This window comes from Lissotriton vulgaris, chromosome 4_1, assembly GCF_964263255.1.
Source record: "Lissotriton vulgaris chromosome 4_1, aLisVul1.2, whole genome shotgun sequence".
Lineage (NCBI taxonomy): Eukaryota > Metazoa > Chordata > Amphibia > Caudata > Salamandridae > Lissotriton > Lissotriton vulgaris.
This window is the reverse complement of record NC_141691.1, coordinates 39,942,312-40,086,490: the sequence shown is the minus strand read 5'-3', so window position 1 is coordinate 40,086,490 and position 144,179 is coordinate 39,942,312. Positions and strand designations below refer to the sequence as shown.

Below are 144,179 nucleotides of genomic sequence, written 5' to 3'. Positions count from 1 at the left end.
CCCAGCCGTGCTCCCAGACCCCAAAACCCACCCACAAACACCCAGAACCCCCCCAAACAGCACCTCAAAGACAAGCAAGTCAGCAAAAACGTAAAAAAATGTTCAACTCCGATTTTGTCCAAACCACTTTGATCCGGTATTAGGCATTCCCAGCAATGGCCCCAGACCCCTGCAGCCACCCGCCAAAAAGCAGAACACCCCCAAACTGGCAAAAAGCAAAAATGGGCCTACTACCTGGAATTAGGTCCAAATACGCTGTACAGCTAGGCCCTAACTCCCCTTTTCCACCATGGATTTCCTGAAAAACAAATGCAATCAACATTAGACTGTCCCAGCAGTACTCCCAGACCCCAAAACCCACCCACAACAACCTAAAAGCCTGCCAAACAGCACCCCAAAGACAGGCAAGTGATCAAAAGCGCAAAACCTTTTTCTGCCCCGATTTTCTCCAAACCACTTTTATCCGGTATTAGACCTTCCCAGCAATGGTCCAGACCCGTCAACTCACCCGTAAAGAAGTAGAACACCCCTACAAGTGCAGAGTCTTTCTTCATTGGGCGTAATCCAGCCATCTGCTTTGAGGGAAATAGGAGTCTGGAGGAGGAGGATACAGGAGCATGTTCTTTTGAACTTGTGAACCTGAGGAATGCAGACTGCGGCACCTACAAATCAATAAGCAAACAAGTGAAGACAGTTCTACTGATGAGCTTATTTTTGTGATTAGATGATTAAAGTTTTTTTTATATAGATTTTTCAAAACAAAGAAATACAGACACACAGGAATAAAAGTGAATAAGGACGAAAAACAAAGTTAGTGATTCATTGACTCATTTTCAGGGCTCGGTGTCAGGGAAGAAGAGCTCGTCCTCATACTCTGTGAATTCAGGCGGGAGTAGGTCTCCTAACAGAGAAGAACTTCCCTCATCTAAGTTGGTGTTGGTATCCTCCTCGTCTTCTTCCTGTGTGTATTCTCGTATTTTGTAAGCTGGTGGTATGAGGTGCTGATTCATCTTGATCATTGTTAACCTCTTCACATTTTTGGGCGAGAGGCGGGTCCTTTTGCAAGTTACAATGACACCAGCAGCACTGAAAACACGTTCAGAAGACACACTTGCGAGTGGGCAAGACAAGTAATTTATAGCCAGGTTGGTGATCCCTGGACACAATTCTCTTTTCCCATACCAATACCCCAATGGGTCATCATGAACATAGACCTCTGTTGAGTCATTCAGATAGTCCTGCACCATCGACTCAAGGTTCTCCACGGTTCCTCCACTTTGCTTACTTTTTGCTGGGACCTTTTGAGAAGCAAACCCAAGCTGAGTTAGCCACCTCTTCTTCACACAATGTTACTGTTGTGTCTGGTGCAGATGATCCGGTTGCTGGTGTCTTTAACGGCTGAGAGGGAAAATCACTCACTTCTGCCACAGCCACAGATGCAGAAGTGGATTCTTTTTACTCCGGATGGCCTGCTGATGCTGATGTACTGCCTTTTCCTTCAATCTCCTGCCGTTCTTTTTCAAACCTCCTGGCTGCCACAGCTCGCCAATGTTTGTTCTTTGTAACTTCTGTGTCATCAAAAGGAAAGAATACTCTGCCTGCCAGTGCCTTTTTGTACAGTGGATCCAGAATAGTAGCACAAATGTAATGCTGTTCTGTGTGGATCTTTTGAAGACGTTCACCGCAAAGTAGGCACTCTAATAACTTCTTCGCCAACTCAATCAATCAATAAATCAATCAATCATGACATTTGTATAGCGCGCTACTCACCCGGAAGGATCTCAAGGCGCTTGGGGAAGGGGTCCGCTACTGCTCGAACAGCCAGGTCTTCAGTTGCTTCCTGAAGGAGAGGTGGTCCTGGGTCAGCCGAAGTTGGATGGGGAGGGAGTTCCATGTCTTGGCCGCCAGGTAGGAGAAGGATCTGCCTCCGGCGGTGGCTCTTCGGATGCGTGGTACGGTGGCGAGGGCAAGGCTGGCAGACCATAGCTGGCGGGTGGGTGTGTGGAAGGTCAGGCGGTTGTTGAGGTACTTGGGGCCCAGGTCATGGAGAGACTTGTGTGCGTGGGTGAGGAGCCTGAACGTGATCGTCTTGCTGATGGGGAGCCAGTAAAAGGTCCCTCAGGTGGCCGGAGATGTGGTTGCGTCGGGGATGTCCAGGATGAGTCGGGCGGAGGTGTTCTGGATGCGTTGGAGTCTAGCTTGGCTGTGGTTCCGGCGTAGAGGGTGTTTCCGTAGTCCAGTCGGCTGGTGACGAGGGCCTGGGTGACTGTCTTCCTGGTTTCAGTCGGGATCCATCGGAAGATCTTGCGGAGCATGCGGAGGGTGTGGAAGAATGAAGAGGAGACGGCGTTGACTTGTCTGGTCATCGAGAGGGAGGAATCCAGGATGAAGCCCAGGTTGCGTGCATGGTCTGTAGGCTTGGGGGTGGTGCCCAGGGCTGGGGGCCACCAGGAGTAATTCCAGGCGGAGGGTGATGGTCCCAGGATGAGGACTTCCGTCTTGACTGAGTTCAGTTTCAGGCGGCTGTTCTTCATCCAATCGGCGACGTCTTTCATCCCTTTGTGTAGGCTGGTTCTTGCGGTGTTGGGGTCTCCGGTGAGGGAGAGGATCAGCTGGGTGTCGTCGGAGTATGAGATGATATTGAGGTTGTGTTTGGCGTGCGATGGTGGCGAGAGGTCTCATGTAGATGTTGAAGAGGGTGGGTCTGAGTGATGATCCTTGCGGGACGCCGCAGATGACTTCAGTGGCCTCGGATCGAAACAGGGGTAGGCAGACTCTCTGTGTTCTTCCGGCGAGGAACGAGATGATCCACTTCAGTGCCTTCCCTTGTATGCCGGTGTTGCTGAGGCGTTGGACTAGGGTGCGGTGGCAAACCGTGTCGAACGCTGCGGAGAGGTCCAGGAGGATGAGTGCTGCTGTTTCCCCATTGTCGAGCAGGGCTCGGATATCGTTGGTGGCTGCGATGAGGGCTGTCTCAGTGCTGTGGTTGGCTCTGAAACCGGACTGCGAGGGGTCGAGGGATCCATTCATCTTGAGGAAGGCGGCAAGCTGCCTGTTGACGATCTTCTCTATGACCTTGGCAGGAAAAGGGAGGAGCGAGATGGGGTGGAAGTTTTTGAGGTCGGTGGGGTCCGCTGTTGGCTTCTTCAGTAGGGCGCTGAGCTCGGCATGCTTCCAGCTCTCCGGGAAGGTGGCGGTGTCAAAGGAGGTGTTGATGACGTCTCGGAGTTGGGGTGCGATGGTGGAGTCAGCCTTGTTGAAGCTGTGGTGGGGGCAGGGGTCAGTCGGGGATCCGGAGTGAATGGTGTTCATCGCGCAGGCTATGTCTTCAGTGGTCACCGTGATCCAGGTGCGGAGGGTGGCGGTGGGGTGCGTTGGTTTGACAGTTGGGAGCGTGGATGGTGCGCTGAAGCTGTTGTGGATGTCAGCAATCTTGCGGTGGAAGAATGAAGCGAGGGAGTCGCAGAGATCTTGTGAAGGGGTGATGTCGGTGTTGCCGGTGCTGGGGTTGGAGAACTCCTTGACGATGCTGAAGAGTTCCTTGCTGTCGTGGGCGTTGTTGTCCAGTCGGTCCTTAAGTGATTTCTTCTTGGTGGTGCGGATGAGCTGGTGGTGCTTGCGGGTCGCGAGTTTGAGGGCGGTCATGTTGTCAGTGGTCCGGTTGAGGAGCCAGGCTTTCTTGAGGGTGCGGCAGGTCTTCTTGGATTCCTTGAGTTCGTCGGTGAACCAGGGGGCCTTCTTGCTTCTGGGTCTGCTGGGTGGGTTCTGCAGTGGTGAGAGTTCGTCGGTGCAGGTGATCAGCCACTGTGTGAAGTTGCGGGCCGCTTCGTTGGGGTCCGGTGTGCTGGCCGGTGGGTTTTGGCTGAGGGAGGTGGTGAGCTGGTCGGCGGTGATCTTGCTCCAGCTTCTGTGAGGAGCCTGTTGCAGGTGGTGGTGGGTTGTGGTTCTTCTGAAGCTGAAGTGGACGCAGCTGTGGTCGGTCCAGTGGAGTCCGGTAGAGTGGCTGAAGGCGATGTGCTTACTGGATGAGAAGACGGGATCAAGTGTGTGGCCGGCGTAGTGAGTGGGGGTGTTGACCAGTTGCTTGAGTCTGAGGTTGGCGAGGTTGTCCAGCAGGGTGATGATGTTGCGGTCCTTGCTGTTCTCCAGGTGGAAGTTGAGGTCCCCTAGGAGGATGTAGTCGGCGGAGGGGAGGGCATGTGGGCTGATGATGTCTGTGATGTCTTCGCTGAAATGTGCGCGTGGTCCTGGGGGTCTGTAGATGAGGGTGCCTCTGAGGGTCGTCTTTGGGTTGGTATGAATCTGGAAGTGGAGGTGTTCGGTGGTGGTGAAGGTGTTGTCGGCGTCGGTCGTGATGCAGATGGTGTTCTTGTGGACGATTGTGATTCCCTCCTGATGATCTTGTATCCATCCGGGATGGCGATGGCGATGTCGGGGCTGAGGAGGCGTTCATCCATGTTTCGGTGAGGAAGGCGATGTCTGGAGAGGTTGTGTCGAGCAGGTTCCAGAGCTCGACGGCGTGTCTGTGGACAGATCGGTTGTGGAGCAGGATGCACTTGAGGTCGCTGCTGGAGTTTGGCTTGGCGGGTGTGGTGCCTGTTCGGAGGCAAGTGAATTTGCAGGTTGTGCAGGTGAAGGGTCCGTGGAAACGTTTCAGGGTGGCCGTACAGCAGGTGGGCATCCGCCCGGTATTGAGTGCGTTGAGGGTGGCGACGTCGTAGGTTTGTTAGGTCGTCTTGCGTCGGTGGGGACCAGGGGTCCTGGCACTGGGCGTGGTCCAGGCGCGGACGGGCGCAGACGGGCTTACCTTTGGCGTGCCTTCGGTGCACAATCGGCACGCCCGCTGTGCGTGACCGCTGCGCGTACGCGTGGTCGCCATTTATGGAGAAGTGGGAGGGAGGGAGGAGCAGCTGTGAGGCGGGAGCGGGGAGGGCACAAAACAAAAAGGGGGCGTGTCTGCTTGGACGGTGGCAGGAAGCGGGGAGCGGGGCGGGCAGGCACAGGGGGACTGGGTAACAGAAACAAAACCTAATACAGCAGCGTGCAAGGGGACAACAGGGACAACAGTACAGAGGCAATAAATACAAATAGGAGGAAAAACAATGATTATTCAGGCACACGTAACACGCAAATACGGTGGAGGGGCAGGCAGGCACAGCGAGGCTAAGGGCAGCAGCGAGGCGGGGGTACACACACAGCTGGTGGCCGTGCGGCGCGGGGTTGTCACCAACTCAAATGCTTGTTCCTTTTCTTCATCATTTTGAAACGTAGAACACACCGCCTTCAGTTGGTGCTCTGGCATGCGCAACAATGGGATAGCTTTTCCCAAATTACAGTCCTCCCTGCTGGCTGCACGCGTGAAGACCTCAAAAGGACGAAGCATGTCTGTCAGGCTTTGAACTAGCTTCCATTGCTCCACATGTATCCTCAGGTCCTTCATAGCTGCACCCTGTGTAAAGAAATACTGATCAACTACCGCACACTGCTCAAACAGACGCTCAAGCATGTAGAAGGTTGAGTTCCAACTTGTTGCCACCTCCTGGATAAGTGCTTTCACTGGCAGTTTACGTTCATGTTGCAGGCACCTCAGCTGCTTCTGGGCCTTAAAAGAATGGTTGAAATGTGTGCACATTCTTCGGCAGGTGGTCAATAACTCGCACACTAGACTTTCTTCACTCAAGAATTTTTTAACAACCAGGTTTATACAGTGCGCCAAACACGGCACTCTGAAATAGTTACCCATATCCATGGCCTTAACTACATTGGCGCCATTATCCATGGACACATAACCAATCATGCGTTTTCTTGGGGAAGCCATTGTAACACCTTTGTCTTAAACGCATGCAAAATGTTTTCCCATGTATGACTTTTCTCCATGCCAAACATAGCTAGTGTTGCATGTTTCCGAGCAGCTTTAAAAACATTGTCCGGGTCAACACCTGCTCTTAGCTTTGCTTTAACCCCTGAAAAAGAGACCCAGTGTGCAGTGATGCACATGTAATCCACGGCTTGGCAACTGATCCACATGTCTGTTGTCAGATGTATAGTCTGGACAGCACTCTTCTGCAAAGCTGCCCCAATCACCTCAAAAAATAACCGGCTAGGAACCTTCCATTTAGGGCAGGGCATTGCCACTAATTCAAGAAAACCAACCTCTTCCACAAAAGAAAAAGGGAGAAGGTCCAGCGCTAGCATTTTAGCCAGCTTAGTGTTATACAGACGCGCCATTGGGTGGTTGCGTTGAAATGGCGCATCTGAAAACAACATGCTTCTAATGGTGGGCTGGACCATTTTACAAGATGATGATGACTTCTTCGACCCAGTTACACTTGGTGATGATGAACTTTTTTGCATTGGTGTCTCACTCTCTCCCACACTCTTAGTGTGGCTCATATATCTTGCAGGGGGTGTGCTGCTGACAGGGGTACTTGGTGTAAGTGAAGAAATGTTTGACGCTTCTTCCTCCTCGTCATCATCAGATGAAACATCAACATATACAGTTTGTTGACTTGCAATTTGGGCTTCCTTGATCTCCTTTAGGTGCGCATGCCATTTGACAGTGGGCTGTCTCTCAAGATGACCTCTCTGGCCTCCGGTACCATAGTTGGTACCAAGCTTACCACGACTAACTCCAAGCTTACAAATGGTACAAATGGCTATGTTTTCCCTTGTTGGGCTATTACTAAAGAAGTCCCAAACTGCGGACTTCAAATGTCTGAGGGGGCAGAGGAGGCGATACTGGGAATGTTAATGCCAGATGAAGTGGAGGATGTGTGTTGCTGAACTTTACTACGTTGTGCACTTGCAGCACCACTAATTGAGAAAATGGGGGTCGAGGTGGATGGAGGTCCCTTCTGGTGAGAAAATATGGAAGCGGTAGGTGGTGGTGTACTAGTTAACTGCATTGGTGGTGGTCCCATTGCCACGTCGACAACATCGCGCTCAGCAGCATTTTGGGCTAGGGTAAAAATGTCTGTTTGCTGCATGCCCGCTGAGGCTGGAGTGGCGTGTATGATGACTGAATTGTCGTCGTGAGAGTCTTCATCAGCAGGAGTACGCAACACTTCTTGTTCAGTGTCATCATCATACTCCATAAGTACGACACCTTCCTTTTACGCTTAGCTACCTTTGTCAGATCATGGTGTGCCTCACTCTCAGACGGCTGTGGTGGTTCCCAATTGTCATCCATATCATCAGAAGGAAGGGGGCTTGAAGAAGATGTAGACAACATCCTTGATCTTTTCCGTCGTAGCGATCTGGATGACAATGAATGATCAGGAAGAGTGGCTTCCTCAAATGATACCTCGGCTTTAAATACGGAATGCATTGACGAAACCTTGGATCTTCAGCATATAATCTTAAAGTCCGGTATTCAGCTGCAGGAATTTGAACTGGTCGATCGTCATACCGTCCACCTCGACCTGTTGGAAAAACCAACGAGCTTCCAAACTTTCTTCCCATACATTAATAGGACTTCCTTTTGCTGCTTTCATTTGAAACAAGTAAATTGCATTCCCCATTACTTCTTTGGAATGCAAAGGATGAACAGTATAATGTTCATATTTTTCTTCACTTCTAGACACATCAACTTTTTCAATTTGACCAACTGACCAACTGAACAATCACTATCTTCTTCTGTAGCTGCCTCCTCTCCTCCAACACTGACATCTTTATAGTACTCATTGTTTTTGACCAAATACAACGTTGCCTTTTTGACTTTCCTAACATCCACTAAATCCTGCCAGATTTTCTTACTCTTTGTCGGAACCCCATTAACTAGAATAACCAGAGGATCCTCTTCTACTCTTTCTACACCAATTGTATCAATATTTTTCTTAACATCTAGAGGCAAATAAACAACTCTTCCCTTTAATCCTCTTTGTAAATCTGAAGGAGGCAATTTCCCTGTCTTAGGCTCCATGCGAACAATAGCTTGAAAAGGATGGACAAATTGAATCAAAAGTGATTCATAAGTATTTAAATCCATCAATTCAGAAGGAATATCTATCAACTGAAGATTATTATGAGCAGCTCTAGCAGGCATTCTATTTTCATTTAATTTTTTCAAACAATAATTACAAATACGCTGACCAAAACTCAAATCAAAAGAATTCTCCGCCAACAAATAACTTACAAAATCCTTCCATTCACTATTATTTTCCAATTCACATTTTGCATATAAATCAACTAACCTAGTCTGAATCTTATAATGAGTCCGCCGACAACACACATAAGTTAAATTAGGCCTTTCACTTGATTTCACCTTAAACTTGGTAATTTCCTCATCAAATTTTTCTGTACTTGAAATCTGTACATTGTCTTCCACATTACCATCCATTAGTATATCCATTTCTACACTGTCCTCTTTGTTCCCAAAATAACAAAACTCAATTTCTCACAAATAGTCTTCACATCTATTTCAGATCCATGCAAAAGAGCATTGTTTAACTGTTTAAGCTTATGTGCTGGACTTTTTGCATAATACAACCTTCTCACTAATGTTCTCACCTTATTATGATGCGCTGCTAACATCCTAAAATGATGTAAAACACTCTGACATACTTTTCTAACAAGACAAGCCAGTGAATGCCCATGCAAACCTGTGTTTTCTCTCACTCTGCAAGGATCTAACTCTTGCAAGATCCTAATTTTTTGTTTTAGACTTTTCTTACTATATGTACGTAAAAAATTTCGAAGCAAATCGATTGAATCCTGTCGCACACTACAAATACTACTGCATTTCCATGTGTACACTGGACCCTTAGTACGTCTCCCTAAAACTTCATCACCTAACACCTCTTCTGCATCTCTAGACATAAGTTTCTCTTTTTCCATCAAACAACCATCTTTCACCTCATATGCTTGACCACTGGTGTCAACTGCATGCACCAAATCATTTTCCTGAAAGTAACTCTCCTCATTAAAAAATGTCTCAGAACTTGAACTATGCATCCATTCTCCAGAAAATACTTTTCTTTTTCTTGTAAAAAGCAGCTCTCTGTTTACCTTTCTTTTCATTTTTTTGCAAATTTAAAACTACCCTATTGCGAAACATTCGTCTACGAATGTCCCTAAATTGATTTAACCTTCTATTGCTATCCATACTCTTCTCTCCTGCTCCAATAGAGACATTTTTTAAGGGCCTCTCCTTCCTTATTAGATTTGCTCTCTGCTTCTGGATCTTCAAATTATCGTTAACATTTCTTTTTGATTTACATAAGTTATGCAGAAAAGACTTAATTGTCTTACCAGGAGCTTTTCTGGTGTTTTTTGAAGTACTTGTTGTAGAGGATTCCTTTGATACCTTTGCTGATTTTGTAATTTTCCGTATGGTATTTTTTTACTCCTTTGCCTTGATGGCATTTTTGCTTGCTTTTAAAATGTTGATTTCAATCTGTGGTTCTGAAAAAAATAACACATTAAAGACCACTATTAGCAAACAACAAAGTAATGACAAAAAGCAAATGATATAAACACTAATTTGCAATATATTAAAGTTTATCCACAGCAACTCAGGGCCTTATTTATGAAAGCCTTGAGCCACCAGTGCGTCCCATGTTAAAAGAGACACACCGGCGGCACAAGGCAATCATAAATAAGGGCCAAATGTAAATACCATTGATTTGCCCCCAAATCGTTTTTTGAATAACATTTAAGAAACACTGCTCAGAACCTATGTACAACCAGTCAATATCACTACTGAAACCTCACTGTTTCCCAAAATACAAATCCTCTATCTTGCAAATGTTCATAGCAAGCATTATCAAAAAGCAAAACAGAAACCAACAGCAAAGAAACTCAGGGCCTTATTTATGAAGGCCTTGCGCCACCAGAGCGTCACTTATTTCCCATGTTTAAAGTGATGCACCGGCAGCACAAGGCAATCATAAATTAGGGCCAAATGAAAATACCATTGATTTGCCCCCAAAATCGTTTTTTGAATAGCCTTTTAGAAACACAGCGAAGATCCTATGTACAAGCACTCAATTTCACTACTGAACCCTCAGTGTTTCACAAAATACGAATCCTCTATCTTGCAAATGTTGATATCAAGCATTATCAAAAAACAAGACACAAACCAACAACAAAAAAACTCAGGGCCTTATTTATGAAGGCCTTGCGCCACCAATGCGTCACTTTCTTCCCATGTAAAAAGTGACGTACCGGCGCCACAAGGCAATCATAAATAAGCGCCAAATGTAAATACCATTGATTTGCCCCCAAAATCGCTTTTTGAAGAACATTTTAGAAACACTGCACAGAACCTATGAACAACCACTCAATATCACTTTTGAAACCTCACTGTTTCCCAAAATACAAATTTTCTATCTTGCAAATGTTCATAGCAAGCATCATCAAAAAGCAAAAAAGAAACCAACAGCAAACAAACTCACAGCCTTATTTATGAAGGCCTTGCGCCACAAGTGCGTCACTTTCTTCCCATGTTTAAAGTGACGTACCGGTGCCACAAGGCAATCATAAATAAGGGCCAAATGTAAATACCATTGATTTGCCTCCAAAATTGTTTTTTGAATAACATTTTAGAAACACAGCGAAGATCCTATGTACAAGCACTCAATTTCACTACTGAGCCCTCACTATTTCACAAAATACGAATCCTCTATCTTGTAAATGTTCATAGCAAGCATTATCAAAAAGCAAAATACAAAACAATAGCAAACAAACTCAGGGCCTTATTTATGAAGGCCTTGCGCCACCAATGCATCACTTTCTTCCCATGTTAAAATTGACGCACCGGTGCCACAAGGCAATCATAAATAAGGGCCAAATGAAAATACCATTGATTTGCCCCCAAAATCGTTTTTTGAAGAACATTTTAGAAACACTGTGCAAAACCTATGTACAACCACTCAATATCACTTTTAAACCTCACTGTTTCCCAAAATACAAATCCTCTATCTTACAAATGTTCATAGCAAGCATTATCAAAAAGCAAAAAACAAACCAACAGCAAACAGACTCAGGAACTTATTTATGAAGGCCTTGCGCCACAAGAGCGTCACTTATTTCCCATGTTTAAAGTGATGCACCGGCAGCACAAGGCAATCATAAATAAGGGCCAAATGAAAATACCATTGATTTGCCCCCAAAATTGTTTTTTGAATAACATTTGAGAAACACTGCGCAGAACCTATGTACAAGCACTCAATATCACTTTTGAAACCTCACTGTTTCCCAAAATACAAATCCTCTATCTTGCAAATGTTCATATCAAGCATTATCAAAAAGCAAAAAAGAAACCAACAACAACAATACTCAGGGCCTTATTTATGAAGGCCTTGCGCCACCAGAGAGTCACTTTTTTCCCATGTTTAAAGTCATGCACCAGCAGCACAAGGCAATCATAAATAAGGGCCAAATAAAAATACCATTGATTTGCCCCCAAAATCGTTTATTGAATAACATTTTAAAAACACAACACAGGACCTATGTACAAGCATTTAATTTCACTACTGAAACCTCACGGTTTCACAAAATACAAATCCCCTATCTTGCAAATGTTCATAGCAAGCATTTCCAAAAAACATGCCACAAACCAATAAAAAACAATCTCAATCTGCTTCCAAATCTGAGGTAATGCAAGTGACATTATTCTAAAAGGTTCAAATATATTTATTTAATGAGGCAAACACTATTAATTTCCTCCCAAAAATATAAAAGCCATTCTTTTTCCCCAAAATCATTTTTTAAATAACTTTTTACAAACACAGCACGAGTCCTTTGTACAAGCAATTAATTTCACAACTGAAACTTCACTATCTGCTTTCAAATATTCTCCATAGAGCAAACAAGTCTCTATCTAAATTAAATGAATCATTACTTACCTTTATAAATGCTTTGGGAGATTGAGAACAGTGTCAGACACACACACCAATTTTTCTTTAGCAGAGCAAAAGGTGTGCACTCAATACACTGAAACCAAGACTGGCAGAGAAAAGCTCTAATTTTACACACATATGCCTCATTTCAACCAATCAAAACTCTTCCCTCACTTTTTTCAAACCAACACCCTTCCCCCTCTGAGACCTTTCTACCTGTTACCATAGCAACTCTCTCCTAACTGAACTCTCAGGTTCAAAAGTTTATTCTACAATGTTGCAAATTAAGTCAGCAAGGATGTTTGAGCTCTCAAAACACCAGCCTATCCAGGGAATTATTGCTTTAATTGACTTGTTCTTAACCAATCAAATTGCTTCTTTCACACAACACAATCATGCACCCTAACTTTCAGTTTTCAACTATCTGAATCCACCAATCATTGCTTGTGATTCAAGAGCAGGGAAACTCCACAATTGTTTTGGGGGAAAACTCCTATTGTTACAACTGCCATTTCATTCCCACACTTCATCTGACTGCACCAGAACCTCCTCTCAGCATGTATTCTGTGTGGATTATTGGACATAGCTACATCCACTGGGCTCAAAGGTATGCAGCTAGCAGAGATTTTCACAACCTTGATTTATCAAATGTGGAAATCAAGTGGATTGGCCAGAGAGGATTGAGATGTCACCAATTGATACCATTGGTGAAAACTTTTATGCATCTGCCAGAACCTGACCTTATAATTGTGCACTGTGGTGGGAACGATCTAGGCACATTGACTTGGGTAGGTCTGGAAATGCTTTTAAAGGACACCTTTGATCAATTGATGACACTTTTTCCACAAACTGCCTTGGTATATTCCAATATATGCCAAAGACAAAAATGGAACTGGTCCACCTAATTTTGTCCACAATTTGAGAAAGCACGGAAACATGTGAATAAATCTGTTTCTGCTTACATGAGAGACTGTAGAATGGGTTCAACATAGAATAATAACTTGCGTTACAACATGCAAGACATCTACAGAGGAGATGGTGTGCACTTCACAGATGAGGGGAATAGAATATTCCTCCTGAATTTAAGACTGTGCATTTGAACCTACTTGTAGGTGCATAAATCAGCCACAGAACTCAAAAGCTCTTTTCAGAGCTACCCTACCTCTGGTTACTCAAAACGATTATCTTTTTCTAACTTTTTTCACTATTTTTCACCACGGTACGCTCCCCGGTGCGCGTACCGGGCGCTCCCCCCGCGAAATGATTTTTTATTTTTTTTATTTTGACATATATGCCCCTCCTAAACTCCTCTCAGAAAACCTAGAGGGTCAGGAAGTGTCGACCGTGTCCCCTTCTACCCATTCCCAAAGTTGTTTAATTAATACAGATCATAATGGCACCTATAATCATTACCCACCCATCACCTTTTCTCAACAATGTAGAAGAACCATCATTGCAGTGGAAAAAATTGGTCAAACTATTAGAATCATACATTTTCGCCATTGGTGGAGAAAAAAGTGCTGCATTTAGAAAGCCATACATTTTGCTACACAATTTGGGAATTTAAGGTTGTATGATTTATGGAACTCTACCTCCTACCACTGATTTGCTTGAAGGTGCGGTGGAATGAGATTTAGATATATATAAGATAACATTTTTAAAATTGAAGATCAATTTTGTAACAAAGCAAATGTAACATTAGAGAGACATAGGGCTAAAGTCACAAAAATAAACGTTGGGGCTTATTTACAAGCCCCTTGCACCACCAATGCATCACATTCAATATGGGAAAACGTGACGTACTAGAGGTGCAAGAAGCTTGTAAATTAGCCCCTTAGACTTTAGTCTAAGTTTACTATTTGTGGATATTCACAAAGTGAAATTTATATGTAGTAACTTTACAGGCGCGGAGTCTCCAGCCCCAGGGCAGTATGTGATTTTGAAGCATTGACTGACTCTATAATTTAGGATCAACTAGACGTGTTTTGTTAATGAAGAAATAGTGTTGTCCAGGAATCCAAGTTTATAATTAGAAATATAGCCAGTAAAATATACAGATTCATACACCCTCTGGACAAATAACCGACAATATTGTAGTCAACTCTAAAAGGATGTTAACACGGCTAATTCATCATCTACCATTAGTGGAAAACATGTACCAGACACTTAAATGTTTATTTTGCCGATTTATCAATAACTTAGCTAACAATATGAATTGTCAAGCAAAATATGTCACTTTTGAAATTGTGACGAAAGGGATCAATTTGCTAAAGTATGTAGTGACAGTGTAAATAATCACGCGAACTGTTTACAAGATGGTAACCAAAAGTTAAGGGAATTGTTTTTTAATTACAAAGTGATGTGAATAACAGTAACCAGTTAGGTTATCCTGAATGCAAAATCCATCTCCGTGGTGAACTTATTACTATGTATGAAGATTTATGTTCCTCGTTCAACCCTATAAACTGTAATGATTTTAAAGCAATATCAAATACAATTTGTGGATCAGTGGCAATACCACCTATAAATAACAGCAGGCACAATAGAGATGCAATTCCTATAGTTGGGATGATGAAAACACATATCTTTTACAAATTATATAGTTGAGAAGGATCCTAACATGGTGGATTGGAAACAACAAAATGAATTGGAAAAAGCACTAGATTCCAACAATCCAGAGCCAGTCTTAATAGCAAGCAGGTCTATAACTGGAGACCATTTGTGTGATTCAGTTCTTAACACCTTCGCTGCTAGGTGTTTTCCCCTCCGGTGCTGGATGATGCCCATTTCCATAGTTTCATGACGAGCTCAGCTCGTCATCAGCACAGCTCAACCGTGCATCATGACGAGCTGAGCTCGTCATGAGCATGGAAAGGGTTAAACTGTTTAAAGAAAACCTTGCTTTGTTAATCAAAAGTATAGAATAAAATTACATTGCCCGCTAAATTGAAGCCAGTAGTACATGAAGCATTAGATTCTATGCATTTCATGAGAGAACCCCTCCAAATAAATCTAAACCATGTGATAGATTTAGGCATAATACAGCCAATTGTTTCCTCTGAAAGGCTTCCTCCGTTAGTTCTGGTCAAGAAAGACCATTAGACTTTGTGTGGGTTTGCAGGGCCTAATAATAACATTTGGGTAAAAGGCATACCCTGCAACAATGATAAGCTTAGAACCATAGGAAGGTCATCCAGGTTCAATGCCATAGATCTATCAATGCCATATCAGTGAGTAGTATTTCACCCTGACTTAAAACTTTTAACTGCTTTGACTACTCTTGTAAGGACATTTATGTTTTGTAGACTGCAGATAAGTATTGTCTCTGCTGCTGCAGTGTCCCAAAAAATAATGACAAGAATCTAAAAAGGTATCCCTTATGTTGTATTTCCAAGAAAACATTATCCTATATGGATCTTCGGTAACAGAACATACATGTTTATGGCGGTTCCTGAGGTGAATTACGAACCATCGCTATCCAGCCAGAGCCCAATGAGGAATTTATTCTAAAAGGTTAAGGGATATCCATTGGCCCTATTCAGGTGGCATTTTACTGATATGATCATCCAGCTATAAGGCATCCTGCTGTAAATAAACAGAAGTCTTCAGGTCTCAATGTTTGCCCACATAGATACGGACGGACGTCCATCTGTGTGACTTTGTACCAATATATATACCAATAGCGGTTCCCTATAACAGTCAATACCTTCATTTTAATACAATTATCGCAACTTTCTATGAGCACAATATCGCTTTACAGCCGAGGTTAGTCTTCTAAACCCCCGTCAGGACGTAATATCTGAGACCTTTAAGAAGCTTCTACACTAATCTTAGTATCCATTGCCTGGAAACCTGTTATTGCTTTTCCTGTTGAGCTAGTTGCTAAATACTGAATGCAATAGACGGTCTCCTGATGAAGGCAGTAATGCCGAAACATGCCTAGCTTACATCTACCGCATTGCCTCCATTAACTCTACATCTACCGTATAGTCATTGTCATTTTTGGAAATGTGTTGCTATTATGATTAATCATTTTATTTAAATTCTATTTTTGTAAACTGATTTGTTAATGTCACTATATATGAATTGATATGTAAACCAAAAAAAGGAGAAACAATGAGATTTGTTAAATAAACAAAAATATATATTCTTTTTTTTTTCAAAACACATTTTATTAGCCTGCACCAATATATAAATGCAAAGCCCCGAATACCAGGTTCTGTTGCACACAGCAATGAAATGAGCACAACAGTGTCAGACATTTTATACAATACAAACCCTCCCTCCCCCCACTCCCCCAGGTTGCGCTGCTACCACATACCAGTTGACTGAGAACTATAAAAGAAACAATTATATGCTAGAACCATCAGAGCACTACCATCGTGCTCTAACACTCCCGAGTGATTAAAATGTCAGAGTGGACTCATTCTCCGGGGGGGTCTAGGTCCAGCCCCCTGTAGTCTGCCCACCTTTTCCAAATCCGAAAGTGCTTACTGGGACATCCCCTGGCCAGGAAGATAGGTTGCTCCAGCCCCATGCAGCAGTCCATGCCATTCCTCCATGCAGCCAGGGGCGGGGCCAGAGGCGTCTTCCAAGCCCTAGCTATGTCATGTTTGGCCAAGATCAAACCAAGAAACAATAGGTGATGTTTATAATGATTGCCCCCACCCCCATCATAACATGCCACCGTGCCAGTCTCGGTTCTCTAGATAGTTCCCACGCCAGCACTTCTGATAGACATCAAAAGACCCCAGTCCAGAACCTATGCAGCGCCGGGCAGTCCCATGTTGTGTGCAGAAGTGTGCCTACCTCAGAGCCACATCGCAGGGATTCAGGGGACTCTATCATGCCCGCCTTCCACAGGCGCTCCCTGGTGAAGTATGTGCGGTGGAGATATTTAAATTGTACAAGTCTCAGACTTGTGGAAATCGCCACTCCCTTGGGGCTCGCCAGGGCCTCCATTCAGTCTTCCTCCTCCAATTCCTCAACATCCCCCACCCACGCCTCTCTCAACCTCTGTAGATCCGGGGAGCAGTGTCGCACTAGGGACTGGTATATATAGGACAGTTTCTTGTCTGGCAGTTCCCCCATGAACAGCTGGGCCTCAAGTGGGCTAAAGTCTTGGAGGTTGTCTATGTCCGTCAGGTTTGGTGTCAGTGCATGTCGAAGTTGGAGGAAGCAAAAGAATTGGGAACGGGGCACCCCAAAGTCATCTTGCAGATCTTGGAACAATTTCAAGGTGTCACCGGACATCACGTCTCCCAAGGAGGAGATTCCTATGGCGTCCTACCCACCAAAACCCCTGAGGGTCTGCAGTTGGGGCAAGCGACCATTATGCCAGAGGGGGGTCTCCCGAGTGAGAACGCTCCACCATCCCATCCGGCGCAGCGCCTGCCGCCAGACTGAGAAGACCACCTGCGTGGCGGATGGAAGATTCTGCCGAAGTGGTGCAGAGTATAGAAGGGCATGGATGGACGACGAGCCCATCAGGTGGCACTCAACAGCATATGCTGGATCCCCCTGTCCCAGTACCACCAATCATTGAGGACCAAAAGATGCGCGGCTTGATAATACGAGAGTATATCAGATGTAGCGAGGCTCCCCACTTATGTGGACCGAAAGCATGTCCGCAGCCCAACCCTGGTGGTCCCACCCTCCCACAGGAACCCGTCCAGTGCCGAATTGATTTGCTGAAACCAGCGAGGCGGAACGGTGTAGGGATGATTCTGTAATTGATATACAAGTCGTGAGAGCGCCACCATTTTAAATATGGCCAACATCCCAAATATGGACAGTGGCATGCAGCCCCACGCCTTCATATCCTCCCGCGTGCGATCCCACAGCGGAGCAAGGTTACGAGCGCGGGAGAGACCTGCATCCTTGGACAGAAAGACTCCCAGGTACTTTATTCCTTCAGGGGCCAACTGTAGGCTCGCCGCCCAGTCCCCGACCGGTCGCCCGCCGAACAGCACCAACAAGGTGGATTTACCTGGTTTCACATAGAGGCCGGAGGACTCCCAGAAGATCTGCAATATACGCAACAGCCGTGGCCAGACCGATCTGTAAGGAAGAGCAATACGTCGTCAGCGTATAACGCTATCTTGTCCGTGAGGCTTGGGGAACAGCGAAAGACCTTGAGCTGGGCGTCTATGCGCACACGCGGCTAAAGGCTCCATGGCGAGTGCGAACAGGTAGGGGGAGAGGGGACACCCCTGTCGTGTACCCCTCTAAACCGCAAAGGGCCATGATACAGCCCCCCAACTCGCACGGAGGCTGTGAGGCCGGTGTACAACAGCTGCACGTAGGCCAGAAAGTGAAGACCTTTATTGAGGCGGCATAGCAGGGCAAACAGGTAGGTCCAACTTAGGGAATCAAATCCATGTCTGCCAGGAACAAGGCAGCCCGCTCATCTAGGTTTCTCCAAGCCGAGACCGCTACCTGGGCACGCCTGATATTGTGCCATGCGGCCCTCCGGGGCATAAAGCCCGCCTGGTCAGGGTGAACCGTAATATGTGGCTTAAGCCTATTGGCTAGGGCCTTGGCCATGACCTTGGCTTCAGTATTGATCAGTAATATCGGGCGGTAGGACATGTGGCTCTCCGGAGGCCGTCCCGGCTTCAGGAAGACCACCACCTCGGCGTGTCTCTAGTCCGGCAGGAGCACCCCACCGTCCCGCACTTCCTCGATTACCGGGCGCAGGCGTGGGCCCAACTGCACATGAAACAGTTTAAAAAATTTGCAAGGGAACCCGTTGGGGCCCGGTACCTTACCCAGGTTGAGCTCGCCTAAGGCAGAGCCCAGCTCCTCATCCGTGAAGGGCCTATCTAACAGATCTTGAACCTCATCAGAAAACAGCCGCGGGGGAGGTCATCAATGAAAGGCTGAACAGTCTCAGCCGGTAGGCACTCTAAGGGTGCAGCTCTATATATGTTGCGAAGCTCTCTGCGATATACGACAGCTCAGAGATCGGTGATCCCGCCGGGTCTGACAGCTGGGGCAGCGGCTGGGCATGGAGAGTGCCCTGACACAGGCGCTGTAGCATATTACAAGACTTGTCCCCTCATTGGTACACCCGACTACGAGTGGCAAGCGAAGCCTGCCTCGCCTCTTCGAAAAGACCGCCGTGTATTGCTGCTGGGCCAGGACTAGTCGCCGCCCTATCAATCCACCACTCTCCTCCCTACTCCTGCACTCCAGCACCTCCAGCTCCATCTCCCGCCGCACCAGATCCCGCCGCCTCCCCGCCCGAGCCGCTACACACCAGGATATGCTTACCCCTCGTAGGGCAGGTTTGAGGGCTTCCCAAAGGGTGGTCTGGGAATCCACTGAGTTATGATTGGTAGCTGTCAATTTCCAGAGAATTATGTTCTCTAAAGAGGGCTTGTAATAACTGCCATCCGGACATGCTCCAATGGAACGGAAGCCCAGACGGGCCCACTCTAAGGGTGAGGGCCACCAGCGAGTGATCCGACAGAGCCCTTGGCAGGAAATCAGAGGCCACGATCCCTTGTGCCAGACCCCTAGGAACAAACAAGTAATCCAGTCTGGAGAACGATCCATGCACTGAGGAGAAATATGTATACTCTCGGCTCGTGCCATGCCTAATCCTCCAGACATCTGTCCAATCCAATCCAGTGGCGAGGGCCCAAAGCTTGGTGGGGGTCCCTCCAAATTTACATCTACATCTGCGTCAATCGTCCCCCTCCGCCACTGATCCAGGCACAGATCCATCACATCATTCCAGTCACCCCCAACCACGGCCAGAGTGTCGGGCATGCCACTCCGGAGGGACATAACCTTCTCCACCAGAGGCCACTGTAGCGGCAGCGGTGCATAGACACTGCCAAAGGTCACCCTATCCCCCCAACCCTTCCCTGGACAAAGATGTATCTACCCTGCGGGTCAGACCTACTCTGCTCATGTGTAAAGGAGATTCTGCAATGTATGAGGACTGCAACCCCCCGGGAACCCCCGGTAAAGCCTGCGTGGAAAACATGTAAGAACCCAAAGCATTGGAGGCAAAGCGCTTTCGTCACCAGTAGATGAGTCTCCTGGAGCATTAAGACTTCTGCCCCGGCACTCTTGACATAGCAGAGCATCGCCCCCCGCTTCACCTTGTCCAGGACCCCCCACACATTCCAACTCACAATGCGCACTGTGCCTGGAGCTACCCGCCCCCTACTCTGAACAGGCGACATTTGACAATGGCACTATATGAGCCACGAAGGCCCCAACGGTCCAGCATGCACACAGCCCAAGAAACTGACAGCAGCAGATTAAGCGCAACCAAACCCCCCCATCCTAACTCAACCACCAACTCCCCCTCACCACCCCTACCCCGTGATGGAGCAAGGATTCGCACGTAAAGCGACTTGCCCTGACTCAAGAACCTCGCCTAACTTGTAATCATATTAATTCAACCTGTTCGTCATTTATTTAGCATTTTCCCCAACACGCGGGTGTCCCTAGGAGGCTTGCCTACGTGTTGTTTCCATATTAAACAAAGCTTGCACTACTGAATGGCCGCTTCGCAGAAAATCCAGTCTGCGCATGCGTCGGTCATACCCATGTGATGTGACGCACTCGCATTTTGGAGGGATTTGTTGCTCATGCGCACTGTTGCAAACATGGCCGCTTGTCTCTAACCATGCTCTCTGCTTGCCCCGCTGCTTATGCCTATCTGTCTTTTCACACTAAACCTTAATGCTCTAGATATTATAAAATAAGGGGTGCAGTGAAGTTTTTTCCGGTATACAGTGTAAATCATTTTATGTATGATTCTAATGTGTTTTCGCTTGCTTTTCATATACCATGTATCTATGGGCCTGGGGACGGGGAGCCGCTCCATATTGAAGCTCTTCTAAACCCTGTCACGTGACATGGGAGAAACCCAACTGCGCAGAAGCTGAGACAAGCCAGCTGGCTCCCGAAGCAAGATGTGCCTGGGAACCCACCTAGAAGATGCTGCAGTCCACCTTGACTGAGAAACAATGTTTCTATATAATGTACACTCTCATTGTTTTCCATATTTCCATGCCTGGGAACGTGAACCCAAGGGGCGGGTATGAAAAATTAAATATTCAGTGTGGGAACACAGAATTATAGGTGGTAACCATGACATAACCACCTCTCCTGACCAATCATAATTTGGGACTGTGTCATTTGCAACATTTGTGGGTGGTCTAGGGGTCCCAAAACAGTATAACTAGCCTAGTGTAGCTTAGAGAAATTGTCCGACTTGTCCGAGTAGCAGACCTGTCACTGACCCTACGAACTCTATAGGTGATTGATACAGAGGGCTGCGGAGCACTCTGTCCATACTTTCCACAAGCTCCAAGGGGTGGAAATAGTCTTAAGTGCTGGCGAAGCACTTTGCTGGGGAATTCGAAAACCCAATCGGGGTTACTGGCGGATTCTGTGCAGAGGAGGGGGTAACGCAGGCGTTGCATCCGAAGCTGCAGGGGTTGGTCGTGCCCTATGGTGAGCCCAGTCCTGACCCAAATCCTGAGGGGTATCCTGTCCTGATTGTCCATGGGCTGTACCTGCTCACCTTCTGGTATTCCTGAATCCTTGAGGGTCATGGCCCTGATCTTGTCCCAACTGACCCGTGGCCAGGGTTAGTCTTCATTCTCGTTCTAGGTAAATATCCTCTGTGGGTGTCTGTCTGACTATACTCTTACCTTTCCTTTCTTAATAAAGCACTCTTGCCTGTGATATTGCTCTATCACCTTTAAAGTGATTTATATGCAATTGTTTATTAGTGATGTTCCACTTCTCTCCCTACCTTTAGGATATTATTAAAACTGTCATATTGTGTAGTGTGTTCCATTTTTCCCTTCCCTTTAGCATGGTTGCAGTGAACTTAGTAAGAATAGCATAAGAAGCCTAGTTTAAGTGCACATGTTAGGTCCTTCCCACGTCCCTTGCCCTAGTTTAAACTTGTTTGAATAGCTTGTTCCTCAATACCCATACCCCGTAGTGTTCCCAGTTACTCTAATGGTACTTGCCCTAATCCATAGTTACATTGTGGCATTAATACTAATTATTGATGTGCTGATTTGTATTTGCCTCATTATCTTAGTCATAGTCATAAGTCATAAAATGTGTATAGCGCGCTACATACCCAGAGGGTTTCAAGGCGCTAAGGAAAGGGGAGGAGGATTATTTGTCAAATATCCACGTTTTAAGCTGCTTTCTGAACGCTAGGTGATTCTGGGTGAGGCGAAGGTAAGCGGGGAGTGAGTTCCATGTTTTGGCAGCCAGGTATGAAAAGGATCTGCCTCCCATGGTGGTCTTGTTGATGCGAGGTACAGTGGCGAAGGCTTGGCTGGAAGAGCGAAGTTGGCGGGAAGGGGTGTAGAAGGACAGTCGAGAGTTGAGGCAATCTGGTCCGATGTCGTAGAGTGATTTGTGTGCGTGGGTAAGCAGTCGGAAAGTGATCCTCTTATTGACGGGTAGCCAGTGGAGGTCTCTAAGGTGACCAGAGATGTGTTCGTTGCGTGGGATGTCTAATATGAGCCTGGCTGAGGCGTTTTGGATTCGTTGGAGTTTCTTCTGGAGTTTAGCGGTGGTGCCTGCGTAGAGGGTGTTTCCGTAGTCCAGTCGGCTCGTGACCAGAGCATGGGTGACTGTTTTCCTTGTTTCGGAGGGGATCCAGCGGAATGTTTTTCTGAGCATGCGAAGAATGTTAAAGCAGGAAGAGGATACGGCGCTGACTTGTCTGTTCATTGAGAGTGAAGAATCCAGGATGACGCCTAGGTTCCGTGCGTGGTCTGTCGGGATGGGTGCTTTTCCGAGGGCTTCCGGCCACCAGGAGTCGTCCCAAGCAGAGGGGGATGTACCTAAGATGAGGACTTCTGTTTTAGTCTGAGTTCAGTTTCAGACGGCTTTGTTTCATCCATTCTGCGACTTCTTTCATTCCTTCGTGTAGGTTAGTTTTGGCGGTGCTGGGGTCCCTGGTGAGAGAAAGGATCAGTTGAGTGTCATCCGCGTAGGAGATGATGTTGAGATTGTGTTGGCGAGCGATGGCCGCAAGGGGGCTCATGTATACGTTGAAGAGGGTGGGGCTGAGTGAGGATCCTTGTGGTACGCCGCAGATGATTTCAGAGGCCTCGGACTTGAATGGTGGGAGGCGGACTCTCTGGGTTCTTCCGGTGAGGAACGAGGTGATCCATTCTAGTGCTTTTCCTTGGATTCCGATGTTTCTGAGGCGTTGTAAAAGGGTGCTGTGGCAGACTGTGTCGAAGGCTGCAGAGAGGTCGAGGAGGATGAGGGCGACTGTGTCTCCGTTGTCCAGTAGAGTTCGAATGTCGTCTGTTGCTGCGATGAGGGCGGTCTCAGTGCTGTGTTTGGCTCGGAAGCCAGATTGTGAGGGGTCGAGTGATTTGTTGGCTTCGAGGAAGGCGGCGAGCTGGTTGTTGACAGCTTTCTCGATGACTTTGGCCGGGAATGGAAGAAGCGAGATGGGGCGGTAGTTTTTGAGTTCGGTGGGGTCTGCTGTTGGTTTTTTCAGAAGGGCGGTGAGTTCAGCGTGTTTCCAGTCTTCCGGGAAGGTGGCGGAGTTGAAGGAGCAGTTGATGACGTCTCGGAGGTGCGGAGCTATGACGGAGTCTGCTTTGTTGAAGATTTGGTGAGGGCATGGGTCTGTGGGGGATCCAGAGTGGATGGAGTTCATCAGGCGGATGGTGTCCTCAGTGGAGATTGGGTTCCAGGCGTTAAGGGTGTTAGCGGGGGGAAGATGGTCAGCAGATGGTAGGGTGGGTTGGCTTCCAGGTTGGTTGTCGAAGCTGTTGTGGATGTCAGCAATCTTGTTGTGGAAGAAAGAGGCTAGGGAGTCGCAGAGGGTTTTAGAGGGGGTGATGTCGTTGGAGTTGGCCGAGGGGTTGGAAAATTCCTTGACGATGTTGAAAAGTTCCTTGCTGTTGTGGGCGTTGTTGTCAAGTCGGTCCTTGAATGCTGTTTTCTTGGCTTTTCGGATCAGTTGGTGGTGAGTACGAATGGCGCTTTTGAAGGCATCCTTGTTGCTGGTGGATGGGTCTTTTTTCCAGGCCTTTTCAAGGGAGCGGCACAGTTTCTTGGATTTCTTGAGGTCATCGTTGAACCATGAGGCCTTCTTGTTGCCAAGTTTGTGATGACGTTTTTTCAGTGGTGCTAAGGTGTCGGCGGTGTTGGATAACCAAAGGGTGAGGTTGGAGGCGGCTTCGTTGGCGTTAGAAGAGAGGGCTGGGGGGTTTAGAAGAAGCGATGAGGAGATCTGGTCGAAGGTGATTTTGTTCCAGTTTCTTTGCAGAGTTGGTTGGGGGTGGTTGATGGGTTTCGGCTTATTGTAGGTGAAGTGAACGCAGCTGTGGTTAGTCCAGAGGAGATCCGTAGTGTGGCTGAAGGAGACATGGTTGCTGGAGGTGAAGATAGGGTCGAGTGTGTGACCTGCGATGTGGGTGGGGGAGGTGACCAGTTGTTTAAGTCCGAGGTTGGCGAGGTTGTCTAAGAGGGTGGCGGTGTTGCGGTCGTTGATCTTTTCGAGGTGGAAGTTGAGGTCTCCCAGGAGGATGTAGTCTTTGGAGGGGAGCGCGTGTGGGGTGATGAAGTCCGTGATGTCTTCACTGAATTTTGCGCGGGGTCCTGGTGGTCTGTAGAGGAGGGTGCCTCTAAGAGTTGTCTTGGGGTCGATGTGGATCTGGAAGTGAAGGTGTTCGGAGTTGGCGAGGTTGACGTCAGAGGTGGTTGAGATGCGGATGGATTTCTTATGGACGATAGCTATTCCACCTCCTGTATGGTCGGTGCGGTCCTTGCGTGTGATCTTATAGTCATCAGGGATAGCGATGGCGATGTCAGGGGCGGAGGAAGCGTTCATCCATGTTTCCGTTAGGAAGGCGACGTCAGGAGAGATGGTGTCTAGTAGGTTCCAAAGGTCAATGGCGTGCCTGTGGACCGAGCGGGTGTTGAGAAGGATGCATTCTAGGTGGTTGGGGTCGGGAATCTGTGTTGTGGTCGTAGCGGAGATGTTGTCTGTGCCGCTGAATTTGCAGGAGAAGCAGGAGAACGGTCCATGGGTGCGTCCGGGGGCGGCTTGGACGCAGTTGGGGGCGCGACCAGGGTTCAGGGCTAGGAGGGTGGCGGCATCGTAGGAAATGCGGGGGGGCTGGGAGGGACGAGGGACAGGGGGTCTGGCGCTGGGCGCGGTCCAGGCGCGGACGGGCGTAGACGGGCTTACCTTTGGCGCACCTTCGGCGAGGCCGAAGCGCGTGGACGCTGCGCGTTGGGACATCTGACATTAATGGACAGTGGAGGGGGCGGAGCGTGGGAGGGTCAGCAGGGAGGCGGGATCAGAGAGGCGGGTCAGGGGAGAGCCAAACACAAAATGGAGGAATGAAAGTAAACACAAACAGCGAAGGCACAGTGCAATGCTCGCCAGCAATCTATCTAAGGCACCTAAAAGCTGCACGAAGTGTTACACAAACACAGAAGTCTAGGCGATGAATGAATACACAGCGCTAATAAATAAGCACAATTGGATTTCCTAGGTGCTACACGATAAAGAACTTCAAAGCGCAACAGTATCCAAGGCGCTGCAATGTAAATGTAAATGAGCGAGAGCTTCAAAGCGCGACTTTGCACAGAGCGCGAGGCAGATAATACTTAAGTTTTTATAGCGCTTCAAGAGTGAGGGCATCACAGCGCGATTATGCACAGAGCGCGAGGCAGATGATACTTAAGTTTTTATAGCGCTTCAAGAGTGAGGGCTTCACAGCACGATTGTGCTGCCTGAGGCTGCGATATCAGGTGCAGTCGGGAGGTCGAGGATGAGAGAGGTTTCAGCTGCGGGCAGTTTGGGCTGCAGAATGATCGAGCAGGGAGCGTGGGGGAGCAACCGTTCCGGACGGAATCCAGGCGGTCACAGCTGGGCTGGGACTGAGGAGGGTCAGCTATTCGTGTGTGGGAGGGTCAGCAGGGAGGCGGGATCAGAGAGGCGGGTCAGGGGAGAGCCAAACACAAAATGGAGGAATGAAAGTAAACACAAACAGCGAAGGCACAGTGCAATGCTCGCCAGCAATCTATCTAAGGCACCTAAAAGCTGCACGAAGTGTTACACAAACACAGAAGTCTAGGCGATGAATGAATACACAGCGCTAATAAATAAGCACAATTGGATTTCCTAGGTGCTACACGATAAAGAACTTCAAAGCGCAACAGTATCCAAGGCGCTGCAATGTAAATGTAAATGAGCGAGAGCTTCAAAGCGCGACTATGCACAGAGTGCGAGGCAGATAATACTTACGTTTTTATAGCGCTTCAAGAGTGAGGGCTTCACAGCGCGATTATGCACAGAGCGCGAGGCAGATGATACTTAAGTTTTTATAGCGCTTCAAGAGTGAGGGCTTCACAGCACGATTGTGCTGCCTGAGGCTGCGATATCAGGTGCGGTCGGGAGGTCGAGGATGAGAGAGGTTTCAGCTGCGGGCAGTTTGGGCTGCAGAATGATCGAGCAGGGAGCGTGGGGGAGCAACCGTTCCGGACGGAATCCATTCTGAAATTTCTTTTATAAACTTTGAAAACCCATCAGGTGTCTGTGGTCATTTTACAGTATAAAGTGTGGATAAATGTACTAAGTGCATAAAAGGTCTACTCCTTTCTAGGAAATCTTGTCGTCTGTCCACTGCTAGCTCCTGATCCATCAGGAGTAATGTGCCTGTGGTAAGTCAGGTACATGAATAGTAAGTGGTGTGAGAGTCACCCCCCGAATTACTCATAGTAGCGTGGAAAAGGTTTCACCCGGTTCATGCAAACACTGTCATCTGTATGCACGCCAGGGCCCAGTGCGTGGAAATTTGGTAAACTAGTGACCCGGGTGACCTGCGCGCTCTATCACCCCGCACCTCCCAACATGGAAGCACCTGTCGCGGTCGGATCACGGTCTGGTCACCAAGAGCCACCCCCTCCAATGGATTCCCTGAACACACCGAATAACTAGGGAGAAACCCATCTGCCCTTCACACAACTCTTCCCCCCCACCGCCTTCCCCATCAATTCACCATAAGTCAACAGTCTCAATAAGTCAGTTCAGCATGTCCCAGGACTCTGGCCCCAAGTGTCTCCATCTTATCCAACATCCCAGCCAGTCAAATGTACCTTACATCAGCCATGCAATAGGTCTGGAATCAAGGGTCCGCCTGAGGTAGGTCAGGAGCGTCTTTCTTGTTCGCTGCCACACCCCCGGATTTGGAGCGCTTCCGCGACCTGGACCTCCAATTACTCTGGCTGTGGGATCAACGGGGGGTCTGCCCCTGTGCCCCGCTTGACGAAGAATCCGAGTCCCGGCCCGGAGGTTAATGCACCTTAATTTTCACCATTTCATCAGTCAAGTGGAACACCTCCTCTGGGGTATCAAAGAACAGAGTACGGGACTGACAAACCATTCTCCGGTGGGCTGGGTACAGTAGAGCATATCGAAGTTTGAGATCCCGCAGGCGCACCTTTGCCGCAGTAAAGGACTGCCTCTGCTGTTGGACAAGCCTAGTATAATCCATAAAGATAAGGATCTTGTGATTGTCAAACATGAGTGGCTCCTTCTCCCGTACTGACGTAGGATAGAGTCCCTATCCTGATAGTTTAACAATTTGACTATCACCGCCCGGGACGGGACCCCAACGGTGGCTTTTGTGTAAGGGCCCTGTGCGCCTGCTCCACCACGAAGCATTTGGAAAGAGAGTCAGGTGGGAGCCAGCCCTCTAGCCACTGAGTCAGGAACTTCTCCATGTCGCCCTTCTGGCAGCCCTCTGGGAACCCCACGAATCTCAGGTTGTTCCACCGGGCCCGTCCTTCCGCATCCTCCACCCTGAGTGCCAAGCCCCTCTGGAGTCCCTCCATGCTGGCCACCTTTTTCTTTAGGATCGCCACATCATCTTCTACTCCAGTTATCCTAGTCTAGGCCTCCGTGATGCGGGCCACAGCGTTCCGTAGATCTTGGCGCAGCAGTGTGACATCTGCCCCCACAGCTCCAATTTTCGCATCCAGCATATCTCGCGACTGTGTGATCCCCACCATTAGCACCACATTGTCCGACCCTGATGCTTGCTGGCTTAAGGTGGCTCCAGCACCGCCATTCGGTCCTGTGAATTTATCGATCGTACCCTGCTTTGAGTAACTACCACCACTTCTGCCTCTGGTCATGGCTCACCGCGTCGGGAGTACCCACCCAAGTTCTGCTGCGGTCAGGCACCTGAATCGAAGGGAATCTTTGTCGACGTCCACTCCCCCTTTCAGCACTCTGTGGCTCCCAGGATGACCCCGCACAATCCTGTATACCATATCTCACACCCGCTTCGACCCACCGTGGATGTAATGGCGGTTGTATCGTCTTCACCTGGACAGATACACCAGAGGTTCCAGTGTTGTGTCACGGGGAACGTCCATGCCAATGGCTCCTCTCTCACATTCTCAGAGCGCACCACGAGCGCGCAAGCCTTCAGCATTCTAAGCGAGCCGCGGCCCGGTTTATAGATCCCCCCAGTCTTGCCACGGGCCATCCATTGTAAATGTGTCCTGGGGTCTCCGTCAGGTGCCTCAAATCCTGCCTGACAACTTTGGGCTACAGGCCACACCTCTGCCACTGTACGCCTGTGGTATCAGCTCCCCAAAGTCTCTGCAAAAGACCCACAGGTGCAGCCCAAGTCGAATGGAATCCGCATTGGGAACACAGGACCGGCTGAGAGTCAGCAACCAGGCCCAATGCCTCTGGGGCCCCCGTGGGCTCACCCCCACAGGGAACGTCAATGTTGTCCACCGCCTGCCACAGTTGTCCTCAGGGCCACCACCGATGATCAGGACAGAGTCCGGGTCCCGTCGCTGAAGATGTGGCCGCCGACCAAGCCCCGGATCCGGGGAGCGCCAAACTCGAGGCCCCGGCTGCGCGGCACCAAACTGGGCCACAAGGCATTTCAGCTCGCCACCCGGCGTCCAAAACTCCGGAGTTCCGAAAGTGTCCTCCGAGGGTGCCCCGCAGGTTCTACAAGCTGGACCGCACTTTTGGCAGTGGAAGGGGTTGGGGAACTGGTTATACTGGTGGATATTTATCAGGCGAGGACGGAGCTCTTCTAGGCAGCGTCCACCATGTATGCCCGCGAAGCTACACCCCAAAAAAATATATATTCTTATAGTAATATCTGCGTATTACTGATCAGTGCATAGATCATTAAGAGTGGTTATGTTTGTGCATTACACCTAGAATGTATTGTTATATGCTCATTTAACTTGCTATAGTCCATTACCTCATGTTTTTCTATGTCCCTACGTATAGCTAGTTCATTAGGTATGTAGGGGGTCTCCGTCTATCCAAAGAAGAAGAACATAAGAAGAACATAAATATACACATACTCTTAAGAGGCACAAATGTGATATTGGTGTGAGTTCCATAGAATATCTGGGAAAAACCTAAAGTGAGTCTCTAAGAAGCAGTTAAAAAAGCACTGGATCCAACTGATAAAGATGAACTAAGATCATTGCTTTGTTTGGTACATGTCGAAATATGGCAAAAACGTTTCAGAATTAACTTCTAGTCTGAGGGAATTGATAAAGAATGTTAAAAAAATTGGGTTAGACAATACAAATGTAATTTCAAAGTGTAAAAAAGGCATTACAACTGCCCTATCATCAGGTAACTTGATTTAAAAAGTAATCCATATTTGACAATGGATGTCAGCGATAAAGTTCTAGTAGTAACTTTATCCCAGATAGTAGAAAGAAATGAAAACAGTATTGCTTTCACCTCACACATTCTTTTTAAGTCAGAGCAGAATTATTCAGTTGTAGAAAAATAGGTTTTAGTGTGTTTTTGGGCCATTGGTCATTACAAATATTTTAATGGGGTTTAGAGGTCACAGGCCATTAACCTACATGTTTACATCAAAAGTAAGAGAGAACACAACTCAAAGCATTGCAAAAAGGGTGCTTGGTCTGGAAAGATTTTTCTGCAAGGTAGAATACGTCCCAGGTGAGTGTAATGTTACTGCTGATTTCCTTTGAAGGGCTTCCTTAGACATAGCGGATTACCATAAAATAGGTGAATATCCAGCCTTGAAAGTGACTGATACAGCTATTACTACACATTGATGGAACACACTATCTAATCAAGGTGTTGTTTCAAATGATTTTAAAAATTACACTATTCATGGTTTGCCATGTAAGGATTTAAGCAAAGGACTTGAAAGGCTACTGGGAAGTTAGAGATGAATTGCCAATTATAAGTGACCTTGTGTTGGGAAAAGACACGATCATACTTCCAGTAGCATTGCTCGCAAACATTGTGCATTTAGCACATGAAATACACTTCGGACGAAGAAGTAGAGATTGAGGCTTCATAATTGGTTCCCAAAGATGGATGCAACTGTAGAAATAAAATAAAAGGATTGCTATTTGTGCGCCATTAGTGACTAATCTAAATTGATTCATAACTCCCCACCCTTTCCCAGATACAAATAACTGAGAAACCTTGGAACTAATTAACATTAAAAGTAACCTCAATGTTATAGAATATGTTGTCCTAACTTTCAATTGAACACCAAGAACAGCATTATAGTGCCCTTGTGCTAATGGTTTAGTTGAGAGGACCAACAGAGTGTATGAATGGCCATCCAGTAGATTAACAATTCTAGACATGCTAAGGGTATGCCACACTACTCTTAATTTGGTTAGAGGTATTTCCTCATTTGTATCTCATAAGGAAGAAATATCCAATATAAACGTTGCACAAGTAGGTTGGTAGGAGATATTGCCCAGAAATCTGAACAATTGCTCAAAAATAATAAAATTAAAACTCAGGTGTCTCCAACCTGTTGATCGTAATCTACCAGTAGCTCACAGAAACCTTCAAAGTAGCTCTGAGCCTTGTTTTAATTTTTAAGTAAGAACTGCAAACAAATAAGTGATTTACCTTTTTCTTTTAAAGTTGAGGAAAGGACATGTTTATTTTGCATTATTATCAGGCGGCAGAAAGCAGAGCCTGACAATGAGCAGTGCTCAGTCAGATGTAGGACCACTGTGGGTCAGAGCGGTTCAGAAATGAAGCACTGATGTATTTAACTCAGATACAAATTGTTCTGAATTCAATATTGGAGCATGAGAACAAAATTATATTTCTGAATGCTTTTGGATGAGAGAAAATTAAAATGAATAATTTACCTAATGATTAAGTTAACCCTTCATTTTTATTTGCACCCTTTTCAAAGCGTCACATTTACAAACAGCAGGCATGTTGCTCACATTGGCTTTATCTACTATGAAGTGCCATATTTGTATGTGAAAAATAAAGTCATTCTCTTTTAAATGGGAGAAAATGAAAATGAAGACAAATATGTCTTTGAAATATTGTGTTGATATTTTTACCTTCTTTAATTTAATCCAAGTAAGTCCTAATGGTTTATGAAGCATGTTTCTTCACTTTAAATCCCTCACATTTAAACAAATTACTATATTTCCTGTTTTAAATATTGCACTATGTCTACAGGCCACTGGGAGTAATATGCCTGCTGTTTGTAAATCAATTTGACATGAGAGAAAAGTAAAATGATATTTTATTTAATGCACAGAAACATGAAGTTAATTCTTTAGTTGACTTTCCTCCCGTTTCAAAGTGTCGCATTTACACACAGAAGGCACCTTGTTCCAAGTGGAGGGTAGACACGCTGCCATATACATAACTGAAAAATACAACCATTTTTTTAAATGGGAGAAATACATACAATGTTCCATCGGGTGTGGAAAAATGTTCCTTATTATGATTCTTTCGACAGAAATAAAATTCTGCACTTTAAATTTCACCCATTTAAAAAGAAATGATGCTTGTGTTGTACATGTAAGGTATGTCCTGTGCTACAAGTACATATGACACAAGCCCTCATTCACCCATGCACACATATCCCATTCATTCACACACATGTTCATTCATCCCCACAGACCATGCACTCACTGATACACATGGCAGCCTTTTGTTCAAACCATAGCATTGCACACAATAGACATTAGGTTTAAAGTCAAAGGAGCTGGCAATAGGGGATGGCTGGTAACAATCGATCAATCAATCAATCAAAGATAATTTATAGAGCGCTACTAATTACCTTTGAGGGTTTCCAGGCACTGGGGGATTCCATGGCTCCAGGCTATCTGTGAATAGCCAAGTTTTCAGCTTAGAATGGTTAGATTTTTTCGAGGTCGGAGAGGGAGGTTAATCCAGTGTTTTGCAGCAATGTGGGAGAAGGCATGACTTGAGCTTTTGAAGGTTGTGGGATAAGTGCACAATGTTGAGGGATGAGGAGAATAGTTTTCTGGTGGTAGTTGACTCAGTAGTTGATGTAAGCTGGGCAGGTATTGTGGAGGGATTTGCAGGTGTGGGTGAGGAGTTTTAAATAGCACTGTTTGTTCACTGGGACCCAGTGCTGCTCTTTGAGGTGGGTGTTATGTGGGTTGGCCTCGGGAGGTTGAAAGGAGCTTTTCTGCTGCATTCTTTATGGTCTGGAACCTGTTCGGTAGATGGTAGTGATCCCTACGTATAGGGTATTGCCTTAGCCCAGGTGGCTGGCGACGAGGGCTTGGGTGATGGTACTTCTGGTGTTAGTGAGGAGCCATTTGAATATTTTCAGCATGGCAAGATATGGAAGCATATAGATGAAACAGAATTTACCTGTGTTCTCATTAGGAGCTTGCTGTTGAGTATGAGGCCTAGGTTTTTTATGCATTTTGTGGGTGTGGGGCCGAGTTGGGTTGCCTACCAGGAGTGGTTCCAGGGGAAGGTGGTGTTTCCAAAGATCAGTACCTCAGTGTTGTCGTTGTTAAGCAAGAGGCACCTGCTCTCCATCCAACTGGCGACATTGGTCATGTATCTGTGTAAGATGGTTTTGATGTTGGAGGGGTCTGAGGAGATGCACACGATGAGCTTGAGCGTCATCTTTGTAGAATATGATGTTCATGTTGTATGATTTGACCAGGTCAGCTAGCAGGGCCATATAGCTGTTTTAGACCATTGTGCTTAATGATGATCCTTCGGAACCATTGCCCAGGTTACATAGCCTTCAATAGTTCATGATGAATGAATGAGATGCACATTTTATTTGGTAAATGAAGTGAGACTATGAGAAACCAATTCCCTTTTATTACATGGTCACTTTACCTGGTGATGCATATGTAGGTATGTAAGTGTGAGTGTCTGACAGTACCTAGAAGAGGGGGGTGTCTGAGGTTGTACCTTTAGGGACACACCCACACAGCAGATGGCTGTAAATCTGGCAGGAGCGGTAAACCTAAACCTTAGGATAATTCATGAAACATTGCAACATCGTGAGGCCCTGGGAAACCTGTTCCAAGAATTACCTTTACCAGGAGTACTTGTAATGCTAGGGGACAGAATTACTTGAGGATTGTAAGTGCTATGCAGAGGGGGCACTTATGACTGTAGTGTTCCAGTTGATCTCATAATTCTGGTGGGGCTAGTAATTACAGTTACATGTCTCAATGGATTTAAAAATACACTCATAATAAGGGATGAACATTTTTGGGATCAGGAAACATTTTACTATCCAAATTGTATTGGTAATTGTACACCTGACGCATTTTAGGAAAGAAAACCATTAGATACTTTCCTATAGAACCATGCAAAGAGGATGTGTTTGTCAAGGGAATCCTTTTTATGCCATAGTTATCCCATTCTATAAATGTGGAACAATTCTGCTGTGTTAAGTTTCCTGTCAATATTGTGTTGTACTTGGAAACAGTAAAAATGCAAAAGCAGCCACAGGCTAAAAACATCAATTCAGCCTAGGATCACTGACTCTGAAGGTAACATTGAAATTGAAGCTGAAAAAAGTTGCATATGTAAAGATAGTTCCCTCTGTTTGAAGATCATTTAAAAGTAAAATTTCTAGCTATAAAACACAGGTGCGAGTAACACAGAATTAAAGTAGGAGCAAGCTACACCAGAGAAATGGCTTCTAATATAAACCTGAATGAACTCCATGAAAGGTTTTATGATCCACACAAGATGAAGGAGAGTTATTTGGTACAAGAATCAGCCTTTTTTGAAGATACTATTCTTAAGATGTTTTCTAATTTCATCAACATCTACTCAAAAGGTATGTACTACTGATGTCCCTGCTCATCCACAGACAGAAGCATTTGTGTAATTCTGTTGGCAGCAGATAAACTCAGTAGTGTTAATATTGTTTGGCATAGATTCTATGGGGCTCATTATGATGGGGGTTGGGCATCAGTCCATCAGTCATCATAGCAGTGCTGGGACCGCAAGACGTGCTGCGGTCCCACCATACTAGTGGGTGCATCCTGGCCTTTTAACATTGCGGACGGTGCTTCTGGCTGCAGCACTGTTTGCAATGCCAAAATGCCACAATGCATTTCCATGCACATGAGGTGCCTGCCACCTGGTGCATGGGCATGTAGGGGGGTACAATGGGTACCCCCAGTGCACCTAAACCTTCCCCCCACACTGAGGGGCCCCACAACGGGCCTCCAAACTCAATCCCCATCATGGAAAGGCCTCTTCCAGGGCACATCTTAATATGGGGGACAGTGCCTGCTAGGCACCGCCACCACATTAGTGGCACTTTTCTGTCCGCCAGGCAATCAATGCGATTGCCTCCGGTAGAAAAGTGGTGGACATACTTTGCATCCACCATGATACCATCCACCATCCTAATTTGGTGGTGGGTAAAATACTCAGTGATGGTGGAAGGACCGCAACTGCCAGGCCACTGGTGGTGGTCCTCCAGTCACCATAATGAGCCCCTATGTCCCAAAGACTTGCTGGTTATGCTTGTTATGGATTATCATGCATCTGTTATGAATGAAATTTTAAGAAAAACCCTACATTATTATTAAGAGTTTATATATTTCAATAACCTGTGTTGCATCCACCACAAAGGAACAGTAAATGCTGCCCCCATCATGCTTTTTCTTTCCTCCTCTCTTCTGTCTTTATTAATCTGTGATCATAATACTGAAATATGGCACGTGTCTGTATAATGTCTACTCACCTGATATTAAGAAATGTTCAGCTATATTGTGCACAGATATGCAAGAGGATTGTGTTATAACCTGCCGAAATATTAATGTTTCGCCTATGTTACCTGGCTCCTAGCTACTAATTCAAAGTCAAAAAAGTCAAAAAAGCTTTATTTCGATAAAATTCCATTATCATAAAAGCAAGTTTTTGTTAAAAAAAATTTGTAGTTAATAATAAATTTGGCAGCACATTTCCAGTTAATAGCAAAAAAGTATGACATTTTACAAGAATTAATATTGTTAAAAAGAGATTAAACAGAGTATTTAAGCTTTCTGGCTCGAATAGCCCAAGCCCAAGATAAAAATTTTGCTAGGGCACAGGCTACTAATTCAGTGTGCGTGTTCTGTGTGGAATGTTGGTGTGATGGCGATGATTGGAATGTGTGGGTGCTTGTGTGCTGAGGTGTGTCAGCTGAAGATGGGCTGGCCAGGAGGCAGGCTGTTTCTGGTAGGGCTGCTTTACTTGGATGCTAACCTGTAACTTGTACTTAATGAAGAATCTACAAAGATACTCCTCGGCTACTTGTTGTTGTTTGTTATGATGTTAAGCCCTATTTTGGAAAGTATGGTCGGGTGTTTCTCAGCCTTGTCTACTGTATTTTCACATGTCTTTAACTCTCTCAGCTTCTCACTTAGTGCTTTTGAGTTTTTCCTTGTGAGGTGGCTAATTTCTTTAGACGTGTTTTACAAATATTATTTCTACATTTTAATTGTTTGCATAATGGGGGAGGATGGATGATATTTCTTGTGTATCTCTTTATTAATCCTCTCTGTTTCTTGATTGTTCACTTCCTCTTGGTATGTTGTATTTTACCTTGCATCGCTGGGTTCAGAACTATTTTCTTCATGTGTATATTTATTTGAACAGTTGTTCCCACTTAGTAATTTAGATTTTAGTTTCAGATTAAGAAGGAAAGGATATGTTATAGCCTGCCTAAGTATTAATGTTACTCCTTTGTTACCTGGCTCCTAGCTACTAATTCAGTGTGAGTGTTCTGTGTGGAATGTTGGTGTGATGGAGATGATTGGAATGGTTGGGTGCATGTGGTGACGTGTTACAGTTGAATATGGGCTAAGCAGCAGGCAGGCTGCTCCTGGTGGGGTTGTTTTAACCCCTTTCATGAGGCACAGTGGAGCTGTGCTGATGACGAGCTGAGCTTGTCATGAAACATGTAGTAAATGAAGGGTCAGCACAGTGGGGGAAAATGCACAGCAGCGATGTGGTTAAATGGATGCTAACCTGTAACTTGGACTTAATAAAGAATCTACAAAGATACTCCTTGGCTACTTGTTATACATCACAACAGATTGTTTAAGGGTGCATTTTCTGATGACTGAAAGACTTAAAATGCATGTTTTCAATATTGTTTTTGAGTGTCATATATCAGCTAATTCTTCCCCCAAAATGATTGTCCTGAGTAGTATATGCAGTTGTTAATTATCTTATACAGTAGTTACTATACTAGGATCAGTTGAAAGTTACAGCAGTTTAATAGATTAATTTGCATAGGTAAGGAAAATCCTTAGAAAAGCATTACAAAAACAAATCATAATAGATAGAAGCTCAAAATAAATTCTTACATGTCACAGCCCTGAAGTACAAATTTTAAAACTCATGAGTCAAGTAGGTAGGTTATGATTATACTAAATTTATATATTTATTACAACAATGCCGAGAAGTTTCTTTACACGAGCAATATACGTCACTGGGAATCTTCCCCTTTGCTGATGAAATTGGACAGCCTAAAGTGAGCTACTTATTGTCTTCATTGAGAAGCAGGCAGCCATGTCTTGTGGTGTCAATATAGAGAAATGAGGATGAGTGGATTTCAGGCTATAGACATGGTGATAGTAAGTGACCTGGCACTGGTGCGAGTACTGTGTGAACTCGATGCAAGTGTCAACTTGTTTTCTAATCCCAACTACTGAGAAGCACCATCTTACCTGTAGTCCTAGATGCAACTCTCTCTTTATCCCAGAGTCTATAAGTAGGGTGTCCACCTGACTGGTAGTGTAGCTGTACCACAAGTAACTGAACAGCATGAGCTGCTGCCAGTAAATAATAAATACCAAAAATAATGTGGCTGATATTTTTATAACTGTCCATTATACTTAACCCCATATAGTATTTCTGTCCCTGTTTGGTATCAAAGTTGGCAGCATTTTAAAACTAGTTGCATTCAGAGGGACTGAATCACAAACTGGACTTTGTAGTACAAAGTGTACGTTTTGTCAATTCTTAAATGCACAGAATTCTGTGACTCGATTGAGAAGTTTCCGTACATGCAAGTAAAGATTTGAGTTGTAAATGTGGGAGGGTCAAAGGGGAGTGGGTGGGGAAGAGGGAGACTCACTTCTAAATATATTGGTATTTGTGAGATGTAAAAGGGAGGATCAGAAGAGTAAAGCAATTGCGTTACACTGTGGGTGGAGTCATGTAGCTAACACGTTTGTAGTAAGTTTACAGTCAGAGTGAAAGTATTTGTGGAGGGGTTGGGTCTGTTTGTCTGAAAGAAACAAGCAAGGTGTAAAACAGTTATAGGGGAAGCTTGTGAATTTTAGGTACAGGGGGAAAGAGAGAGAAGCAACACAGTTGCATAAAATGAAAGGTGAAAAAACAAGTGAAGGAGGGTGAATTAAAAGAAAAGAAAAGGAAAGGAAAAAAAAGGAAAGGGAAGGGAAGGAAAAAAAGGGAAGGAAAGGAAAGGAATGGAAAGGAAAGGAAAGGAATGGAAAGGAAAGGAAAGGAAAGGAAAGGAAAGGAAAGGAAAGGAAAGGAAAGGAAAGGAAAGGAAAGGGCCATAAATGATGGAACTATTACTATGAGATAGGCTAGAGAGTGAAAGGAAAACAGGATATATATCCTAGAGGGAAATAATGTTGTCTTCCTATCTTTTTATGACCGGTCTGTGGATGCATATGTTGCAAGAATGATTAAGAAAAAAAGGCAACTTCATCTACTAAAGACCGAAGCCACAAAGTATGCAAGGAAATGACACCCTTTATACTTTCCCACCACCCAGACACTTCATACCAAATGAGAGGCTATGGGGCCTTGACCATAAGGTAGAAATTGTGAGGTATGATGGTCGTATCACAGCTGAAGATGAGATATGGTAGACTCATGTGTCCTGAGTAGACCACAATATGTAACATATTAATATTAATGATGAGTAAAATGGACATGTCCATTTATTCTCACTAGCTGATAAAGAAATTACATCATTGATTTCTACTCAATCAAGTATGAATGTTTTTATTTACCAGGTGATGTCAAAGGAGACTCCCTGATTGGACTTTCCTTTGGCCCTTACGTTTACTACACTCTCCCAGCCTGTGAGTATTTCAATGAGATCACATTTGCCTGCGCAGATGATAAATCAATCCAGAAAATACAGAAATGGCTGAAAAATGAACCTGATTCCTTGGACTGGAGTCATATAATTAAGAAGATTTGTGAGCTTCAGGGCAGTGGGTAAGGATCCAACTTTCCCTTAAACCCTTTCTACTTGCTTTTACTCATCAGACGCTCATCGTATAACCAATAGAAAGAATGTGAGGATGATAAAGTGAAGTAAACTTGCCAATGGAGAGTTGAAGAATAAGTAAGTGCTAATGTCACAGCGCAGATAGAGGTTTGAAAGAAGTACAATATTCTATGCACTGTACCTGGTCAGTTACTCACAATTCTAAGTTCTGAGAGTTCCTGCCAGGACTTGGAATCTGGATGTTTCGAGATGGAATAAAGCAACTTAAGGATGCCTGACCTGTGGTCTATTCAATGCTGACAAATTGCCAACAGTGTCTTCAGATGTCTCCAGATGTTCTTAATGATGCTCTCCATGTTGTCAATTGACCAACTGGACATTGTGTGTGAGCAAATCAACAAGATTTCTATCTGCTATTTTCAATTTCAAGTCTGTCAGATCCAGCTGGTCATTCAGTCAGTCTTAACGTGTTGTTATTGTGCTGGTTAATGTAATCACACTGGAACGCAAATCCATGCGTTGCACGATCTGACTGCTGCTGCCATCAGGCAAAATGGAGCATAATACACAGGCCAAGTGAAGAATAAAAGGCTACTTTATTGGGACAGGTTTCAGCTGAACTTCACTAATGAAATGATTTAATCTAGTTCCTCTCACCCTTGAAAACTCCCCTCCAATGTATACATACTGCCAACCAAAAATATAAGCATGCAACCGGGTCCCCCTTTCATTCCTTTCACCGTCCTTTCACACCTAACCATAGGCCCCTCTGCTGGCATCATTCTTCTCGGGATTCCCTGGCAAGGCCCCAACCTTTCCAGAGAGAAGTGTGAGCCCCCGCTTGACTGCCACGAAGGAAAACTCTGCCCATGTTTTTCTCCTGCCCTCCACGCCCCACACTTTCAAATTCTTTGTGGCTTTGGATATCACTTAAACAGCCATTACCTTCATTTCTTTCTAAAATAGGCGGCGTGCCTGAAACCTGATCGCCAACCTTCCCTCACTGTTTTATTGTCAGCTTTTATGCCTGTTGGCAGCGTATCCCTAGTAAAGAAAATTAATTACCTAAATAGGATAAATGGACTCCATTGTGGCAGAACAAGCCAAAAATACATTGTCTGATATCTCCATGCTCCACGACACCTATACCTTTATTTTCACAAAGATAATGAATCTCCCTATTAACCTTACACCTGGCTTTCTCAATTGCATTATACTTCAAGCTCTTAAAAACAACTATACCATGCACAATTTCATCATCAAATCTGTAAAACTACTTAAACATATTGTCAAACCAACAACAGTAACCTGAGTGTCATATGTTCTCTTTGCCTACACCTTCTTCTCTGCTCCTTAGCCTAGCCCTGAAAAATCCTGCTTCATAATTTTACTGGAGTGAGTTTATAACCCCAAAAGAATTTACCTTAAAAGGAATACCTGAAAATGTCCCCCTATTGTAGCTGCTGACATCCCCTTCTCAATGTAAGGAATAGTGACATGGATAACATCCTCTCTTCAACACTCTTGTCATCTAAACTTCTTTTTACTGAGCAACATCATAGAAAATCATTCTAAGCTTGTCTGTAATCTGACATGGTATTCTATACAAGTGAATCTTTTACCAGGACTTGAATCCTTAGTCTCTGAACTCCCAAATGTCTGCTGGTACCATGGTCTTCTTTGCATCCACTCCAGGTACCAAACCATGAAATCTCTACCAGGGTAAGAGGTATGGCGCCATGGCTAGGGCGACTGACTCCGGAATCTGGAGATCACGGTTCGATCCCCAGCACTGGTGGCAGATTAGCCCAGCACCATGTGACTCTGGGCAATAGCTTGCTTAATCTTCCCGACGGCCCCCAGCGCCTAGAGACCCTTACGGGTGATTGTGCGCTTTACAAATGTGGATTATTACCACTGTGAACGAGACAGTGCGTCTGTGATATTGCTATTCACATCTGGCAAGTGTTTAAATTTAAATATAAAGTTGTTTATGAGGCTATGAAGAATAAAACATTGCAACAGCGTGTAATGTTTTATTGTCTCTTGCCTTCTGACCAATCACAAATGCTATGACTGCTTTATTCTCCACATTAAAAGTCGCGTTTTGTTAAGGGTTTGTCCTACAAATCAAGGGCCTCCAATAGGAGGAAAAGTATCACATTTCTATGCTCCTGTCCGTCCACTTCCAAGGCTACCTCTCAGAGCACCAACGTCCTTCCCAGAAAAAGCCTACCCATCCGCACCCACCGCATCTGAAAACATCTGGACAAAACAAGTTAAATTCACATCCAGAGATCACTTTGTCACACCATTGAAATTCTACAGAAAGAACAACTAAACTTCAAGATCTGCTCTCACTGCAGTGGAAACCCTGATCTTGTATAAGTTAGTGTAAAACCTGATGTCAAAAAGCCTAATTTCTATGAAAAGGAACTGCCTGCTATTACCACTCTGCAAGCTAAGTTCAAATGCCCCACCAAGCTTTGCACCTGTTGTAATGCCAACTTTGTGGCAGCTAACGCTTCCTCTAGCAACAACATCATCTCCTATACCTTAGCCTTCATCAATATGGCTTGCATATCCAGCACAGTTATACGTAAATTATTCCTATGAATTTAGTAGGACTGTGTATTCGGTCAAGAAAACTTCACAACATAGAGACTGTGTCTCTTCATATCATCAGTAAATGTTGTTTTTTGCTGTTATCTCACAGTACCGCTTCTAAAACCCTAAACTTTCAGAGTTGTAGATGATGTTGGTAACTTTGAACATAACCATTCCAGTTCCCAAAAAATTTGTGAAAACAGATCTAACCCTTTTGTTTGTTACGTTTGCATGCCCAAGGTGTCACAAAGAAGAGTTACAAAACATTTTTTAATTTTTTTATTGAAAAGATCTAACCCTTGTAAATATAACATGAGCTGTAATTATTAAGAGGATGAAATAAATCAGTTTTATTAACACTATCAAAACGGTGAAAAACTCAAACAATTAAACCATGTCAATTTCTCCTAATGTTACTCCTATCAATCACTAATTCCTCTGAGCTAGTGAGAGCATGTCAGGAGTACCCTTCTTCCAGATCTTTTGGAATTATCCAACCCCATATCTTGGTATATTGTTTCAGGAAGCCGGCATGCACAAGTCTCTTGTACGGCTATCTCAGTCACAGCTCACAGAACCTTCAATGATAAATCTAGCATGAAGTGCAAATATCCAAATTCAGTACAGACACTGTTTAAATAATAAAACACCAGCCTTATTGTTCTTTTACAGAGGTGGGGCATAAAGTCATTTGTTATTCTGGAGAGAAAAAGTCATCTCCTATGAGCACAAAAATAAAACAAGGGCATTGCTTTCTAATATGTGTGACTTGGGAATTAATTGTGCAGTCTACAGGGCAACAATGTCCAACAAAGAATAAATGCGTGTGTGGCAGTTCCTCGTATTTGGGGAAAACATGTGCAAAGCACTATCAGAAAAGATACTGAAGGAAAGGAAAGCTAAAATAGAGACTAAATGTAATCTCCACACCAGCTCAAAGCCAAGAAAAACTAAGGATGTACTCGGAACCTCTGTTTTCTCTGGGGCTAATGGAACCCCTAAATAATCTGCCACCACTTGAAATTGCTAAAATGATCTTCCACACTCTCCTCTGCCTCTTGCTCTTTTGAACATAAAATCATTCAAATAATGTGCCAACTTTTCATGCCCTGAATACACTGTAAAACACAGAGTTTATAAATTATTGTGCAGTCTATTGGTAGTATCTTATCTACATGTATCGCTCCATCAAACTGTATACCCAATAAGAACAAAATCATAGAATATACTAGCAAGTGTCTGAAGGCTGAGTTTATATCACATTTCGGCAATTCTGTGTCTACTCTACACTGTCTGATCATTTCTATTGTCACATCTACTGATGCAGACTGAACAACTTTGTCTTCTTTAGCAAAAAAATCCCGAAGTGATGCACCGTCAGGCCATGAACAATGATGGATCATTCTGAATTCACCTGCCAACTTTTTAGGAACCTTCACGAAAGGAGATATCAGTAGGTCAATGATCAAAGGGACCTGCCATGCTATCCTCTGCAACATCTTTGACCAGCTTAGCTCTCACCTCCTGTGGCATATCTTTAGCAGATCGCAGAATATCCCCATATCTTCTTTGTCTAATTCCTTGTTGTCTTGGCCTGAAACCTTTCCAGAAAACCCCATTCAAGCAAGCTAGCCCTCTCTCAGTCAGAGTAAAAAGTTAGCCACAACACCAGTGTCTCCACCTTAATTTGTGTAAATGCTCTTATTACCAGATAGGTAATACCCTCCTCCCCCCTAATTTGCCTTAGGTGTGTTGGTCCTGCCTGCTCCCTGAAACATTGCAGCACCTCATGTTCCCCCTAACTATGCATATTTATGTTTATACTTGCAAGGGTTCTGGGCACAAAATCCTCTGTTATATCCTCAACAGGTTCCATAATTAATCCCTTGTCCTTTTCCCCAGCCTCCAACCCCCCAAGGGTGGGATGCCCAAGAAAAGGGATGAAATTGAACTGCCAAACAACTTGCTGTATTCAGTGCCGGTGATAGTCTTGTTGGATACCTCAAGTCACAACTCATTATCTACTTCACCTCATGGTTTATCTGATTTTACCCTAAACTCGCTCTAAACTCATCATCATAATAAAGCCTAGCCAAATGCCAAAAATCTATTTGGGGTTTTCATATAGATTTGAAAATACACACAGTACACTCTGGATTTTTTTTACAATAGACACTTTCATAGATAAGAAAGGCTGATGTACAACAGTCAATGTTAGTAGGCACCATAGGGCACCAAGCCAATTTCTAAGCTTCTTTTTTAGACCGCTCTTTTGATTGCAACTCCTGCCCTTGAGGCCTGGATACTCCCATGGAGGGTAGTCTATTTAAGCCTGCCATTTTCTAATTAACCTCCAATTCCTTCTTCTGTCTATCACAGCCCTTGCAACCTGTTCTCTGTCCTCCTTGTCCCTATCAGTGCATGCCTTTCTGTCATCCCCTCTTTCTCAAAGCTCACTTACTTTTCATTCTAGTTTATTCCCAGTGCCAATGTCTTTGTCCTCAAAAACAGGGCCAACACGTTTTCAACCACCAGTGTATGTGACTTCCTATCCAAAGTGCCCCAACCGGTCCTCACCTGTTTGTAAATGTTGACACTCCCCACCTCAAATCACAAATGCCTTTCTCAACCTGGGACCTTTTTCTTCTAATTCTACTTCTGCACTATGCTTTTGGGGATCTGCCATCTGTAATAACTTTTTTTTCTGAAGCATTAGTCATCCTCCCAATCAACCCTTCTTATACCATTTAGATTTCCATGCCATGCTTGCACCTTCCTCTAGATTGTCTACCTCAGCATTATAATCCAATTCAACTTTCTTCTCATTGTCCCATACACTACTTTCACCACTCACCCCAGACATTCACTATGTCCAATACCACCATAAATGTCTTTTCTATTACTATGTCAGTATGTTGTTGTGCCTCTTCTTCTTGCTACTGTCAGGATGGTTGTACTGTCACTCTCCTTCTTTTCAGACCAGCACCCACAGGTAACTCCAACCTGGCTGAAGGCTGTTCAATTTGCTTGGCCCCAAGCACCAGAGTTTTCCCAATACTGTCTGAAGTACCACCTGACCTATCAACATGAATCTACATCCATTGTCTTCCCGGCACCTAAGGCCAACTATACACTTGTTGGGTCAAACTAGCAGAGGGTAACAAATCCCCATATTACCATGGAAACCTTGTAGCTTTAGATAAGGTTATACTCTCCTTCATCAGACCTTCATCAGACAAAACCCTAAAACAAAAGGTCAATTTTTCTGCTTTCCTTGCAGCTCCCCAGACTCTTTATTTTGGGGGCTAAATCTGCCTTCTTCTTTAATGTTGTCTCTCCTGAATTAACATCTGCATTTTCCACATTAATAATAGTAGTGTGTAGCGCCACAGGGTGCTTCTCATAGACTGTTGCAGTCTCTTGATCACAAACAAATCACAATGCGCCACCTACTGGCCACAAGGCTTCATCATCTCCTCATATGGTGTGTCTGACTCATCCCTCATGTGAGACAATGGTTTATTACCCCCTGGCAGCACCTCTCAAACTCACTCACCTCCTACCTCGATCAGACAACAGAGGTGTTGTACCACACGACAACTCCCTGGACTCAATTTTCTCATTAAGGCTCACAATTTTGACCTCACTCACTCCACCTGCATGTCAATTTTACTCAAGGCTGCAAGTTTAGTTTTAAGCTTACCCTTTTCCCCTTTGTTGCATGGCGGTGAGCAGACCAACACAACATCAACGCATCTAGAAAACTCGTAAGCTCAACAAGCTCATGTTTGAGCATTAGGACTACAAATCCAACCCTTTCTTTTAAACAAACACCACCACTCATCGTATATATGGGCCATTATGTATTATGTAAATGTGTAGGTCATCTTGGAAAATAAGGGACAAGAATATGTTGTAAAAAATAATGAATACTGCAGAGACAAACATATAGTCCCTGTTGTGGAGAAATCTCTTATAGCAACACTATATACTTTTTAATTGGACCAATAAAGTACTACCACACATATAATACTTTTGAGTCACAAGTTTCAACTAATATCAGGTGTCACAGTATACTACAAATCACATCTAAGATTATCGTTAAAAAAAAAAGAGTTTATTCGAATAAATGCCTCCCTCTGGGTTACAATCTAAAAAACAATTACATTGTCTACAATGGTTAAAAACAAGTATTATTACAAAAAGTTGACGGTGCGTTTCGGTGTATATTAGTCTTTTCCACCTTTATCAGGATGTAAATACTTTCTTTTATAAAAATCTAAAAGTAAAAACAACATTTTAGATGCCTAGTAAAAAACTATGAACCCTATGATTAGTGCATTATATCATACCTCTACATTTACTTGTACATTATATGGCCATCTATAAGGCTGTATTGGTCTCTAAAAACATTCAAAGCAAGTCAACGGATAGTTGATCTATCTGCCACCAGATTTTCTCAACCCTATTTCTATAATGCTGTGGGACTGTGATGTACATATGGGCCAGTTCTACTAGTAATATCTATGATGGCTAATATATTTTGTGAGCCTGTCCGCTTGATATGACAGCTGCATTATATATGATCTTACTGTCTGGTTTAAGCTTTGATTTATTTGTCCACTTGTGGTACAACAAATGACCATATTATATCCTGTATATAAATTTACATAAAAAGACTATACATCAGGCACTTTATCTCTCACACCTTATTTAATCATCATTCCATAATTTGTCATAGCTGTCTGTATGGGGATGAATTTCCATATAAAGACTGTACACAAGGCCCTTTTTCACTCACACCTTCATACAATCGTCATTCACTGCTTTGTCATAGCTATCTGTATGGGGATATTATCTTTAGTTACCTTGTGGTAATCTTAAGGAATATGGCTCTTCAATTCCATAATTCCAGGATAAAACAATATATCCTCCATCTACTATATTGAAACCTTGGAAAAAATAGCTCAAGTCAGATTCCGACATTCTGTACTTACACGGGTATTACGGGTGAATTATGCCTCTACTTGATGATGTCATTACCTTTTTTCTATTGGTTTCTATTATTAAAACTTGCTGCACGTTGGAGCCACCGTTTTTTGTATATTTTCTTGTGGGAGTAGGCTCTCTATTCTTACTTTGATAAGCTTAACACCTTGTCTGCTGATGACGAGTATCTAACTGTTTTGTAGTCCCATCCTCTGCAACCAGACATTCTTTTATCAGTAAGTCCAAGGGGTAGTGGTCACTCTCTGATCTATATTTCACCTCAAGGTCAACCATGTGGTGCCAGATGGACACCGAGACAATTATAAAGTCTAGATTCATTTTACAGTTGTTTCTAGAGAAGGTCGGATTTTTCGAGATGTCCGACAGGAGGCAACCATTACAGGCCCTAAGCCCATGTTCCGCAGTCAAATATACTAATTGTACTGCCAAAGTTGTGCAGTTTACAGACTCTATGTTATCCAACGGAGGAATATTATTTACTTGATCCTCCTCCTCAAAAATCTCACTAAGCCCTTTAACCGGTTCAAAATTGCAATTTAAATCACCAGCTATAATGGTTGCCTCTTTGCCAACTGATCTACCTAAAAAGTAGTCCAACATTAATTAAATAAAATGGTTTCCCTACATCATTAGTCATTTTTAAAGCTAATAGATCTAAAGAACCACTGTCAATGACTTCAACTCGGATCTTTAGTGTAATTTTAACCCAAGTAATTAAGCCACCTGATGGTCTTCCCCTTGTGGAAGGTGCTGCTCCAGTCCCATACGTTTTAAAGCCCACCCTATGTGGTATGTCTACTGCCCACTTTTCTTGTAATAGGCAAAAATCACTAGAGTCAATAAACTCTGCCCAGTCGGGGTCCCTCAGATTTTTGGTTACTCCAGCTATATTCCAGGATATCAGTCTCATAGTTGCTTCACTGCTAATATTTGATGGTACTAGTTCTAAGTTTGATCGCCTTGGATTTGGGAGGGTCACTCCCGTTTTATGCATTATCTGTGAATTCTGTAGATCATGTGGCATAGTGAGTGTCCCTTTTTTTCAATAATATAGGGGTCCTTTTTCCCACCCTGCTCATTTCCTTCAGCATTCACCACCTTGGCCTCATCTGTCAGACAGTCCCTGAGATCGTACACAGGGATAGGGCTACTAGTGCGAGACGAGGGTATACACCCATTACAACGCATCTTTTACAACTACCTACTATTACAACGCATCTTTTACAACGCATACCATTACAACGCATTGCGCTGGGGGGCGCTCTAGGATAGGGAATAAGTATAATTTACTATCCAACACCTTCCCTAGTGTCCACGGGGACTGGAGTTAGAATAGTAAATTATACTTACCACTATCCAGCACCTCAAAGCGCTATGCGTTGTAATGGTATGCGTTGTAATGGTCGCGTTGTAATAGTAGGTAGTTGTAACGGTATGCGTTGTAACATGGTACATCCGAGACGAGCCATTAATGCTGGTTATGCAACTCGTCACAGGCCTCAGTCAGTCCACTGCCTCCAGACAGCTGAATCTATTTTGTGTTGGGGGACCCATCCATTGTCTTCGATTGCTGTGTCTTTCACCAGTTGTCCCTCCATGGCCTTGATAGTCAACAGTAGTCCATCTCCTTCCCCCATCAATACACCTATGTGGCGGATAGAAGAAGGAGAGTGGTCTAGTGGCAATTCCAAAGGTTCCACTCAAAGACTTCCACGCACAGATATGATTCACAGTACATGGATCTTCGAATGTTACGATAATGCAGTCACCAGCGATGGATTTGTTTGTCGGGCCTATCCATGGTGTCCTACGGACCATTAACATTTTACTCTTTTCATGATAGGTTAATGGTCTATTGAGATTCAACCAGTGTGAAACTTTGTGTTTTAGTGACCAGAAGGTTTCCTCATGGTGATTATTTATTTCAGGAACTCCTGTAAACACTACAACAGAAGGACTAGCATCAGGTGGTAGATTGGTGTATCCTCCATTCACTTTACCCCCTTTTTGATTCCCCTTTAGGTTCTGTTGATCTGGTTTAGTGGTATTAGTACCCTGTCCTAAGATTCCCTGGTCTTTTTGATTGGTGGCTACATGGTTCACGGTAGTTGCTTTTGGGTTATTAACAGTCTTATCCTTTGCCGGGGCTTAGGTTTAGTCACATGTGGTGTTGGTAAAGGCAGTGAACTCTGAGCACCATCTGGAGTGCACTTCGGCATGGGTCCCACTATGCCAAGACTTGTTATTGTTATTATACTTTTTTCCACCACAAGTAACTGAATTTCTATGCACATCAATCTTGTTTCAAGAGGGGTTAAAAGTTTCCTTATAATGTATCCTATGTTCTTCAATAGGATTTAATTCCCACCATCCACATTACTAGTTTCTGCACCTCCCAAGTTTCCCAAGTTAACTATGTCTTGCGAACCCTCCAGTACATCTAAATTTACAACAATTTCAACCTCTTTGCGCCTTATTACTGAATTGTCAGGAACCAAACCAATCCCATTTCCATCATTATTCACCACATTTCTCCAATTATTCACCACATTTCTTGTCGCAAATTCTTTTACAATTTTGGATTTTTTCCTAGCATAATCTGAGGCGTTAGGGCGTTTCCATTTTGGTATTGCGCCCTCCTTCCTCCCTTGGAGCTGCCTCGAGATAGTCTCATCTCCCTGGGCGTCTATTTCAATGGTTGCACCCAAAGTTTCATCCAACACAGCTAGCCCTACAGAACTTGTATTGTCTACAACAGATAGCATGGATATTTCTGAGGTAGTTGGTATTCTGGAGACTAAACCTGGGGTATGATGTATGTCAACAAGCGTGGTAAGGAGAGCAGAGTTATTCACACGTTCTGGAGTTCTAGCCGATGCTATATGACACAGCAACAACTTTTTTGACATTGCAGGATCCTGTGACAATCTTCTTGCTGCTGCTAAATCCAAAGATACTCTCTGTTCCATGAGATGTTTACCCATGTCTATTACAGAATTTGACCTAGTGATAAAATCATCAAGGGTGCCTATAAGCTGTTTCCCCCCTTTAGCAGCCCTAGTTCTGCTTTCTCTGGTGGCCATCTTTTGCTACCCTGTCTATATTTATATTAAGCACACTACAGCAATGCTTATATATAATAGGAACACGTAATATAGTGTGCAAAAAGTAAGAAATAAGAAGTAAAACCAAGGGGTGTTGCCCGGTCTGGTATGGATCGGTCAGGAACGAGCTAGAACCGGCGCTTGCCCTTGTGCGCGTCCCGCGATGCGTTAAGTAACACCTGTTAAGTAGGTAAAGGCAGGGGGGCATGTCCAACCGGGAAGAGGCCGCAGCTGTGTCAGTATCCGGGCTGCTGGTCCTCGCAGTCCTGGTATGCTCCGCACCAATGTCCGCCCAAAGCACTAAGGGTGGGCGTAAAATCCGTTTTGCAGGCGAATTTGCGGATTTTCCGCGATTTTGCAAATCCGCGAATCTCGCGAAATCGCGGTAAAATCCGCAAATCAGCATGGACGAATTTTCAGCCAAGCAACTGTTACAGCAGCAGGTGCAAAAGTTGAACCTAATTTCTTTGTAACCTTTTACAAAAGGGTTACAAACAAATTAACTTCAACTTGGACACCTGCTGCTAATTGCTTCCTGGTGCCTCGTTGCCTACTTGCAACTATTCTCTGACCCTGCTCTGACCCTTGAAGCAGGGTCAGAGAATAGTTACAAGTAGGCAACGAGGCACCTGTCCAAGGAATTAAACCTCATCAGGAAGCACTTACAGATATAAAAAACAGGAAGAAGGGAGAGGATGGCAAATACACCCATTTTGAGTTGTCAGGAGGGGTTAAACTAAATGAGACCTTTACAGCACAATTTTCATATGCATTTTGCTAAAAATAAAAAGCTGTATGTTCTGTAGGGGCAACTCGGGAATCTGGCCCTTCAATCAATCAATCAATCAATCAAGACATTTATAGAGTGCACTACTTACCCGGAGGGTCTCAAGGCGCTTAGGGGAGGGGGGGGTGCTGCTACTGCTAGAACAGCCAGGTCTTGAGCTTCTTCCTGAAGGAGAGGTGGTCTTGGGTCAGGCGCAGGTCGGTCGGGAGGGAGTTCCAGGTCTTGGCGGCCAGGTAGGAGAAGGACCTTCCTCCTGTAGTCGTTCTTCGGATGAGGGGGACGGCGGCGAGGGCGTGGCTGGCTGATTGGAGATGGCGTTTGGGAGCGTAGAAGTTGATGCGGTTGTGGAGGTAGCTCGGGCCTTGATCGTGTAGGGCTTTGTGTGCGTGGGTGAGGAGACGGAAGGTGATTCTTTTGTTGATGGGGAGCCAATGCAGGTCTCTAAGATGTCCGGAGATGTGGCTGTGTCGTGGGATGTCGAGGATGAGTCTGGCTGAGGTGTTCTGGATCCGCTGGAGTCTCTTCTGGAGCTTGGCGGTGGTTCCGGCGTAGAGGGCATTGCCGTAGTCCAGTCGGCTGGTGACGAGGGCCTGGGTGACTGTCTTCTTGGTCTCAGTGGGGATCCAACGGAAGATCTTCCGTAGCATGCGCAGGATGTTGAAGCACGACGAGGAGACGGCGTTGACTTGTCTGGTCATGGAGAGGGAGGAGTCCAGGATGAAGCCCAGGTTGCGTGCGTGGTCCGTCGGTTTGGGTGCAGTGCCCAGGGTGGGGGGCCACCAGGAGTCGTCCCAGGCGGAGGGCGAGGAGCCCAGGATGAGGACTTCCATCTTGTCTGAGTTCAGTTTCAGGCGGCTGGTCGTCATCCATTCGGCTACGTCTTTCATCCCTTCGTGAAGGTTGGCTCTGGCGGCGGCGGGGTCGTTGGTCAGGGAGAGGATCAGCTGGGTGTCGTCTGCATAGGAGATGATGCTGAGGTTGTGTTGGCGTGCGATGGCCGCGAGGGAGCTCATGTAGACGTTGAAGAGGGTGGGGCTCAGCGAGGATCCTTGAGGGATGCCGCAAATGACTTCGGTGGCCTCTGACTTGTACGGTGGTAGACGGACTCTCTGTGTTCTTCCTTCGAGGAAGGAGATGATCCATTCCAGTGCCCTCTCCTGGATTCCGACGTTGCTGAGGCGCTGCACTAGGGTGCGGTGGCAGACAGTGTCGAATGCCGCGGAGAGGTCCAGGAGGATGAGGGCCGCTGTTTCTCCGTTGTCCATCAGGGCTCGGATGTCATCGGTGGCGGCGATAAGGGCGGTCTCGGTGCTGTGGTTGGCTCGGAAGCCAGACTGTGAGGGGTCGAGGGATCCATTCGTCTCGAGGAAGGCGGCCAGCTGCTTGTTGACGGTCTTCTCGATGACTTTGGCTGGAAACGGGAGGAGCGAGATGGGGCGGTAATTCTTGAGTTCGGTGGGGTCCGCAGTTGGTTTCTTTAGTAGAGCGATGAGTTCGGCGTGCTTCCAGCTCTCCGGGAAGGTGGCGGTGTCGAAGGAGGTGTTGATGATGTCCCGCAGGTGGGGTGCGATGACAGCATCGGCCTTGTTGAAGACGTGGTGAGGGCAGGGGTCGGTCGGAGATCCGGAGTGGATGGAGTTCATCATGCGGACGGTGTCTTCGGTGCTGATTGGAGTCCAGGCGCGGAGGGTGGTGGTGGGGGGTGTTGGTGCGGTCGTGGAATGCATTGGTTGCGTGCTGAAGCTGTTGTGTATGTCCGCGATCTTGTTGTGGAAGTAGGAGGCGAGGGAGTTCCAGAGGTCTTGCGATGGGGTGATGTCGTTGTTTCCGGCGTTGGGGTTGGAGAGCTCTTTCACGATGTTGAAGAGTTCCTTGCAGTTGTGTGCGTTGTTGTCCAGCCGGTCCTTGAATGCAGTTTTCTTGGTGGCGCGGATCAGTTGGTGGTGCTTCCGGGTGGCAAGCTTGAAGATGGTCATGTTGTCCGGTGTTGGTTCCCTTCTCCAGACTTTCTCGAGGGCTCTGCAGTTCTTCTTGGAGCTCTTGAGTTCGTCGGTGAACCATGGGGCTTTCTTACTGCCGGGTCTGCTGGGCGGGGTCCTCAGTGTGGCGAGTTGGTCCGCGCAGTTGCTGATCCACTTCGTGAGGTTGTCGGCGGCCTGGCTGGGGTTCGCTGAGCTGGCGGGCTGATGCTGGCTCAGGGAAGCGGTGAGCTGGTCGGCTGTGATCTTGTTCCAGCTTCTTCGAGCAACCTGTTGCTGGTGGTGGTGGATCATCGTTCTTCTGAAGGTGAAGTGGACGCAGCTGTGGTCTGTCCAGTGGAGTCCTGTGGCGTGGCTGAAGGCGATGTCTTTGCTTGATGAGAAGACGGCGTCGAGTGTGTGTCCGGCGAGGTGGGTGGGGGTGGACACCAGCTGCTTGAGTCCGAGGTTGGCAAGGTTGTCGAGCAGGGTGATGGTGTTGCGGTCGTTGTTGTTCTCCAGGTGGAAGTTGATGTCCCCCAAGAGGATGTAGTCAGCGGAGGGGAGGGCATGCGGGCTGACGAAGTCGGCGATGTCCTCGCTGAATTGTGTGCGTGGTCCCGGGGGTTGGTAGATCAGGGTGCCTCTGAGGGTGGTCTTCGGGTCGGTGTGGATCTGGAAGTGTAGATGTTCGGCGGTGGTCAGGATGTCGTCGGTGTTGGTTGTGATGTGGATGGTGTCCCTGTGGATGATGGCAATGCCTCCTCCCATCTGGTTGGCGGTGCGGTCCCTCCGGGTGATCTTGTAGCCCTCTGGGATGGCGATGGCGATGTCGGGCGCTGAGGAGTCGTTCATCCAGGTTTCCATGAGGAAGGCAACGTCAGGTGCTGTGGTGTCGAGGAGGTTCCAGAGTTCGATGGCGTGTCTTTGGACGGAGCGGGCGTTGAGCAGGATGCACTTGAGGTGGTTGCTGCTGGTGTTCGGCTTGGCGGGTGCTGGTGCGAGGCATGTCCGGATGCAGGTGAACTTGCAGGCGTGGCAGCTGAAGGGTCCGTGGGTGCGTCTCGGGGTGGCTCGGTAGCATCCAGTGGTTCGGCCGGTGTTGAGTGCGTTGAGGGTGGCGGCGTCGTACGTCTGGCGGATGGGCAGGGGTCTGCGAGGGCCAGGGGTCCTGGCGCTGGGCGCGGTCCAGGCACGGACGGGCGCAGACGGGCTTACCTTTGGCGCACCTTCGGCGCTCAATCAGTGCTCCCGCTGCGCGCGTCCGCTGCGCGGTTGCTCTGGGGGCGTCATAAGAGGGGAGCCGGGAGGGAGGGTCTGCGGGGAGGCGGGGAGCACGGCAACCAATCGGCGGGCAGGGGGGCGGGTTTTTTTTTGGAGTCCGGCGGGAAAAGGAAAAGCCTGGGGGCTCGGCGGTGGCCCTGCAGTGGCTGGGGCGGCGCTGGGGCGGCCCTGCGGTGGCTGGTGTGGCTCTGCGGCGGTCCTGCGGTGGCTGGGGCGGTGCTGGGGTGGCCCTGCGGTGGATGGTGTGTCTCTGCGGCGGTCCTGCGGCGGCTGGGGGGTCGTGCAAGGTGAGGCTCGCGCAGCAGGCAGCAGGTAAGGAGGAGCAGGCGGGGGGTGTGGGGCGACCAGGCCAAGGGCGCAGTGGTCACTCCTGGGCAGCGCGGTGGGTCCCCTTAAGAGTGGAGCCGGGAGGGAGGGTCTGCAGGGAGGTGGGGAGCGCGGCAACCAATCGGCGGGCAGGGGGGCGGGGTTTCGTCAGAGTCCGGCAGGAAAAGGAAAAGCCTGGGGGCTCGGCGGCGGCCCTGCGGTGGCTGGGGCGGCGCTGGGGCGGTCCTGCGGTGGCTGGTGTGGCTCTGCGGCGGTCCTGAGGTGGCTGGGGTGGCGCTGGGGTGGCCCTGCGGCGGCTGGTGTGGCTCTGCGGCGGTCCTGCGGCGGCTGAGGCGTCGTGCAAGGCGAGGCTCGGGCAGCAGGCAGCAGGTAAGAAGGAGCAGGGGGGGTGTGGGGCGACCAGGCCAAGGGCGCAGTGGTCACTTCAGAGATCCGGCCTCTCTTTCTTTCTCTTGTTCTCTCTCTCCCTCTCTTTTTCTCTCTCTTTCTATCTGTCTATCTATCTATCTATCTATCTATCTATCTATCTATCTATCTATCTATCTATCTATCTATCTATCTATCTATCTATCTATCTATCTATCTATCTATCTATCTATCTATCTATCTATCTATCTATCTATCTATCTATCTATCTATCTATCTATCTATCTATCTATCTACCTACCTATCTATCTATCTATCTATCTATCTATCTATCTATCTATCTATCTATCTATCTATCTATCTATCTATCTATCTTTCTATCTATCTATCTATCTCTCTCTCCCTCTCCCATAAACGACTGCATGGGTAACTTCGCTATGCAATCGGCTCGCGAAGACGCAAAAAGCCCTCCGAACACGCAAAAAACCCTGCAAACACGCAAAAAACCCTGCAAACAAGCAAAAAAACAAAAATCCGAAAATTCGCAAAAAATTGTGAATTTTGCAGATCGCAAATTCGCAAATCCGCAAATTCGCGGATCGTGAATTCGCAAAATTCGCCCATGCTTACAAAGCACACAAGCAAACTGCTAGCGAGCGGCCCCCGTGGAGCGGCGGCCGCGAGCAGTACAGAACAGAAGGCAGAGGGGCATGTCCGGCTGGAAAGAGGCCGGAGCTGTGTCAGTATCCGGGCCGCTGGTCCTCGCAGTCCCGGTATGCTCCGCACCAATGTCCACCCAAGGCACACAAGCAAAAACTGCTAGCAAGCAGCTCCCACGGAGTGGGGGACGCGAGCAGTGAAGAACAGAAAGCAGGGGGGCGTGTCTGGCCGGAAAGAGGCCGCAGCTGTGTCAGTATCCGGGCTGCTGGTCCTCGCAGTCCCTGTATGCTCCGCACCAATGTCCACCCAAGGCACACAAGCAAACCGCTAGCGAGCGGTAAGGGCTGTATGCCATGGCGTTTCTGCGCTAATCTCGCTGGGGTTCCCATCGTGTTTTTTATATAGGGTTGTAAAGTGATTGACCCACGTCATTTCATCAAGATGGATATCTTTTACAACCTTCCCCACGTGGTTCCCATTCGCCACCAACCGCCAGAACCCTACTGTGACCTTTGCTTTTGCAGCTTCCAACATTTCAGCCCAGCTGCCCTCCTCCCGCAACTTCTTTAATACTGCCTGCACTCTCTTATAATCTTGCCTTGCAATTCTGACCTCTGCTGGTGTTTTAGTTTTAATTGCCAACAGAAGTTTCCCCTTAGATACCCTGCAAGACCTATCATACCAAGGTTTACTATGGGACATATTGCTCAATTTCTGGTGGCTCTTTTTTGGCATTTGTGTCACTAGTACTTTTAATGCTTTAAAAAACTCGTTATTTAGAGCAATAAATTGTTCAGGGGTGCTGCTCTTGGGTGGGGAAATCCTGCCAAAGTTGTGCAGTTTACAGACTCTATGTTATCCAACGGAGGAATATTATTTACTTGGTCCTCCTCCTCAAAAATCTCACTAAGCCCTTTAACCGGTTCAAAATTGCAATTTAAAGCACCGGCTATAATGGTCGCCTCTTTGCCAACTGATCTACCTAAAAAGTAGTCCAACTTTGTTATGACTAGCGATTCCTTAGATATAGAGGCAGGTCTATTGTAAACATTAATTAAATAAAATGGTTTTCCAACATCATTATTAATTTTTAAAGCTAATAGATTTAAAGAACCACTGTCAATGACTTCAACTCGGATCTTTAGTGTAACTTTAACCCAAGTAATTAAGCCACCTGATGGTCTTCCCCTTGTGGAAGGGACTGCTTTAGTCAAATACGTTTTAAAGCCTACCCTATGTGGTATGTCTACTGCCCACATTTCCTGTAATGGGCAAAAATCACTAGAGTCAATAAACTCTGCCCAGTTGGGGCCCCTCAGATTTTTGGTTACTCCAGCTATATTCCAGGATATCAGTCTCACAGTTGCCTCACTGCTAATATTTGATGGTACTGGTTCTAAGTTTGATCGCCTTGGATTAGGGAGGGTCACTCCCATTTTATGCATTATCTGTGAATTCTGTAGATCATGTGGTATTGTGAGTGTCCAGTTTTTTTCAATATTATAGGGGTCCTTTTTCATACACTGCTCATTTCCTTCAGCATTCACCACCTTGGCCTCATCTGTCAGCCAGTCCCTGAGATCGTACACAGGGATAGGGCTACTAGTGCGAAACGATCCTTTAATGCTGGTTACGCAACTCGTCACAGGCCTCAGTCAGTCCACTGCTTTCAGACAGCTGAATCTATTTTGTGTTGGGGCACCCATCCATCGTCTTTGATTGCCCTGTGTCTCACCAGTTGTCCCTCCATGGCCTTGATAGTCAACAGTAGTCTATCTCCCTCCCCCATCAATACACCTATGTGGCGGATAGAAGAAGGAGAGTGGTCTAGTGGCAATTCCAAAGGTTCCACCCAAAGAATTCCACGTACAGATATGATTCACAGTACGTGGATCTTCGAATGATACGATAATGCAGTCACCAGCGATGGATTTGTTTTTGGGGCCTATCCATGGTGTCCTACGGACCATTAAGATTTTACTCTTTTCATGATAGGGTAATGGTCTATTGAGATTCAACCAGTGTGAAACTTAGTTTTTTAGTGACCAGAAGGTTTCCTCATGGTGACTATTTATTTCAGGATCCCCTGTCAACACTACAAAAAAAGGACTAGCATCAGGTGGTAGATTGGTGTATCCTTCCTCACTTTATCCCCTTTTTGATTCCCCTTTAGGTTCTGTTGATCTGGTTTAGTGGTATTAGTACCCTGTCTTAGGATTCCCTGGTCTGTTTGATTGGTGGCTACATGGTTCACGGTAGTTGCTTTTGGGTTATTAACAGTCTTATCCTTTGCCGGGGGCTTAGGTTTAGTCACATGTGGTGTTGGTAAAGACAGTGAAGTCTGAGCACCATCTGGAGTGCACTTCGGCGTTGGTCCAACTATGACAAGACTTGTTAATGTTATTATACTTTTTTACACCTCAAGTAACTAATTTTCTATGGACATCAATCTTGTTTCAAGAGGGGTTAAAAGTTTCCTTATAATGTCTCCTATGTTCTTCAATAGGATTTCATTCCCACCATCCACATTACTAGTTTCTGCACCTCCCAAGTTTTCCAAGTTAACTATGTCTTGCGAACCCTCAGGTACATCTAAATTTACAACAATTTCAACCTCTTTGAGCCTTATTACTGAATTGTCAGAAACCAAACCAATCCCATTTCCCTCATTATTCACCAGATTTTTCCCATTATTCACCACATTTCTTGTCGCCAACTCTTTTACAATTTTGGACTTTTTCCTAGCATAAGCTGAGGCATTAGGGCGTTTCCTTTTTGGTATTGCGCCTCTCCTTCCTCCCTTGTAGCTGCCTCGAGCTAGTCTCATCTCCTGGGCGTCGATTTCATTGGTTGCACCCAAAGTTTCATCCACCACATCAATGCTATCTGTTGTATTGTCTACAACAGATAGCATGGATACTTCTGAGGTAGTTGGTATTCTGGAGACTAAAGCTGGGGTATGATGTATGTCAACAAGCGTGGTAAGGAGAGCAGAATTAGTCACACGTTTGGGAGTTCTAGCCGATGCTATATGACCCAGTGTCGACTTTTTTGACATTGCAGGATCCTGTGACAATCTTCTTGCTGCTGCTTAATCCAAAGATACTCTCTGTTACATTAGATGTATACCCATGTCTATTACAAAATTTCACCTAGTGATCAAATCATCAAGGGTGCCTGTAAGCTGTTTCCCCCTTTAGCAGCCCTAGTTCTGCTTTCTCTGGAGGCCATCTTTTGCTACCCTGTCTATATTTATATTAAGCACACTACAACAATGCTTATATATAATACAAAAAGTAAGCAATAAGAAGTAAAACCAAGGGGGGGTTGCCCGGTCCAGTCTGGATCGGTCAGGACCGGACTAGAACTAGCGCGCGCCCGTGCGCGTCCCGCGATGCGTTAAGTAATACCTGTTAAGTAGGTAAAGGCAGGGGGCGTGTCCGACCGGAAAGAGGCTGCAGCTGTGTCAGTATCCGGGCTGCTGGTCCTCACAGTCCCATTATGCTCCGCACCAATGTCCGCCCAAGACACACAAGCAAACTGCTAGCGAGCGGCTCCCGCGGAGTGGGGGCCGCGAGCAGTAAAGAACAGAAGGCAAGGGGCGTGTCCGGCCGGGAAGAGGCCGCAGCTGTGTCAGTATCCAGGCTGCTGGTCCTCGCAGTCCCGGTATGCTCTGCACCAATGTCCGCCCAAGGCACACAAGCAAACTGCTAGCGAGCGGCTCCCGCGGAGCGGGGTGCCACGAGCAGTAAATAACAGAAGGCAGGTGGGAGTGTCTGGCTGGAAAGAGGCCGCAGCTGTGTCAGTATCCGGACTGCTGGTCCTCGCAGTCCCGGTATTCTCTGCACCAATGTCTGCCCAAGGCACACAAGCAAACTGCTAGCGCAACTGCAACCCCCTTAGACCTGATATCCTGTGTTGTCAGCCCTAAAGAGTTCAAAACAGTTCTAGTGCTCTGAATAATATGGGTCTCCTGCAGGTAATATACATCTGTTCTTAAAAATTTAAGAACATCTTGGACCCCTCTTGTTTTAAATTGATCATTTAACCCACAGATGCTGATAGTAGAAATATAGATCTTAGCCATCCCCACAGAAATTGCCCTAATCAACTGCTTTTCCAACCAAAGAATAACGGGTCCCAGGCAAGGGCACCACCTTCCTAGGTGTAATCTCATAGAGTCCTGCCTTCCAGAGCCCAAAGAAATATTCCTCTGGCCGCGATTATGGTCATGCAGCCACTCTTCCCTTTGTAAAGCAAAATAAACACTCAAACTAAGAAAACCTTGTTGCAGTGTACATACCAAATCAAGCAGAAGCCTTCCCTCCACCCAATCCCTACAGAAAACCCTTCCCAATCCTGATTCCCCCCACCCCCACCACTGAAAGCAGCCAGGCGATACAGGTCTGTGTGATAGAGACTGATATCGAACACCAGAAGCCCCCGCCCGGCCCTACCTCTGCATCCCCCCTACACCAGTGTGATATTATGACAAACAAAAACAATCACCTGCCACAAGGGTCACCTGTGCTCTACCATTGTGTGGCAGAAGTCAGGGCATACAAAAAAAGAGGATTCTTGATATTTCCATCTTGCCTTGGAGCATGAAATTACCAAAAAACATGAAAATAGCCCTAGGTTGCCTTTGATCTTTACTGGCTTGAGGAGGCTTGTACTGGGCTATCAGAAACCAGTGGACCCTTTGGATTTCTGTCTCTCAGTTCCATCCTGAAAGTTCAGGGAAGGCATTCCTGAGAAGATCTAGCCCGAATGATTGAATATCATCCTCTTCCAGGCCTTCGTTAGTTCCAAGAAATCGGAGATTATTCTTTCTGATTCTCCAAGTCCTCTAGCTTCAACAGAACATCAGTCAGTTGGGCGTCATGCAAGGTAACCTGCTCTTTCCCTGTTACCAAATTAGTTCCCACGAGCAGTGGTCCTTTCCTCTATGCACTTAAGCTGCTCGTCAATCTCAAAGCAAACTTTCCCAACCTTCCGGAATGTGCCTTGCAGCTTTTTCAGTCCTACCTAGCCTTTTTACCATCTTAATTGACCACAAGCCAAGAGCAGGATTTAAGGCCGGTATACCTGCAGCATATGATGCAGAGAGAGCCGTCTCGTCCAGAACTGGTGCTACATCCTTACTATTTTTGTACGGTAATGGTCCCATTTCAGACCACTGCAAATGGTATTTTTCTCCTGTGTTGTCCTTGGAGCTCTTCCGATGCTTCCTGCGTTTAAGGGCTGTCTCGGTGTGTTGGAGCCAGATGTTTAAGAGCAGCACCTGTTCTCAGTGAAGCAAGAATTGGAGTCTTCTGAGCTATCTGTGTGGTAAAAAAAATTGTCAGCCCCATCAGATGTAAGTTCCTCCACCACCAACTCAGTATGCCCTATGTTGTGGTCAGAGCCGCCCCAAGTCCTCTGGAAGTACTAGAACTCGGGCATACACAGCCCTGTGCTCTTTGCCTGGGGTCATCTGAGTGGTCTCTGTGAGGTTACAAACTTATTCTCCATGTTCGCATATTACCCTTGGGTGCCGCCTGATGCCCATGAGGAGGACGTCCCATTATCTACCACATCAAGCCCCCCAAGTAGCTCAATATGCACCAGGGAGCTGGACAGATCATCACTTACCCGGTTAGTACCCAGGCCCGTCTTATAAATTTCAAGTTCTTTAGCAATATCCTAGGGGGCAAAACTCCCCCTGTATCCTTAGATGTGACAAGGTCAGTGATCGAAGTAGAGGTGGAGGTTGGATTTCTTTGCTAGAGCCAGGAGTCCCCCAGGTTTTTTAGCCATGGCCTGACAGTGGTCTGGCATAAATCTTCTTCTATCCGCCTCAAACTCTCTTGTCGATTCTTTACTGAGCGAGAGTCAATCGGCATGCCTGCATTCTTCACAGCATGAGACTCCTGTCTTGACCCCAGTGCCAGTGCAGCAGCCCGAGCAGAAGAGAACCGTACTTCTCCCTTCTGTTTGAGAAGCTTGAAAGCCTTGGGGGCCATGATGCATGGCACAAACAGCCAGGTAGGGTCTGATATGGAGGAAAAGGGAGACACTAGCCTGGAGAGTCCACTTTTGGGGCCCGCTCACCTAATCCGTGCTCTGCACCAAGACCGGGGCTTGACGAGTCAGAAGTGTAGTCAGCGCTTCAACAAACCCCCTCAAGGCAACAGCAGAGCAGGAAGCTGATGGCTCAACCACCATGCTCTGCCAGGTATCACTACAGGCGCTGGACAAGTCTGGGCCAAGGTGAACAGCCCGCAATACCTCTGATGCAGTAAGCAGATGGGGGAGAGGGAGCCAGTAACAGGAGCTTGACCGCGGTAAACCTAGCTGTTGCTATTTTGCTTTTTCCACAGGCGGGCACCAAACCCAGTGTGAGGGGAGGCATCACCAGTAGTTTTTTTGGGTGATCACAGAAGAGAAGCTGTGGCTCCGCTTGCTACACCTCTTGATAGGCACATAGACTCGCACTGTGGAATAGTTTACAGTTTGAGAAACAGGTTAGTACGTTTACTACTTGGGGTGGATTTCCATCCAACCCTAGTAATAATTTATCTTATTACTAGGATAATACAGCCAGGCCTGAGGTATATGTAGTGATATATGGGTGCTATTTGCTTGGTTGGAATACTCATAGCAATCTCAACATAGTCTTTGATACCAAGTATCCAGGAGAAGTGATGATGAGCCAAAGCCGTTTGTTGTTGGATGTGTTGTGGTGTATATAGTCAGTGACAGCAAGTGGGTGGATGAGTATTCAGAGGTATTCTGGTCAAATGACCTGCTTCTAACACCGGATAGTTTAGTAAAACATGGCTCTACCTGTTCTGCACATTATGTCAAAGGCACTCCTAAATTTATGGAAACAATTAAGATCTGAATTAGAAAACCTCTGTGCTTTAGGCATCATTGGATGTATTGAGGGTTCAGAATAGTTGGCTTCCATTGTGTTTGCATGTAGAAGATAAAGGTCTTTGAGATTATATGCGCATCTGTATGATCTGGATCATAATATATTTGTGAACTGCAAACTCCTGCCAAACGTTCATGAAATGCTAGCCACGCTCAAAGGAACAGTGTCTTTGACTTCACTTGATATAGGTGAAAAGTCAGAACACTGTGGGCTTAGCCACAAGTGTTTGTTTCAACCTCGCAAGCTAAACGACGATTGCCTTAACCACACATATGCACATGCAGAGTCTAGCTGCTGGTTGATGGGGACGGAAGCTGAAAAACTCCACAGGAATAGATCTGCAGTGAGTTAAGTGGATTTTTCTGGGCTAGGGGATCAGGAGTTGTTTTTTGGGTCCGGGGATGGTCAGGGGAGTTTACTGGTCTGGGGGTTGGCTAGTTTTCTGGGTTGCGTAGGGGTTTTGGTAGTTTACTGAGCTAGGGGATTTAGGGCTAGTTTTCTGCACTGGGTAGGGGTTTGGAGGTAGTTTTCTGGGCTGGGGGGCCATTTAAGTTCTCTGGGCTAGGGGGGCCGGGCTAGTTTACTGGGCTGGGTAAGGGGTCAGAGGTAAATTTCTGGGTGGGGCATCTAGGGTAGTTTTCTAGGCTGGGGGTCAGGGATAGGTTTCTGGGCTGAGTGTTGGGGCCGTTTTCTGAGCTGGGGGTAAGTTTTCTGGGCTCGGGGTTAGGGTGGTTTTCTAGGCTGGGCTTCAGAGGTAGTTTTTAGGGCTGGGTGATAAGGGGTAGTTTTGAGGTCTGGGCGTTCAGACTAGTAGCCAAGGGAGGTTGGGGTTGTTTTCAGGGCTGGGGGATACAGGGCCACTTTTCTGGGCTGGGTAGAGGTTCAGGTGTCATTTTCTGGGCTGGTGGACCGGGGCTAGTTTTGTGAGCTGGGTAGGAGGTCTGGGGTAGTTTTCTGAGATGGAGTCAGAGACAGTTTTCTGGGCTGGATTGGGGGTAGTTTTCAGGGCTGGGGAGAGGACTAATTTTCTGGGCTGGATAGGGTGTTTGGGTTTTTTCACGGCTGGGGTCATAGGTAGTTTTCTGAGCTGGGGGTTGGGTTTTGTTTTCTGGGCTGGGGTCAGGGTTAGTTTTCTGGGCTGAGGGTCTGGGTATTTTTCTGGGCTCTGGGTCCGGAGGTAGATTTTAGGGCAGGGCGGTCTGGGTAGGTTTCAGGGGTATGGGAGTTCAGACTAGTTTCATGGCTGAGGGAGGTTGGGGTCATTTTCAGGGCTGAGAAAATCAGGGACAGTTTTCTAGGCTGGGTAGAGGTTTGGAGGTAGGCTCGGTAGAGGTTTGGGGGTCATTTTCTGGGCGGGGGCAAGGGCTAGTTTTGTGAGCTGGGTAGGGGGTCTGGAGTAGTTTTTTGGGTTTTTCAGTGCTGGCCCATTGGGGTGGTTTACTTGGATGGTGGAGGGTTAGGGTAGTGTTTTATAATTCAGGTTTGGGTATTAGGTCTAAGGGCAGTGGTGTAGTTTTAGGGGTTCAAAATATCAATGTCAAAAAAATAGATGAAAAAATATAGAAAGCAAAAATATCAACTCCTAGAGGTAAGTAAAAAATATTGAAAAAAAAATCAATGTTAAACATATAGTTGTACAAAATATTGATTTTTATATAGTATGCGCCCCCTGGCGTGTACAGGAGGTTCCTGGTGGGCTAGTTGGCCCCCAGGGACCCCCAGTATGCAAGGGGAATTAGTTCCCCCTCTGCAAACGCACCAGGGGACTGCACTGCAGGGAGGAGTAATGAGGCCACACCCCTTTTTACACCTCTCTGCAACGCAGCCCCCTGGCGCAAATAGGAGGTTCCTGGTGGGCTAGTTGGCCCCCAGGGACTCCCAGTATGCAAGGGGACTTAGTCCCTCAACTTAGAACACGCTACGGGTGCATTTGCACAGTGGTGAAGGTAGGGGGCGGGGCTTGAGGTGATATGAGTGCAAACATGCCCTGTGGCGCGTTTTAAGTTGAGGAATTCATTCCTTTTCAATCCAGAGGCCCCCTAGGGGCCAACTAGTCCAACAGGTACCTCCAGTAAACACTGGGAAGCTGCGTTGCAGAGTGTTGCAAAAAGGGCGAGTGCCCTCTGAACACTTCTCTGCAACACAGCTCCCTGGCGCATACTGGAGGTAATTGGTGGTCTAGTTAGCTCACAGGGGACCGCAAGATTGAAGAGGATTTAATTCCCCAACCTAAAACATAGGTGATATTCTGTCTGCACACTGTTTTAAGGACAGCTTTGGAGGTGTGAGGGGGTTGGGATAGTGTTTGTTAAGGGACATGATTTTAGGCCTCAGGGCAGGGGAAGAGGAATAAGTAGTTTTTTGTGCTTAGGAGAGGGCGGGTAGTTTTTAGGGCTTAAGGTTTAGGGTAGTTTTTAAAAATAGGTGTTTGGGTTTTAGGCCTACGGGCAGGGGTTCGAGTAGCTGTAGGGACAGCACAGGGGTGTGGGAGGGGGCAAAGTACTGTTTATGTATGTAACAGGGATAGCATGGTGGTTGGGATATCAGGTGGGGAGGGGATGGGAATGAGTTTGTAGCTTTAGGGGGGTAGGGTCACCGCCTCAGCAATGCATACCCCTTTACCATTCATGCCATCACATTGAAATTACTCGGTAAAGGCATGTGTGTTAAAGGAATGCATGGTTAAGGCGCATTTGTGGTTTACACTGCGTGGTAGAGGCACGTGTGATTTATCCAGTCGTGCTCTATCATACAACCCTTGATATATTCTGTGAGACCGGTGAGAACAGCGTGACTAATACTCTCTAGCGGAATGCAACAAAGTCCACCCAAGCCTAGTTAAAATTCTTTGCAGGATGGTTTGGAGGCTGAGGTGCTTTGCCATGGAGATAACACCTACATTTGAGGTAGTGAAAGGTCCATCTACTTGGTATCACTGAGGGCATGGAGGGGCTTTGCCACAAATTATTTCTAGAAAAATGGTTTCATAAAATCCTACCTGTGGATCAAATGTTGTCATGTTTTCTTACTGATAGCAAGATTTAGGTACTACAGAGGCAGAAACTTTGATGGTGAGGGGCATGAAATGAGTGACATTGTATTAACACAGAATAAACGTATTACCAGACTACACAGGCTGGTCCATCAACTTAGAAAATTTAGAATGATGAATATATGATCCACCAACTAGCAAAACTGAAGGAGATTTTTAAGGGGGAGTCCCTGTTCTTCTATCACTGGATTATGCCTGGGGCTGGTTAGATGAGTACTTCCTCACCCTTAAGACTGGAGGCCATCTCCTGGAGGGATCTGATGGAAGTCTGGGAGAAAACAGACAGCAGACTGCATCTGGGCATGGGAGTCATTGGTGTTCCTACTGTAGCCATAGTCTAAAGAGAGATGAATCAGTGCCCATGTGCTGCAGTGCTGAGTGAAACCACGTCTAAATGGATACAGATGGCAATGGCCATACTGTTTCTTCTTATGGGGATGATGTGACCCAGCTCCTGTGGACTCACAGATTTGAGGAACATTAATACCCTTCTTTTAGAGGAACACTGGTTTCTCCCTTTGTGTTTATTTGCTTTAGTAGTTGTATTAAATATGTTGGTTTGAGTCCGGGAATGTTTTGGTGACAGATACTTCAGGGCCAGAATTTTGAGATTGGGATTTGTCCTCGACAAGGGTTATGATAGTGTTCCTTTTCCAAGTTTATTCCACATACAGGCACTCCATGACTCACTATTCTAGTTGCGATAGATAATGACATCCAGAACTAATACATCTAAACAATTCAAGGTGTTATCCTGGAATGTGGAGGGTTTATTGGATAAGACCGGGGAAGCTGTGCTGAAGGTCCTCCTGATGCAGGAACTCCACTTTTCAGCGCAGTGTGTCTTTCTCGGGAGATATGATTTCGCAAGGGTTTCAGCACAGAGGTTGCAATACCCTTACATAAATCATTTCCCTTAAATATGATAAAATTCATGGTGCAGGTGAGTGTTTATTTGGTTGGCTTGCCATTGGTCCTCTGCAGTTAACACTCTCTTCCTACTCTCATCACGAATACATTAGAGACGTTGACATCTAGTCTGCTGTACTCTACAGAGAGAATTATGGTTCCTTAGGGGTGACTTTAGGCAGTCATAGACAGGTCCCTGGACACAAATTCTCCGACCCTGAATTTCCGACCTCATCACGAATACATTAGAGACGTTGACATCTAGTCTGCTGTACTCTACAGAGAGAATTATGGTTCCTTAGGGGTGACTTTAGGCAGTCATAGACAGGTCCCTGGACACAAATTCTCCGACCCTGAATTTCCGACCACAAGTGCTATAGAAATGGATGGCCTACCAGGTTTGAATGATGTTTGGCTTGACTGGTGATTACAGCTTGCTGAACCGTTTTTATTGTACCAGTAGGGAGCCATTTGAAGATTCTTTGAACCATGCAGAAAGTGTGGAAGCAGGCAGAGGAGACTGTGTTGATCTGTTGTTTCATAGTGAGTTTGCTGTCCAGGATGATTTTGAGGTAGCGGATTTGGTCAGCTGGTATGGGGGTGGGTTTCAGTTCTTTGGACCACCGGGTGTCATTCCAGGGGGAGGCATTGTTGCCACAGATCAGCACTTTGGTCTTATCAATGTTGTGCTTCAGGCAGTTGTCCTTCATCCAGCCAGCAACATTCTTCATGCAGTTGAGGAATTTGGTCTTAGTGGTGGTGGGACCTTCTGAGAGGATGAGCTAGGTATCGTCCACATAGCACAGGGGTACTCATAGTACGGCCCGCGGGCCGCTGGCGGCCCGGCAAGCCTTCCCTGGCGGCCCGCGGACCGTCCAAACATCGTACCCGTGTTTTAATGTATATATATTTTTTTAAGAGTGTCAGCAAAAACCCCTGCGGCAGCGCGAGTCAAGAGACTGCTGCTCGGTGGGGGCCGGGGTCGTGCGATTCCGTGGAGCTGCAGGGGCCTACGAGGTGAACAAAGCCTCATTAACATGGGAATGATCTTTTAAAGACCTGTCAAGTGAGGCATGGTCTTTTAAAGACCTGTCAATTGCTCGGGTGCGACTGTGTGTGTGTGTGCCCGGAAGCTCTCAGCCCGGGCACACACTGGCAGGATGAGGTGAAGAGGGTGACAGAGGGAGTGGGAGGGAGAGTGAGGGAGAGAGACAGAGGCACTGAGCAAATCACATGTGTTGCATAGATATGTGCATGCCATGTCACAGCATATGGATTATTGATACAAGCGGTCCACAACTATCGTAATCCTACGGATCCTGATGTGCTCATACCTGTTGTTCTTGTCTTTAATTAAAATCAAATAAATACATATATGTGTGAAAACACCTTTCCCTTCTTTCTCAACTTTCAATGCCCTGGAGCATCGCTCTCGTCATTCCCACATCCAATGCACTCTATCTATGTTTCTCCTTTCCCTTCTCCCTCACTTCTCCTCTCTTCAGAGTCTGGTATCTGCTGTTGTCACCAATGCTGCTGAGCTTTGCTGCTCCCCTCAAAGCTGCTCTGAAAGGCTGGGGCTTAGGATAGATACACATCTCCTTTCCCCTGACATACACTGGAGTGAGTGTTGGGGGGCTTAGGACAGACACACATCTCCCTCCCTGAGGGAGAGCGAGGCAGACAGAGGGAGAGCGAGGGAGAGGTAGAGAGAGGGAGAGCGAGGGAGATCAAGGGAGAGCGCAGGAGAGTGATGGCGAGGAAGGGAGACTGAGGCAGACAGAGGGAGAGCGAGGAAGGGAGAGAGAGGGAGAGGCAGACAGAGGGAGAGCGAGGGAGAGGCAGACAGAGGGAGAGCGAGGGAGATCGAGGGAGAGCGCAGGAGAGTGATTGAGCGCGAGGGAGGGAGACTGAGGCAGACAGAGGGAGAGCGAGGGAGGGAGAGAGAGGGAGAGGCGGAGAGAGGGAGAGTGAGAGAGGGAGACAGAGGCCGAGGGAGGGAGATAGAGGCAGACAGAGGGAGAGCGAGGGAGCGAGAGCGAGAGAGAGGCAGACAGAGGGAGAGCGAGGGAGATCAAGGGAGAGCCTGGGAGAGTGATGGAGAGCGGGGGAGGGAGACAGAGGCAGACAGAGGGAGAGCGAGGGAGATCAAGGGAGAGCATGGGACAGTGATGGAGAGCGAGGGAGGGAGACAGAGGCAGACAGAGGGCGAGCGAGGGAGGGAGACAGAGGGAGAGCCAGACAGAGGGAGAGCGAGGGAGAGGCAGACAGAGGGAGAGAGAGGGAGGGAGACAGAGGCCGAGGGAGGGAGACAGAGGCAGACAGAGGGAGAGCGAGGGAGGGAGAGCGAGGGAGAGCCAGACAGAGGGAGGGAGAGCGAGGGAGAGAAAGACAGAGGGAGAGCGAGGGAGGGAGACAGAGGCCGAGTGAGGGAGAGGGAGGGAGACAGAGGCAGACAGAGGGAGAGCGAGGGAGAGGCAGACAGAGGGAGAGTGAGGGAGAGGCAGACAGAGGGAGAGCGAGGGAGGGAGACAGAGGCTGAGGGAGGGAGAGGGAAGGAGACAGAGGCAGACAGAGGGAGAGTGAGGGAGAGGCAGACAGAGGGAGAGCGAGGGAGAGGCAGACAGAGGGAGAGTGAGGGAGAGTGAGCGAGATCGAGGGAGAGCAAGGGAGGGAGACAGGCAGACAGAGGGAGAGCGAGGGAGGGAGACAGAGGCAGACAGAGGGAGAGCAAGGGAGAGGAAGACAGAGGGAGAGCGAGGGAGGGAAGCAGAGCAAGGGAGGGAGACATAATGAGGGAGGGAGACAGAATGAGGGAGGGAGGGGGAAGGAGAGAGAGGGAGACAGAGGGAAGGAGGTAGAGGAAAGGAGACAGAGGGAGACAAAGGGAAGGAGGGAGAGGGAAGGAGAGAGAGGGAGACAGAGGGAAGGAGGGAGAGGGAAACAGAGTGAGGGAGAGGGAAACATAGAGAGGGAGATGGAGAGGGAAACAGAGATAGGGAGAGGGAAACAGAGTGAGGGAGAGGGAAACAGGGAGAGGGAACCAGAGAGAGAGAGGGAGACAGAGAGAGTAAGACAGTCAGAGTGAGTGAGACAGAGGGAGACTGAGAGGGAGAGAGAGAGGTAGAGAGAGGGAGGGAGAGAGAGAGGGAGGGACAGAGAGAGAGAGAGAGACTGAGAAAGAATGAGAGAGATAGAGAGATGTGTGTATGTCGGGCCTGGTGGCTCAGTGGACGAAGGCGTCAGCTGCAGGGACCAGTGATCAACCTCATGGTACCAGTTTTTTTTGTTGATCAAGCCCCGCCCCGTCCCCCACTGACCCCGCCCCCACCAGTGCGGCCCTCGGCCACAAACCACACTGTAAATGTGGCCCCCGAGAGAAAGTTTGTGAGTACCCATGACATAGCATATGATGTTGAGATCATGGCTTCTGACGATGTTAGCAAGCGGTGTCATATAGGTGTTGAGGAGCGTGGGGCTAAGGGAGGAACCTTGAGGGCTTTTGCAGATGGTTCTCTTGGGTTTTGATGGGTAGGGAGGTAGGCAGGTTCTCTGTATTCATCCTGTGAGGAATGAAGTGATCCATCTGAGTGCATCTCACTGGGTACAAATCTGGTGCAGTCTCTTAAGTTTGTGGTGAGATACAGTTCTGAATGCTAGAGAGAGGTCTAGGTGTTTTGTGAGCTAATGGTTAATGGACTTCCCTAGTACCCTGGTAGGCAAAAGGAACAGCTAGATGGGACCATGGTTCTGGAGTTTGCTCAGGTATGTGGAGGGTCTCTTGAGGAGAGGTATGCCTTTTGTATGTTTCTATGTATTGGGATTTGTGTGATGTGACAATGGACATGTTAAGGATGATGATGAGTTGGGAGCTGATGTCCTTACTTCCTAGGTTAAGGAGGTGGTGAGGCAGGGTTCCACGGATGCTCTTGAGTGGATGGAGTCCATGATTGCTGTCATGGTCTGTGTGATGAGCTGTTCCCATGCAATGAGTATCTGGCTGGGGAGGCATTCATTGGAGTGAGAAGACTGTGGGGGCTGTTGGGTTCGGGTATCAAAGTTCCTCTAGATGGTTGCTACCTTGTTGTGGAGATGGTTTCCTTGAATGTCACAGAGTTCCTGTGATGGAGGGATTGTGTTCTATTTGGCGTCTTGGTGGGAGAATTCTCAGATGAAGATAAAGAGTTCCTTGTTGCTCGCCTCAATGCTGTCTACTTGGGTATCCTTTTTTTGCAACTTTGAGTCATTGGTTGTATTCGTTGAGGGCTGACTTGAAGGTTGATTGATTGATTGATTGATTGATTTAGATCTTATATAGTGCATACTGTCACCATAGTGGTATTCTGGCGTTTCAGGCTAATAAACTATGACCAGAGTGGAAACAGGTCGCAGCAGAGAGAGAAGAGAGGGACTGGAACTTAGGCCTTGGGATAAAGCCAGATTTTTAGGTTCCTGCGAAACTCTAACAGAGAGTTGACTTGCCTGAGGTTCTGAGGGAGTTCATTCCATAGACGGGCACCAGCCACGCTGAAAGCCCTTCCTCCTAACTTGGACCATTTAAACCGTGGAATCGCCACAGGCCAGTGCTGGAGGAGCGGAGCTGCCTTGTAGGGCGATACCATGTAAACCTTTCCTGTAAGGGGACAGGACCTAGCTCATGCACTGCTCTAAAAACTAAGTATGGGCAAAATTTGAGAATTCGCGATCCGTGAATTAGAGCGAAAGCGAACTCGCAATTCACAAAATTCACGAATTTGTGCGAATTTGTGAATTTGCTGTTTTTGCCAGTTCGCGAGGGTTTTTTACAAGTTCGGGAACACAAACTTACTTTTGTGGTCGCAACGTTGCGACCATGTTGTTTCTACGTGTCCAGCCTGTTTGCGACCCTGTAGTTCATCGCAGCCACCCTCCAGTTCATCACTGCCACCCTCTGGTTCACCAAAGCCACCCTCTGGTTTGCCACTGCCAACCTCTGGATCATCACTGCTATCCTTTGGTTCATCACCTTGTGGTTCACCACTGCCACCCTCTAGTTCATCACTGCCACCCTCTGGTTCATTACTTCCACTCTCTGGTTCGCCACTGCCACCCTCTGGATCATCACTGCCACCCTCTGGTTTGCCACTGCCACCCTCTGGATCATCACTGCCACCCTCTGGTTCATCACAGCCACCCTCTGGTTGATCCCTGCCACCCTCTGGTTCATCAATGCCACCCTCTGGTTTTCCACTGCCACCCTCTGGATCATCACTGCCACCCTCTGGTTCACCAGTGCCACCCTCTGGTTGATCACTGCCAACCTCTGGTTGATCACTGCCACCCTCTGGTTCAAGGCTGCCACCCTCTGGTTCATCACTGCTACCCTCTGGTTCACCAATGCCATCCTCTGGTTTGCCACTGCCACCCTCTGGATCATCACTGCCACCCTCTGGTTCACCACTGCCACCCTCTGGTTCATCACTGCTATCCTTTGGTTCATCACCTTGTGGTTCACCACTGCCACCCTCTGGTTCATTACCTCCACCCTCTGGTTCGCCATTGCCACCCGCTGGATCATCACTGCCACCCTCTGGTTCATCACTGCCACCCTCTGGTTTGCCACTGACACCCTCTGGATCATCACTGCCACCCTCTGGTTCACCACTGCCACCCTCTGGTTCATTACTGCCAACCTCTGGTTGATCACTGCCACCCTCTGATTCAAGGCTGCCACCCTCTGGTCGATCCCTGCCATTCTCTGGTTCATCCCTGCCACCCTTTGTTTCATCACTGTCACCCTCTGGTTCCGCACTGCCACCCTCTGGTTCACCAGTGCCACCCTCTGGATTATCACTGCCACCCTCTTGTTCATCACTGCCACCCTCTGGTTTGCCACTGCCACCCTCTGGATCATCACTGCCACCCTCTGGTTCACCAGTGCCACCCTCTGGTCCATCACTGCCACCCTCTGGTTGATCATTGCCACCCTCTGATTCAAGGCTGCCACCCTCTGGATTATCACTGCCACCCTCTGGTTCATCACTGCCACCCTCTGGTTTGCCACTGCCACCCTCTGGATTATCACTGCCACCCCCTGGTTCATCACTGTCCCCCTCTGGTTTATCACAGCACCCTCTGGTTCATCACTGCCACCCTCTGGTTTGCCACTGCCACCCTCTGGATCATCACTGCCACCCTTTGGTTCATCACTGCCACCCTCTGGTTTACCACTGCCACCCTCTGGATCATCACTGTCCCCCTCTGATTTATCACAGCACCCTCTGGTTCACCACTACCACCCTCTTGTTCACCACTGTAGATTATGGGGAGAAAGCAAAGCACACCTTCCCAGCCTCAACTGAGATGAAATCATTTGGGGCTGGTTAATGTGTCACTGAATTTGAGCTTCAAGTCTGGCACCTGCTTCATTAGCTGTAAGTGCTTCCTGTTGCAGTTTAATTTTTTTACAGGAGCATTGTGCCATACTTGTAACTATTCTCTGACCCTGCTTTGAGGGTCAGTGCATGGTCAGAGAATAGTTGCAAGTAGACAACTGAACTCTGGAGGGGCCCCTCAGGAAGCACTACAGGGAATGGTTACAAATTAGCTTGAACTTTTGCACCTGCTAAGTGTTCAGTTTTCCAAAATTCGTTTTTCTGCTATTTCGCGAGATTCGCGGGGCGCGAATTTGTGCGATATCGAACTTGCAATCCTCAAATTCGTGCGAATTTGCAAATTTCTTCTTTTTTGCCTGTTCGCGCAGTTTTTTGCTTATTTGCGGACCGCTTGAAGCGTACGAACCCGAGGTTGCCCATGCTGTCGTGTATGGGCGCGGCCATCTTGTTTGCGTGACGTGTTTCTGTTTCCGGGCGCTAGTTGCATGTTCGCGTCGTATGCGGCGCGCGATTACGTGTTCGTGGGCGTTTTTGCATGCTTGCGGGGGAAATATCACGCAAACTTCCCCATACGGTCCTCTATGGGCGCGGCCATCTTGTTTTTCATTCACTGCTATGGTTTTGGGCATGCTACCTTTCTATCCATCTTACATCTTTTTAATCCTATGTTTTTCTGAAGTTTTTTTTTGGTTTTTTTTTGCCTATTATCTCTCTCTTCAATTTCCTACATCTATATTTTGTGTTTTTTTTACTTTTTGTTACTTTATTACCTACTTTATTTCTTTCGCTCTCTCTCTTATTTTTTTCACACCTATTCTTCTTTCCTTCTTCTTGTGCCCAGGACCATGGCTAAGGGAGGCGACAAGGGCAAGGGTAAGGACCCAGCACCCCGTACCCGGCTCCCTTGCGGGCGTTTGCGGGGGGAGGAAGGCCAGGCCAGGGAGATCTTCTCTGCGGTGGAGGTGGCCGCCTTGATGATTTTTGTCCAAGTCCACCTCCCTTAGACCGTGGCAGCAGGTGGGCGGATTGCTTCCAGTTACGGCCTCCAGGAGCATCACCAGCTGTGGGAGAAGGTGTGCTGGTGCATGCATAAGGAGTCTGGGGTCCGGCGCTCCTACCAGCAAGTGATGCACCAGTGGAGTGACATCCTGGACCGGGAGCTTGACATGCTCGACCTGCTAGGATTGGAGATCCCTGGCCTTGGTAAGTAGCTATTTATTAACTACTTTTTTTCCTTCTGCTCTGTTATATTGCTAATCTATTTTTTTCCTGAAGAGTACGAATGCTGCTGATTTGATTACAGTGACCACCTGGATTCCGTCCGGAACGGTTGCTCCCCCACGCTCCCTGCTCGATCTATCTGCAGCACCTACAGCCCGCAGCTGAAGCCCCTTGCACCCTCGACCTCCCGACTGCACCTGATATCGTAGCCTCAGACAGCATAGTCGCGCTTTGAAGCTCTCGCTCTTGCAGCGCCTGGAAACTTTATTGTATCATCTGCCTCGCGCTCTGTGCTTCTTTCACTGTGATATTAAAGGCGTGCACCGTAGCGCCTCCTACTCTAATTGCGCTTTGAAGATCATTATCGTGTAGCGCTTTTGAAACCTAATTGTGCTCATTTAATTAGCGCTGTGTATTTATCGCTTTGACATCTGTGTTGTGTAACGCTTCCAAGGTTGGTTGCTTTGTGGATAGCGCTTTAGGTGTACATATTATGTAGGATTTAGGTGCCTTTGATAGCTTGCTGGCGAGCATTGTGCTGTGCCTTCGCTGTTTGTTTTCACTTTCATTCCTCCATTTTGTGTTTTGTTATCCCCTGACCCGCCTCTCCGATCCCGCCTCCCTGCTGACCCTCCCACACACGAATAGCTGACTCTCCTCAGCCCAAGCCCAGCTGTGACCGCCTGGATTCCGTCCGGAACGGTTGCTCCCCCACGCTCCCTGCTCGATCTATCTGCCGCACCTACAGCCCGCAGCTGAAGCCCCTTGCACCCTCGACCTCCCGACTGCACCTGGTATCGTAGCCTCAGACAGCATAGTCGCGCTTTGAAGCTCTCGCTCTTGCAGCGCCTGGAAACTTTATTGTATCATCTGCCTCGCGCTCTGTGCTTCTTTCACTGTGATATTAAAGGCGTGCACCGTAGCGCCTCCTACTCTAATTGCTCTTTGAAGATCATTATCGTGTAGCGCTTTTGAAACCTAATTGTGCTCATTTAATTAGCGCTGTGTATTTATCGCTTTGACATCTGTGTTGTGTAACGCTTCCAAGGTTGGTTGCTTTGTGGATAGCGCTTTAGGTGTACACATTGTGTAGGATTTAGGTGCCTTTGATAGCTTGCTGGCGAGCATTGTGCTGTGCCTTCGCTGTTTGTTTTCACTTTCATTCCTCCATTTTGTGTTTTGCTATCCCCTGACCCGCCTCTCCGATCCCGCCTCCCTGCTGACCCTCCCACGCTCCGCCCCCTCCACTGTCCATTTATGTCAGATGGTCCCACGCGCAGTGTCCACGCGCTACGGCCACGCCAAAGGTGCGCCAAAGGTAAGCCCGTCTACGCCCGTCCGCGCCTGGACCGCGCCCAGCGCCAGACCCCCTGGTCCACGCAATGCCCAGCCCACTTGCATCACTTACGATGCCACCACCCTCCTAGCCCTTAATCCCTGCCGTTCCCCCAACTGCGTCCAAGCCGCTCCTGGACACTCCCATGGACCCTTCTCTTGCTACTCCTGCAAGTTCGACGGCACCAAAACCAACTCCTCATCCACCAACACCAAACAGAGACCTGACACCAACCACCTAAATTGCATCCTGCTTAACACTCGCTCGATCCACAGACACGCCATCGACCTCTGGAGTCTACTAGACACCATCTCACCGGACGTCGCCTTCCTAACAGAAACATGGATGAATGCCTCTTCAGCCCCAGACATCACCATTGCCATCCCGGAAGGATACAAGATCATCCGTAAAGACCGCATCAAGCAAACAGGAGGAGGCATCGCTATCGTCCATAAGAACTCCATCCGCATCTCTACCAGCTCAGACGTCAACCTTAACAGCGCCGAACACCTTCACTTCCAGATCCACACCGACCCCACGACCACACTCAGAGGCACCCTCCGATACAGGCCACCAGGACCCCGAGCACAATTCAGTGACGACATCATCGACTTTATCACCCCACACGCCCTCCCCTCCGAGGACTACATTCTACTGGGAGACCTCAATTTCCACCTGGAAAAGAGCAAAGACAGCAGCGCCACCACCCTTCTGGACAACCTCGCCAACCTCGGACTCAAACAACTTGTCACTACCCCCACCCACATTGCAGGTCACACACTCGACCCTATCTTCACCTCCAGCAAACATGTCTCATTCTGTTACACCACAGCTCTTCATTGGACGGACCACAGCTGCGTTCACTTTATCTACAATAAGACCACAATCCACAACCATCCTCAACCCACCCTGCGAAGAAATTGGAACAAAATCACCATCGACCAGATCTCCTCATCGCTTCTTCAAAACCCCCCTGCCCACTCCTCAAACCCCGACCAAGCAGCCATTAACCTCACCCAATGGCTATCCAACAGCGCCGACATCCTAGCACCGTTAAAAAAACGCCAAATCAAACTAGGCAGCAAAAACGCCTCCTGGTTCAACGATGATCTTAAGAAATCAAAGAAACTCTGTCGCTCCCTCGAGAAGGCCTGGAAAAAAGACCCAAACACCAGCACCAGGGATGCCTTCAAAAACGCCACCCGCATACACCACCAACTGATCCGGACTGCCAAGAGAGCCGCATTCAAAGACCGACTAGACAACAACGCCCACAACAGCAAGGAATTATTCAACATCGTCAAAGAATTTACCAACCCATCAGCCAACTCCAATGACATCAACCCCTCTCAAGCCCTCTGCGACTCCCTAGCTTCCTTCTTCCACAACAAAATCGCAGACATCCACAACAGCTTCGACAACCAACCCGGACACCAACCAACCCAACCTTCTGCAGGACCTTCACCCCCCTTGAACATCCTTAACGACTGGAACGCAATCTTCACTGAGGATACCATCTGCCTGATGAACTCCATCCACTCAGGATCCCCAACTGACCCATGCCCTCACCACATCTTCAACAAAGCCGACTCCATCATAGCACCACACCTCCGAGATGTCATCAACTGCTCCCTCAACTCCGCCACCTTCCCAGATAGCTGGAAACACGCAGAACTCAGTGCCCTTCTGAAAAAACCCACAGCTGACCCCACCGAACTCAAAAACTACCGTCCCATCTCGCTTCTTCCATTTCCGGCCAAAGTCATCGAGAAAGCTGTCAACAACCAGCTCGCCACCATCCTCGAAACCAACAAATCCCTCGACTCCTCACAGTCCGGCTTCTGAGCCAAACACAGCACTGAGACCGCACTTATCGCAGCAACAGACGACATTCGAACTCTTCTGGACAACGGAGACACAGTCGCCCTCATCCTCCTCGACCTCTCCGCTGCCTTCGACACAGTCTTGTCATAGCACCCTTTTACAGCGCCTCAGAAACGTCAGAATCCAAGGAAAAGCACTGGAATGGATCACCACGTTCCTTACCGGAAGAACCCAGAGAGTCCGCCTCCCACCATTCAAGTCAGAAGCCTCTGAAGTCATCTGCGGCGTGCCACAAGGATCGTCACTCAGCCCCACCCTCTTCAACGTATACATGAGCCCCCTCGCGGCCATCGCTCGCCAACACAACCTCAACATTATCTCCTACGCTGACGTCACTCAACTGATCCTCTCACTCACCAAAGACCCTAACACCGCTAAAACCAACTTACACAAAGGAATGAAAGAAGTAGCCGAGTGGATGATGCACAGCCGTCTGAAACTGAACTCAGACAAAACAGAAGTCCTCATCTTAGGCACCTCCCCCTCCGCCTGGGATGACTCTTGATTGCCAGAGGCCCTTGGAAAAGCACCCATCCCGACGGACCACGCACGGAACCTGGGCGTCATCCTGGACTCCTCACTCTCGATGACCAGACAAGTCAACGCCGTTTCATCATCCTGCTTCAACATTCTTCGCATGCTCAAAAAAACTTTTCGCTGGATCCCCACCGAAAGTAGAAAAACGGTCACCCACGCACTAGTCACGACACGAGTCGCCTGGACTACGGAAACACCGTATACGCCGGCACCACCGCAAAACTCCAGAAAAAACTCCAACGCATCCAGAACGCCTCAGCCAGGCTCATACTAGACATCCCGCGTAAAGAACACATCTCTGGTCACCTGAAAAACCTCCACTGGCTCCCCGTAAATAGGAGGATTACTTTCCGCCTCCTAACCCACGCACACAAAGCACTTTACGAACTTGGACCCGAATGCCTCAGCACACGACAGTCCTTCTACACCCCCTCACGTCATCTACGATCCTCCAACCAAGCCCTTGCCACTGTACCTCGCATCAACAAAACCACTATGGGAGGCAGATCTTTCTCCTACCTGGCAGCTAAAACCTGGAACTCTCTTCCCACCCACCTTCGCCTCACTCAGAACCACCTAGCATTCAGAAAGCAACTTAAAACTTGGATATTCGACTAGTAATTCCCCACCCTTCCTCAAGCGCCTTGAGATCCTATGGGTATGTAGCGTGCTATATAAATGTCTTGACTTGACTTGACTACATTGCAGGTAAATTAATGTTTAAACAGCTTCTGTCATTGCAGGTGCTCGCCTGGTTATTGGCGTTGCTACTATGCTTACTTGTTTGCAACTTTTTAGTCATTTCAGAGCATTACTGCTTAATGCTAGAGACAGTAGACACAAGTCTAGTCCTTCTTTGTACTCCTGCTGCTGCCACTTTGAAGAGATAGTGGTGGATTGATACGTTAAGTATATTATTTATTACTTGTTATAGGACATTTGTTAGTGGTCTGCAATCATGATGACGGACTGTGTCACGTGACGTCTCTTGCTGCTGAGTGAAGGCGGTCGTAGTAGAACCTTATTGTTGTTGATGTAGTTAGTGAATTACATAATTTTCCTATTAGACGGTCTGCGAATCCTGCAATACTGCACTACTATCCTCCTAGTTGACCAGATCAGATGCAATTGATGTTAATTTGTTTCCCCGACATAATTTTAAATTGAGTACAAAGAAATCAAAACTTTCCAAAAAAACAATCATCCATGTTGTGTTTCTTTATTTCATGTTCACCAGCACCTCCCAGGGGCAAGGCACAGGCGGCGACAGAGACTGGTGGCCGAAGGTGGACAGGAGCAGTCCCTTGCAGGCTCTTCTGCTGGCCCCAGTAAGTTGTTCTATTGTTATATTAATACTTATAATTCCCTAACTTTTACAGCTCCTATTCCTTACAAACTGGTTCCTAAGAAGTCTATGTTTTACAAAATAGTCTTTGATCTTCTTCTGATGTAGACTACTTTCTAAATTCTTATCCTGCCTCTACCATCACTCTATGTGCTACAACTATTTACAATTATGAGTCGGTCTGTGTAGGTTGCTAAGCTTGCCCATTCGGCAAACGGTGTGAAACAAAACTCTGATACAGCAATAGCTCTAGGCACTGAGTGCAGTCCTCTGAGTTGTCCTTGCTGTCTATTCCCGTCTTCCTAATGTAAGTACTTTGACAATTTCCAACATCAAAATGTCATTGTTTACACCAAGTAAAAGGTAGCAGTTGCCTTTTTGCCTTGAGATTAGCACATCCCATACCGCTAGTGTTTCAGGGACTATTCTGCACACAAAGAAGTATGGACAAGATAAATAGGACATTGTTGATGATAGGTGCAGTTCGACTTTCGACATACCTCAGTCCGAACAGAAGTTGAACCTCCAATCCCCTGACCGACTGTCTAGAATGTCTGACCAATGATTTTACGACCCAGAAGAACAGAAGAAGACTACCTTCGAGTCCCGGCCTATCCGAGTCACTGAAACATGACTGCCAAGTGCATTAGTTCAAACCTTTCCTCTCACTCACTCGTAAACAAAAACCACAAGTGTTTGTTAGTTTTAAAGATTTATTTTCAAATAAGAAATTAAAACATTATTTCTTTATTTATAATAGCGTAGTATTCTGATGGATGAAGATGACGGTAAAGTTTAAACAACATTCCCATGAATGAGATTAGTATGACTCAAACTTAATAATAGTTAACAGACACATGAAATTATTAGAATAACTGTGCGGGAGCCCCCACTTTCTTTAAAGTACTTAAAGTACTGCTGGTGATGACTTACTAGCAGTTGGTGAATCGTCTGGCAGAAGGGCAATAGAATCTTCTTTCAGTAATTAGAAAAATTGTGCACGATAAGCAAGCATTCATTAGTTGTCATAAGAAGAAGTGTAGCATTCAATGGAATAAGCATATAAAAGGTTAACACCCTCCCCAAAACCGTTACTTTTTTTCAATCCCAGTAATAAAAAATGTGTTATGTAACATTTTCTTCCATTACAAGACAAAATAGGGGGTTGTGTATGGCATCTGAAAATATGACATGTTTTTCCTATATGTCACAACATCTGATGTGGCACAGATGACCACCAGTGCCGGGGCCAGCAGTGCGGAGGGGTCCACTCTGGATGCGGCGGCGCCAACAGAAGGTTCTGGTGGGGGAAGACTCATCGGCGGTGGACGGTGGTAAGCTATTATACTCCTTACTTATTGAAATGTTTTTGAGTAGGCTCGCAAAGGAGTGTATGATGTACTGTACAGTACTACACAGTACACTAGTATAAGTACACTGTACTGTCAAGAACATTCACTAATTTAGAAATACTTTTTGGGCTATCACGGAGAAGACAGTCAACCTTGAATTTTAATAGCATTAGCGGCGGTACTTCTCTGGTAACCAATGGCCCCCTCTATTTCACTTCAACTCAGCTTGCAAATTTTTATTGTGAAGCCAACTCAAATCAGATGTAGTTTAGGGATGTGAAGAACGAAAAGTTAAAGAAGGGTGAAACAAAGGACGAGTGAGTCTAAAATGTGGAGGTTCTCGCTGATTCATCTCAGCCGTCCGTGTGATGGTTAATACCAAAGATGCGACACACCATAGGAGTATCCGTGTGAGCGGCAGGTTAAGCCGTACCGCTTTCCAGCGTCTCCGCGTGTAAATGCGGAAGTCATTTACATGCGGAGACGCTGGAAAGCTGAGACGGCTGAGATGAATCAGCGAGAACCTCCACAGTACCTGGTAGCCGGGTCGGAATTAGAACCGGCTGAGAGCACCTAGCCATTGTGCAAATAGCTTTGGAACCGCTGCCCGCGGGAGACCTGATGAAGTCATGGGCTACTAGCCCTGATGAAACACGTGTTGGCTGGGCGTGGTAAATGAAAACTGAATTGAAGAAAAACTTCCATCAAGACTACTTCACATTGTTTGTCTATTGGTTGTGTTGTTTGATTACCTTCAGCATTTACTCTGTAAAAGGCGACGTGTGCACAGATACCTGTTGTATCAATTATGTTTGGATCTTTGTCCTAATTGGAGGTTTAGGTTCTTCCTCCTATCTGGGGCACCCTCGAAATAATGGTTAGAAATTATAAATAACGCCACACACGGGAGGCGCCAGTTGTGGATCGAAGATCAAAATGAACCTGGTCCGTTATCTTCAAAATGTTATACTGTGTTTGCTACTTGCTGGTGTTACTGATGCTGGTGTTACTGAGTGTCAACTTTCTGTTGAATTATTTTGACTTTATGTTAAAGACTATTGGCTACAGTATTTTTCTTTCTTTCTTCATAGATGCTACTCCAAAAAAGCTCACCCGTAAGGAGATGGCTGTCCGGGCCAGTGCCCGTAAGCTGGAGGCTATTTGTGCCGAGTATCGCCGGTTGTGGGCTCGGGAGCATGAGTATACTACAACAACCAGTACATCCTCCTCCACTGCCCCCGGGTCCACCAGCCACAAGCCTCCAGCAAAACAGAGCTGTGGCCCGACAGCCTCCCGCCGCACAGCAGCAAAAAAACAACATATTTCTGTATATTTCCCAGATCACTCCGTGCGCGCTCTGCAGCTAGGCCCTAACTCCCCTTTGCCACCATGGATTTCCGTCAAACCTCTTGCAATCAAAAGTATCCATACCCAGCATTGCTCCAAAACCCCAAAACCCACCCACAGAAACCTAGAAGCCCCCCAAACAGCACCCCAAAAGACAGGCAAGTGAGCAAAAATGCAAAAACTTTTTCACCTCCCATTTTCTCCAAACCACTTTTAACCGGTATTAGACCTTCACAGCAATGCCCCCAGACCCGTCAACCCAGGCGGTAACAAGTTTAACACCCCCAAACAGGCAAAAAGCAAAAGTACAAAAACGGGGACTTAGAAATATTTTGCCCTACTTCCAAAATCACTCCTTGTGCGCTCTGCTGCTGGGCCCTAACTCCCCTTTGCCACCATGTATTTTCTCCAAACCACTTGCAATCAAAAGTATCCATACCCAGCGTTGCTCCAAGACCCCAAAACCCACCCACAAACACCTGGGCCCCCCCAAACAGCCCCCTGAAAACACTAAAGTGAGCGAAATTCCTGAAAATGAAAAACTTTTTCACCTCCGATTTTATCTGAACCAATTTTATCCGGTATTAGACATTCACATGCCCCCAGACCCATCAACCCAGGCGGAAACAAGTTTAACCCCCCAAACAGCCAAAAAACAAAAACAGAAAAATGGTCACTTAGACAAATGTTTGCTAATTTACCACATCACTCCGTGCGCGCTCTGCAGCTGGGCCCTAACTCCCCTTTGCCACCATGGATTTTCTCCAAACCACTTGCAATCAAAGTATCCATACCCAGCGTTGCTCCAAGACCCCCCATTCACCCCCAAATACCAGGAACCCTTCCAAGCAGGCCCACAAAAACGCTAAAGTGAGCGAAATTCCTGAAAATGGAAAAACTTTTTCACCTCTGATTTGGTCCAAAACACTTGATTCCAATATTAGACCTTCTGAGCTATGCCCCCAGACCCCTGCAGCAACCCGCCCAAAAGCAGAACACCCCCAAACAGGCAAAAAGCAAAAAGGGGCCTACCTTCAATTCAGTCCAAATACGCTGTGCAGCTAGGTCATAACTCCACTTTTCCACCATGGATTTCCTGAAAAACAAATGCAATCAACATTAGACTGCGCCAGCAGTGCTCCAAGACCCCAAAACCCACCCACAAAAACCTGGAAGCCACCCAAACAGCACCCCAAAGACAGGCAAGTGAGCAAAAACAGAAACACTTTTTAACCTCCGATTTGGTCCAAAACAATTGATTCCGATATTATACCTTCCGAGCTATGCCCCCAGACCCCGGAAGCCTCCCGCCCAAAAGCAGAACACCCCCAAACAGGCAAAAAGCAAAATGGGCCTACCTTCAATTCAGTCCAAATACACTCTGGAGTTAGGCCCTAACTCCCCTTTTCCACCATGGATTTCCTGAAAAACAAATGCAATCAACATTAGACTGTGCCAGCAGTGCTCCCAGACCCCAAAACCCCCCCACAGAAACCTAGAAGCCCCCCAAACAGCCCCCCAAAAACATGCAATACTGGTATATTCAAAACATGGAAAATTGCGCTGTTCACAAAACATTGCTGTTTTCAGCACTTCCACTACTTCAATCCTCTTGAAATTCACATGGACATTCACTTGTTCCAGCGATTCACAAGAATCTCAGCAAGGCAGAACAAAATGGAACCACTGCGCTCTTTGAAGAAGAAGAAGAAGAAGAAGAAGGGAGGTCTACGACTAGTTTTCACTTAGTTTTCACCCAAACACACGTGCCCGCAAAACAACCAAAAATTCCAAAATTCTGCCAATTCTGGACCAAGGAACACCAAACCCCCCTAAAACATTGCCAACATCATTATGAACAAGCCAATGTTAGGAATGGGATCTCTGGCCGGCCAGTGCTTGCGCCAAAGTCAGTCAGAGACTACCACTTCCACGTCAGGGCAAGGGAGTTACGCGCCAAGATAACTCCTGCTCACCCCCTTGGTAACGTAGCACGAGCAGTAAGGCTAAACTCGGAGGCAATGTGAGTTAAGTATTTGCGCATGCACCCTCAGCAACAACACCCAAGGCCCACCACAAAGGAAACTCCACACAAGGTTATGTATAAAAATAGCCTTTGTATTACACAAAAACACATTAGATAAAAACACACACTTCACAATGTGCCAACAGGCACAGGCAGAATTTACAGGGGATATGTACAAGACAGGGCCACCTGTACCACTGCCAGGAATCAGCACTTTTATAACTAGAAATACTGTTAGAATTAGCACTTAGAACATAGAGTATAAATCACTTTAGCACACAACTAGTAACTACTGGTTACCGGAAAGTACCACCTACACAACCCTACCCACCTTAGGAGAATATTACGCAGGGAACCAGGACCTTACAGGGAACACCTGTAGTAGGGGAAAACAACCAACTAAATATCACCGTACATTTAGGGGTATAGGCCTAGGAACAAAACACATGATGCATAAACATACATTCAGCTGTGTAAGAACAAGGCATATGATGCATAAAACACATTCAGAGGTGGAGCACAGGAGAACACATGATGCATAAACAACACACTCAGAGGTGTAAGAACAAGGTACATGATGCATCAAAACACATTCAGAGGTGCAGCACAGGAGAATTCACAGAAATTACCTTAGCACAGAACTTACATCAAAGTTCAGGTTGCGCCACTGCACCAAAACCTAAATGTAGCAGCTGGACACTACTTGCTGGGCAGCTGAGGACAGGGACAGAACAGGGCCTAAAGGCTGAGGGAAATGGATAGGGGGAGTCTGGACGAGGAGTATAAAGGAGCATGATTGAGTTGTGGACTTGTGAACCTCAAGAATGCAGACTGAGGCACCTTCAAAGCAATAAGGAATATAAGATGAAGACAGTGCTGCTGATGGACTTGTTGTGATTAGGTGATTAGAGTTTTGTTGTGGTAAAAGTTGCAAAACAAAGAAAGACACACAGGAATAAAAGTGAATAAGGATTAAAAAAAAAGCAAGTAATTTTCAGGGCTCGGTGTCAGGGAAGTAGAGCTCATCGAGTTGGAAGTAGGTCAGGTAACAGAGAAGACCTTCTGTCACCTAAGTCGGTGTCCTCTTCTTCCTGCGTGCATTCACGTACTTTGTAATCTGGTGGTACCAAGTGCTGATTCATCTTGATCAGTGTTAACCTCTCCACATTTTTGGCCGAGAGCCGGGACCTTTTTGAAGTTACAATGGCACCAGCAGCACTGAAAACACGTTCAGAAGACACGCTTGCGAGTGGGCAAGACAAATAATTTAGAGCCAGGTTGGCGATCAGTGGCCATAGAGCCATTTTCCTGTACCAATACAGCAATGGGCTCGTATGAACAAAGACCTGTGTTGGCTCATCCAGATAGGCCTGCACCATCAACTCAAGGTTCTTCACGGTTGCTCCACTTTGCGTACCATCTGTGGCGTTCTCAGCACTGGAACAAACAAACCCTTGATGAGTTAGCCAATCCGCTTCCGACAATATTATGGCTGGGCCTGGTGCAGGTGAGGATGATGATAGGGTTGCTGCTGGTGTCGTTATCGGCTGTGAGGGAAAGTGACTCCCTTCGGCCACAGATTCAGAAGTGGAACTTGACGCTGGATCGCCTGCTGATTCAGTTGGACTTCTGACGGCTCCTTGAATTCTCTGCCAATCTTTTCCGAACCGTCTGGCTGACACAGCTATCCAATGTTTGTACTTTGAAACATCTGCCTCATCAAAAGGAATGAATGCTTTGCTGGCCACTGCCTTTTTGTACCGTGGATCCAGAATAGTGGCACAAATGTAATGTTGTTCTGTATGTATCTTTTGAAGCCTTTCATTGGCAACTAGGCAGCTTAATAAGTTCTCCGCCAACAGATATGCAGCTTGCTTTCCACCATCATCTCTCAACGTTGAAGACACCGCCTTCAGTTGGTGCTCTAGCATGTGCAACAATGGGATAGCTTTGCTCAAAGAACAGTCCTCCCTGCTGACTTCACGCGTGAAGACCTCAAAAGGACGAAGCATGTCTGTCAGGCTTTTAACTAGCTGCCATTCCTCCAACTCTAGCCTCATGTCATTAATAGCAGAACCTACTGTAAAGATATAGTCATTGATTACCATGCACTGCTCAAACAGACGCTCAAGCATGTAAAAGGTTGAATTCCAACGTGTTCCCACCACCTGGATGAGTCATTTGACTGGCACTTTACGTACATGTTGAATGCTCCTAAGCTGCTTCCGGGCCTTAAAAGAATGGCTGAAATATGTGCAGATTCTTCGGCACATAGACAGTAACTTCTTCACTAGGGGTTCAGTTTTCAAGAAATCTTGAACAACCAGGTTTATATAGTGTGCCAAACACTGCACTCTTAAATAGTCACCGTCCTGCATGGCCCTAAATATGTTACTGCCATTATCCGTGGAAACATAACCAACTATGCGATTTCTTGGTTGCAGCCATTCAGAGACCTTACTTTTCAACTCATCCAAAATGTTTTTTGCAGTATGACTTTTCTCCATGGCAAACATGGCTAATGTTGCATGTTTCCGAGAACCTTGAAAAACTGTGTCCAGGTCAGCAATTGCACTTGACTTGTCTCTAACCCCTGCAAAATACCCTGCAAAGAAAAAAAACAGTGTGCAGTGATGCACATGTAATCAAGGGCTTGGCAACTGGTCCACTTGTTTGTTGTCAAGTGGATAGTGTGAACAGCACTCTTCTGCAAAGTTGCCCCAATCACCTCCGGCACATCTTGATGTAGTGCTGGAACCGCAACTCTGGCAAAATAGGACTGGCTGGGAACCTTCCATTTCGGGCAGACTGTTGCCACTAATTCTAGAAACCCCACCGCTTCCACGAAAGAAAAAGGGAGAAGGTCCAGCGCTAGCATTTTAGCCAGCTTTGCATTATACAGACGTACCGTTGGGTGGATGCGTTCAAATGGCGCCTCCGGCCAGAACATTCCGCTAATGGTGGGCTGGATCATTTTACGTGATGATGATGATGATGACCTCTTCAAACCAGTTAGGCCCATTGATGTCGTTTTTCGCATTGGTGTCTCTCCAAGACTCTTAGTGTGCCTCATAGATGTTGCAGGGGTAGAGGGTGTGGGCGATACCACTGCAGTGCTGCTGCCAGGGGTACTGGGTGTACCAGAAAAAATGTCTGTCGCTTCTTCACTTCCCCCCTGCACAATCAGATTCTCGTCATCATCTGATTCAATATCAAGGGATACATTTGAATTTATTTTTCTTTTGGCTTCCTCGATCTTCCTCATGTGTGCTTCCCACTGAATAGGGTGGTGTTGTTTGAGATGACCTCTCTGGCCTCCGGTACCATAGTTGGTACCAAGCTTACCCCGACCAACTAATACTTTACAAATCGAAAAACAACCATGTTTTCCGCCTTTGCGCTAATAGTAAAGCAGTACCAAACTCAGGACGGGTGATGCCTGCCGGTGATGGAGGTGCTACTTTGACTTTCAATGCCAGATGAAGTGGAGGATGGGCGTGGCTGAATTTGTTTCTGTTGTTCACTTACAGCACCACTACTTGAGGTTGAGCTGGATGGAGGTCCATGCCGGTCCGTCTGACTAAAAAAGATGGAAGCTGTAGGTTGTGTTGGTGTTGTGGTTAACACTGGTGGTACCAGTGCCATGCCGCCCATATCCCGCTCAGCAGCCATTCGGGCTAGGGTTAAAATGTCTGTCTGCTGCATGCCCGCTGGGGCTGAAGTGACGACTGTGATGACTGGGTCATTGTCAGACTGTTCATCAGCAGCAGAAGATACCACTTCTTGTTTGCCGTCATCACCCATAAGTGGAAGCTTTGTGGGAGCCTTCCTTTTAGGCTTAGCTACCTTTGTCGGCTCACCATGGGGTGACTCACTCTCAGACTACATTGGTGGGTTCCAATCAACATCAGCATCATCAGAAGGAAGGGGGCTTGAGGAAGTACTTCTAGTATCCTTCCTTGACCTTTTTCTTGCTGGGGATTTGGAAGACAATGGATAATCATCATCAGGAGGAGTGGCTTCCTCGGATACCTCCTCTTGAATAGCAATTTCCTGGTGTGCCCCTACTTATGGAGGAACAAGCATTGTAGGCAGTTGTGCCGCTCCATGAACCTCTAGTCGCCCCTCTCCATGCACCTCTCCATGCGCCTCTCCTTGCGGCTCTCCTTGCAGCTGTACTTTCGCCTCTACTTGCGCCTCTCCTTGCCCATGTACTTGCGCCTGTACTACTTGTACCTGTGTTTGTGGCTGTGGTTGTTGAACACTCGTCAGCTGAGTTACACCTTGCATTGATTGGATGGTACTTTCTTGTGAGGAGCCAATATCACTGGTTGATGGTGATTCAACAACCAAAGTGGCTGCCGCAGCAGCACTCATGGTGGTCTTGGACCTAACTTGGTGTGGTGGCACTGAGCCCAATGAAGCGGAGGTGCTTCTTCCAGCTTGGTCCCCGGCGGACACAGCTGCTGCTGCAGGCATACTTTTTTTTCCCCAAAAAATGGTGTCGGTGGGCACACCAGTCTCCTTGGTAGGTGGTGCCACTTGCTTCTTCTGCTCCTTCTTACTGGCAGTGGCACTGGCGACTGTATTCGCCGAGGCGCTACTGCCAACTTTCTTTGGGGTCATCTTCTTGAGATGTCAGAACAGCAGGCCGCAGTTGCACGAGTTGCAGAGTTGTCTTGTCTGTGGCCACACGTGACGTCACGTGACGTGCTGCACACACCGCTGCAGGACTTCCTCCTGGCACTGGTGGTTCTCTTGTGCACCTAAAATCAATGGAAGCCAGAGGAACATCAGTTATACACCCCAAAAAGTCGAAAAACACTCAAAAATAACCACCATCCCATGCCATCCATGCCCTCAATGATGTTTAAATTCAAGACGCCCCAGAGAAAGACTAGGCCCATGCACCACTGAGTACCCCTGGGCATAATGGTTGAAAGCAAGGCAAACTGGGTGCAGGCCTCAGCACACTGTCTTGCTTAGAAATAGCCCCTCTACCCCCACCACATGGCCAGGCCCTGCCTGTCCAAGGCCTCAAAATGGCTCCTACCCACATGGCCAGGCCCCAACACCACCCCAAAAAGTAAAAAAACACTCAAAAATCACAACAATCCCATGCCATCCATGCCCTCAATGATGTTTAAAATCAAGACACCCCACAGAAAGACTAGGCCCATGCACCACTCACTACACCTGGGCATAATGGTTGAAAGCAAGGCAAACTGGGTGCAGGCCTCAGCACACTGTCTGGCTTAAAAATGTCCCCCTGACCCCCACTGCATGGCCAGTCTCTGCCTGTCCCAGGCCTCAAAATGGCCCCCACCCACATGGCCAGGCCCCAACACCACCCCAAAAAGCCGAAGAAAACTCAAAAATCACCACCATCCCATGCCATCCATGCCCTCAATGATGTTTAAATTCAAGACAACCCATAGAAAGACTAGGCCCATGCACCACTCACTACACCTGGGCATAATGGTTGAAAGCAAGGCAAACTGGGTTCAGGCCTGAGCACACTGCCTGGCTTTAAAATGGCCTTTTGAACCCCACCACATGGCCAGGCCCTGCCTGTCCCAGGCATCAAAATGGCCCCCACCCACCCCACATGGCCAGGCCCCGACACCACCCTAAAAAGTTGAAAAACACTCAAAAATCACCACAATTCCATGCCATCCATGCCCTCAATGATGTTTAAATTCAAGACACCCCAGAGAAAGACTAGGCCCATGCACCACTGAGTCCCCCTGGGCATTATGGTTAAAAGCAAGGCAAACTGGGTACAAGCCTGAGCACACAGCCTGGCTTAAAAATAGCCCCTTAACCCCCACCACATGACCATACCCTGCCTGTACCAGGCCTCAAAATGGCCCCCACCCACATGGCCAGGCCCCAACACCACCCCAAAAAGTCGAAAACAATCCAAAATCACCACAATCCCATGCCATCTATGCCCTCAATAATGTTTAAATTCAAGACACCCCACAGAAAGACTAGGCCCATGCACCACTGAGTACCCCTGGGCATTATGGATGAAAGCAAGGCAAACTGGGTGCAGGCCTGAGCACACAGCCTGGCTTAAAAATAGCTCCTTGACCCCCACCACATTGCCATACCCTGCCTGTACCAGGCCTCAAAATGGCCTCCACCCACATGGCCAGGCCCCAACACCACCCAAAAAGTCGAAAGCATTCAAAAATCATCACAATCCCATGCCAACTATGCCCTCAATGATGTTTAAATTCAAGATACCCCACAGAAAGACTAGGCCCATGCACCACTCACTACACCTGGGCCTACTGGCTAGTGAGGCTTACAGGCACCCCAACATTTGAAAAAAAACAACATATAACAGTGAGCTAAAATTCCATGACATAAATGAGAATTAAGTTAAAAAAAACAAATCACAGAAACAGTTGTATCATGCACCCATGACTAACCCTGGGCCTACTGGATACTGTGGCTACCCACCACAATATATATTTTGTTAAAGTTGTGAACACATTTTAGAACTGTAGTTGCCTCAACTGCAATGCCCCAAACAAACAACACCAACTTACTTGTAAAATCTCAAGTCCAAAAGTGATCCAAACTCCAAAGTCCAAAAAGTCCTCAAATACAAATCCAGCAGCAGTCACAGAAAGTAATCCTTCCAGCTCTACAGCCAAATGAAAAGTGATCAGTACATGCACAAAGCACTGGGAGGAGCCTGCTGGATAGGAACAGGAAGTTGGAGACTCTGAGGCACTTCCTTCCTCCCACCCCTCCCAAAAAATGGACTCCTGCACCAAAAAGTGCAGTCAAATATCAATCTGAGGAGTTATTCTGATCAAAATCATCATTTTCACAAGGTTCATGCTTCCTGCGGTGGATTTCTTGTGCAGAATTGCAATTTTTGCAATTTGGGGAACGCAAGCTGTTCGAATCTCCTGTTGGAAGTCAGCTGCGCGACGTCGCGGGCTTTTATGATGTACTCGCATTGTCAAACTCTCGTCGTGCAAGATGGCAAGCCGCGATAACGTAATTGCGCTCGAAAAACTCTAGCACGATCACGCAGCAAGATCGAAAATGGGGCCGCACACGCAAAACCTGAAGAAAAACAACTCGGCAGACTCAGAATCACGGTAAGACAACGCCACACGCACGATATTGTATTTTTCAAGCGCGACCAAGCAAAATAATTCGTAGCTTGTGAATTTGCAGATTATTGGGTGAATTCGTGCAATTCGCGGATAGCGAAATCATCAAAAATCCGCGAATTCGCCCGCGGAATGGATTTTTCGCCCACGCTTACTGTAAACCATACACAGAGCTTTAAAGGAGACCCTTTCCCTAATGATCAGCCAGTGTAGCTCTCTCAGAGCCAAGGTAGTAGAGTAGCTCCGTGGCCTACCATGGGCCAGGCTGGCTGCTGCAGACTGGATTCTTTGCAGTCCCTGGAAAATGTACACAGGTGCCCCCAGATATAGGGAATTGCAATAATCCAGCCTGCTACCAACTATGCTACTTACCACCAGAGAGCATGCCTCTTTAGGTAGTAAAGGTAGTATTTTCCGTAGCATGCAAATGAGGGCAAAGCATACGCTAGCGGTCTTATGAGCCTGTGATTCCATCTGAAGGTCATCAACAAACAACACCCCAAGATTACGAACTTTCCTGACTGGGTTTAAAGGTTCCTCTTCTGGTGATAGTCTGAAGTCAAATGGAAATTGTCTGGACATCCTACTTGCAGAGCAGTACACTACCTCAGTCTTTCCTTTGTTAAATTGCAATGAGTTCCTTCTGAGCCAGTCAGTTGTCTGCCGCATGCATTGCTGGAACGTGTCCATAGATAATGCATGGTCCCCTTCCAAGGAAAAGACCATTTGCGTGTCGTTGGCATAATTGACTAGACAGACTCCAGATGACTTTATGATGGAAAGCAGGGGTTACAAATAGACATTAAATAGGATAGGGCTGATCGCAGATCCCTGTGGCACCCCATGGGTGACTAAATTATTACCAGAGGACAATGGTAATAAGGTTACCACCTGCTGTCGGCCTTCTAGATAGGATTGAAGCCATTGCAGTGCCCGGCTTTTCACTCCTATATTCTTCAATCTTTCCGCTAGTATTGGATGGTTCACAGTGTCGAATGCGGCTGACATATCGATATGCACTAAAACAGTGACATTCCTGTTGTCGGCTCGCAGACGCAGATTATCCAGCATAGTGGCTAAAGCCATCTCAGTCCCTTGCCCAGGGCGAAAGCCAAACTAGTCTTTATCTAGTAAATGATTCTCTTCCAGGAAGCATGACAGACACATACTAACTGCTTTCTCTAGAATCTTCACCGGATAGGGAAGGAGAGAGATGGGCCTAAAATTTGCCAAGGAAGGCTTTTTAATCAGTGGGGTCACCACCGCCAAATTCCAGCATTCCGGGACCCTTCTTTCTTCCAGAGACTGTTTGCATATCTACCTCAGCCATGGAAAGCTATTTCACCCAAACAATTTCCACATTTTATGGGGGAGAGGATCAAGGGGGGAGCCAGAGGATACATTATCTCCCAAGCTGTCAAAAGCTGCTTCTGTTAAAGCCTGATAGTTATCCAGGAATACAGGCTGTTTGCAATCTTATCCTGAAAATGTAAATCAGTTTTATCACATAAGTTTTGGGATACTGCCACTTTATTTTACATGCATATAGGGGAGGAGAGGTCCTTGATAATTTTGAAAAGTTCTTAGGCGCATGTATAATCGAGCTGGCATAGAAATCTGCCTTAGCCATGAGGATTTCCGCTTTATATTGCAGTTGTATCCGTCTGAGATCTTTCTTATCTTCCTCACCATAACATTTTCGCCATTTCTTTTCCGCCTTCTTGCGGAGCACGCAGAGTTGTATCAGCTCCTCATTAAGGTGGCTCGGTCTGTACCATCTCTGCTAGTGCACCATCCTCTCTCCAGTTGATTACAGCTGTGTTTCATTGTCCTGATTTGTAGTGTATACCAGCTGGCTTGCTTGGTGGATCTGCCATGTTTAATTGGAGTGGTTACATCAGCAGTGTTAGTGATCCAGGTGATGAAGTTCTGGGCCACTTGTTTCAGGTTTGTTGTGGGGTGGGCTGGGTGGTGTTGACCGCATCCTTCCATTGGGTGTGTGCCACTTTGTTCCAGCTGTGGGCAGATAATTTGGGAGGCTGCTGGTAGTGCCCAGTGATTCTGCGATGGTTACATAGATGATGGAGTTGTCAGTCTACGTGAGTTCCGTGGCATGGATATATTGAGCATGAAGATTGGGTGCAGTGTTGGTCTTGCTCTCTGTGTGGAGTCTGTGACCAGCTGGGCGAGGCTGATGTTGTCCATGCATTCCAGGAGGTTGGCAAAATTAGTGTCTGTGATGTCGTCCAGGGGGAAGTTGAGGTCTTTGAGGAAGATGCAGTGCTTGGACTCAAGGGCAAGTGGGGCAATGAAGTGTGTGATGGCATCACAGAGGTGAGTGTGTGAACCCTGAGGGTCTGTAGGCAAGGGTGACCTTGAAGCTTGTTCTGTCATCGGTGTGGAGTCAGAAAGTAAGGTGTTCCATGATCAGTTTGGTTTCATCTTCGGTGGTGGTGCAGCAGATAGTGTGTTGTGGATGATGGCGATTCCACTGCATGTTTGTTGGTGTGGACCCTGTGTATCATCCTATTGCTTTGTTCATTGCAGTGGTGATGTCCATGGTTGGAGGAGGGGGGTAGCCAGGTCTTTGTGATGTAGAGCATGCCAGGGTGAGGTAGGAGATGGTGTCCCAGGCTTTGGTTGCATGCTTTCAGAGAGATCAACCGTTGAGCAAGAGGCATCAGAGTGTTACTAGGGTGTTCTCGGTCAGCGAAGTGGAAGTGAGGAGGGAAGCTGTGAGGAAAGGTGGTCCTGAGTTGCAGGTAAAGTGACAGAGGTGACAGGTGAACAGTCCTGCTGTAGAGTGCAGAGATGAGAGGCAGCAGTTGATGTGGCATCAGGGGTCCAGGGCTCAGAGTTCTGCAGTAGGGTACCAGTGGGTGACTGGAGGTCTAGAGTTCCTGGCACTGTGCACAAGTACAGATGGACACAGACAGGCTTGAATTTGGCGTACCTTCATTGTGGCTTCCATTAAGTAGGTCCTGTGAGGAAGGAGGTGAGCTATAAGTGGGAGGCGGTGGGAAAAAATTACTGTTGGTTGGAAGAGCAGGTGGCAATGGGAAAGAAAAAGTACAAGACACAACAAGGCTAATGACCAACAGTGAGAAACAATGAGGAATCAGGTACAATCACAGGAACAAAAAACCAGGCACAATGTAATGGACCAAAAAAAAGTGCAGGGCTGTACCAGAGAAAAGGTGCTAATCTTGAGGGCAGTGACGAGCTGGCACGCGGTAAGTTGTTCTAATGTTTGACACAAAGAGATGATGGAAGTAGGTTTTTCCCTTGTGACAAAACTACAGATAGCCATTGTATTTTGAGTTCCCTTGATGCAGATAATTACCTGTGGTTATACCAGATCCGCCTCTCTCCTGGAATAGAACAGTTGTACCCTATCATACATGAACTGGTGGTTCAATCTTTGTCAGAGGCGGAGCAAGACATGCTTGAGTCTCCACTTAATTTAGATCCAGGCAGGCATAACTGTATTTCCATCGGGCCTGGGGCAGATTTATCATAAAGTCATGGAACATAGTGCAGCAAGGCAGCTTGCTGTGCTACGCTTGTGACAGGGAGAGAGCAGGAACGCTCCATACCAACTAAGATGTAACACATTCTTGCTTTCTGCTTGTGCTGGCACACTGAGTGCTGCCTAGTACCAACACAGGCACCCATGCAACATGGTGCAAGGGTATCTACATTACAGGCAATATTGTTTTTGTAAAGGAAGGTATACCTTCCAGCACAAAAATAATTCTCCCGTAACCCCTTGTATTGCATATATTGCATTGTGTGATGCAATGGCAATACAAGGGCTTTGTAAATGGGGTCCCAGTTGCTAAGGGATTCCCCTGTGAGTTATTCAAAATGTTCTCTTCCCTGCTGGCTCCCCATCTATTAAATGTTTTCAATAAGGTTGAATGCATGAGCTGCCTGCTGGATGATCTCCAGTATGTGATTGTCACCATAATAGTTAAATACAATAACATTGGGTGATTTTGCCTCGTCTGGGATGATTTTCCTGCATAATGTACAAAATGTTTGCTTTGATCGTTGTCACTAGACTGGCTACTGTCCTAGAGTTCTTGATGTGATGGAACCAAAGAAGATTTACCCATGGTAGAAGTATAAGACACTGTTTACGCAGGGTTTAGATGGCCTTGGCAAAACTGGAGGACCTGTGAGGCCCGGTAACATTACTTGTGAATGACTGCGAAAGGCCTTTCATACAGTACATTTGTCATTACTGATTCAGCTGCTTGACAGAATGAATGTGTTGGCATTGATTTCCACCTCTCCTGTCAGCCCTATATGAGGTCCCTTGAGCCAGAGTTAATATAGTCCTTCCCATATCTTTCCAAATGAACCCAAGACCCATCAGTGAAGTCTCTTGTTCCCTCTATTTGTCTTACCGATTGGGCCATTAGCAAAGAGGCTTAGATGAGACGCACAGGTAACAGGTTTTTATGTTTGACACACATTTTGCATTTGTGATGCCTGGATTGGTTTTCGCAGAAATACCAACATTGCTGAAACAGAACACTTCTCTTATCACACTGCCTTGGGATTTGGTGCAAGGCTTCTCGCTAGCATAATACAAATGTGTTTTAGTATTACATCCATATGGAGATACAGCTATCTGTAGAACACTAACAATGGTTGCTTGATTACAAACTCAGCTGTAGGCAAGGATGGCATTTTCGATATGTAGCTTTTTGTTTTCTAACATGAGCGGAGGAGACACTTCTGCTGATCTCAAAAGGTTCCTGTATGCTGAAACTTGTTCCGAGCAGCTGCCTGACAACTCTATGAGGGATGTCCAGTTTGTAACCAAGATGGGGTTCTAAACTCTTACTCACGAGGTAAAAGGGGTTAGGTCATCCATAAGGGGTTTTCTTGGCAGAACAAACATTCACACCCTAGATACATACAGTTAGGTTCTTGGGACTATGCTTGATTATTATAATCCTTTATATGTATGCATATAAATTGTCTCAAGAAGATAATACCATTTTTTGTTCTAATTTCTGTGTTGATACTTATTATAACTTATATCTGCTTATGTCTATTAATAGTCACAAGCCATATATTCTACACATTAATCAAACAGGATCAATAAACCTTGAGAACTCCTCTTTGTGAATTATTTGCATATTTCTCTGAGTGAAAGTTGTAAATCTGTCTTGATGGAACAGACTTGTCATGTTCAGGTTTGGGTGGGCTGGCAGTGGCACTGTGAGCTAGCTGGTACAAGAATCAGTCTAGCATCATCCAATGTTTATGTTGTCTCCAAATGCAGTTTCTACTAATTGGTGGAAACTGCACAACATGGTGCCGCCAATGTTGGTTGTTTTCTTATTTTGTAGGGTTTAACTGAGTAGTTCCCTTGTTCTTCCTCAGATATCCCTATACACCATTTAAACCTGAGATGTCTTTGATGGTAGGGAACATCCTCCTCTGTTGAGTAGGTATAATCTATGTAATGGCTGTTGGTAAATTCAAGCTTGAAAGGATATTGTTCCCACTTTGTTAGCTGAATTCCGTAAATTAATTTTTTATAAAACTTGGCACAGAACATTTTTTTAAGAACTGCAGACATGCAGCCACTCACAAAGTACTTCAACATGGCCTTACACTAGATGGTGGGGTTGTTACTGTTGTGGTAGTGGCACATGAGGCATTTTGGATAGTGGCATTTACTCATGCGTTAAAGACCCTGAGGTAGATGATGCTACTTGGCTATTCCATGAAAATAAAGTAGGTGAAATGAGGAACCATAATGCCCTCTAACTTACCAAGAACATAATAATTGGTTTAAAGGCACCCTACCCCATAGTAATACAATGAGGGGGCAACATGGCAAGTACACGAAGGATACACATCATATGCAAATGATGACTGTCTGATCTCAGGCCAGATACTGGGATTATATAATAGTCTAGCTCCAATACATAGAAGTCATGCAGAATTCATGATGCAGACATCGACACTCGCTCCTTTGGGGGCTTTTCAAGTGGTGGAACCACAATTAGCTTAACAAGGTATTAGCTCTCAAACTTAAATGCATCCAGAAGAGAAGACATTTGATTTTGAATCACACAGAACATGTATCAGCTGTGAAGCAGTATTTCCACCTACAGGCCAGCAGAAGCATATCATACTGACAATTTTCTTGCCAATGGGAATGGCTCCCCCAGTTGAGGGGTACAGTCTTCGCTGAAGCATATACCAAAACACATGGTATCCCTTCTAGGTGGTTCTACTTGAGCTTTTAAAACAGGTACAGAATGAACACTGGGTAGCACTTGCCCTGGACTTAGGGATGAAACTAATGGGCAAGTTTGCTGCAGTAGCCGCCATAATGTTGAGTAACATAAAAGGAGAAGTGGCAGTGTTAGCTATACGCCAACCTTTTGGGATTTGTCTCCTGCTCAACAGGTATGACAATCACACAAAATTATCAAAAAAACCTATGCTACAGTGGGTAGAAATAATTTGGGAGCCAAACTTGAAAAACCACAGGTAAAGACTAATTCCAAAAAGGATAACTCTAAGCAAGCACCCGACTCTTCTACAAAGAGGAAGTGGGATAATAAGAAAAAAAAAGACAAAACAAAACCATGGATGGGCACCCTACACAGGAAATTGCCGGAAAACATTACAACTTATGTAACCGTGATATTGTGCAACCACCTGACAGGTATCAGGACACTGATACACGTTCCCCTCGTTCCTTTAAGGAGGCATTCAACAGACGTTTGAAGAGAGGATGATGGTCAGAACAGATATTGGAAGAACACATAAAACAATGAAAGGACCCATAACGCTCATCTGAATACTTAATCAAAAAGAAGATACACCCAAAATATATCTTTGAGAACTATGCATCTGAAAGGGAGTGGGCATTGACAATGTTAGACAGCACGGCAGAAGTGACAATAGTTTTCTAAACCTGATCAATGACTCTGAAAAGGTTACAATACACATCAAGATATCTAAATTCCTTATTTCATTGAACAGGTAAAATGCTTCTTTGACCTTGAGCATACAGACTTTGCTGTGGTCACCCGATTGGTGGCCATGGGATCTTGGTGCCCCCCGTGCCTAAGGTAGCTGTAAAAAGTAATCTGGGTGTTCGTCTTGATCAAGCATTGACTATGAAGGACAATGTAACCTACACAGTCGGTTCCTATTTCCATGTGCTCAATCTGTTGATATGAGTTTTCCCTCTTCTTCCTGACTCCACACGGAAAACTCTCATCCAGACATTAGCATTAAGCAGACTGGATTACTGCAACGCCCTGCTGTTCTCAGCTCATGAATCTTCGCTGGACCAGTTGCACAAAACATCTTGTTTAGTCCTAAATGTCACTCATAGAGCTGCCTCCCTTCCACTTCTCCAACAGCTACATTGGCTTCCAGTACGCAAACGCATTAAGTTCAAAATGTGTGGCACCGTCCACAAAGCTATATATAGGAGAGGCCCTGCTTACCTGGCTACAAATTTTAAGCTCTATACCCCTATCATGGATATTCCCCCTGGATCTAAATCCCTTCTTGTAGTTCCTTGGATACCTCCCTTCTTGCATTGGAATCAGCTCCCAATCCTACTAAGGCGTTGTCCAGATCATCTTCAATTTAGAAGGCCTATTAAAACTGTTCTTTTTTAAAACTTGCATTGTGTTACTTTTCTTCTTATGTCCGCAGCACAGAGATACCCCTTCAGGGATGATTCAGGTGCTCTACAAACATCATAAATAAATAAATGAATGAATAAATAAATACATAAATAAATATGCGTTGGACACAAGAACACACAGAGATTTTACATGCTGTACAAGCTGACATGATTGTTTCCAAATACTTATACACACATTTGAAGACTAAAAACCTGGTTATCTAAGTAATCGTGGGTATCTAGGATACACACATGCCACGTTCAGTGAGGGTGACACAGTACCAATTGCATATAAATCACATCTCTCAAGAAATACTGAAATGTTGGTCAGACTACTGTGATGAGGGAGTGTGCACTGTCTCAAGGGAAACAAACCATGGTTGTGACCCCAGTACCAACTTTAGAGTTGGTCACCAGAGCTAGTGTTCCAAATGCAAAAGCTCTACATCCAAGATGGCTACAATGGGCAAACTCCTTCACTGCAACAGACGTTGACTGAAGATTTGACTCTACATGACAAACAGAAGCATTTCTCCAGTATAAGCAAGAGTATCCTCTGCCTAATGAAATAATGCTTCTTGAACGCGGTGCCTACTTTATTTAATATGATGGTTCTGTACAGCCTGCCATATGGACAAAACAGCAATATCCTGCTGCATTCACCATCGTGAAAGGAAGAATGAACAATGAAGAATTCCATCCTGAAAAAACCCACATAAAGTTACTGGGTGATTGCACGGCACAGTAGGCAGAGCGTATGGCTCTAGTTCTGGGGCTACAGAATACGAATGCTGGATTCCCCATACTTATGTGATTTGTATTATTGTGGACAGTCATATAATGAAAATCTTCATTATTAAAGTCAGAATGGATTCAGGGATTTGAAATGCTCCACAGTAAATCCCAAGTTGCTTTGGGAACAGGTGCAAAGCTGAAAGAAAACTTGCCATGGTCTCTTGTCATTCATAGATTGAGTCATCAACTTGTTGGCTTACACATTGCAGTTAATTCACTGGCTGATGAGGCTGCATTGGTTCCACCACCATAGTTGCTACAAACACTCATTCCAGTTTGAGAATAGACAGAGTCATCATGTTGGCTGTCAATGAAGCATTAACATCACATACCTGCCAAAAGGCTTTCCACTCAACTACAAATTAGATGCATACAGCATACTGCATGCTCAAATTCCAGGAGTGGGGAACAGAGTAATAGCAAACAATGATCACCGACTAGGATTTATACTGGGTGCATGTGAGGGTCTGGCATTGGCCCATATAAGGGTTACTGCTGCAATCTATCTCTTCCAGCAACACTATTGGTGGCCAGGTCTTTACAAACAGACCAAGAACTTTGCTCTAACATGTGACATCTGCCATCAGATAAAGGGCTCCACCATAGTGCGCCTACCCCAGACACCTCTATACAATTAATATACAATATATACAATCAATTAATATCTGCAAAGTGTTGTACGGTTAGGGCTTCCCTCCTTCAGAATCAAGGAGTTCTTTTCATCAAAACAACAATCAGAAAACAACGTTCCTAACCTATTAGAGAAATATCTCCTTTCCCTTAATTTCCATTTTTCTCACAATATAGGAGACAGCAATTCAAACAAAAGTACACAGGCATTTCATGGATCAAATCCATAAAAACAGACACCTGATTAAAAATATAAGCAGGGAGAATACATTAGACAATCACATATTTCTTTTTGATCACTAATCGATTATAGTTATTGGACACAGTGTACAGTATTATCAAATCAATAAAATGTACTATGTCACTCAATGCCAGAATGATTCAATACTAAAAAATTAGCATTGACACATTTCAGTGGATTCCCACTGTTCGCAACCACCCTCAGGATAAATAGATGTCTCCCACCATTCAAAAGTATATTTGTTTTTCACAATAGTTGAGGCTCATTCCTTTTGCCCCTTTTGTGCTCATTCTGGGTCAGCCCAGAATGGGCATGATAACCCCCACCCCAAAAACAATTACCACAGTCTTACTGTAGCTCCCTGGAGGCATATTGGGGCAATAGCTGCTTATCTGCATAGCTGCTTATCTGCCCCAATATGCTTATCTGCCCCCCCCCCCCCCCGGGGGCAGAAAGCTCCATAGGCTTCAGGATTTTTTAATTCAGAGGTGAGGTCAGCCCAGAATAGGCCTGCCAATGCCCACATCTCCCCCCAAAAATGCTCCAGTTTTCTGCCCCCTGGGGTCAAATGGGGCAGTGGCTTCTGATCTGCCCTTGGGTGGCAGAAAGCCCACTAGACACCAGAGGTTACGCTGGCTTTTTTATGTGACTCTCCATAATGACACACCAATGCCTCCACCTTTACACAAAATAGCCACAGTCTTTATGCCCCCCTTGGGGTCACATAGGGGCAACTCCCTACAATTACCTCCCCCAGCGCATCAGAAAGCCCTCTAGGCACAAACCTGTTTTTAGCAATGTGCCTACCTGTGGATTTGTTGGCCCTAATGTAGCCGGCACATAGGGAAACCTAGCAAAGCTTTAAACGTTTTAAAACTAGACACAAAGGGGAATCCAGGATGGAGTGAGTTATGTGCCTCTCACTAGGTTGTGTTACCCAGAGTCCCTTGCAAACCTCAAACTTAATTTAAAATTCAACACATTTTCCTCATATCTCTGTGATGCAAAGTTCTGGGATCTGCGTGGATCTACAAAATTCTACCCACTACGCATTCCCCCAAGTCTTCTGAGAACAATGGTATAACACTTGTGTGGATAGGCCTATTGGCCGTGACAGGAAACGGCCCAAAACACAACATGGACACTGCACATTTTCACAGTGAAAACTGACCCTTTTTTGCAAAGTAACTAGCTGTAGTTTTTGAACCCTAGCTCTGCCGGCACCTAGAGAAACCAAGCAATCCTTATGTTTTTAAAAACTAGACACCCAGGGGAATCTAGGAATGGGTGAATTGTCTGGCTCTCTCTAGGTTCTGTTACCCAAACTCACTTGCAAACCTTAGAATTTGTCAAAAAAACTAATTTTCCTCACATTTCTGTGGTGGAACGTTGTGGAATTTGCGTGGATCCACAAAATTCCACCTACCCCACATTCCCCAAAGTCTTCTGAGAAAAATGTACCTCACTTATGTGGGTCGGTCAAGTACACACGACAGGCTAGGACCCAAAACCTATTGAGGCAACATAAAAATTACCTATCACAAAACAACCTGGTTTTGCAAGGGGGATCCCATGAGTTTTTGTCCCCTGGCTCGGCGGCCATCTAGGTAAATCTACCAAACCCATACATTTCTGAAATGAGTCCAGCAAGGTATGGCTACATCTACTGGACCTTACTGGTTGTGGGTATATATAGTAGGGGTGGGAGGAATTTGCGGAATCGCATTAAGCAAATCTCTGCGAAACACTAAATTACCCAATTTACCCAAATTGCGCGAGTGGAATGGAATTTACAGCCCAGGCCTACCATATTGGACTTGTAGGTTCACCAAGAACCCGACGAGCCCAGAGCCAATAACCTCCTCCCTCGGGCTATGCAAATGGATGGAGGGGGGCCATGCGGCCCCTCTCCCGGAGCCTCTCCCTTGATGGTCCTGGGGACTGCCACCCCCCAGGGTATGGCTATGGCAGGGCAGGAGCATGGCTCTTGCCCTGCAGTAGCAAACTCTGCTTTGCTTCTTTGAAGCAAGAGCAGGAAAAGGCTTGGGTCCGTCGCTCCCAAGACTGGACCACCTCAATATTGAAATAAGCAAACAGGAAGTCCGAGGGGGTTATTTTGATTACAGTTGTGATAAACCTTAGACCATTAATTCCAAAGTTTTTAAGCTTTATTTCTCTTATTTTTGATATTTCAACAAAGCTATTCTTAAATCAATAGAGCAGAAACACCACATTAGTAAATCACACAATTCAAAAATGTTTGAAATAGAGCTATATACAACATTTACATAGTGCAAAAATAATTGTGAGAAAAAATAATAATATATGGAACGTTTTTGCAAACAAATAATAACAACAAATCAATAATCCCAAGACAAACATCAATAACTCATGTGTACCAGTCTGAAATAAAACAGTCCTACATTTATATTAACACCAGACGGACAGTTACTCATTTTCGAGCTGTCCCACATGTCACATACATTTGATGCTTCGAACACAATATAAGATTTGAAGCAACGTTTCTGGACATCAGTTCCTGTGGAACAACTCTACACCACAATTAAGAGCCAAAATACTAAGTCCAAGTCCTTAAGAGAATCCCGGATTTGTTAGGGATTCGAAACATGTTGGCTTTGAGCATGGGAGACTGCTGATGGGGTGTGTCATGAGGAATGTCAAAAAATGTTTCCCTCAGCAGCTTCTGACAATACCCACCAGTAGGTTAGGTATCCCCATCCTCTCACAGGCAGGACAGGAAACATGTCTTTCAGCAATTTCACATCTAATTCCCAAAAGCAAAACTGATGCCAGATTGTTTAGGGTAGAAATGCACAGCATTTGTATTGTCCGAAGGTTCATAAACCAGATATTGGTCCAGAGAAATGTGTGAGACAAAGTGGGGAGTACTGGCCAAATGGCTGGCCATCTTGAATATGATCGTCTTCCCATTACAAAACATGTGTCAATCAACAATTAAACACATGTTAATCATGTTGTATCTCTTTACTTTTAGTGAAACATGGACTGAGAAGGAATGCATGTTGAAAAGAAAAGTCCAAAGAGTACTCAAACATGATGTTACGAGCAGTAACCCACTGTCTCCCGTCATCCACCTCCAGGCTGACTGTCTGCTTTTGGCACACTGTTTGGAGCACTTTGTCGCAGACAAGAAGTCCTTCTGCGAAGCTCTGAAAAATGTCTCCTCGCTATTAAAGACTGGAGGTTATCTAATAATGAGTGCAATGCTGGAAACAACATTTTACATGTGTGGCAACTTCAAGTTTCCTATTTTCTACATGGATGAGGATTTTCTGAAGGATGCACTCATTGAGGCTGGTTATGACATCCAGGAAGAGTACATTTATCTTCGGAAAACAGAAAGTTTGTATGATGTCACAGATTATAAATATTTTGTTATTTTAAAAGCACATAAAACAAGATAAATCTACTCTTCAAATAAAAAATAAAAAAATGTTTCAGAGGCAAACTGGTGGAAGAGTGAGATTAGACGAACATTACATTCCTTCTTTTCCATGATGTCTTTATTATTTCTTCAAATTATAGTCAGTTGTTGCCAGCAAATGTAACATCATGCCGAGCATGCATGAGTTGTAGTAGTAGTGATTAGTTGATGAATAAATGTGAGTAGTTGTAGTAGTAGTGCGTAATTAATGTATAAATGTGAGTAATAATAGTGAGCAGTTGGTCCATACATGCAAGTAGTTGTAGCAGCAGTGAGTAGTTCATGCATAAATTTGAGTAGTTGTAGCAGTGAGGAATTGAAGCATACATGTTAGTAGTTGTAGTAGTAGTGAGTAGTTGATGCATAAAAGTATTTGTAGTAACAATGAGTAGTTGATGCATCAATCAAGTCAATAAACAGCAATGTTATACAACTTCCTAGGTATGTCGTTCTTGTTGAAAACTCTTTACATTGAATGCTGTATTTTTAATGATAAAACCGACAATCTCGATCCTCATTCTGAGAACTGAAGCCATGAACTAGAGGCCTTACTTAAAAAGTCCAATGTACAGGATAGATGAGTCAGTAGTCATTATAAACTTTATTCAATATTTTTTTGCTCAGATCATAAAAGTACATAAAAGTTGATAAAACAGGACAATAAAACCACAACCGATCACAATTCTTTTCATAGTCAATCCCCACTTGATGAGATTTACAATGGATTACCATATGGTACACATTTAAGGAAATACATTAGGTTAAAAATTACTAGGTATATGGTTCTATAAATATCTATATTTTTAAAAAGAGTAATAAAAACAGTGAACAAGTAAAAGATTCTCATAATTAATTTGTCGGCCTCATATCTCCTTTTACGCATGCATGCCTATAAAAAAGAGTCAACTGCAACCCAGACAAACGGGTTCGGGAGTAATTTAAAAAAAATATAATGCAGCCTGGCATTGACGGAAATTGTGTCTCTTTAGAGTTATTATTATTATTATTATTATTATTAAAGGCATTTATAGCGCGCTCTGTTACTAAAAAATAGTATCCTGGCGCGGTAAAGGCGGAGCAGACTGGGAGAGGACAAATATTAAGAAACATAACAGAGAAAAATTAGACTTTAATATTAAAAAGGTGAGTTTTTAGTCCTTTCTTAAAAGCATTGAGGGACGGTGCAGTTTTTAAGTGGAGGGGAAGGGCATTCCAGGATTTTGCTGCTTTCACTGAGATTGATTGGCCGCCAAGTCTGCAATATTTAAATTTGGGGACAGACATCTGGCACATGTTGGCCGATCGTAGAGGGCGGTTAGGGACATACAGACAGAACCTTTTTCTCAGATAGACAGGGCCAGTTTGATGGATGGCTCGGTAGGCCAGCACTAGAATTTTAAACATAATCCTGTGGGCAACCGGAAGCCAGTGGAGAGCACAAAGCAGGGGACGGGCACTGGAGAGCCTAGGTGCATTAAAGAGGAGCCTGGCGGCGGCGTTCTGAATGACCTGAAGGCGGTGAATCAGGTATGCCGGCAATCCACAAAACAGTCCGTTCGAGTAGTCTAGCCTGGAGAGAATTAAGGCACGGATGACTGTCTCTTTTGCTTCTTGTGGTAGAAGAGGGAAGAACCTACGTAGGGTTTTTAGGGTGGCAAAACAAACCCCCGTGAGTTTCTTTATATGGTCCTCGAACTTAAGGTTCTTACCAAACCAAACTCCCAAGTTTTTCACTGGGCCAGATGTGGCTTTTGGAGGAGGGAGGTCAGCAGGCCAGAGGCGCTCACTAAAATCCTCAGGAAAAGAGCCGTACAACAGAACCTCGGATTTACTTTCGTTGCATTTTAATTGTGCGTGTGCTAGCCATTGAAAAACAGAGGACAAACAAAGTTGGGCATCCGACGTATCTAAATTATCTTTAGGCCAGGTAAACAAAAGCTGCGTATCGTCGGCGTACGCCATAATTTTTGCCCCTAGTTGTTCAGCGAGGTAAATCAACGGGGTGAGATAGATATTAAAAAGTAAGGGGCTTAAAATAGACCCCTGGGGAACACCTGTGGAAAGTTGTTTAGGGGTGGAGGCAAATGGGGGCAGCCAGATCTGTTGAGTACGGTTATTTAAAAAAGAAGTCAGCCAGTCAAATGCAGGGCCAGTGACACCAATATCTGCTAATCTGGCGAGTAATAGGGAGTGAGGCACCGTATCGAAGGCGGCAGAGAGGTCCAATAAAATCAGAGCCGCTCTGCCACCTCCGTCAAGGCACTCCCGAATAGCTTCCGAGATTTCGACCAAGGCCGTCTCGGTACTATAGGAGGCCCGGAATCCGGACTGAGCTGGATGTAGGGCCTCAGTAGACTCAACGAATTTATCCAGCTGCTTAAAGACAGTCTTTTCACAAATCTTTGCAAGAGCTGGGAGCAAAGATATAGGCCGGTAATTAGACGGCGTGGCCGGATGTAATCCATTTTTTTTTTAGCAATGGGAGCAATTTGGCTTGCTTCCAACAAGCGGGGACAGTAGCTGTAAGGAGCGAAAGGTTGATCAGCTGAGTAACCTCATTTCCCAAAGTTTCCGCTAAACCCGCAAATACTCTAGCCGGGCAGGGATCAGAGGGAGATCCTGATTTTAGAGCAGCCACAATAGAAGTGATGTCAATTTTTAGTTGGGGAGTAAACGTAACCAATTGCTCAGTACGTGGGGGCATTGAAGGACGCAGAGTGGATAGAGATGGTGTGAGGCCATTACAAACATTTTGTAGGTCCTCCTGAATTTTAGCGATTTTTTCAATAAAAAACTCAGATAGTTCTTCGCACCATTCCTTCGAAGCAGGCAACAAAGGTTGTGAGGCACAGGGGGACACAAAACTTTTTACAATCGTAAAGATTTCCTTACTATTGTTGCTTGCTTTATTAATGCGTCCTGCAAAATAGCTGCGTTTGGCCAATCTGATGGCTGCATAATACTTTTTTTGTGCAGCCCGCAGATCCTTTTTGCCTCGGGAAGATAGGCTTGTCTCCACAGCCTCTCCAGCTTTTTACAGTCTGATTTGAGGTCTCGGAGGGCATGGGAAAACCAGGGTTTGGAGGGGGTAGAACGGAGTCTGCAAACCCGGCTACTATTAATTGATGCAGCGGTTGCGCATTCCACCCATAAGTTAAATGCGTTGGCTGCGGCCTCGATATCAGAAGGTAGCGAAGGGCGAGAAGCAGCAAGACCCTCAGAGAGGGTGTTAAGATTAATCTTCTGTGTATGGGCAGTTTGGGGGTGGGACACAGCAGCAGTTATCAGAGGCCAAGAGAATCTGATAAGCTTATGGTCCGACCAGGTTACTGGCTCAGGATGAGTCATATTGACATCAAAATTAGAGCATACCAGATCGAGAATATGACCTCCTAAATGGGTTGGGGCAGCTACCCATTGCCTTAGTTGGGCCATAGAGAGAGCTTCTGCAAGGCGAGCTGCCTCTGGTAGGTCCGGGCTATCAACATGAATATTAAAATCTCCTAGGAGAAGATACCGGGAATGGCATAGAATCCGAGGGACTATCAATTCTTCTAAGACCTGCACAAAGTTACCAACGTGGCCTGGAGGGCGGTAGACCAGCGTGCCGCCTATGGAAGAGTGGGCATTAAAGATTAGGGAAAAATGGAGCATCTCGGCTTCAGGCAGTTGTTGTTGGGCGTCGAAAGAAAAGGTCCACTGTTCTCTAAAGACAACTGCTATCCCACCACCTCGACCTAGAGGGCGGTCAGATCTAACAATTTTAAAACCGCGTGGAACGGCCAATTCAACAGAGGGGGCGCAGGTATCATTGAGCCAGGTTTCCGTTATGAAAAGGAGATCCAGCTGATTGTCACTCAGCAGCTCAAAAATGTCTGCAGCATGTTTGACCAGTGACCTAGCATTAATCAAACCGGCATGGACCAGTGAAGAGGCCACAGGGCGGGGAGGCAAAGGGTTAAGCGTGGGCTGAAAACGGTATTTACACACCTGGCAGACCCGGGATGCACTGTTTGCCACCTCCCATGAGGCGTTGCACAGACAGGAGCTGGCTTTCAGCGTCATGAGGAGTCCACGAGAGTACCGAATGGGTGTGTTATCAGGGCGCCGAGAAGTGTTGGTAAGGGGGTTGGCCCTGGGCCCGTCCGAGGCACGGACGGGCACAGACGGGCCCTCCTTTGGCGCTCCTTCGGCGCGCAGACGGCGCGCCCGCTGCGCCCGCTGCGCGTGGCCGCTGCGCATCTTAAAGTGCATGTTTATTTATATTCACAGCCCTGTACAATAAATGTCTTTCTTTCTTGAACATACACGCTACAAATCAATACCAAATGCAAATTGTTTTGTGGTGACTTAGAATAACAAGGTAAACCAAAGTGACTAAATCTGCTACCTTGATAACAAAACAACAACCGGATCTGATTTAGGCGAAATCTCAGTAGGATAAACTTGTGATGAGAGTGGGACCTCTGCTAAATATGGAAACTCACCCTCCTCTACTGGGGGTGGTAGTTAATACAACCGAACCATCTGCATACCATAGTTCTTCTCTCTACGGTCGTATTGGGCCCTCAGCCTATAAATCTCAGCCAACCTCAGCTTGGGAAGTTCTGGCATGTCATTAGTACCGTAAAAATATTGAACAAGCCTAAGGCACTACATTCCTACTCAACATAGCCTAACCATCTACTCCTGCTGTGGTTCTCCATTTTGAGTTGGTCTGTAATAATCCTTTGGTCAAGGGAGACTGTGTCCTACACCAAATCGACAGCCACAATGAGTGGTGCCAGGCATATTGACTCTGTAATATAAGGAAGGCCCAATTATATATGAGAGATATAATTTGAGTATGATTGTGGAAGGGAGATTATAGATCTCCCCAAAAAAAGTCAACTAACTGTAGTGGCTCAATGGGGGCCATGCCCCATACTCCTGCCCCATATGCCACGGCTGATACTGTTGTAGCAAGATAGATATTTTTTATTGGGCTAAGAGGTCTGGCATCAAACCTCCTGGGTAATGTTTTTAGTCCTCCTAAGCTCCTACTCAAGCCATTGCTCTTCCTTCCACCAACTGTGTCCAAGATTGATTCTTGTTGAAAAGGGCTCCTAAATATTAAAGTGAATTAACCATCTCAATTTTTTTGTGTCCATATGAAAGTGTGGTACTTTAACTTTTTATCCTGCCCCTGCAATTAATTTAAAGGACCTCACTTGGTTAAATTTTAGATCCAGCCCAGCCTACTCATAAAAGCTGCATTTGCTGTTATCAGACGCTAGAGACCCACGCCAGTTCAGGAAAGGAGTACAGCATAGTCAGCATGTGCCAAAATAGGGAGCAGATGGGAATCAAGTATGGGAACATCCAGGGATGCACCCGCCAGCGCATCCTCCACACCATTTGTATAAAAAGAGAATAGAAATGGTGAGAGGACGCAGCCTTGCTATCAAGGCAACACTTCCTTGGAGTCTGTACGTTGCTCTATGAGCCCACCTCTCGGTACCTCCAATTCAGGAGGCTATTACAGCACTGAAAGTTAGAGTGACCAAGTGGAGGGAAGGGTTTGGGGAAAGGAACATCTGGGAAGGAGACCTGTAAAACTAATAAATACACATATAAACAATAACAATTAGCATATATAATTCTCGGATGCTGGACTCTGTTATGCGGAATTTGTAGGCTAAAGCGTCCATATATGACTTCATCACGAGCCTGTGATACCAGTTATAAAGGAAAGACACTTCCAAAGAATGTGTTACTAACACACTTTCTTATTAGCAATATTCAATAATGTTCGAAGCATATGCTCATAGTTTTCACACTATATACAATTGAGCCCCAAAGAGCTAGCCCGAGCGCTTGAAAAGACAACATGCAAATGACTTCCAAAGGGCTTGTCTGAGCGTTCGACATACACTATGCAAATGAGCCCAGAACACTTGTCCCTATGCTCCACAACTCAATATGCAGTGTGTAAGAACTTTATCAGATTTAGGAATGACAACAATCAATGCTTCTAAAAAAGATCCAATTATTTTTTAAACTGAATTCAAATAATTTGGGGGCGAAATTGGAGAAAAAAGAAGAGAACAGTTCACCAGAAAGTCAATCTCGGACAGGTGTCTTAGATTTTTTTAGGGATTATATGGCATCTATGATCTCTTGAAGTGTTATGTCCGCTTCAAATAATTGAAATGTGTCAGGGGTAAAAAAGGAGGTGTAGGAATACTGTAAAAAACACAAATGCTGAGTTCTAATGGGTTGGGTTTTCTCTGAGTATAATGTTTTATGGTATTCTTGAAAAGTGTTAGAAATAACAGCATCTGAAGATGCAGTTTAGTTGTTAAGTTCATTCCAAATAGGAGCAATGTTTTTATGCTCAGAATCTAATTTTTTTATTATTAGCCAACTATTCTCCCACTTTATTTTGAACTCCATGATATTTTGATTTGACTTTAAGGAGGGTATTACACGCGTCTATGGTGACACGTTTATTGAGGGTAGACTAGGCTTGAATTAATTTGTGTAGGACTGTCAAAGATTTGGATATAAAATAAGTATGTTCTGATGTTCTAATTTGCTGTAATAAGGTATTGTATTGAGTATTTGTTCATTTTTTTCTTTTGGCTGAATAAGCTATTGTAAAGGCTTTAAATGAAACTTTGAAAGCGTCCCAATTATAATTAGTGGATGTGATACTTAGTTGATTAAATTTAAAGAAATCATTAATAAAAGCAGGGCCAAGATCCAACCGTCAAATCCCTGGTTTGATAAGGAATGTGCTTTGGTCAGATGATGGCTTCCCCGGGCTTTAAAGGCCAAAAATATAACTGATATTAGACATGAAATAGCAGAATATAGAAAAGCAAAGAAGGCAGCATCAAGAAATTGAAAAGATGCTAGATGGAGCAATCTTATAATAGCCTCATAAACTAGGAACCAGTCCATTTTCTCGAGAATAATAGGCCAAGGTAACAAATCAAACAAGATAGCTTCTGACTACTTTTTAGACCCCTGTACTTGGCAATATGGCAAATACATTTCTACAATCTGTATGCCACCCCCCTGAGCTGGCCACAGACCTTTCTAAGGCAACTGGGGTGCCCTTGCTTTTAGAACAAACTGCACCTCTTCAGTTTAATATTGAAGACACCACACAAGCTACAGCCAATATTAAATCCTCAAAGGCACCCAGGCCAGATAAAATACCAGGGGACCCAAATAAACACACCAGAAGTGTAGGTGTCATGTATAAATGTATTATGTAAAGCACATTCCAGAATCCTGGAGGGGCGCAGAGATGGTCCCCATTCACAAAATGGGCATCAGGGACGACCCCGCAAACTACAGGCCCATACGCCTGATAGACATTTTACAAAAAGTTTATGATAAGCAAATTTTAGCTAAGCTAAACAACTGGATAGTGGAAAATGATATACTTTCACCTTGCCAGGCTGGCTTTACAAGGAAAATAAGTACGATTGAACAAGCTCTTAGACTTGTAACTCTAGCCTGGAAGTACACAAAGTTAAAAGTCGGCCATTTATATGTTGCTTTTATTGATTTGATAACAGCTTTTGATTCACTTCCAAGAGATCTTTTTTGGAAATCCTTATATGCCAGAGTAGATCCTAAATCAAATTATAAGGTTACATGAGGACAATATTGCCAAGGTACTCTGGGGCATAGGAGGGAGCTTACCAATGAGATAGGCGCCAACCTTGTTTTTGTCATATGTGAATGATTTCGTTCAGTATTTTCAAAGGACCCATATCTGCACATTAACACTTGCAGATGATACAATTCTGCTGTCCCAAACTCCAAAGGTTTTATAAAATGTAATCGATAGCCTTAATAATTACTGCAAACTTAAAGACCCAGAGATATACCCCACTAAGACCAAATTAAAGACCATGAGACTACATAAAAGTTTTCAAAATAAAATAACTGTGAATGGGGATATTGGAGCGTGTTTCCAACTTTGTATACTTGGGGGTCACCCTTGATGCAAAACTTTCATGGAAGCCACAAAAAAACAAATCTAACATTATTTTAATGCAAAACTTTATCCCCATCATAAAGAAACAATGTTAAAATGTGAAAAAAGCTATTTTCCCTGCCCTTGAATTATATTAATTTAAAGCTCAAACTGATGCCTTCTATGGCTCAGAGTTATGGGGTGTTGAAACCCTCCATCCATTAAATGTCGGGGAAAATAAAATAATGAGAATGTTTCTGTCTCTCCCCAACATACCCCAGTGATCCCACTAACATGTTACATTGGCATAAAAACGACTGGAACATCTAGCTGAATGGAGAACTTTGTCATATTGGGTCAGAAGTTTGACAAATGTGCAGTTATTATTATTATTATTTTAGGAATTTGTAGAGCGCAAACTGTCGCCATTGCAGGCATCCTGGCGCTGACAGAGTCTGAGGGGGAGTTGAGGGGTGGAACAGAGGTGGGCGTGGGCTAGCCCGGGAAGAGCCAAGTTTTAACCTTTTTTCTGAAAGGTAGGAGTTCATCGGTGTGTCTGATCTCAGTGGGGAGGGTGTTCCAGAGTCTGGCGGCGGTGACCTCAAAAGATCTGCCTCCAGATCTGACCTTCTTGAATCTGGGCGTAACTACCAATTTGGCATCAGATGAGCGGAGATGTCTAGTAGGGGCATACCACACAAACTTGGATTGTAAGGGGGCTGGGCCGGAGCCATGGAGGGCCCTAAAAACAATACAGAGGGCCTTAAATTGCACTCTCTGTCTAAGAGGGAGCCAGTGCAATTGTGCCAAGGCAGATGGTCCATGGGATCGCCTCGGGAGCCCCAAGGCCAGTTTTGCTGCCGCAGATTGGACTCTTTGGAGTCTGTCTAGTAGATACTCCGGGGCCCCGAGCAGGAGGGCATTGCAATAGTCCAACCTGCTCAGGATAGTGCATCTAACTACTTGAGCATGAGCCTGGGTGGGTAGGAGGGGCAGAACCTTCCTTAAAGAGCGCAGAATGGCATAGCAGCAGGCAGAGGTTTTCTGAACATGGGTTTCCATGCTGAGCTTGTGGTTGAGCATGACCCCTAGGTTGTGGACAGAGACTGCGGGCTGTTAGAAATGTATAGGCAAACTCTGAATTGAGTTATTGAAATTGGATGTCCATGTCACCTTCTCCTGGTTGGCCCACATCAAAAAATGACTTTTTGATTTAGATTTGAGTAGATTCTGGACAAACCCTAGCCTGCTGATGCCTGAATCGAAGTGAGAGATCAACCACATCTATTGGAACTTTATTTGGAACAAAGTCACTTAAAGTAGTACATCAGGGAGGCTTACCACACAATTTTTATCGTTCAAAACTACCCCAAGCTTTGAACCATTTCTCTATGAAATTGAACCCCAGCTAGCAAATACATTATATTTAAAATGTAGATATGAAATACTTCAGATAAATGCGTTCACAGCCAAATGGACTATGTCCCAAGCTAAGGATGGGTACTTTAAGTGCAATCCATGCCAATTGGGTGCAAAGGATGACATCGCTCATGTCCCATGTTTTTACCCAGCATATGTAATGCCCAGAAGGAAACCTATAAAGCTTGAATATTAGAAAATACAATGAGATGTTGAGAATATTAAGATCAGATAGCTCACAGCTCATTGTATTTGGCATCAGTAGATCTTTATTGGCTTCCAACTATATAAGGAAAAAGAGAGGGTTACAATTCTAAATGTAGATTATAAGACTTAGGCCTTATTTGTGTATTTTAATATACATTATGAATTGTTTGACCAAATGCAGTCCAAGTAGAACCATTATAATAAGAATTGATTTTTCTGATATCCAAAGATTTGTTTTAGCATAATTGTAACAACAGTGTATTCTCGGCACTGGTCAATTGAATATGCACTCGCATTTTATATGTACTAAGCATGGGCGAATTTTGCGAATTCGCGATTTGTGAATTTGCGTATTCACAAATTTGCAATCCGCAAAATCCATAAACTTTTGCGAATTTGCACATTTTTTCTTTTTTTTTGTGTTCGCAAGAGTTTCTGCCAGTTCGCGAGGGTTTTTTACCAGTTCACAAACGCAAACTTACTTGTCAGGTCGCAACGGTCGGGACCATGTTGTTTCTACGTCTGGTTTATCACAGCACCCTCTGTTTCACCACTGCCACCCTCTGGTTCACCCATGCCACCCTCTGGTACATCACTGCCACCCTCTGGTTCAGCACTGTAGATTATGGGGGGAAAAGCACACCTGCCCTGCCTCAACTGACATGAATTAATCTGGGACTGATTAATGTGTCACTGAATTTGAGCTGGCACCTGCTTCCTTAGCTGTAAGTGCTTCCTGATTAATTATGAGCTTGAACTTTTGCACCTGCTAAGTGCTTTCAGTTTTGCAAAATTCGTTAGCACACCTGCCCTGCCTCAACCGACATTAATGAATTAGGGGTTGATTAATGTGTCACTGAATTTGAACTTCCAGTCAGGCACCTGCTTCCTTATCTGTAATTGCTTTCTGTTGCAGTGTAATTTTTTTAACAGGACCTTTGTGGCATACTTGTAGCTAATCTCTGAGCCTGCTGTGAGGGTCAGAGCAGGGTCATAGAATAGTTGCAAGTAGGCAACTGAACTCTGGAGGGGCCCTTCAGGAAGCACTCCAGGGAATGGTTACTAATGATGAACTTGAACCTTTGCACCTGCCGAGTGCTTTCAGTTTTGCAAAAATCGTTTTTCTGCAATTTCGCGGGATTCGCGGGGCGCGAATTTGCGCGAGATCGAATTCGGAAGCCGCAAATTCGTGCGAATATGCGATTTGTTTTTTTGCGGCGTGTTAGTTGGCATGTTTTTTTGCAAGCCGCTGGTAGCGCAGCGAGGCGAAGTTACCCTAGCGGTCATACATGGGCGCAGCCATCTTGTTTGCGATACGTATTTCCATTTCCGGGCACTATGAGTAATCTCGCAAAGTGTGCGGCTCGCTAGTACAAGTTCACGGAAATATCGCGCAAACTTACCCACGCGGTCGTGAACGAGCGCAGCCATCTTGTTTTTCATTCATTGCTATGCTTCTGGGCATGCTTTCGGTATCCTCTCTCAATCTCTGCCATCCTTTGCTTGTTTGAAGTTTTTTTAATCTATTTTACTTATTATCTATCACTCTATGATTCTACCTCTACTTTTTAAAACTCTTTTCTTTTCTACTTCCCTATTCTATTTCTTGTTTATTATTTACCTTCCTTTCTGCCCAGACCATGGTAAATGGAGCCAAGAAGCAGCCCGAGAAGGGGAAGGTCCCGCACCCCGTGCCCGGCTCCCATGCGGGCATTTGAGGGGGGAGCTTGTGATGCCACGGGAGATCTTTAGTGCAGAGGAGGTGGCCGCACTAGTGTTCTATGTACAGAGCCGCCTCCCCAGGACCATCATGGCAGGCGGCAAGATCGCAAGCGGCTATGGGCTCCGGGAGCGCCGGAAGCGGTGGGAGAAGGTGTTCCAGGCCATGTATTCTCACTCTCGTGTCCGACGCACCTACAACCAGGCCACCCACCGTTGGACGGAACTCCTGGACCGGGAATGCGACTTGTTCGAGCTGCTCGGCATCGAGATCCACGGGCTTGGTGAGTAGTATTAGCTATTTCATCACTACTCTGTTTTCTCCTGCTCTATGTGTTATTATATTGCAAATTGTTATTTCTTACCAGGAGCAATAATGCTGCCGATTACATTGAAGTTAAATTATATTTCAAAATCTTCTGTGCATTTCAGGTGCACTGCTCTCCTTCTCAGTAGCATTGCTACTATGCTTATTTGATTTCGATTTTGTGTTCATTTCATTGGCCTGAGAAATTATGTATGAGTGTAGTTTACAGAACTGCGTAATGCTAGACACTAAGGGGTGGATTTGCAATTACCGGCGCATCGCTGCAAAGTAGCAGGGATGCGCCAGTAATTGTGCGCCACGCCACCACTACCCATGGTGCGCCGTATTTACAATGCGGCGCTCCCTGGGCCCAAAACGTCACCGAAGCGTTACCAAAGCGTTACGCATCTGTGCCGTAAAGGCGGCGCATTGCTGGAGTTGAGTCACAGCGATGGCGCAGCTCCAGCAATGCTCTGGGGTGCGCTATATCCCCAATGCTGCGTCAAGCCGTACATCTGCTTCAAGCAGGTGCAGGGTTTTAGTGATGCATCATTGTCCTAAAAGTGACTGATTGAAATCTTGTAGATTTCTCTCAGCCACTTTTAGGATGCGTTCCTGCGCAGGAATGCCCACCCTTGCGTCGAATCGCCCCCTGACGGCGCAGGGCTTTACAACTTGATGCATCTCCCATATACGTCACGTTGTTAATATACGCCGCACCATGACGCCTCTTTTGTTCTGCCGCTGCGTCACAAAAGTCACGCAACAACGGAGCAAAAGAGCTGCAAGGGCCTTGTTAATCTGCCCCTAAAGACTCAAGTCCAGTCCTTCCTTTGTACACCTGGCAATAAGAAGAAATAGTGGTGGTGGATTGATAGTTTGAGTATTTTAAGGACTGGTTAATGTAGTAGGAAACTTTTTAGTGTTGTCACTGATCTGCTATCACAATGTAGTTTGTCTGTCACTTCGCGTGCTGCGGATTGCTGCCTGCCAGTCCTAGGCGAACCTTTTTAGTAGTTTGTTTAGTGAGTTACATAACTTTCCAAGTCGACAGTCCTCAAATCAAGCAATACTAATATCGTAGTAGACCACATGAGATAGGTCAATATATCCCGTGGAATTGTTGTCTATTTGCTATTTCGCCAAAATATTTTGTTATTGTTCTTTTGAAATGTTTCATTTGGTTGACAACAATCATCCATGTTTTCGGGTCTTTCTTTCTTTCATGTTCAGCTCCCCCCAGGACCAAGAGGACAGAGGAGGAGGGGGTATCCGCTGCTGCTGCTGTACAAGGCCAGGATCGGTCAGGCGAGGGCTCCTTTGCTGGCCCCGGTAAGTTTTAATTTTAATATAGAGTACCTATTTTTTCACAGCGTTCCTCAATCGAATGTTTCTAAATCGTCTTTGATCTTCTTATAGACTGTATCTAAATTCTTATCCTGACTCTACTATGACTCCCTTTGTTATTACTAGATTATTCTTATTAGTCTGTCTGTGTAGATTGCACATTTGGCAAAAGGTGTTAAACAAAACTCCCATTCTAGTCAGCAATAGCTCTATGCACTGAGTGCAGTCCTCTGGGATTGTCCATAATGTCTTTTCAAGTCTTCTAAATGTTTATGCTTTGACAATTACCAACCATAAAATGTGAATGACCACCAAGAAAGAATAAGATACTACTTTACTTTTGGTTTGGATAGGAGGACAATCCATACTACTACTGTTGCAGGGACAAATCTGCACAAACAGAACTATGGACACTAAATAGTGCATTGTTTATCAATTATAATAGGAGCAGGCAGACTTTCCACATACCTCAGTGATATCAGACTTTGAAGAACCCCCAATCTCCATAGTGACTTGATAGTGTGTCAGAGTCATTTAGCTCCCGATTTCATGGATGATTGATCCCCAATGATGATTATCCAATGCAATACGGAGTCAGAGTCCAGAAGTGTCAGAGGCACGGACTCATGCTTGCAAATTGCAAAACCTTTTGCTCAGTCACTCTTGACCAATAACCACAGAGTCTATTTAAGTTTTAAAGCTTTAATAAAAGTAAATAAATGTATTAAAATCAAGCTTCCCATAAAACATAAACGGTTGATTAAAAATGGAAAAGTGCTTAGTCATTTATTTCACACATTTATTGTGGCGAGCCGAGCCCTCACCTGGTTTGAACTTTAATTTTTCTTTTTGGTGCTGAATCGTTGGTCACTCCGTCCTAGTGATGATGATCTGATCTTGTTCTTGTTCTTAGAAGTGAAGCTTCTGTCTGTTATGAGAAAAATGGTGAGTGTTAAAAAGCAAGCATTCATCAGTTGTGCCAAAAAGTGCAGCAAGACAACACCCTTCCCTGGAAAAAGGGACATTTTTACTTTAGAGTAGACAGTCACAAATTATTAGATTGGTTTCTGTATTCACATTTCTTCATTCCTAGAAAAAATACTAGTGAGTGGTGTATGTCTATGACATCTAACATTCTTAAATGTACTTTGTAGGTGGAACATCTGGTGCCGGGGCCAGTGCGGAGGTAGAGGAGGACACTTCTGGAGAGGAGGCGGTGCAAGTGCCGGAGGAAACTGCTGTGCGGGTTGCCACAGTAGTGGCGGGCAATGTTAAGCTCTTATATTCCTTACTTATTGAGATTGCAGACTGCAGAGTGTGCTCTCTGCACGGGTGTAGTATATATGTTCTACAGTTAAGTTACTATACTGTTAAGCAGACTTTCACATTTAGAACAAAGTTTTTATCTCCCAGGTAGTAGCCTCCTCTAAATTTACTTCAACTCAGCGGTGAATTTTTTTTCGAGAATCCAAATCAGATCTGAGATGAACTTGATGGATTGGATGGACGAAAAGCGAAAGATTGATGTAAGTTAGTGTGGAAGGACGAGCAAGTTAAAAGTAATGATGACTGACAAAGAAGAATGATACGTGTTTGATTGATGCCCGAGGTGGCTGGGAAGGAATATGATGCACGGCTGGGTGAAGGATGAAGCAAGGATGGGTTTAAGGAGAACAGCCTGGGTGGGTGAAACAGAAACTGTATGTGTGCGCAATATATGCTTTGGTTGAAATTCAAATGCAAGTCAACCACGGATGTATGGCTTGCGGTTTCCCAAATAAAATGAAAAGGTTGTTTTCCCGTGAAAAAACGTAAGGTTGTCCTGATGAGAGACATGAAGAAGAATGATTGACATATAGTTTGAATGGATGGATGCCTGGATCATGGTACTGTCTGACTCTTAGATAGCATATGTGTATCTGGAGAGAGTAGACGGTCACTGGATGAAGTAAGGTCATTCATGTGTGGATGTATCACTGTTCACTCAATAAAAAGCAAAGCACCTAAAGTCATCCCATATGTTAGGAAATACATACCATGTGCAGTGATTGATAATCAGATTATTTATCGTCTTCATTTTCCTTTTCTAGTATTCATTGGCACTGTAGGGTGAAAGTTAAATTAATCAAGCAGTAGCCCTTGTAACAGAGTATTCTCAGTGCCACTCGTAATAGAAAAGTAAGAGCATCACCACCTGCATGTACTGGACTGGTACAGTAACGCAAGTCTGACTCACTCATCATGGCTGGCGTCTGTTTTTCTCGGGTGCAAGTTGACTGCGCTGGCATTATGCCGGCTTGCAGAAGTTAACGTACCAAGTTTGGTAAACAAGAGAGAAGAAGAAGAATAAGACTGGTGTACTGTCATAGTCGTAGTGAGTCCATAGTGCTCGTAGAATTGATTCCTTAAACTCCCACGAATGTTAGAGCAAGGATGAAGAAGTGGGAGGTTAGATATATACTGGCCACAATAGTTATGTACTGCGCTTGCAAGTTGCTAGTTCTACTGTGACACAACATTCTCCTGAATTATTTTGTGTTAATCTTAAAGAGCATTATTTACAGACTATGTCTTTCTTTCTTCATATAGATGCTCCTTCCAAACCAACATGGAAGGAGCTGGCTAAAAGGGCCCGGCAAAGGAGGCTGGAGGCGACTGTCGCCAAATATCGGCGGCTGGTGGCCCAGGAGGAAGGGGACACGCAGTCAACCACAACTTCGACCGAGACAACTGCATCCTACTCGGCGCTCCCTGGGTCAGCCAGTCAGTGCAGCAGGTCTCCAGCGGTACGGAGCCGGGGTACTGCAGCCACCCGCCACCACCGAGCAGCAAACAAATCAGCTGCCCCCCACAGCAGTACCAAAAAAAGGTTGCACCGCCTTTCACTTAGGGTGTCCTACCTCGAGCAGGAGCTGTTGAACACCAAAACCCTGCTCGAGACCCTCCGCAAAGAGCATGCCGACCTGGCCCGAAAAGTGAACAGCAGCCAGCAGTAGGAGGATACTGTCCCTTGTCCCTTTTTAAAGACTTCTGGGGGTGGGAATTGGGAGTTGGGTTTTTTGGACTTTTCACGGACATTCGTTGGGGTTAGGGATGGGGGGTGGGCTGGGTCTTGTGGGAGATTATTTATGTTAGGGATATAAATATACTTTAAACTTTATCTTAGCATACATGTTTTTTACTGCTTTTGAGGCTGGTGGGTGGGGGTTTAACAGTACGTTTGTTTTCCTGAAACGTAAGTGGCATTTTGATTCAAGTTGTGTAAGTAATTACTAATTGCCCAAATGTTTTGAAAACTAAGTGCCTCTCACAGAGTAAGTGAATTCAATAGTCCTAGGACTTTACTAGTACTACCGTCAGTCTCTCATCTCTCCTAATACTCCATTATACTACCTCCCCCCAAACGCTTATCTTACCTGTAATTTGTGTTTGGAAATAGGGCTAGGCACAGGGCTGGCTGCACGGGAAATGGCGATTAAGGTTGGCAATCCTGGATGGATGAAATGTCATCATTGCGGTGATACTAGTGGTGTTACACAGTGGCAGTTGCAGCATATGAAAAAAAAGAAAATGAAACCTTGTTTGTCCTTACCGTAGCATTAGAACGGTATGATAGAGAATATAGCAGGTGACAGTACACTATAACAGTGCCACAATGTAGCCTAACAAATGGTAAAGTATTGAAAGTATAACTAGTACTTACGTTGAATTTCTTTGACATTGGCTACTACTATAAGAAATAGTACTGAAGGTGAAGGACACAGCAGCGTAATAATTTGCCACGTCTAGGAGGAGGATGTTCTTTATAACCAATCAAGTTGATGGCGCACATGAAAATCTGCTTTCATTTGCCAATAGTGACTCTGTGTCAAGCTGAGTAAGAATATATCCTCGGATTCCTTCACCAGCCTGTTGCAATGACCTTATCCTCCCCAGCAAGTGTGTGGAATTATTGCTGTCATTTAGTCACATATCAATCAAAACCACACAGCCCAGGGGAAGAGGGTTAGGGTTTGGAAAATGGATGGGAATGGGGGTTTTTGGGAAAGTTTTGTTGAGAGAAGAAAAATAATTCACAGCATGGACAAACAATAATTGAAGATAAACAAATCTTTGGGTACAAAGCTATCCATAAATATTTTAAGTGACGTAAAGGAAGTGCATGCAATACTGCATGCATGGTTACTGAAAAGTAAGTAGTACTTTCGACAACTGTGAATGAAAGAATGCAACAGTACAGGGCTGCAGTAATGTAGTGTAGTTCCTATTTTCCCAATAGACCCTGCGCATTGGAATAACATAAACAGCAGTATGGACGTAGAAGTGCGGATCTTCCAGGTCTCTACTGACGATGCTAAACCTAATTGGGTTTGTTACCAACTAGCTCAGAGGTCACTGGAAACTTTCTTCTCTGAATAGGAAGTGATCAGCTTCCCTGGTACAGACAAGAAGGGATTCAGTTTTCCAACAACCGTGCAACATGACAACTTTGCTCCTCAGATAAGAGTCAATCTCTAGGGTCGTGTGAAACAATAGACAGTTATTTTACTCAGTCAGTTGTGCAGATTACTTTCACCAAGATGCAGAGAATAGAGAGACGGGCGTTTTCAATAAAAAGGTATTATTTATTGAACAGTCTTTCTTCTCGTGCAAGAGAAATGAATTGCCACAATTGCAAGACTTGTTATTATAAAAAGTGCGTACAGTAAAATGAGGATTGCGAAATAATACTGTAAAAGCATTGATATGGTTTCTTAGCCATACAATGGTTTAAAATGAATAAAACATATATACATTCATATATACATTTAGCTAATGTACTCAAATGGTGTTTCTAACTACGCCTACCCAGTGTACCTGACCTAAGCATAATACTTGGAAGGGAGTAAGTAAGTAGCAGTTTTAGTTAAGTTGGTTTTGCCAAGGTTTGCTTCAAGAATTCTCTCTAAGGGTTTAGTCAACACCATACCTCTGAAATAGAATGTTGGAGGTCTTGTATCTCCTTCCAGGACTCGATATCCCAGTCACTCGCAAGAGTAGGCTGGAAACGCCGGAGCTGGATTTTCTCGGCAAGAGAAAAGACTGCGTCTCTCTCAGCGCGTCGAGGAGGAGGAGGGGCAGCGTCCATGGGCAGCTTGCATCTGCTGGGCTCTGCAGGGGACAGCTGTTCTGCTCCTATTTGCACCACACCATCGCTATCATCGATGTCGTTGAGACAGCAGCAGCAGCAGTAGTAACATCAGCGTTTGCTTAAGGCAACGTTGGTAATATTTATACCTGAAAGGTGCCTGGTTTGACGTAAGTTTTTGGACATAAGACGTCAATAAAGATGTCACTAGGAAGTGATCGTCTCTTAGTGCTCATTAGAGTTCTATTACTAATCAAAACATAGCAAGCGGGGTTTTCCCTGGTTGCTGAGTTTTATCTTGTTGAAGAACTCGGAGTGTAATCTAGGAATCTTATGTAGTGGCTTCTGCTGTGTCATTTGCTCTAATGAGCTGCAGAGGAAGTGATTCTGAAATGTGGCTCTGATCGTGTTAGGCCAGAGACGAGTTTCAAAAATATTGCTCTTGATCGTTTATGCCAATATAGGGGTACAAGTGGATTATAGCCGTATAGGGGCATAAGGTCACAGTATTGATCGGGGTCCTAGATTAGAACACAACAGTAATAATGATGCGTTTTCACTTGCCTATCTCTGCACTCAGAGAAACACTTACATTAAATTAGGTTTGAAAAATAGCAGAAGTAAAACCTATACAATGGCTGTGGGGATGAATTTAGAAGCAGAGATCAAATAAATGCCGAGTCACACTCATAGAAGTTCACAGCAATAACATTACTTAAAAGATAATTAGAAAAGAAAGGATACTGTATCTGTATGTTGTTGTAGTTGTCCTGTTGAATTGGTAAGTTGCATGCATCCAACCATTCCTCTTATTAGCGGGACTCCTCCAATTCATCTGACGCTCCGTCCATCAATGTTGGTGACCAGAAGACACCCTGTCCACTGCCTGCTTGGCAGATGCTGAATTGCGGCTCGCTAATGTGAAGCCTGACTTCATCCATTTTGTCCCATTGCACAGACTGAAACCCGGCCTGTAATTATTGATGGAAAAACAGGAAGTGATATTAGAACACCACTGACAAATAAATATAAGGTATGTACGCTGTGTAGTGCAAAAAGTCACACTTTGAGTTTCCTAATAGACAGTACAATATTTTTGAAAGTGCATACTCTGTCTGAGTCTCCTTTTGAAGGATAAATAAGTATGGGCGAATTAATTTAGCAGATCTTTCCCCTCAATGTAGGTGTACTGTAAACTGTGTTTTAGAACAAAATTAGACCTTCCCAGCAGTGCTCCCAGACCCTTACTAAACCCAGTAGCTTAAATGTAGAAGACCCCCAATCAGATCTCCGAAAACGAGGCCTAGTAGAAAATGGTGACAAAACGTACTTTGAAAGTAAAGTATGCCCAATCCCTCCATACCCACCATGGATTGTATTCAAACCACTTGCAAGCAAGCAAAAGTATCCATACCCAGCATTGCTCTAAGACTCGCAAACCCCCCCACAAACACCAGGAACCCCCACAAACAGCCCCCCGAAAATTGTAGAGTGAGCGAAATCTCAGAAAATGCAAAAACTTTTTCCTCAGGGATTGTCTCCAAAACACTTTCTTTTGGGTATTAGACCTTCCCAGCAATGGCCCCAGAACTGTCAACCCCGGTGAAAATAAGTTTAACACCCCCAACAAGCCAAAAGGCAATAACCGGGAAAAGCCACACTTAGAAAACTTTGGGCCTACCTAGAATTCAGTCCAAATGCGATCTGCAGCTAGGCCCCAAGTCCCCTTTTCCACCATGGATTTCCTGTAAAACAAATGCAATCAACATTAGACTGTGCCAGCAGTGCTCCCAGACCCCAAACCTACCCACAAAATCCTGGAAGCCCCCCAAACAGCACCCCAAAGACAGGCAAGTGATCAAAAGCGCAAAAACTTTTTCTGCTCCGATTTTCTCCAAACCACTTTTATCCGGTATTAGACCTTCACAGCAATGCCCCAGACCCGTCAACTCACCCGCAAAGAAGTAGAACACCCCCACAAGTGCAGAGTCTTCCTTCATTGGGCGTAATCCAGCCGTCTGCTTTGAGGGAAATAGGAGTCTGGAGGAGGAGGATAGAGGAGCCTGTTCTTGTGAACTTGTGCATCTGAGGAATGCAGGCTGCGGCATTTTCAAATCAATAAGCAAATAAGTGAAGACAGCTCTGTTGATGGGCTTGTTTTTGTGATTAGGTGATTAAAAATTGTTTATATAGATTTTGCAAAACAAAGAAAGACAGACACACAGGAATAAAAGTGAATAAGGGTGAAAAAGAAAGTTAGTGATTCATTGACTCATTTTCGGGCTCGGTGTCAGGGAAGAAGAGCTCTTCCTCAAACTCTGCAAATTCAGATGGGAGTAGGTCAGTTAACAGAGAAGAACTTCCCTCATCTAAGTTGGTGTCCTCCTCGTCTTCTTCCTACGTGCATTCTCATATTTTGTAATCAGGTGGTATGAGGTGCTGATTCATCTTGATCATTGTTAACCTCTCCACATTTTTGGGAGAGAGGCGGGTCCTTTTGGAAGTTACAATGCCACCAGCAGCACTGAAAACACGTTCAGAAGAAACACTTGCGAGTGGGCAAGACAAGTAATTTATAGCCAGGTTGGTGATCTCTGGCCACACATCTCTCTTCCCATGCCAACACGCCAATGGGTCATCATGAACATAGACCTCTGTTGAGTCATTCAGATAGTCCTGCACCATCGACTCAAGATTCTCCAAGGTTCCTCCACATTGCTTACTTTTTTCTGGGACCTTTTGAGAAGCAAACCCAAGCTGAGTTAGCCAATCCTCTTCTTCACACAATGTTACTGTTGTGTCTGGTGCAGATGATACAGTTGCTGGTGTTGTTAATGGCTGAGAGGGAAAATCACCCACTTCTGCCACAGATGCAGAAGTGGATTTTTTTGACTCCGGATGGCCTGCTGATGCTGATGTACTGCCTTTTCCTTCAATTTCCTGCCGTTCTCTTTCAAACCGACTGGCTGACACAGCTAACCAATGTTTGAACTTTGTAACATCTGCGTCATCAAAAGTAAAGAATACTCTGCCTGCCATTGCCTTTTGTACCGTGGATCCAGAATAGTAGCAGAAATGTAATGCTGTTCTGTGTGGATCTTTTGAAGACGTTCATCGCAAAGTAGGCACTGTAATAACTTCTCCGCCAACTCAAATGCTTCTTGCTTTCCATCTTTTTGAAACGTAGAAGACATCGCCTTCAGTTGGTGCTCTAGCATGCGCAACAATAGGATAGCTTTTCCCAAATTACAGTCCTCCCTGCTGACTGCACGCGTGAAGACCTCAAAAGGACGAAGCATGTCTGTCAGGCTTTTAACTAGCTGCCATTGCTCCACCTGTATCCTCGGCTTAATCATAGGTGTACCCAGTGTAAAGAAATACTGATCGACTACCGCATACTGCTCATACAGACGCTCAAGCATGTAGAAGGTTGAGTTCCAACGTGTTACCACCTCCTGGATGAGTGCTTTCACTGGCACTTTACGTTCATGTTGCAGGCACCGCAGCTGCTTCCGGGCCTTAAGAGAATGGTTGAAATGTGTCAACATTCTTCGGCAGGTGGTCAGTAACTCGCACACTGGACTTTCTTCACTCAAGAATTTTTAAAAAAACAGGTTCATACAGTGCGCCAAACACGGCACTCTGAAATAGTTACCCTTATCCATGGCCTTAACTACATTGGCACCATTATCCGTGGAAACATAACCAATCATGCGTTTTCTTGGGGACAGCCATTGAAAGACCTTTGTGTTCAACTCATGCAAAATGTTTTCTCCTGTATGATTTTTCTCCATGGCAAACATGGCTAGTGTTGCATGTTTCCGAGCAGCTTTATAAACTTTGTCCGTGTCAACACCTGCGGTTACCTTTGCTTTAACCCCTGAAAAAAAAAACTGTGTGCAGTGATGCACATGTAATCAACGGCTTGGCAACTGGTCCACATGTCTGTTGTCAGATGTATAGTGTGAACAGCACTCTTCTGCAAAGCTGCCCCAATCTCCTCAAGCACATCTTCATGTAGTGCTGGAAACGCAACTCTGGCAAAATAGAACCAGGTAGGAACCTTCCATTTAGGGCAGAGCGTTGCCACTAATTCAAGAAAACCCACCCCTTACACAAAAGAAAAAAGGGAGAAGGTCCAGCGCTAGCATTTTAGCCAGCTTAGTGTTATACAGACGCACCATTGGTTGGTTGCGTTCAAATAGCGCATCTGAAAACAACATGCTTCTAACGGTGGGCTGGACCATTTTACAGGATGATGATGACTTTTTCTACCCAGTTACGCTCAGTGATGATGAACTTTTTCGCATTGGTGTCTCACTCTCTCCCACACTCTTAGTGTGGCTCATATATCTTGCAGGGGGTGTGCTGCTGACAGGGGTACTGGGTGTAACTGAAGAAATGTTTGACGCTTCTTCCTTCTCGTCATCATCAGATGAAACATCAACGGATACAATTCGTTGACTTGCAATTCGGGCTGCCTTGATCTCCCTTAGGTGTGCATGCCATTTGACAGCGTGCTGTCTCTCAAGATGACCTCTCTGGCCTCCGGTACCATAGTTGGTACCAAGCTTACCACGACTAACTCGAACCTTACAAATGGTAAAAATGGCTATGTTTTCCCTTGTTGGGCTAACACTAAAGAAGTCCCAATGTGCGGATTTCAATTGTCTGTGGGGGGTGGAGGAGGGGATACTGGGAATGCTAATGCCAGATGAAGTAGAGGATGTGTGTTGCCGAAATTTACTACGTTGTGCACTTACAGCACCACTAATTGAGGAAATGGAGGTCGAGGTGGATGGAGGTCCCATCTGGCGGGAAAATATGGAAGCTGTAGGTGGTGGTGTACTAGTTAACTGCATTGGTGGAGGTCCAATTGACACGTCGCCAACATCACGCTCAGCAGCATTTCGGGATAGGATAAAAATGTCTGTTTGCTGCATGCCCGCTGAGGCTCGAATGACATTTATGATGACTGCGTCATCGTCGTGAGAGTCTTCCTCAGCAGGAGTATACACCACTTCTTGTTCAGAGTCATCATCACACTCCATACCTATGAGACTTTCAGGGACCTTCCTTTTACGCTTAGCTACTTTTGCCAGATCATGGTGTGCCTCACTCTCAGACGGCGCTGGTGGTTCCCAATTTTCATCCATATCATCAGAAGGAAGGGGGCTTGAAGAAGATATAGACACCATCCTTGATCTTTTCATTGCTGGGGATCTGGAAGACAATGAATCATCAGGAGGAATGTCTTCCTCAAATGATACCTCGGCTTTAATGTCGATTTCCTGATGTGTCCCTACTTTGGGAGGAACAACTATTGTGGGCACTTGTGCCGCTCCATGCACCTCTGCTTGCGCCTCTCCTTGCGCCACCTCTCCTTCCACATGTACTTGGGCTTGTACTTGCACATGTGATTGTTGTTGCGGCTGTGGTTGTTGAACACTCGTCAGATGAGTTACAACAACCTCTGTTGATTGAGGGATGCTGCAACATTCTTGCGATGAGCCAACATCACTGGTCGATGGTGATTGAAAAAGTATACTGGCTGCCTCTGCAGCACTCAAGGGCTTGAACCTAAGTTGGCGTAGTGGTGGTGGCACTAAGCCCAATGGAGCAGAGGTGCTGCTCCCAGCTTGGTCCCTAGCAGACCCCGCTGCTGCTGCATGCGTACTTTTTTCCCCCAAAAATGCGGCAGTCGACACACCAGTCTCCTTGGTAAGTGGCGCCACTTGCTTCTTCTGCTCCTTACTGGCAACTTTCTTGCTAGAGGAGCTACGGCAACTTTTTTTGGGGCCATCTTCTTCAGATGTCAGAACAGCAGGCCGAAGTTGCACAAGTTGCAGAGCTGTCTGTGGCCAAACTTGACGTTGTGACATCAGTTAAATAAATGTTGCATATGTAGTGCTTCAATTAATAGTTTGCTAGTAAGCATTTTTATTATACCCACCCACCAAAATGGAAAGACCAAAAAAATGCACCACTGACAGAGTACCCCTGGGCATAATGGATGAAAGCATGGCAGACTGGGTGCAGGCCTATGGCACAAAAAAGCACACTGCCTGGCTTCAAAATGCCACCTAGACCCCCACCACATGGCCAGGCCCTGCCTGTACCAGTCCTCAAAATGGCCCCCACCCACATGGCCATGCCCCATCAACACCCCAAAAAATCAGAAAACCCCAAAATCACCACGATCCAATGCCATCCATGCCCTCCATGATGTTTACATTCAAGAGACCCCACAGAAAGACTCAATCAATCAATCAATCATGGAATTTATATTGCGCATTACTCACCCGGAAGGGTCTCAAGGCGCTAGGGGGAGGGGGTCTGCTACTGCTCGAACAGCCAGGTCTTGAGCTGTTTCCTGAAGGCGAGGTGGTCCTGGGTTAGCCGCAGGCGGACGGGCAGGGAGTTCCATGTCTTAGCCACCAGGTAGGAGAGGGATCTTCCTCCGGCGGTGGCTCTCTGGATGCGAGGGACGACGGCGAGGGCGAGGTTCGCAGATCGTAGCAGGCGGGTGGGCGTGTAGAAGGTCAGGTGGTCGTTGAGGTACTTTGGGCCTAGGTTGTGGAGGGATTTGTGTGCGTGGGTGAGGAGTCTGAACGTGATCCTCTTGTTGACAGGGAGCCAGTGCAGGTCTCTCAGGTGGCTCGAGATGTGGCTGTGACTGGGGACGTCCAGGATGAGTCGGGCGGAGGCGTTCTGGATACGCTGAAGTCTTTTCTGTAGCTTGGCTGTTGTACCGGCGTAGAGGGTGTTTCCATAGACAGTCTTCCTGGTCTCGGTCGGGATCCATCGGAAGATCTTGCGGAGCATGTGGAGGTTGTGGAAGCAGGATGAGGAGACAGCGTTGACTTGTCTAGTCATCGAAAGGGAGGAGTCCAGGATGACGCCCAAGTTTTGTGCGTGGTACGTTGGCTTGGGTGCGGTGCCTAGAGCCGGGGGCCACCAGGAGTCATCCCATGCGGAGGGCGACGGTCCCAGGATGAGGACTTCTGTCTTGTCCGTGTCCAGCTTCAGGCGGCTGATGTTCATCCACTCGGTGACATCTTTCATCCCTTCGTGTAGGCTGGCTTTGGCGGTGTCGGGTCTCTGGTGAGGGAGAGAATCAGCTGGGTGTCATCGGCGTAGGAAATGACGTTGAGGTTGTGTTGGCGTGTGACGGCAGCAAGGGGTTTCATGTAGATGTTGAAGAGAGTACGGCTGAGCGACGATCCTTGCGGGACGCCGCAGATGACTTTGGTGGCCTCAGATCGGAACGGGGGAGGCGTACTCTCTGTGTTCTGCTGGAAAGGTATGAGATGATCCATTCCAGAGCCTTCCCCTGGATGCCGGTGTCGTTAAGGCGTTAGACTAGGGTGCGGTGGCAGACAGTGTCAAATGCTGCGGAGAGGTCAAGGAGGATGAGTGCCACTGTTTCACCGTTGTCGAGCAGGGCTCGGATGTCGTTGGTGGCTGCGATGAGGGCGGTCTCGGTGCTGTGGTTGACTCTGAATCCAGACTGCGATGGGTCGAGGGATCTGTTCGTTTTGAGGAAGGTGGCCAGTTGCTTTTTGACGATCTTCTCGATGACTTTGGCAGGGAAGGGAAGGAGCGAGATGGGGCGGAAGTTCTTGAGGTCGGTCGGGTCCGCTGTTGGTTTCTTCAGTAGTGCGCTGAGCTCGGCGTGCTTCCAGCTCTCCGGGAAGGTGGCTGTGTCGAAGGAGGTGTTGATGATGTCTCAGAGGTGGGGAGCGATGGTAGAGGTGGCATTGTTGAAGACATGGTGGGGGCATGGGTCGGTCGGAGATCCGGAGTGGATGGTGTTCATCATGCGTGTCGTGTCTTCGGGGATCACTTCGGTCCATGTCTGGAGGATGGCGGCGGGGTGTTTAGGTTCGGTCGATGGGTGCGGGGGTGGAACGCCAAAGCTGTTGTGGATGTCGGCGATCTTGCGGTGGAAGTATGAGGCGAGGGAGTCGCAGAGGTCCTGCGAGGGAGTGATGTCGTTGTTGCCAATGCTGGAGTTGGAGAACTCCTTGACGATGTTGAAGAGCTCCTTGCTGTCATGGGCGTTTTTGTCCAGTCGTTCCTTCAGAGATTTCTTCTTGGTGGTGCGGATGAGCTGGTGATGTCTGCGGGTGGCAAGTTTGAGGGCGGTCATGTTGTCGGTGGTCTTGTCGAGGAGCCAGGCCTTCTCGAGGGTGTGGCAGGCCTTCTTGGAGTCCTTGAGTTCGTTGGTGAACCAGGGGGCCTTCTTGCTTCTGGGCCTGGTGAGTGGGTTCTTCAGTGGGGCGAGGTCGTCGGCACAGGAGGTCAGCCATTGCGTGAGGTCGAGGGCTGCTGTGTTAGGGTCCGTTGTCCTGATAGGTGGGTTCTGGCTGAGGGAGGTGGTGAGCTGGTCGATGGTGATGTTGCTCCAGTTTCTGTGGGGAACCTGCTTCGGGTGGTGGTGGACCGTGTTCTTTTTGAAGCTGAAGTGGACGCAGCTGTGGTCAGTCCAGTGGAGTCTGGTGCAGTGGCTGAAGGTGACGTGCTTGCTGGATGAGAAGAGAGGGTCGAGCGTGTGGCCGGCGTAGTGGGTGGGGAGTAGACCAGTTGCTTGAGTCCGAGGTTGGCGAGGTTGTCCAGCAGGGCGGTGGTGTTGCGATTGTTGTTGTTCTCCCGGTGGAAGTTGAGGTCCCCGAGGAGGATGTAGTCGGTGGAGGGGAGGGCGTGAGGGCTGATGAAGTCTGTGATGTCTTCGCTGAACTGTGCGCGTGGTCCCGGGGGTCTGTAGATGAGGGTGCCTCTGAGGGTAGTCTTGAGGTCGGTGTGGATCTGGAAGTGCAGGTATTTGATGCGATCCTTCCTGATGATCTTGTAGCCGTCCGGGATGGCTATGGCGATGTCGGGGGGTGAGGAGGCGTTCATCCAGGTTTCCGTGAGGAAGGCGACGTCTGGAGATGCGGTGTCGAGGAGGTTCCAGAGTTCCGCTGCGTGTCTGTGGACGGAGCAGGTGTTGACCAGGATGCACTTGACGTGGTTGCTGTTGTCCGTCTTGGTGGGCGTAGTGCCTGTTCGAAGGCAGGAGAAGTTGCAGGATCGGCAGACGAAGGGTCCATGGGTGCGTCGCGGGGACGCTTGGTAGCATCCATGTGCTCGGGCGGTGTTGAGTGCGATGAGCGTGGTGAAGTCGTAGTTCCTGCGGGGGGGCTGGCGGGCGCTGGCGCGGTCCAGGATCTGATGGGCGCAGACAGGCTTACCTTTGGCGCACCTTCGGCACTCAATCGGCGCTCCCGCTGCGCACGTCCGCTGCACGGTCGCTGAGGGGGCGTCATAAGTAGGAGCCGGGAGGGAGGGTCAGCCGGGAGGCGGGAGGCGGGAGGACCAATGGGAGAGGAGGGGAGGCGGAGCTACGGGTCAGCGGCGGCGGGAAAGCGGTGGGAAGCATGGAGGTGACCGGGGCAGCGCTGCCGGTGAGGAGCGGGGGCAGAGGCGGCAGGCTGCGGGCAGAAGGCGAACCTGAGGAAGATGCGGAGGGCAGCGGCGTAGAGGAGGTGAGCGGAGGTCTTCAGCAATCAGGGAGCGGCCAGGCAGCAGCTAAGTCAGCAGGCAGGCAGGCGAGCGGCAGAGCAGTGTGGAGGGAGCGACCGCCTGCGAGGGCACAGGGGTCACAGTGAGTGACCCGGCAGGGACCCCTTAAGTAGGAGCCGGGAGGGAGGGTCAGCCGGGAGGCGGGAGGCGGGAGGACCAATGGGAGAGGAGGAGAGGCGGAGCTACGGGTCAGCGGCAGCGGGAAAGCGGCGGGAAGCACGGAGGTGACCGGGGCAGCCGGGCCGGTGAGGAGCGGGGGCAGAGGCGGCAGGCTGCGGGCAGAAGGTGAACCTGAGGAAGATGCGGATGGGCAGCGGCGTAGAGGAGGTGAGCGGAGGTCTTCAGCAATCAGGGAGCGGCCAGGCAGCAGCTAAGTCAGCAGGCAGGCAGGCGAGCGGCAGAGCAGCGTGGAGGGAGCGACCGCCTGCGAGGGCACAGGGGTCACAGTGAGTGACCCGGCACAGACCCCTTAAGTAGGAGCCGGGAGGGAGGGTCAGCCGGGAGGCGGGAGGTGGGAGGACCAATGAGAGAGGAGGGGAGGCGGAGCTACGGGTCAGCGGCGGCAGGAAAGCGGCGGGAAACACGGAGGTGACCGAGTCCATGCACCACTGAGTACCCTTGGGCAAAAGGCCCCAACAACAGCCAAAAAATCGAAAAACACACAAAAATCACCACAATCCAATGCCATCCATGCCCTCATTCATGTTGAAATTCAAGACACCCCACAGAAAGACTCGGTCCATGCACCACTGAGTACCCCTGGGCATAATGGATGAAAGCATGGCAGACTGGGTGCAGGCCTACGGCACAACAAAGCACACTGCCTGGCTTCAAAATGGCCCCTAGACCCCCACCCACATGGCCAGACCCTGCCTGGACCAGGCCTGAAAATGGCTCCCACCCACATGGACAGGCCCCAACACCACCCCAAAAAATCGAAAAACACACAAAAATCACCACAATCCAATGCCATCCATGCCCTCAATGATGTTTAAATTCAAGACACCCCACAGAAAGACTAGGCCCATGCACCACTGAGTACCCCTGGGCATAATGGATGAAAGCATGGCAGACTGGGTGCAGGCCTATGGCACAAAAAAGCACACTGCCTGGCTTCAAAATGGACCCTAGACCCCCACCACATGGCCAGTCCCTGCCTGTACCTGTCCTCAAAATGGCCCCCACCCACATGGCCATGCCCCATCAACACCCCAAAAAATCGTAAAACACACAAAAATCACCCCAATCCAATGCCATTCATGCCCTCCATGATGTTTACATTCAAGAGACCCCACAGAAAGACTCAGTCCATGCACCACTGAGTACCTCTGGGCAAAAGGCCCCAACAACAGCCAAAAAATCAAAAAACACACACAAATCACCACAATCCAATGCCATCCATGCCCTCAATCATTGAAATTCAAGACACCCCACATTTACATTAAAGGGACCCCACCGAAAGACTAGGCCCATGCACCACTGAGTACCCCTGGGCATAATGGATGAAAGCATGGCAGACTGGGTGCAGGCCTCTGGCACAACAAAGCACACTGCCTGGCTTCAAAATGGCCCCTAGACCCCCACCACATGGCCAGGCCCTGCCTGTACCAGTCCTCAAAATGGCCCCCACCCATATGAACAGGCCCCAACACCACCCCAAAAAATCGAAAAACACAAAAAAATAACCACAATCCAATGCCATCCATGCCCAAAATGATGTTTAAATTCAAGACACCCCACAGAATGACTAGGCCCATGCACCACTGATTACCCCTGGGCATAATGGATGAAAGCATGGCAGACTGGGTGCAGGCCTATAGCACAACAAAGCACACTGCCTGGCTTCAAAATGGCCCCTAGACCCAAAGCCACATGGCCAGGCCCTGCTTGGACCAGGCCTAAAAATGGCCCGCACCCACATGGACAGGCCTCAACAACAGCCAAAAGATCGAAAAACACACAAACATCACCACAATCCAATGCCATCCATGCCCTCCATGATGTTTACATTAAAGAGACCCCACAGTAAGACTCAGTCTATGCACCACTGAGTACCCCTGGGCAATAGGCCCCAACAACAGCCCAAAAATCGAAAAACACACAAAAATCACCACAATCCAATGCCATCCATGCCCCCCATGATGTTTACATTAAAGAGACCCCACAGAAAGACTCAGTCCATGCACCACTGAGTACCCCTGGGCAAAAGGCCCCAACAACAGCCAAAAAATTGAAAAAACCCACAAAAATCACCCTAATCCAATGCCATCCATGCCCTAAATGATGTTAAAATTCAACAAAACTGTTGTATCATGCACCCATAACTAACCCTGGTCCTACTGGATACTGTGGCTACCCACAATATATTTTATTTAATGTTCTGAAAAAGTTCCAAAATTGTAGTTGCAGCAACTGTATTGCCCCAAACAAACAACATCAACTTACTTGTGAAATTTCTAATCCAAAAGTGATCCAAAGAAAGTCAAAAAGGCCTCAAATCCAAATATCAGGCAGCATCCACAAAAAGTAATCCTTCCAGGTCAAGATCCAAATCAAAGTGACCAGGACATGAACAAAGCACTGGGAGGAGCCTGTTGGACAGGAACAGGAAGTTGGAGACTGTGGGGCACTTCCTTCCTCCCCCCCCCCCAAAATGGACTCCTTGCAAAAAAAAGTGTGGGCAAATGCCAACCGGAGGAGTTATTCTGATAAAAATCATAATTTTCAGAAGGTTTATGCTGCCTGCTGGTGGATTTCTTGTGCAGAATTGCAAATTTAGAAATTTCGCGAGTGCGAGATTGTTGCTGCCCGCCACATGTACCCTTCAAGATGTCTTAAGCTGCTTGATGTTTACTAGTATCAGGATAAATTGTACATTTTAAGTTACAGAACGACATTGTATTTTACTCCATGGCAAAGATAGTTTCTAATGTATGGATTTCTTGAGATTTTGCGAAATGTGTTTTAAAAGATTTTGTGAAATGCTTTGATTTAATTTGAATAAAAGCAGTAGCTTCTGTGATAAAATTATTGTCAGACAAAATAAAATGATTTCATTTCGAATGGCCAGATTTAGAATTTGCAAAAGAAAAATCAAAAGGAGATTTGAGATAAAAATTGAGCTCATTTCTAAGGATTAAATGGAAAGAAGTAAGGACTTACTAACCCAAATATAATTAATTCTGGATCTGTTGTGATGCCAAGCGGCGGATTAAAATGGTTCATGAGTTTTATCCGTATAAACTTTACATTTCGATTTCCTATCAGTCAAGTCTTTATTTCGATTTTTGGGAAAAAAAATCATAAAAGACCACATATCATAATTTCCCAAGATAAAAAAGAAAAGCCAGCAGTATAAGATATAAAAAGAATTTACAAAAAAAGCAGGAGAGCAGAAAAAAAGAATGGTAATTCTACTGTAATAGTTTCAACTTCCTGACCCTTATCACCCAACCCACCCCAGAAATTTAGCCACAGCTATTACAATGGCATGTTCTGTATCTGTCCTGAGCACTCTAAGAGCTGCAGAGGCTACCCTAAAACCCAAGTTTTTACATGTTGGGGCTAGCCATTTCAGACGTGGTTGCTTGTAGGATAGGCAAACAAAAAAGAAATGCGCAGTTGTTACCCTCGCGTCTAGACAAAACGGACGTAAGCCATGGCAGCCCTGTTTCCAGCTAAGCATAAAGGACTCTAGTGGTAAAGACACCACCCTGAATTGGTTGTATAATTTTCTTTTGAAGGTGCTCCTAACAATGTCTTAATATGGTTCAAGAAACAAAGACAACTTGAATTCCAAGAACCCATTTGTTATGGTACTATTGCTCTGAGATAGTCGCTGCTGATCAATATAAGACCAATATGCTTCTTTTAATAGCTTCTTGGAGGGGAAGACTACTGAAGACAGAGAGTCCCACAGGTTCCTCATCCCCATTGCTATTAGTGTGGACTTGAGGTCCCTAAGCCACTGGATTCTGTCAGAGGTATTTATTGACGTGACTTCGCTCATAGCCTGGGCGTACTGAGCCAAATCAGGAGTCATCCACAGCCAGCGCCAATGGGCTATAGGGCGAAACCGAGCCTGATCTCGAATATTCCTGCTTCCAGTGTCCAAATACAAAGGGAGCAGTGGGGTGGATTTAGGGAGTCCTAAGAGAGCTCTAAGAAAGTTGTTATGTGCTAAGGCAAGGGGTGTTAAGTCACTGAAGCCCCATAGCTCCGCACCATACAGAATCGATGCCCCCACCTTATTGTTATAAATGTTTATGTTTATGTTTATTAAAACTTTTATAGCGTGCTCTATTACCATGGGGTATCCTGGCGCGGTGAGTAATTCAGCAGCAAGAGTGATGAATCTGGCACAGATCTGTTAGAGTGGAGCGTTGAACAAATGGGTCTTAAGTTCCTTCTTAAAAACATTAATGGATGGAGAGGCTCTAAGGAACAGGGGGAGGGAATTCCAGGCAGAAGCTGCCTTAAATGAAATAGATTGGCCACCCAATCGGGTGTATTTGTACTTGGGAATGGCCAATTGGCATTGGTTGGCCGATCGTAGGGCACGGTTGGGAGTATAAAATGAGAACCGTTTCTGCAAATACGTCGGTCCCTGGCCGTGAGCGGCTCTGAATGCCAACACCAGAATTTTTACCAGAATTCGGTGTGGCACTGGGAGCCAGTGCAGACTTCGTAAGTGGCCCCGCACGCTCGACCTCCTAGGAAGAGAGAAAAGCAGGCGTACTGCGGCGTTTTGTATCACCTGAAGGCGATGAACCATGTACGCAGGCAAGCCACTAAATAAGGCATTAGCGTAATCGAGCCGAGATAAAATCAGGGCTCGAAGAACCGTCTCCTTGGCTGCCCTGGGAAGAAGAGGAAAAAATCTTCTCAGGGCTCGCAAGGTACCAAAACAGATGCCGGTCAATTTTTTAATATGGTCCGAGAACTTCAGGTCCTGGCCGAACCAAACTCCCAAGTGTTCCCAAGTAAATGTGCAACACTGGGGCAATGGGCTTAGATTTAGATTGCTTGTGCTCTCTAAGCAGGACGCCCACCAACTGTGAGTGCTTTAGATTCATTACATCAATGTGAGGTTTCCAGGAAATGTTTTTACCTATAGTTAAACCTAGGTACATAAATGCATCAATTTGATCCAGGGGGGGCTTGTTCTGAACTAACCCTCCCCCTCATTATTTTGGTCTTATGACAAATTTATAACTAGATCCTGGTCACGACAAATGGCCTCAAAACAGTTGAGTGCGTCCTGTAACCCCTTTTGTGTTAGCCATAACAGCAGAGTGTTGTCAGCGAACATCAGTAGGGAGGTGTGGAGTCCCGCAATTCTTGGTGCATCTGTTGGTTGTCTATCAAAGTAGTGGGTAACCACTTTGATAAGTATTGTAAATAAGATAGTCCTCAGAGACCAGATGATGAGTAGATATATTCATAAGATTTATTGATAAGATAACAACATCAATATCCATAGGAAGATGGTAAGTCCATATGATGCCCCACCAGGAGCAGCCTCTGTCCTGCTCAGCCTGTACATACCAACTGACACTCCACAGCTCACCAAGCACCCAACATTCCATGACATCATCATACATCCAACATTCTAGACATCTTCAGGCACACCAACACTCAAACTGGTATTCACCTGTTACAACGCATTTTTTACAACGCACTACCACTACAACGCAGGCATTACAACGCATACCATTACAACGCATAGCGATGCGGGGCGCTCTAGGATAAGAGGTAAGTTTAATTTACTATCCAACACCTTCCCTAGGGTCCACGGGGACTGGAGTTAGAATAGTAAATTATACTTACCACTATCCAGCACCCCAAAGCGCTATGCGTTGTAGTGGTATGCGTTGTGAATACCGCGTTGTAATGGTATGCGGAGTAAAAGTATGCGTTGTAACGTCATACATCCCTCAAACTGGCTGAGCAGTAGAGAAGAGAAACATAGGCAAGGGGAAATGCAGCAAGAGATTATAACACATCCCCCTCCCTAAGGAAAACAAACACAATAAGGATAATAAAAGATGAATGAAAATACACTGAGAAAATGATCAAGCACATATAACATAAATGAAAATGCATGGCAATTCAAAATGCCAATGTAATCACACACCTCGAATCACAATAAAAGAGTTCCCGGAAAGCATTAAACTTAGACAGTATAACAATCAATCCAACATAACATAGGTAAAACCAAAAAAACCTCAAAAAGACTCATAACCAGGTAAAACCTAAAATTGCTTCAACTCAAACATTTAATAAGTAAGAAGCAGAGAAAACTCACAAGAAAGTGTCATCTGCAACATAATCTTATCCAGGATAGCGCTTAAAGAAAGTGCATGAAAAACCATTCACCCACAAACCAAACAGTGAGTGTACACGCAGAGAAACTACAACAGGATGTGCTTACTCTACGCAGACCAAACCTCAATAACCAATCAGGAAAACCATTCACCCACAAACCAAACAGTGAGTGTACATGCAAAGAAACCTCATGTGAAGGTCTTTACTCTACGCAGACCGAACCACAATACTCAACCAGGAAAACCATTCACCCACAAACCAAATAGTGAGTGTACACGCAGAGAAACTTCATCTGAAGGTGTTTACTCTACGCAGACCAACATAAAAACATTCACTCACCCAATCCAAAAGTGAAGTAAATCGACAAACTAATGTCAACCAGGATAAAACCCTAAATGTGAATCGTAACACATACAAATGTGAATACATAACCACAAATAAGTGGTTGATAAACCAAAGGAAACAGGCAAACTAGGGATAAGTACTATACCCCCAAACTCAAAGCAACCCGGAACAGAAAACCACACCAACCTTAATATGAAGGCAAAAACAACAAAGACCATACACACAACCTCCTCGCATTCCATATAAATTCACAAAAAACAAACTGAAAACACCTGTAACAAGTGCAACATGTCCCCATACAATACTGCAAACACTCCGTTGTAAATAGGTAAAAGCAACAGTTATGTTATGTTAAATCTGCTTGTATAGCGCATGGCTACCCCAGCAATGGGGCGCCCCAGCGCTGCGGACAGACCTAGATACCAGACAACACAACAGGGAGATTAAATGGAGGAAAACAGCCAAGTTTTAATTTGTTTGCGAAACAGAAAGTGGTTAGAAGTGGCCCGAAAAGCAACAGTAACACAACAAATTAAAATAATAAACGAGTCACCGTTGTCTACGATCGGTGAGCGATTTCTCACCTGAAATCCATGTAAAGATCTCACCCAAAGTCCATGTGGTAACACAGTAGGACCTTCCTCTCGTTTGATGTCACACAATGGATGGAGTAATTAAAAAAAAATGTGCTCTGTCTCAAAGTAACACAATACTGCAGGCCAGATCCAGTGTTTCCAAAAGCCTGTATTAGCACCACCATTATTTTGAAAAGAACCAATTTCCTTTAAACACAGCATGTGAAAGTTGAAGCTAAAGCTGCAACCCATAAGACATAACTGCCGTTTTTCTAAAATCCAGGAAAAGTAAAGTAGGCAAAACCGGAGGCTTTTTACATTAGGCATAACTGTCTTTCCAAAATCCCGGAAAAGTGAAACAAACAGTACCGGAGGCTTTTCCATAGGCTGAATATACAAGGCTGAAACTCCTTTAAGAAACGCCCGAAGCAGTGAGTGTACGATGACTCTTAGCTTCCGATGTGATGATGCAAGGACGAAGCAAAACGTTGTGACGTGTGCGTGCAGAGAGACTTTCTCATCACATTCTATTCACAGAATGCCTTCTTCGATGAAAGAATCACCAACACCTCAGGCATCGCAGAATACGTCATCAGATCCCCACAGCCAGCGGTACGTTCACTTCAGGTTTCCACACTGTTAGCGTTCAAGCCAACTGTAGCTTTCTTCCCGTTTCTGTCAGCACACCCACCAGTTTCACAGAAGTCTTTTATTTTAAATTAAACAAACCTCTCCATCACGCAGTTACTTTGCTCGAGCACCAACTAAATAATGAATTCCCTTACTATATATTTTTTAACCAGCAGATGGCAGCAACAACGCTCAATTCAGTCCAAAATGTAAAGGAATTTGCTGATTACCTAAACAGCCAAAACGATCACAGAAAACGAAAAATTAGATTTCTAATTGTTACTCCATCAGTTACAGGGCCAATAACTGTAGGCAGACCATCAAATCCAAATTGCGCACAGGCAGATAAATGTCAAACGCTCTGGTCTGCAGGCAGTCCTGTTGACTAAGAACACTGGTGGGGCTTACCAGAGCGTAGTTTTTTGCAATATTCTTTCTTTAAAATATTTTTCATCAGATCCTGTAGTTAATCAAGTCCTTAGTTCCAGGGTAATCCAGGGTAATCCTGGGTAATCCGTCACCAACACGCAGTTTCTTTTACCTCGTCGCCAGTATTGTAAATAAGATAGTCCTCAGAGACCAGATGATGATTAGATATATTTATAAGATTTATTGATAAGATAACAACATCAATATCCATAGGAAGATGGTAAGTCCATATGATGCCCCACCAGGAGCGGCCTCTGTCCTGCTCAGCCTGTACATACCAACTGACACTCCACAGCTCACCAAGCACCCAACATTCCATGACATCATCATACATCCAACATTCTAGACATCTTCAGGCACACCAACACTCAAACTGGCTGAGCAGTAGAGAAGAGAAACATAGGCAAGGGGAAATGCAGCAATAGATTATAACAATAAACAAAGAAAAGAGGGTAGGGGCCAGGACACACCCTTGTCTGACTCCCATTCCAACCTTAAACTTGCTCGTCACATTCCCCTGCTTCCCCCATCGTACTTGGGCATAGTTTTCATGGTGGAGCTTAACAATGATATTCAAAAGTGCTGGAGATAGCCCCATCGAGCCCCATCGAGCGGAGAGCCTGCCATAATTTGGCACACGGAACCAAATCGAAAGCTGTCTTTAGATGGATAAAAGCAGTGTATAACGATCCCCCGCCCAAAGTTACTACCTTCCAGTGAATAGCCACAAATCGAGAGGCCTGATTAACAGTACTAGTGTGGGAGCGAAAACCTGCCTGTAGAGGTGTTGAAATTTATTTTTCCTCAATCCAGTTTTGGAGGCTACCCTGGACCAGTCTAGCGACCACTTTCTGAATACTATCCCGCAGGCTAATAGGCCTGTAGTTATTTGGGAGGGAGCGATCCCCCTTCTTGAATATAGGGATAATCTCTGCTCCTGCCCATGTTCTTGGCGATGATGCTTCACTCGCCACAGCATTAGCCAGGAATAAAATGTATGAAGCCCAGGTTTCGGGGTCTGATGAAAATAGATCCGCCGGGACACAATCTGAACCCGGGGCTTTTCCACTAGGAATAAGTTTCAAGATTCTTAACCGAATGAGCGCTAGCCAAGTGGTTAATAAACTTGTCTTTTGCATTTTCCAGTTTCCGTGCCAACTTCTGTTTTATGGTGTGAGCGTTTTTTGCGGAATATGTAGGCCTGGAGAACCCAATACCACATCCCAACCCACTGTGGTAACTTGATTTGACGAGGAGAACGCAGCAGCCACAAACCTACTATAGGTGAGAAAAATTACGAAACTGCAAATATCAGACTGCATCAGTAAAGACTGCCACGGGCGGGACATACGAACACTATTTTACCTACCTCCTGAGCTGCCACTACCATCTGCCATTTCCCATGATGAAGAACCCCATGACGCTCGAATCGCGTTGGAACTTTTGTATGGCGAAGATTATGCTGTTGGGCAAAGGGTGTTAGCTGCACTGCGAAAGGGTAATAAATATTTACAACACCTATATGTGTGGACCACCAATGTACTAACTATATATCGCGCACCCGCAATCCACTGCTGATGATGTTACATATTACATCATTCATGACATGGTCAGTGACATCACTGATTACATCACTGATGACAACTCAAACGATATCACTAACAACATCACTGATGACATCATTCATGTGATAATACGATGAACCTCTTCAGACTCGAATATAACCTTAGATACACTCAGTGTAAACAGACACTCACAGTGTAGTGTAGTTCCTAGTTTCCCACTAGGCCCTGCGCATTGGAATAACATAAACAGTAGTATCGACGTGGAACTGCGGATATTCCAGGCCTCCACTGACTATGCTAAACTTAATTGGGTTGTGTTACCAACTAGCTCAGAGGTCACTGGAAACTTTCTTCTCTGCATAGGAAGTGATCAGCTTCCCTGGCACAGACAAGAAGGGATTCAGTTTTCCAACAACCGTGCAACATGACAACTTTGCTCCTCAGATCAAGAGTCGATCTCTAGGGTCGTGTGAAACAATAGACATAGATTTCACTCAGTCAGTCTGGTGCAGTTTACTTTCACAATATGTAGAGAATAGAGAGACGGGCGTGTATCAATAAAGGTTAACATTTATTGAACAGTCTTTCTTCTCGTACAAGAGAAATGTATTGCCACAATTGCAATAACTGTTATTTATAAAAAGTACGTACAGTAAGATAAGAATAGCGAAATAGAACTGTAAAAGCATTGATATGGTTTCTTAGCCATACAATGGTTTAAAAGTAATAAAACATATATACAGTCATATATACATTAGGCTAACATACTCAACTGGTGCTTCTAACTAAGCCTACCCCGGTGTGCCTGACCTAAGCCTAACACGTGAGAAGGGGGAGTAAGTAAGTAGCTTAAGTTAAGTTGGTTTTGCCAAGGTTTGTTTCAAGAATTCTCTTCTAAGGGTTTAGTCAACACCATACCTCTGAATAGAATGATGGAGGATTGGTATCTCCTTCAGGGGTCTCTCTCGATATCCCAGTCACCCGCGAGGGTAAACTGGAAGCGCCGGGACTGGATTTCTCTGCACGAGAAAGGCAGCGGCTTCTCTCAGCGCGTCTGGAGGAAGGAGGGGTGACAGCGTCCGCGGGCAGCTGGGCTGGATGTCTTCGCAGAGGACGGCTGCACGGCTCCTCAAGCGTACTGAACCACAGTTCGCGCTGTAGCGGCGATAATGGTAATCAGTAGCTTCACCACCACGGGATAGCAGGCTGCAGCGACAGAGTGCTAGTTTTTACCAACACTGGTCATGCAGGCAGCTGGCATCAGCAACAGGCAACGCTCTCAACGCTCATTGCTTAAGGCAACGTTGGTAATATTTATACCTGACAGGTGCCGGGTTTGACGCAAGTTTGCTGGACATAAGACGTCAATTAAAGATGTCACTAGGAAGTGGCAGCTATCAGTTGCTCATTAGAGTTCTATTACTAATCAAAACATAGCAAGCGGGGATTTCCAGGTTTGCTAAGTTTTTATCTTGTTGAAGAACTCGGAGTGTTATCTAGGAATATCAGATAGTGACTGCTGCTCTGTCATTGCACTAATTGGTCGCAAAGGAAGTAGCAGAGAGTCATGCTGGAATGTGGCTCTGTGGCTTTGCTCGTGTGAGGCCAGAGATGACTTTTCAGAAAATCGTACTTGAACGGTTATGCCAATATAGGGAATAAAGGGCTTTATAGCCGAATAGGGGCATAAGGTCACAGTATCGATCAGGAACCTAGATAAGCACATGACACCCACTCCACGAATTCATGTCCATCAAAATTACTAAAACTAAGCAATTAGATGCATGTGTAACATTGTGTAACATAGCCCACCCCAAAATACATAAATGCATTCGAAATAGGCGTACTTGTAATACATGGAATTAGGTACTGTACGTTTTTTAAAGCATAGTAATCATTCAAAAATTATTGCATATGAAATCAATGAACGATTATGCATAAAGAATCACACATGAAGTATCTCTGACAGAAGAAATGCGAGATAAATCATCACATAAAAATGCATTGTAATAACATGTGTGCTAGAGGCTGGTGTAATGTTGTTATGTCTCTAGAAGTGTTTAGAAATAGAAGTGTGAAGCTTCTGTTCTCTAAGAATAGTTTTTACGTTAAGCAAAGAATTGTTCGTGCCAAAAAAGAAAAGGGTCAATATTTGAAAAATTGTCCAATTCAAAGAAAAATCAGTTTACCAAAGCTCCTGGCAGTTTTTTTGTTGAACAAAACTGAAGGCCGAATCCAGAGTTCATAGGAACGCTGTGTGTCGGAAAGCTTTTCAAAAGTTATTGTTTCTCTATGGGTGAGAACATCGTATCAGACAGGCTCGCAAAGAATTGGTCTACAAAATCAGGTGATAGTTCAACCAAATTAGATAGTGCTGAAACTTGGCAGGTGTGAGAATGATTGCTGTCATCGAAGGCAGGATCAGCAATGCTCACAGCACGTTGTACCTGGGTGATGTTGCTTTTGTCACTCGCTCCACTGTTACCACTTGGCTGTAGTACAGGAGTCTCCACAAATGCCGTCATCAGGATTGGTAGCCGCTGGGGACAACACAATGCGTGAGCCGTTATTGGACTTAGCAAAGTATCGACGTCCATTGGTACTGCTGATGGAAGTGAAAGACAGATGTCCAACACGCATTCCTCGCCGCAAAGCATACACCGTAGCACAGGTAAAATGCAATTTTGCCATATCGGTCTGAATGAAAGGAACCAGGTCATGTTTAGATCTCTCAGCCTGGCCAATCCGAGGACGTTAGTTATCCTGTCCCTGTAGCGCATTGCTAGGATTGTCTCTTCCATTCCCATGGGAGCTATGTCTGAGCCGAGGCTTGCCATAACGTAGCAGGAGGGTCAAAAATAGAATCCCTGCGATGAGTCCAAAAAATAGTGGAATACCACCAAAAATGGAGTGCACAAAATTAGGAAAGATTCCCAAAATTGCCTGGAAGGGTGTTAGCAGTCCTGTAAAGACTGTCTTAAATATGCCTGGGATGCTCGTGGCACTAGACATGTTAAGGAGTTGCTCCAGCATTTGTACGAAATGCACGGGGCAATTTGTTGATAAAAGGTCATGGACCTCAGTAGCCGTCCTTGCGACTAGAAGATCATACGTCTCTTTAGATGACGTTATAGGCACTGTTGTCTGTAAAAGCACAGATTTCATTTTGCTTAATGTATCAATTCGTATAGAATAGAGATTCAGACGAGGCCAGAGGGGAGTCACTATGTCTGGAGGCCCGCTCGGGAACAATGCTTGCATACAGCATTTGACCATGGACGTTACTTCTACTAGATAACTTAGTCCGGGCGCGAGGCCACAGCACCTGTGATCCGTTCTTAGAATGTAACTCCCGTTTGCGAGTTGCATAAAGAAGGGCTCTATCTGAGTTGCAGGTGTGACTAGCTGGTGGCATGAGAGGTTGTTTGAATTTCCATCACATGCTCCGTGTAAATTAATACCCTGACACAAAAGTATACCGCTTAGTGAGTGTTTACAGTTGTCACCACTAAGAAATACATTTTTGTCGCTGTCACTATAGCAAGAATGAGTGTATGGTAATTTCCATTCGGATTTTAAGTATCCTTTACCCAATTGTTCATATTGGCCAGCAGGTATGTATTCAAGGCACTTATGAAATCGGAAAGTTGTAATCGGAATTGTGATAATTCCGTGTATTATCCATTCAATGACAGGGCTCTCTGACATTGTCAATGGTAATCGCTCGAGTTTCTCGATGCTCAAGATTGTATAGTCTGCTCCTTTCTGTGCCAAACTGATCTGTTTATCAGTAAGGTTAAAAATGGAAAACAATGACGTTGTGTTGATTAAACGCCAAGGCACATAGCCTGAACGAAGATTTTGCAGCGTCCAGCCTAGTTCTATAATAGAACGTA

At 46.0% G+C, this 144,179-nt stretch overlaps 1 protein-coding gene across 1 annotated transcript; it reads left to right on the top strand.

Annotated features, from left to right (window-relative positions):
- The first annotated feature begins 33,796 nt into the window (after positions 1-33,796).
- LOC147718308 (nicotinamide N-methyltransferase-like) lies at positions 33,797-103,179 on the top strand. The gene is made up of 3 exons (XM_086966690.1): positions 33,797-33,958; positions 38,172-38,379; positions 102,297-103,179. The coding sequence occupies exons 1-3, from the start codon at positions 33,811-33,813 to the stop codon at positions 102,724-102,726; spliced, it is 786 nt and encodes a 261-aa protein (XP_086822816.1). The 5' UTR covers positions 33,797-33,810; the 3' UTR covers positions 102,727-103,179.
- Positions 103,180-144,179: the final 41,000 nt, after the last annotated feature.

What these genes read in the sequence shown, in the direction of transcription:
- LOC147718308 (XM_086966690.1), top strand. Translation starts at nt 33,811, where the DNA reads ATGGCTTCTAATATAAACCTGAATGAACTCCATGAAAGGTTTTATGAT. An exon ending in CATCAACATCTACTCAAAAG is followed by an intron (nt 33,959 to 38,171) that starts GTATGTACTACT and finishes TTTATTTACCAG; the next exon opens with GTGATGTCAAAGGAGACTCC. An exon ending in TGTGAGCTTCAGGGCAGTGG is followed by an intron (nt 38,380 to 102,296) that starts GTAAGGATCCAA and finishes CTTTACTTTTAG; the next exon opens with TGAAACATGGACTGAGAAGG.